Raw genomic sequence first — 144,179 nt, forward strand, 5'->3', positions numbered from 1 at the left:
TAGGCCTCTCTTGCTTCATCCATACTCAGATCTGTACAATCTGGGTCCCCAGTCTCAGAAAAGGAACAGAAGCACGCAGAACTCACTGCGCAGCACAGTAGGGACTCTCCTCATGGTTCCAGGGAAGAAAGGAGGTTGTCTTGTCATCCACAGATGAGAGTACAGGCCAGGAGAGCAGTCATAGCCTCTTACAAGGCCTTGAAGGAATTGAGAACTTGTGGGTACCTGTGAGTGGGGGGTGTCCCTGAAAACAGCCTCAAAAATCTTCAAAAGCTTTGGACACCCTAGAAACAGAGTCCCACCTTATCAAAGAGTTAAAGTCAAGTCACAGGCTGGGGAAAAGAGCAAACAACAGAAGAAAAAAAAATCAACCATAGACAATTACTTTGGTCCTTTGGAGGATTAAAACACACACTTGGAAGGTAACAAAGTCAAAACTTCTGTATCCATAGCCTCCAAGAAAAACATAAAATAGTGTGCCTTGCTATGGTCGATCAGACTCCAAGGGGAGTTACCTGGTCAAATTTGTGCTTAAGGAAAATCACTGGTTCATGTGTGAAGCATGAACTGGAGGGAGATCAATTAAGCAGTTATTATAGTAGTCCAGGTAAGAGGTGATAAGGACCTAAACTAGAATTGCAGTCATGTGAGTAGAGAAAAGGGAATATATGCAAATGAGGTTGTAAAGGTAGGAATGGCAGTATTTGGCAATTGACTGAATATATGAATGAGTGATAGTGAGGACTCAAAGCTAGATGGTGCAGTGGATAGAACTGCGCCTGGAGTTAGGAAGATCTGAGTTCAAATCTTATCTCAGACACTTACTAGCTATGTTAACCTGGAGAATCCACTTAAACCCATTTGCTTTTTCTGTAAAATGGGGACACACTGGAGAAGGAAATGACAAACCATTCCAGTATTTTTGCCAGGAAAACCCACAGACTTTGAATCAGGCATGACCAAAAATCTGAACAAGTGAACCTTGTTTAGTAGAATAATAGTGGTACCCTTGACAGAAAAAGAGAAGTTCAGAAGAGGGGCATATTTTGGGGAAAAGAGAATGAGTTCTTTTGTAGACAGGTTAAGTTTGGAATCCAGTACGACATATCCTATAGGCAATTGGTGACGTGAAACTGAAGGTCAAGAAAGAGACTAGGGGGAGTATGTACATTATCTGGGAATCATCTGTTATGTAGGATAACTATACCCATGGAGGTCACAAAGTGGAAAAGTGAAGAAAAAGAAGAAAACATCCAAGACAAAGTCTTGGTATAAACTAAGGATGTCAAATATTAATCTGTAGACATCCAAATGGGGCCTGAATCAGATTAAAAGTTAACCAGAAAATATTTAACAAAATATATGAAAATACAATAAAACATAGATGATGTTAATTTGTGTTTTTTTTTATAAGTCTATATACAGACAGCAGGATCCTTATGGCCTTATGGTTGAGTGGCCCCTGTTGCTATTTGGGTTTTACATGATGAGAGCAAGAGAGCGAGAGAAAAGAGAGAGGGAGGGGGAGGGGGAGGGGGGGGAGGGGAGGGGAGGGGAGAGAGGAGAGAGAGAGAGAGAGAGAGAGAGAGAGAGAGAGAGAGAGAGAGAGAGAGAGATCATCAGGGCAAGTGGTTGGGATTAAAGAACATACAGAAGGGTTGACCTTGGTGAGAAGAGCTACCACTTCATCAGAGACTAAAGTAAAAAAAGGAGAAGAGAATGGGGGACAATATGGAATTGAGATGTAGAGAAAGGGAGGACCTCATGAGAGATGGTAGAAATGCAACAGGGTCTAAATGACTTAAGAAAAATGATTCAAAGATGCAAGGCAGTACCTTATTGAAATTATTGCCTATCAGGAAAGAAGGAAAACCTCAATCAGGGCTGATAATCTAAGGAAAAAATAAAAGATAAAAGAACAGAAAAAGAGAAAGATAAGTGAACACTGGGGATACTTCTCAATACCAAAACATTTTGCTACAATTACACACACACACACACACACACACACACACACACACACACAACACACACACAAAGTAACACTTCTCTGATCTACTGGCTTAGAAAAAGGTAAGTATAAGATAAACTATACTTGAAGAAGTCACACTGGTTCTTTTTGATAATAGTTTTTCCTTTATAGATGTCCACACATCATTCTTTTAACAATGTCTTAAAATTTTGCTAGGAATTCGAGCAAACACAATCTATAGTTTCCACTTTCTTTTTTAAAAAAAGCCAGGACATTTGCCATTCCCCAATCCTGTTCTCCATTATTTTATAAGAGAATTGGCAGTGGCTCAGTTCACATTCATCAGTTCTTTCAGAAGTGTGGAATGGAATCAAGTTCATTTAGGCTTTGTGAATTGTATTTTTAAAATGCATCTAGTTGTATCTTTTATTTTGATGAATTTTACCTTTTCATTAACTATTTTGTTTATTTTTAATATAAACATTATTTTTTGGTAGAAACGGAAGTAAAATAAGAGTGGAATTGTGTCTTCTGTCTTCTATTATTTTTCTCTCTTGACAGATGATCATGTTCCTTCTTTGAGCTTCTTTTCCCTTATTTTTGACATCCTTAGTGTTTGTCAGCCTTAGCTCATTGTGAACTTTAGCATTCTTGACACTCCTCTTACAGAATAGTATTTTGCTCTGTATTTATCCAGTATTGACTGATTTTGCTTTACTTCTCTCTCTTCAGTTTTAGAAAACTCTTTCATCTCAATTTTTTTTTCCCTTTAAAATCTTTATACCTTCCTATTCATTCTAGGATAATTTACCCTTAGAAGTTTAATTCATGAAATTCTATTTGTACCTTCCCTATATCTTTTGAAATTTATCATAAAAAGTTTATATCCTTCCAAGGCCTATGTTATTTTTGTTGGAAGAACCACTTCTTCTTTGGTGATGAAAAATCAGGTGTAGAATAGCAGCTCCCCTTTGCTGTTTTTTACCCTTTAAAAGATGAAATTGTTATGAAGATAAATCAAGAAGTTATTATTTACACTGATTTTGGAAAAAAGTTTGAGAAGATACTTGGATAACTGCAGTCCTGCATTACTACTATACTTACCATTTCTTCATTCCAGGTTTGTGATCTTTCTCAAAATTTAAGTGTTTTGGGGCAGCTAGGTGGCTTAGTGGATAAAGCACTGGCCCTGGAGTCAGGAGTACCTGGGTTCAAATCCGGTCTCAAACACTTAATAATTACCTAGCTGTGTGGCCTTGGGCAAGCCACTTAACCCAGTTTGCCTTGCAAAAAACTAAAAAAAAAATTAAATAAATTTAAGTGTTTTGTATAAACCAAGGTCAATATGACTTTTGCTTCTTCCTTTACTGATCTTTATCAAAATGGTATCTATCATGCTTCCTGGATTTCTTCATATGAATCTATTTTCTAAATTTACATTGCTACCTCTCCCAATTACTCCAGTTTGAGGTTAAATCTGTATTCCTGAATTAGGATTTTTAGTTGATTTTGCTTGTTACCCAAACTTTGTTCATTTGTATATGGACATTTGAAGCCTCTCTAAATTACTGGGTTTCTTAACTTCTGTTACTCTTATTAAATTGTAAAAATTACCTTTTTCATCATCTTCCTCCTTTTTTTCCTTTTAAAATTTTTTTATTAGATTTGTAAGATTCTAGGCAAATTCATTTTTTACCAGCTCTCATAAGCTCTATTCCACATTAAGAGTCCATCATTTCTTTTAAAAATTTTTTTTAAAAAAGCATTTATTTTGTCTTCTAAGTCGTAGGAATTGTGCCAATTTTAAAATATTTAATTTGATCCTTACAAAACCCTATGTGTTATTATCCCCATTTTACAATTTAGAAGATAAAAATAGAGGTTAAATGACTTGTTCAAGGTCATATAACTAATGTGAGACTGGATTTGAATTCTGGTTTTCCTGACTCCTGCTCCAGTGCTCTCTCCAACTTTTGTTTTGGTAAAGGTATCTAAGATAGCATCTTTTTCTTTCTTTTTTAATTTAATTTTTGTTTTGAATTCTTTTCCTCTCCTCTCACTGAAAAACACAATCCCTTAAAAATATCAAGCAAAACAAATTTCCATAACTGTTTAAATATAGATATGTTTATACACACACTCACACACACACACACACACACACAAAACGCTTCATTCTGTATTCTAAGTTCATTATCTTTCTACCTGAAGTTGGTAGAATGTTGTATCATGAGCCTTCTGAAATTATAGTTGGTCACATCATTGATCATATTGTTCTTTCCTATTTCTGCTTTTCTCTCTAGCTCTTTCCATTTTTTAGCCGTGATGAAAATCACTTCAGTGTCCTTAAGGGTTTCATTTTCTTATTTAAGACCTCATCATCCCTAGAATTGCTTTCTGTGTTCTTTCTGCCCATATTATTTGTTCCCATGTGAATCCATAGAATAGCAATTAAGTCAAGTTTTGGTAGTCTGTTATTTCTTGGATATATGCTTAAGGAACATAGCAAGTCTTTCTATTAATGTTAGACAGAGAAATAGTTGCTTCAGTACTCCTTACCATGTTAATATAATTACACAACTTCAGAATTTAAAGAAACCTCACATACAAAAAAAACTCCACTATAACATCCAGTGGTTTGTCAAAGCACTGAAGACCCCTCAAAAGCAAACACTACTCATTTAAACACTAGTCTTTTTTCCCTCTGATCCAGCACTGCTCTGATATGGGTCATAATTCCTTTCTGACTTTTAAGATTTCTTTACCTTGTGTCTTTAGTATTTTCCAAGGATTCAGGGATAATTTAGAAAAACATTCTTGGACTTCTTTTATAGAAAGAAGATCAGCCTACACTTTGAATTTAGGTAGCAGTTAACTTGCCAATGACAGAAAGACAAACATGGCATACTCTAGCTCATCATAAAATTCTTCTGGCCCCTCCATAATTATATGAAATAAGATCCTTGGACCTCAGTAATTCTTGTGACCAATTAAAGTGGAAGACTCCCTGTAAATCCTATCTTTTTGATTCATTTAGGCCTCCAGAGAGGATTTTTCAAGAGAGTGGGAAGGCATGAGATATCTTCTTTGACTAACCTAGATTTGAGTATCAGGAGATGGAAAGAATATCAGAGAAAGCAATTTAAGATGAAGGGAGTTTGTGAACAGAAGACCATTGGCTCCAGAGGACTTTACACAAGACATAAATGCTGTCTACATCAAATGATACATTAATTACTTATTTATATATTGCTTTTATGCATCCTTAAAGGCATCTCTAAAAAATTTTTTTGAAATTCTGTTGAAATACTGAAAATCTGCAACAAGAATGTACAGATTTGATGGGAGAAAGGGCAATTCAGCTATAGCTATTGTCTGATTAATAGAATTGATTCATATTACACTCCAATAAAAAGAGAGTTTGAATAACTGAAATAAGTAAAGTAAGAGATTCTTAGGAGACCCTTAGTTCAACTCAATAAGCATGTGGAGAATATAGTCTCACATTTACTCTTTGTATGACCCAAATAACAAGAGGCACGGTCTACTTCACAAATGCCTCACTGTATATTAAACATAATACAAGCTTATATTTTTAGAACATGTTTAACTTCTTCAAAGCACTTGAAATCTACTATTTTATCTCCCTGAAACCAAAAAAAAAATTAGCAAAATTATGCTTATTTTATAGCAGAAGGGAACCTTCCCAGAACAGCTCTGTTATTTGCCTAAAGTCACTCTGCTGTCTAATAGGCCTGGAGAGTTCAGGTCTCCTCGTTTTAGATTTGTGCTTTTTCCCTTAATTTGCTATATAATGTTCCTGGATAACTGCTCCACTAAACTTCCCAAACAGGTTCTAGGAAAGGGAATTTTTTCCAGTTAAGAAGTGTCCCACATCCCCAAGTTGCCTGATCTTTACTAGGCGAGGATTAACAGTCATCCCCTTGTCCTGGAAGAGGGAAAGGAGACAGTTGTGGTTACTTAGCTATGATGTTTTTCCCATGGCATATAAGACTAAGTTTCTAACTCCTGAAGAATAGCAGTGGGCATAAAAATATATGCATGCTGCTACATGTTTTGCATATATGTACCTATAAAACTGTAAGCTCTTTGAGTGCCACAAGAACTGCTGAACCTAAAACTTAATAAGTATCATTAAACTGAACCGATTTATCTTTGTATCTTCAGGGCCTATCCCCACAGTAGGTGCTTAGTAAAAATTTGTTTGATCAGTTATACTTACTATGTCGACTTTAGACTTGGGAAGACATGATTCCTTCAAGACAGGAAGCTTCAATAAAATTTAGACCAAAGAATTATTTTAAAGTTTTTATTTTTATTTGTTTACATTGTTAACGCAGTATTTAAATGTTGAACATATTTGACCCTTAACATTTAAACTTTGTTTTTTCAAATTACAATTTAATTACTGGTAATTTCTACTGTATCATCAAATTTGTGGTATCAGAAAAGAGTAGTGGTATGATGGAATGTTAGCGCTGGAAGGGGACAATGGACCCAGGGCCCCTTTCAGGATGCCCAGAGGGAGGACGAGACTCTTTGAAATCACATCTTGAGCATTACAACTTTTGGAAGCGACAATGTTTTTAAATTACGGACATTTAGGTTGTTTTTTAATTTAGCAACATTTAAATTTACTAAGTAATTTGCGAACACCCTACTGCCCCTCCGCCTTGGCTCTCCACAGGAGACGCCCCGGTTCCCCTTCACCTGCTAGTCCGCGGCCCCTGCGCTCAGACACAGTCTAGCTTTCCGGGCCCCGGCCCCGGCCCCGCGGGGCAGCTCGGGCTCGGGAGGCCAGCTCCCCGTTCCCCCGCCTCAGGCTCCCCACGTCGCCCGGCCCCTGCTCGGGGAAAGTCTCACCATTTCCGTCCGGCTCTTCGGCAATGGCAGCTCCCGCTACACCGGGTGCAGCCGGCACAGCTGTGGGCGGGCTGGAGGCCGCCCCGAGGGCCCGGCCCGCGCCGCCGCGCCGCCCCGCTTCCAGCCGAGCCTCCTGGAGCGGAAGAGAGACCGGCCGGGCCCCGCCCCCGACAGCCAGAGGTGCGCGGTCCGCCGGGGAAGTCCCGAGCCCGTTTCCACGACAACGAACTCGTGCTCGCCTAGCCGCGCCAAGGCCCGGATGTTGTGATCGCACAGCTGACACCTCGGCCGAGCCGCGGCTTCCTCATGGCTCCCAACGGTGGGGCCGCATGGCTCTGTGGGAACAGTAGTTCCTCGACCCCTCCTTCCCTCCAGGACGAGGCGGAGGGCGACTACACGTCCCGGCGTGCCCTGGGGCGCCGCCGCCGGTCGCCTCGTCACCTCAGCCGCGGCAGCCCGAGAAGCAGGTTGTTGTTTTTATGAGAGGCGTCACCGGGGACTCGAGCCTCGGATCGGCTTCGGGAGCCGGCTCCGGCCGCCTTCAGGTACTAGTCGCGTCGCGCCTGGTTCTCCCGGAGCCCGGCGGGGCCAGGTCCGGCTGCGGCTCGCCCGGCGGCTTCGGGTCCTCCCGGGGCTGTGCGCCTCGGCGTGTGCCAGCCCCCTCGGGGGCCCGCGGCTCGGGCTCAGGGAGGGAGGAAGGGCTTCGGCTCGGCTCCCTCCCCCCGGCCGGGGCCGCCATAGGGCCCCGCGGTCCCGCAGATGGAAGCGGCTCGGTGGGGCTCGGCCCCCTGGCAGCGACCGGCCTGGCCCCGGGGGGGCGGCAGCTTGTCCTGCCCCGAGGCTCCTCGCCTCCCGGGGGGAGCGGGGACCCCCGAGTGCCGGCGGGGGGCCGCGGCCGCCAAGTGTCAGCGCCCCGACGGGCCCCGGCACCGGGCAGAGCCCAGAGGAGCGCGGAGCCAGCCCCCGCGCCCCAGACCTCTCGGGGGTCCCGGAGGCGGCACCTGCCGCGGGGGAGGGGCCGGGCAGTGAGGTGACCGTCCCGTCAGAAATCCGGAAGTTGGAGCGGGAGGGGGCAGAAGACCCCGCAGCTTCTGGTGGGGGATGCCAAGTCTGCCAAGTCTGGGACGCCAGGCGTCGGCACAGCGCCAGCCGCGACCACACAGTCCGCAGAGTGCCGCCAACGGAGAACCCTGCCCCATCTTCCTAGTGGCGAAGTCGACTAGCTTCTAGTCAGAGGAAGGGGGAAAAAGGGCAAACTCGGTGGAAACGGCTTTATCCTTGCGGTTTGGCTGTGAAAGGAAGAAAGAGGATGTTGCTTACTGGTCAGGTGACCTTGGGCAAGCCCGGTTTGGGGCCTCCTGATCTAGATCTGCTATAATGTTTTGTTTATGGCTCACCTAGCATCCTCTAGCCAGTACTAATTGCTCCTCTGCCTCCCAGCTTCCAGCCTCTGTAATTCCAGTGCCTTCTCTCTGTCGATTATTTTTCTTTTTATCCTCCATAGAAGCCTGTTTGTAACTATTTGTTTGCTTGTTCTGCCCTTCGCTGAATTGTGAGCTCCTTGAGGTCAGGGATAGCCTGCTTGTTTTTGTATTTAAGGTTTTAGCAGTCGCCTAGTATATACTAGGTGCTTAATAAATATTTTTCAAATGATTGATTTTCTTTTCTATCCTTTAGATGTAGAACTGGGACAAATTTTCAAAGGCCTTCTAGAACATTCCTTTTACTTTACATTTGAGAAAACTGATCAGGGGCAAGTGGTTAAGTGAGTTGCCATAATCAGAATTGGAAGTACTACTTGGGTTTAGATGGGGGTTCATCAATGGCACCTATTCGCATAACTTGCCTATTGCACTTAGACAAAAATACTTTTTTTATCAGAAATATGTACTCATCATATATCTTCCACTAAACTTAGTTCCCTTTGAGGTTGAGTACTACATATATGTATATGTATATATATATGTGTGTGTGTGTGTACATGTAGGTTGAGTACTATATGTATATGTATATATATATATATATATATATATTTATATATTAGGTTTTTGCAAGGCAAACCGGGTTAAGTGACTCACCTAAGGTCACACAGCTAGGCAATTATGAAGTGTCTGAGGCAGGATTTGAACTCAGGTACTCCTGACTCTAGGGCCGGTGCTCTATCCACTGCACCACCTAGCCGCCCCTATATTCTTCATCTTTTATATATTCACCTTTTCCTCTAGCACACAGGAAGCACTGAATATTTGTTGAATGAGTAAATATACTTTGTCAAATAGAAGAAAGTCATAAAGGATAGACTAATAAGAACCAAACAAAATAGTCTTTGACCCACTCCACACAAACGCATATGTGTGTGTATGTGTATATGTATGTATATACTACAGATTGAGGAGATTTGGAGAGAAAGCTACATCTGGCCCCCAAAAGTCTTTTAAGTGTTAGTTTGTGAGGAAAACTTTTTATGTAAGTGTTAGCTATTATGTAAGTTTAACTCAAGCTTCTTACCAAAGATCCTAGGAGTGGTATTACTTTAAGCTTTTAGGTCTTTTATATTTACCCTCTTATTCCAGTCACTCAGGTTTACACTGTTAACTTTTCTCCTCTCTTTTCTCTCTCCCCCCCGCCCAATCCAATCTGAATCCTATCCTCTTTTTCTACCTTCACAAGATCTCTCATAAATGTCCTTTCTTGCTTTAGACAATAGTACTACTCAGGTGCAATCTTTCATAAACTTATAAACTTTCATAAACTCATAAAGCTAGGTGGGCAACCTTTCTCAATTCTCTCCTCTATTCCATTCTACATTCATCTGTGAAATTGGTTTTCTTCAATATCAGGTCTACCATGTCATTAACCATCCAATAAATTCCAAAGGTTTCCTCTTGTTTTGGGGATCAAAGGTAAAATCCACTGTTTAACCTTTAAACTCAATCTTCCTTATTTTGGTTTTAGCATTTTCTCCTTATTCTATGTAAAGTAGTGACACTCCATCTCCCATTTTCAGTCTAAAATCTTTTCTGGTTCACTTTGAGTCAACCCCAATTTTTCCTGAATGTCTTACTTGTATATAATTGTTTGCATATTGTCTTCCCATTTGGAAGCAAGTTACTTGAGGACAGCACTGTTTATTATCCTTTTAGCCTGGCACACAATGAAGTCTTCTTATGAAGCTAGGAAAAAATGGCTGGGAGAGGGGGGCATAAAGGATTGATGTGGGTTCATTTTGGGTGAAGAAATCACAAAAGACTGACTCAGGAGGGTAAGAAATGGCTTAAATTTTAATTCACAGATTGCTGCAACAGTTCACAAGTTACTGCAGAAAGTTCACAAATTAAGTTCTTTAGCAAGATAAAGTGAATTTTTAAGAAGATAGTAAGTTTAAGCAGAGAAGAAACAGCTACAAGCTGGGCTGGCGAGAACATCAAAGAAGTTAAGAAAGGAATAAAGAGGAGGGGAAGGAAACAGTCAGGAGATAGGTAGCTGGGCTTAGGATCATCTGGATCCAGTAGCATGGAGAAGAGAGATGTAATAGAGAGCCAAGCCTACCTTCTGTGCAGGGAGGAGTCGGGGAAGATGGTAAAAGGGTAACCTACCTGGATGTGACTGGAATTATATACCTTAGAAGGGTAAGAGCCAGACAGGTGGAGAAGGGATGGGGGGAAGGGGCTGAGTTGCTTTCTATTATCTTAGTGAATTTATATTTGAGAAGAGGGTTAGATTGAACAGTGGGGAGGAATGACTTAGTGGATTGAAGTCTGGGGCATAGTTCTTTCCTCCAAAATTTGCTTAGAGTTGGTCCTACTCTGAATCTCTTTGGCTACCTCTTCAACAATTTTAAGTACCTCAATTTTCCTTCCTCTTGGCATTTTACTTGTATCCCTGGGGTATAATAGCAAAAGGAAACAATCCATTCACCCTAGGAGTTTATTTTCTTTTGAGGTAAACCACTTATGGATTCAAAATAAATTTAAGGTATTTTTGGTTGGGGGAGAGGGGATGGTATTAGCAGCTGAGGTTGGGGAGAAGGGGATCAGAGCCCTGCAGAATTCAAAAGTATGTTATATTTATCTGAGCTTTGAAGCTGGTTTAGGGATTCTAAGAGGCTGAAGTATGGTGGAAATGTATTGGAGGGGATGTGGTGGGAGACACTATGTTCAAAGGCATGAGGATAGAAGATGGAATGGCATATATGATTGACAGCAAGTGGTTCATTCTGGGTGGAATGTAGTTTGTAGAAAGGAAAATAACATAAAATAAATCTGAAACTCTATACGTCAGAGTAGTGTATATTTTGACTTAGAGGTACTTGGGAGCCAATGGAGCTTTTTTTGAATAGGTGAGTGAGTGACCTGATTAAGGCTTCACTTTGGGATTATCACTTTGACAGCTGATGAGTTACCCCATCTTGGCCAAGGCAAGTCTTCATTTGTCTCTTGGTCCCTTTCTCATTGATCACATATCATTGAGCATTTGTTCCTCTATCCCTCATATCTTCCTTGGTCTCAGCCTTATCTTCTGTCCTTGCCCCCCCCAAAAAGTTTTCATATCTCAATAATTCAAAGCTAGAAGGATCTTACAGTTTGTCTAGTCCAATATTATTTCACACACTAAGACCCTGGGAAGTTGAATGACTTGCCCAGGGTCACAGACAGTAATTAAGAAAGCTGGAGATTGGAACCCAGTTCCTTTAGTGTTCTTTTCACTAGTGATAGTCTAGGAAAGAAGTAATGAGAATACTGCATGCTGTATTAGTTGAGAGAAAGGACTGCCTGGGGCAGGGGAAGCTAGGTGGCATGGTGGATAGAGCACCAGCCCTGAAGTCAGGAGGACCTGAGTTCAAATCCGACCTCAGACACTTAAAAAATTACCTAGCTGTGTGACTTTTTTCAAGTCACTTAACCCCACTGCCTTGCAAAAAAAAAAAAAGACTGCCTAGGAAAGATGGGTGAAGGAAAGAAGCAGGCATTCTGGAATGATAGAGCAGTGACTAGAGTCAGGATGAAATCATGCTCCTAACATTATCTATGTGAACTAATTTTCATCTTCTCATTCTCCAGATATGTGTATACAGATATTCTGTCTTGGGTTCTTTTTTTTTTTTCCTGTTTCTTTGCAAGACAATGGGGTTAAGTGATTTGCCCAAGGTCACACATCTAGGTAATTATTAAGTTTGTGTGAGGCTGGATTTGAACTCAGGTCCTCCTGACTCCAGGACCAATATTTTATTCACTGCACCACCTAGTGGCACCTTGAGTTCTCTTTTTCTTTCCATTCTTTACAATCTCAGCATTCTCATCTATTTCTTTCACTTGTACATATATACACATAACCACAGTTTTCTCATTAAACTCTATTTCCCACTACTTGCTAGCCATCTCAACTTAGATCTCTCACCAGTACCTCAAACTCTATGTTTAAATTAAACTAATTAATTTTCTACACTTTCCCCCCTCCTTTTAACTTCCTTAGTACTGTGGATGGCACCTATCTGCTGTCAGGAAATTAAGGACAAATTCTCTTCCTTTTCTTTCTCACCTTAGTACAGTTATTTGCCAAGACATGTTGAGTTTACCTGAATAATATCTTTTCCAATGTCAAATTGGAACTGACTTCAGGGATCATTTAATTTAATCCTCCCACTTTATTTTGAGGAAATATCTCTTGGAGATGTTTCTAAATCTAGTGCTTTCCTTTGGTACTCCTATCCTAATTTTGGACCTCATTTATTTCTTTCTTCACCATTAGAATAGTCTCCTATCCTCTCTTCCACTTTCTAGTGTATCTCACATGAGATATTCACTTAATAGCTGCCAGAATGATCTTCTTAATATATCAGGTCATTAACATTGTTCTTAACTCAGTGGCTCCTCATTTATGGGATAAAACACCTTATCCTGGCATTTAGACACAATTTGTCTCTAATCTATTTTTCCAGGTTTATTTCACCATATCCCACATACACACAATGGGAGAAGTTCTTAACCTTTTTTTCATTTTAAGGCTTCAGACCTCTATCAAGTAAAGGCTGTGGGCAAAGTAAAATATATTGGATTACATAGGAAACTAATTGTAATGAAATGCAGCTATTCTAACATTATCTGAAATAGTAAAGGGAGTGGTTCTCTTATTTGTTAATAATCTTAAAAGAAGAATAGAAAGGGAGGGGAAAAATGAGGTGGGAGCAGGAAAAGGAAGTTTGGGGAAATTATCTCCCAAGACATGGTTTCAAACAAAAAGGCAGCTGACACTTCAACTTCATTCTTATATGAAGTGGTCAAAGTTCACACAGTTGAGTAGAGCCATACATTTTATTCAACTGGGAAATAGGAGAGAAATGGGAGAGAGAAGCTAAGGAATTAGAAGATAGATTAAGGAAAGATTTATACCTAAGCAAAACAAAACTCTTAAGGATGTATAAAAATATTTATAGCCCTTTTCTTTTGCCTTGCAAAAGAATTGAATTTTGAGGGGGTGCTCATCCATTGAGCAATGAATGACCAAACAAGTTACATATATAAATGTGATTGAAATGTTGTTGTACTCTTAACAAATGATGGTGTTAGAGAAACCTGGGAAGACTTGAGTGAACTATTATATAATTTCTGGTGTGGAGATTTGTTTTGCTTGACTATACTTTACTATACATCTTTGTAACAGAGATTTTGTTTTTCTTTCATTCTCTTGGCGGGGTGTGATAGTTGAGAGGAAGATAGCAGATTTTTCTGAATAAAAAAATTAAACTTAAAATTCAGCAATAAAAATATTCCTGAAAGAAGTCATGGATCTTAGGTTAAAAATTCTTATTTTATTTATTTATTAGCTAAAGTTTAGTATTTTAAGCTTTTTAATTTTTTCATTTATCACTACAATCCTATAAGGCAAAGTGATATTATTGTACCTTTTCAAGATGAGTAAACCTGAAAGGAGGCTAAAGGATTTGTGGAAGTCAGATAGCAAGAGTTAGAGCCTGTGTTGGAATCTAGATTCTTTATCTAATCCAGTGAAATTTTGCCACATACTACACTATCAAAGCTTTTAGCCAAGAAATTTCCTTGAAAACAAATTAAGATCTATTTAATTTCTTGAAACAGTTTAGCTTGCCTCTCCCAAATAGAAAGAAATATAACTTCATCTTGACAAAATGACTTGATTTTCAATACTTCTGAATAGAAAAGTCTTGAAATTGCAGTGTAATTCTTTTGGGTTTATTTTTGACTCTCAAGTCTGATGAGATCAAATAAATGCAATTAATAAGTTTAGGGTGTTACTTGGTTTTTATATTTTTGAAATGAAACTTTTACATTAATTACATTCTACTATATCTGAAATATATATAGTAGATAAGTAAGTTTTTGAGCCAAGGAACAGTTAGATTATGGATTTTCTCCCTCTTGGGAGACATATTAGCCTTTGTCCATTCCTAGTGGCTCTTATTTCAGCATTTGACACCTTACAAATTTAATTACAAGGGATGGCTAGGTGGCGCAGTGGTTAAAGCACCGGCCCTGGAGTCAGGAGTATCTGGGTTCAAATCCGGTCTCAGACACTTAATAATTACCTAGCTGTGTGGCCTTGGGCAAGCCACTTAACCCCATTTACCTTACAAAAACCTAATATGTATATATATATATATATATATATATATATATACACATATACATATACATATATATATAATTACAAAAATTATGTAAAACAAAAGTTACAAATAAAGACCATACTTTATAAAAATAGACAATCTTGAGGTGTTTTATGGTTTTACAGTGATCAGGTTTATATTATTATCTGATAATTTTAAAGAGGTTTTCCATATGAGAGATCATTTCATCTTCTGCAAAGTGAAATGAATTTTAGTAAGAATACTTGACATTCTTTATTGTGTTCTATATACATACATATGCATTTTTTTTTTCAAAAGAAAAGACATTTCACAATTCTTTTGACTCCTTTGTAGTTGGCATTGGGGGATAAATAAACACTGCACTTATCCTCCAAATTTTAAGTTGAGTATATTGGGTTCATTGTTGTCACTTAGTCTGAGTACACATTCTTATGAATTGTCTTTTAGATCAGAAAAAACAGAAAGGATCACTTTATCTTCGAATATAGCAATGGTTGCTTCTGTTTCTCAATTTTAAGGATGTTACACCATAGAAGAAAACAAACTCAGAGTGCCTTTCTTCACTACCTCAGATGTTTGTAGAGTAATTGGGTATTGACTCAATTCTCTTTAGCAAAAAGGAAAAAAATGGATTAAAAAGAGTGAATCTGTTGAATGGCATTGTTGCTAGAGATTTCTTTCTCTGCATTACTAAAATGTGAATCACAGCTTCCAGCTCCAATTTTAAAAATAAAAAAAAATGACTTAGGGTTCTAGTTTACCTCAGGGCACACTTTTAATAGTTTAAATATAACTCTAGATAATGCTTTAAGTGGGAGTCCTTTCCCATTACATTTCTGGTAGGGTTAAATTTTCTCTGCAGCTATTCTCATGATATTTGTTTGGAAGCCAAAGTTCAGGATAATGACATGATTCTTTGGTCTCTGAAAAACAAAATTCCCCCAAATAAGTCGTTATTTCTCTAAAATTATTTTATGCATTCAAATTTTACTTCTCTTGAGGGAGTTGCCATTTTAAAAATGTAAGTCTTTATTACTAGGATGAACTATTATTAATCTTTACAAGATGATCTAGTCATACCAGAGTGCTGAAATAATTTATCCACTTTTTGTACAAGATGATTTCATTGTTTCTGTTACAATTATAGCTATGCTTATCTTAAGATCTCTCTTTAGAAACTAAGAGAGGACTGACTTGTTAAAATTATACATGGCGGGGCAGCTCTGGAAGTCAGGAGGATCTGAGTTCAAATTCAGTCTTAATATTTAATCTAGCTGTGTGACCCTGGGCAAGTTACTTAACCCTATTGCCTTGTAAAAAGCCATAAATAAAAAAAGAAGAAAAATAAATACATTGGGGTTTGAGAAAACTAACAGTAAGGGAATGCTCAGATGAAACAGGGGACAGTATTTAGAACTTCAGAGCACTCTCTTAGTTTCTTACTTTTAATAGCCTTATATCCTTATCTTCTCAGAAGCCAGCCTCTCTACTTTCTTTTCTCTGTGTTCTGACTTCAGTTTTTGATAGTGATTGATGTCCTCTATAGCCCCTTAAATTTTTTTTTTAAGTTTAATTGATGCCTGGATAATACTGTTCCTCCAGCCTTATTACCAGAAATTTATAAAGAAAATCAGCAAAACCAATCAACAGATTGATCTAGTCTGAAGGAAAATATCAGGTTCCACACCCTTAGACCTCCACTTTTTAAAGTCTGGAGGTGCATTTTTTAAAATGTGCATACTCTTTGATCCAGCAATGCCATTTGTTAAGAGTACAACAACATTTTGAAGAGGTATGCAAAAGGGTAAAAGCAACACTTGTACAAAAAATATTCATAGCAACCCTGTTTGTGGTGGTAAAGAATTGGAAATTAAGTGAATATCCTTCGATTGGGAATGCCCTAAGAAACTGTGGTATATGTGTGATGGAACACTATTGTTTCATTAGAAACCAAGAGGGATTGGAATTCAGGGAAGCCTGGAGGGATCTGCATGAACTGATGCTGAGTGAGATGAGAAGAACCAGAAAAACACTGTACACCCTAACAGCAACATGGGGGGGGGGATGATCAACCTTGATGGACTTGCTCATTCCATCAGTGCAACAATCAAGGACAATTTGGGGCTGTCTGAGATGGAGAATACTATCCAAAGAAAGAATTGTGGTATTGACTCAATTCTCTTTAGCAAAAAGGGAAAAAAATGGATTAAAAATGGATTAAAAAGAGTGAATCTGTTGAATGGCATTGTTGCTAGAGATTTTTTTCTCTGCATTACTAAAATGTGAATCACAGCTTTGAACAAAGACCAAAGACTGTTACCTTCAATTTAGGAAAAAATAACCCTGTTATCTTATTATGTAATTATGCTCTCTCTTATACTTTATTTTTCTTCCTTAAGGATATGTTTTCTCTCTCATCACATTCAACTGAGGTCAATGTATACCATGGAAACAATGTAAAGACCAATAGACTGCCTTCTGTAGGGGGTGGGGGGAGGGAAGCAAGAATGGGGGGGAATTGTAAAATTCAAATAAAATCTTTCTTAAAAAAAGATTGATCATTGAATCCATATTGCTCTTAGGGTGTACAATGTTTTTCTGGTTCTTCTCATCTCGCTCAACATCAGTTCATGCAAATCCTTCCAAGCTTCCCTGAATTCCCATCCCTCCTGGTTTCTAATAGAACAATAGTATTCCATCACATACTTATACCACAGTTTGTTAAGGCATTCCCCAATTGAAGGACATTCACTTAATTTCCAATTCTTTCCCACCACAAACAGGGCTGCTATGATTATTTTTGTACAAGTGTTGTTTTTACCCTTTTTCATAATCTCTATGGTATTGCTGCATCAAAGAGTATGCACGTTTTTATTGCCCTTCGGGCATAATTCCCAATTGTTGTCTAGAAAGGTTGGATGATGGAGGTGCATTTGTTAATCTCTTAGGAGTCATAGTTATAATTAGACAGATTTCTGTTTATTTTAGTGTTGTTGTAGTCTGTTTGGTCCCTTCATTTTCATTGCCACCACTTTTTTTCAATTTCTTTAGCACTTTGTCTCAATCTCAAGATTGAGATATGGCAGGGTGAAAAGACAAGCAATAATCCACTCTTCTAGGGAAAATAAGCTTTAAAAGTTTAATATGTAATAGAAATCATAAGATTTGGTTTAGATAGACAATTGTACTTACTAGCTGTGTGAGCTTGGAACAAGTCTTTTGACCTCAAGACCTTAGTTTTCTCAACTATAAAATGAATGGGTTGGATTTTTTGATTTCTGAGGTCTTTTGCAGACTTAACATTTGATAAGTTTTAAAGTTTATATGGTTTTTAATGAGTCATCTGTGTGAATACAGAAGTACTAATTATGACAACCTGGACTCAGGTATCTTGAAACTAATTACCATTCTCTTTTCTCTATGCTTTGTTGCCTCTCGATGAGAGATAGGTACAATATTGAAAAGAATACTGAATTTGGAGTTTGGGGAACCTAGACAGGAATCCCAACTCTATTCCTTACTCCTATTAGGTACACTTTGTGTATTTTTTCTTACTCTGGACCTCAGTTCTCTTAACTGTAAAATTAGAAGAGTTGATTATGTCTAGATGGACTAGGCTCTAAAGATCCCTTTCAGATCTACATTGCCTAATTGCTTTTATGAATGGTGAACTTGATGTTAATAATTATTGAGGTTCATATACTGATTTATGATTTTCAAAACACTTTCACCTTTTTTCTGTCTCCTCCCTCCCCCCATGATAATGAGAAATCTGATATAGTTACATATGTGCAATCATGTTAACATATTTCCATATTAGTCATTGTGAACAAATAATAAGAACTAAAGGGGGAAAAAACCATGAGGAAGAAAAAACACATAAAACAAGTTTTAAAAAATGAAAATATGCTTTGGTTTGCATTCAGACTCCAACGTTTTTTCTCTAGACGTGGAAGGCATTTTCCATCATAAGTCTTAGAATTGTTCTTAATCACTGAGAGGAGCTAAAGTCCGTCATGGTTGATCATCACATAATATTGCTATTAACATGTACAATGTTCTCCTGTTTCTGCTCACTTCATTCCACATCATTTTATACAAGTCTAAGAAGTCATTTCTCTCTCTCTCTCTCTCTCTCTCTCTCTCTCTCTCTCTCTCTCTCTCTCTTTAAGGTTTTTTGCAAGGTAAACGGGGTTAAGTGGCTTGCCCAAGGCCACACAGCTAGGTAATTATTAAGTGTCTGAGGCTGGATTTGAACCCAGGTACTCCTGAGTCCAGGGCTGGTGCTTTATCCACTATGCCACCTAGCTGCCCCAGGAAGTCATTTTTCAAGGAAACATTTTTATTTCATTTTTGAGCAGTCTCTGAAAAACATTTTTTTTTTTAAACTGAGCTTTAGATAGAATACTGTGGGCAGGGAAATTTAAGGGTTGAAAATGTCAAGTGACATTGTTCATTGAATCACTTAATAGAATGTTAGCATATTTACATTTTCTTTCTGAGTATTTCTGGAGCCTCTACTGACAATCTATTGTTTACTTTAGAACAGAATTTTAGCCATGTTGGACAATAATGCTCCTATTCTTCTCCATCATCCCTGTATTCTAGAAGATGAGGTTATGGAAACCTGTTCTTTTTCATAATAAAATGTAGTTATTCAGGAATGATGACGGTACCATCATATCAGGTAACAATGAATTAATCCATCTCTAATTTATTGAGATTAGGATCATTATGTGTATGTGTTTGTTTATAGTGATAGTAATTTTTAGTCCCTTTAATTCATTAATTGCCTCCACATTGGTTTCTGAATTTATAATTTCTTTTTACATTAAAATAAAATTAGTTCATCAAGGAACATTTATAAGTAAATATTCTAGATTTTTCAGTATATTAGGAGATAACTTAGAGGTCTTGATTACTAAGGTATAGGAAAAAAGAATTTTTTAGGAGGCTCCTTTTCTATACAAGGTTAATTTCTAAGAGTGTACTTATTCTTTTTTTAACCATTTAAAATTTTTTTTTAATTTTAATTATGTTTATTTTTGTACAAATGATTTTTTATATATTACTAAAATATTCTTGTTTAAGAGTAAATGTAATACCCCATCCCCCCCAAAATTTAGCCCCTCATGAGCAAGAAAGAGGAAAAAATTAAAATTAAAAAATAATAATACTAATAATAGGGGCGGCCAGGTGATACAGTGGACAGAGCACCGGCCCCAGAGTCAGGAGCACCCGGGTCCAAATCCGGCCTCAGACACCCAACAGTCACCCAGCTGTGCAGCCCTGGGCAAGCCACCCAACCCCATCTGCCCCACAACCCCCTCTAATAATAATAATGAATGTGCTTCAGTCTGTGTCCTAACACTGCCAGCTCTGTCATGGGTGGGTCACATTCTTTAGGATAAGTCCATCATAGAAGCTTCTTTCATATTTTTCCACTATTGCCATTGCTGATCACAGCTCCCTCCATTCATACTACCCCACTACCATGCACTATATATTTTCTCTCTCCTTTCACTCTGTCCCACTTCTTAAATGTACTGTAGGGTAGCTGAATGGCGCAGCAGACTGATCACTGACCCTGGGGCCAAGAGGCCCTGAGCCCACATACCACCTCTAAGGCCCAGCAACCACCTGGCCCAGTGGTCCCGGACTGGCCATCTAATCCCAGCCCCTTGCAAGAAGTAAAAAAGAAAATGTGTCATATCTGACCACTCTCCCCCATGGTCCACCCTCTCCCCCATCACTCACATCTCCCCCTTCCCCCATCCCCTTCTCTCCTTCTTATTCTAGATGCCTGTACCCCCATTGAGTATATATGCTGTTTCCTCCCTGAACCACATCTGATGAGAGCAAAGGTTCCCTCATTCCCCCTCGCCTTCCCCCCTTCCAATAGCTCATTGTAATAAAAAACCCATCTTATATGAAATATCTTAGCCTATTCCACCTCTCCTTTCTCTTATTCCCAGTACATTTCCCTTTAAGCCATTGACTCCATTTTTGCACTATATTATATTTTCAAATTCAGTTCTCTCCTGTACTTCATCTATAAAAGCTCCTTCTACCTGCTCTATTAAATGAGAAGTTTCTTATGAGTATTATTAGTATCATTTTTCTATGTAGGAATACATGCAGTTCATCATCATTAAGTCCCTCATATTTTCCCCTTCTCCTCCACTCTCTATGCTTCGCCTGAGTCCTGTATTTGAAGATCAAACTTTCTGTTCAGCTCTGGTCTTTTTAACAGGAACATTTGAAATTCCCTTGGTTCATTGAAAGTCCATCTTTTTCCCTGGAAGAGGACCTTCAGTTTTGCTGGGTAGTTGATTCTCGGTTGCATTCTAAGCCCTACGAGCCTTTAATGCAGTTGCTGTAGTTGCTCCTAAGTCCTGTGTGATCCTGACTGCAGCTCCACAATATTTGAATTGTGTCCTTCTGGCTGCTTGTAATATTTTCTCTTTGACTTGGGAGTTCTGGAACTTGGCTGTAATATTCCTGGGGGTTTTCTTTGGATCTTTTTTTGGGGGAAATTGGTGGATTCTCTCACTTTCTGTTTTGCCTTCTGCTTCTAGGGTTATCTGGACAATTTTCCTGTAGGAATTCTTTAAAAATGATGTCCTTTTCCTGATCATGACTTTCAGGTATCCCAATAATTTTTAAATTATTTTTCCTGAAAAAAATTATCTTTCCTGAATCGGTTTTCCAGATCAGTCGTTTTTTGTTCAATGAGATGTTTCACATTTTCTTCTAATTTTTCATTCTTTTGGTTTTGAAGTATTGTGTCCTGACTTCTCGTAAAGTCAGAAGCTTCCTTCAGCTCCATTCTAGAGCTGAAGGATTTTTTTTTTCTTCAGAGAGCTTTCTTATCTCTTTTTCCATCTGGCCAGTTCTTCTTTTTAAAGCATTTTTCTCAATAACTTTTTTTTTTTAGGTTTTTGCAAGGTAAATGGGGTTAAGCAGCTTGCCCAAGGCCACACAACTAGGTAATTATTAAGTGTCTGAGACCGGATTTGAACCCAGGTACTTCTGACTACAGGGCTGGTGCTTTATCCACTGTGCCACCTAGAGCCGCCCCTCCTCAATAACTTTTTGAGCTGTTTTATCCATTTGACCTAAGCTGGTTTTTAACATGTTATTTTCTTCAGCATTTTTTTTGGGGGGGGATCTCCTTGACTAAGCTGCTGACTCCTTTTTCATGGTTTTCCTGCATCTCTCATTTCTTTTCCCAATTTTTCTTCTATCTCCCTCACTTGATTTTTTTTTTTTTAGATTTTTTCAAGGCAATGGGGTTAAGTGGCTTGCCTAAGGCCACACGGCTAGGTAATTATTAAGTGTCTGAGGTGGGATTTGAACCCAGGTATTCCTGACTCCAAGGCTGGTGCTCTATCCACTATGCCACCTAGCCGCCCCCTCACTTGATTTTCAAAATCTTTTTTGAGTTCTGTCATAGCCTGAGCCCAATTTCCATTTTTTTGGCAGTCTTTGGAAGCAGGAACTTGGACTTTCTCATCTTCAGACTGAATATTTTGATCCTTCTTGGGATCATAGGCAATGTATTTCTCAATGGTGTTCCTCTTTTTTCTCTGTTTACTCATTTCCCCATCCTGTGCCTGGTCTTGGGGTGCTTCCTGAGCTTTTGAGTATTATTGGGACCCCCCCCCCCCAAGGGTCTCATTGTATGAAGCTCTGTCTTCCCTCCTGGTTTGTGAATGACCACAAGGAGATCCTTCTGCCACGGGGCTGAGGTGGGGGGGGCTGCTTTTCTATGGGGGGCCTAGACTGTGATCAGGATCTGAATGTGGTTAGAACCCCAGAGTCCTGTTCCAGGTACAGAGGATCCAGGTACAGAGGACAGACCTTGGAAGTCTCTTTCCACTTCCCTACCTAGGCTGAGTACTCAAGGCTCCATTGCCTGGGGGTTCCTGCTTACTGGCTCCACCTGCTACTGACTGTGGCCTGCTCCTTCCTGGATCTGGGCTGCCTGGGCCTTGCTGCTAGCTGAGTGCCCTGGGGCCGGCTTTAAGGGCTTGCTCTGGCAGAGGTCCCGCCCCCCCCCCCCCCCAGATATTCCAAGTTGTGCTTGGTGCTCCCCGGGGTGTAGGTCAGGAAACTGTCCCGGCTGCTGTGAGCCAAGGCTCCAAGTGCCCTGGGGCTGCTCCTGGGAGGCTGAAGTTCCTTCATGCTGGCTGGTGGCCCCTCCAGCCTGTGGAGGTGAGCCTTTCTGCTGTTTTCCAGGTTACCTTGGTCTGGAGAATTGCCTCACTGCATCCCTCTGTGGGTTCTGTCTCTTGAAAATTTAGAGTCATTATTTTATGAGTTTTGTGAGAGAGGTTCTTCTCCTGTCGCCATCTTTGGCTCTGCCCTGAGTGTATTTATTCTCGAAAAATGCTATTAAATCTTATATTGTCAAAAGTGGAGAGAGAGTACTTTTTGTATTAAATATAACAAGTGTGAAAAATTTAACTCATCAGTTAAAAGGGACTTATGAATAACACATCAGTACATTCTTACATCTAAGGCAAGAGTAATTTTTCAGTTATATGGTAGAGGAATGGTCTGTTTTTAGTTTTTTTAATCACTTCTAATGACTTCTGGATCTTTCAATCCATAAAGGTAGCTTTTTTTCATTTTTAGAAAGCCTAAATTGTTGGTCAGTTAAGTGGAAATTTGTTTCCCCTCTAACTTTTATCCTTGGTACTAGCTGAGCCCTCAGGTAAACAAGATACTGAGATTTTTATCTTTCCATAATTCCCTGATTTCTCATTTCTTCAAACTCCTTAAGCTGCAAGACCCACTGCTTTTTTCTCTTATTACTTGGCCTCAGCCACATATATAGGAATGGACACACACACTAGCTCTCAACATCACCCACAAGCACACCACTTCCCTGAAGTAGAAACTGATATTCTCTTACATAAGTGACCACAAACTCTTCTTACTCTGCTTCTCTATACACCTCACCTTTTCCTTACTGATTTCGTTCCTCATGAAGACCTCTAATTTTCTACCCTTTTCTCAGGCTAGTCTCCTTTTTTTCTCCCATTCTCCATGTCAAGGGCAAACCCTCTAGATGTGCCTTTGATTCTACTCCTGACTTCAGGAGGGCTATATCCTCTGTCATTCTCCCTCTTTCAAATCTCCAATCTCTTCCTATGAACTGATTCCTTCCTTATGCCTTGAAACATGCCCAAGTCTACCCCATCCTTAAAAAACTGACCAAACCAAAAAAACCCACTCCACCATCCCTCTCTATCATTCTATATCTTCTCCTTCTCAACCAAGTTTCTTGAAAAATTTGTCCACTTTACTGTCTGTACTTGTTCTCTTCTGATTCCTCATGTCTCTGCAATCTGGTTATCCATGAAATCACTCAGCTGGAAACTGCTCTATCCAAACTTAACAGTGATATTTTAATTGCTGGATCTGATAATCATTCCACAGCCCTAATCTTTCTCAACCTTTCTGCTGCATTTGCCATATTAACCTCCCTCTCCTCTTTAGTGAGGAAGTCCAATCTCCTTTTTCTTTTTTGAGTTTTCCTGAAACTGTTCTCCAGTTTCACCTTTTACCTCTCTGACTGTCCCTTCTCTGTTTCTTTTGCTGATTTATTTTCCATATCATATTTCTTAACTGTCTCCCAAGATTTTGACTTGGGTCTTCTTCTCTTCTCTCTTGGAACCTCATCAGTCTTTTTTTTTTTAAATAGAAAAATGATTTATTTTGGCTTTTTTCACACATCTTATTGTTTGTTTAGGGAACACAGTCTCACATAAAAATCACAGAAAGTCACTCATTTAAAAAACTTCACTTAAAATAATGAAGGGTCAAGGCAAAGCTGATTCCCTGGATAAAATTATCAGCCTGGAGGCTCCAGCTCCCTGAAGTGACTTGTGCACATCATCAGAGGTGTCCTTTCCTGAAAAGGTGGAATTTACAAGTGGGCTTGTAGGACATAATGAAATATTTTATTTGGTATTTTCATTATACAGAAAAAAAACTTCTCTCTAAAATAGGGAGAAAAAAACAGAGGGGAAGATATGATTACTCGACATAAGTCAGTATAGAAAAACAGTGGTGTCAATTACTATAATTATTATAATTATTTCAACAGTGAGAACCAAGAGTTTTTTTTAGGGACTAAACCTTTTGCATTTTTACACCAGACCTTCCCTTTTTGTCATTCTGAGTCACAGACAATCCATGTTCCAAGTCTTGTCCTGGAGCAGATTGGCCTTTGAAAAGTCATTAAAAGGAACAAATCCAATTATTGTTACGTCTTCACGAAAAGCCTGGCAACTTCATTCTCATGAGCACTGGTGCCATGAAGAAACTCAGGAGGACACTGACGAAACCAATGAATAGAAGAAGAAATCTATTGAGTTTGGGAATATCTGGTGCATTAGATCGGTCTAGGATTATGAAACCTAAACCTCCCATTGTAAACAGGAAACTGGATGCAAGTCCTTCCATAATATATTGTCTATTCACTCTATATGCCAGGAAAGCAACTGGTCTCGAATGTCTATGTTCATCTGTCATAGATCCAACACCAGGTGGTTCCACAATGACATTATAAATTATTCCTCTGGTGATGAGGAAGTAAGACACCACCACCAGGGCATATACCTTCATTGTGGATGGCATGTTGGCCCAGGGCGGCTTCTTCAGATTCAGGTTGGGGCACTTGAGGACCACGAAGGGCACCCAGTAGAGTGTCTCCATGTCGGCGGCCACCAGCAACTGCCCAAGGCCCTCCACACTGCACTGCAGGCACCGCCACCGCCACCGCGGCCCCCGAAGCTGGAACCTCATCAGTCTTACGATTTAACCATCATGTTTATGTTGATCACTCCCAGATCTACATAGCCAGCCTTAGTTTCTTCCCCAAGTGGTTTCTGAGACATCTTAGCTCAAAATGTTTAAAATTGAATTTAGTTTTTTCACTAAACACTCCTCTCTTCTAAACTTCCCTATTTCTGTTGGAAGACAACTTTCTAACCTCCTAGGTTTGTAATCTAAAATTTATCTTGGACTCCCACATAACTAATCGGTTTTCAAATCTTGCTGTTTTTAATCCTTCACAATATCTCCCACCACTAACTTTCAGTCACATAGCACCAAATCATCTCTCTCTCCTAGATTGACATTGTGTCTCTGCCTTTCAGTCTGACCAATCCAGTCCATTTTACACCCTGCTGTCAAAGTATTTTTCTTAATCACAGATGACCATATGGTCTCTACTCTTCTTTTTGCTTCTAGAATAAAATATAAGCCTGCATAGCCTGACCTCATTAGATGTCACTGTCTCTTCGGCAGCTCTGTGATCCACTGACCTTCTCTATGTGCATCATTCATGACATTTCTTCGTCTACCTCTGTGCCTTTGTACTGGATGTTCTCCATGCCTGTATGCACTGCTTCCTTACCTTCTACCTCGTAGAATTTCTCACTTCCTTTAAGATGTAGCTCAGATATCTTTTGCATAAAGCCATTCTTGATTCTCCTCAAATGCTAGTGTTCTCCCCTCAAACTTCTTATATTTAACTATATTTTAATGGACACCATACCATTGTTTTCTTGTATGACTCCAGCCTCCAGGGGAAGAGGAGAGGTACCATTCCATTGTAATAGTCTTCTGCCACTGAAATGAGAGAAGGCCTTTTAACCTGGGCTCTTGCCTTGGAGGATGGAGAATTATCACCACTCCATATGCTCTAAGTTCTTCCTCCTTTGCTTGAACTGCCCAAGACTTTGAATGGATTCTTCCTCATGCCACCCCAACCCCCAGATCATAATACTATTGACTTTGCAAAGCTATTTTTTTTACTTGATGAACAAACTCTACCTAGTTATATCCCTTCATTCTAGTGATTCTGAAATCCCCTATGTAATTATCCAGACTTCATTCTCTATCTCCACAATCCTCTATTCCTTATTCCCATTCCCATACCCTTTCTCCCTCTCCAGATCTTAACAAAAAGTTACCCCTCTTCTGGAATACCTTTTCTATTGACAACAAACTTCTTTTCATCTTAAATCTTTGCCTTTCCCACTCCTTTCAAATTCTGGCTTTCAAAACCTGGCTCCTTTCTGATAATACAGCTTCCCCGATGACCTTTTCCAACATAGGTTGTGCTTTTCCTTTTCTCATCTCTGCCCCCCTCCCATCCCTACATTGATTGAATTAGGAGAATTGAAATCAACTCTCAAGTAACTCTTAAGTCTCTTAAATTTTTTTGTTGGTGCATTAGTAAGGATATGAGAATGATCTCAACTGATGTAACTCTTTATGGTGTTTTGAGTTTTGTTTATTTTTTTTACTTTTGTCATATTCTTTTGGGAGATTTATAAATTTTTTTCTTTTCTTTTTGAGTCAGTTGATAGTTGTTCAGGATCATAAAACTAGTAAATGTTCAAGTCCAAATTTGAACTCAGATCGTCTGGACTCCAAGATTATTAGCTATCTTGCCACATAGCTTCCCCAAGACTAATAAATCTTAAATTGTCTTTTTGTATCCTTGTTTTCTAGATTAAAATGTTTTGCCTTGTTTAGAAATCATTTTCTTTTAATGTTATTCCTTTTTGCTTTTCTTTTTCTAGAATGCCTTTCATTTCTATGTATTTTCGTTCCTAATTTCTCTTTTTTTGGGGGGTGGGATTTACTACTGTGGATTTTCTTTTTATTATTTGTTTTTAAAATTTGATTTATTTAAGGCAGTGGGGTTAAGTGAGTTGCCCAGTTTAACAGCTAGGCAATTAAGTGTCTGAGGTAAGATTTGAACTCGGATTCTCCTGACTCCAGGGCTGGTACTCTATCCACTGTGCCGTCTAGCTGCCCCTATTATTTATTTTTTAAAGTTTTATTTCTTTTTCTTTCTTTTTCATCCATATTCACATGTATATTTTTAAGTTACAAAATTTACTTCCTTCCACCCTCCCCTCCCACCCACTTCCCCTCAGCAGCGAACAGTCAGGTTAGCAGTGTGTGTGTGTGTGTGTGTGTGTGTGTGTGTGTTTTTGATAAACATGTTTACAGATTAGTCATTTTCTGTATGAGGAATTAGGATTAAGGGAAAGAGATACATAAGAAGATAATTTTTACAAAGTGTTCACCAGATTCTGAAGGGTTGTTTTGTTTTTGTTTTGTTTTGTTTTTCTTCCGTTTTTCTTCCTCTGGATGGGGATAACATTGTCCATAACCAATATAATGCGGTTGTCCTAGCTCTCTGAACTGCTGAGAGGAGCTGCTTCCTTCAAGGTTGATCATCTCACAGTGTTGTTGTTAATATATACATTGTTCTCTTGGTTCTGCTTCCTTCACTCAGTATCAGATTTTGTAACTTATTCTATGCTTCTCTGGAGACCCACCATTTATGGTTTCTTATAGAACAATAATATTCCATAGTATTCATGTACCTAACTTGTTTAGCCATTCCCCAATTGATAGGCATCTCCTTAGTTTCCACTTCTTTGCCACTACAAAAAGAGTTGCTATGAATATTTTGTAACATGGTGGGACTTTTCCTATTTTTAATGATTTCTGGATATAGCCTTAGAATTGGAATTGCTGGGTCAAAAGGAATGAACATTTTATTTTTGCTCTTTGGGCATAGTCCATATTGCTCTCCAGAATGATTGGATCCATTCACAACTCCACCATCACCTGTGGTGGCTGCTGGTGGGGAGGTTGTGCTCTTTGGGAGAGTTAGGAAATAGGGATTAGTGTCTGCTAGTAGTTATTAGTTCTTAGTGCTTTAGGCCATGGAGACAGCTGAAATTGTTTTTATCTCTTGTGCATGATTTTTATTTTAGAGAGGTTTGAAAGGTCCTGAGAATTGGAGAAAGTCTCTAATCCTTTACCTTATTGATCATAATGACCCCAAAGTTCAACATATTCACAGAGGCCCTATCATTTGACATAAGCTAAGGTAATTAAATGATTTTAAGTGATGAAAAAAGAGATAGTGTTTAAAATCCTTGCCTAGTGACTCCATTTATTAAGTCATTACTGTTAAGTTCTCCAAAGCTCTGGGCTGGGGACAAGAGAGTAAAAAATGACTGAAGGTACACTCCCAAGAAGTCACTTAATCCATCAGAGCCTCAGTTTTCCCTGAAATAGTGACTGTAAGGAATGCCTTGAATTTATATTTATAATATAAATATTAAAGGACTACATAAATATTAGATCTTATTTAATAACTTTAAATTTTTTTTCTTGTATTGTCTGTATATATTTTATATGACTTTCTTGTATCCAGAACTGCCTGTGTGGTATACTATTTCTATCACTTGGTTTTTCTCTCTGGTATTTATACCATTTTGTCCAGGGTAAAAAAGAAGTTGTCCTTAAGACAACTGTTTAAATGTCTAATTGTAAGATTTTACTTTATTAAAAGATTATAGTTGTAAGGGCCCTCAGAAGTCATCTAGTTTATTCTCCATGTTATATAATGCTGAAGGGAGTTAATCAATAATTATTTGTTAAATGTTTACTATGTGCCAGGTTCTGGGTGTACAAAGACAACAAAAACTTACTGCTCTCAAGAAGTTTACAGTCTTGCTGTGGAAATTACATGTACATTTATTACTACATACAAAATAAATGTTATCATCATCAACAAAGCATTGTTTAAACCAGGATCTTTGTTAAAGTGCTGTAGACTTAAAGTATTTAAACACAAAGCAGAAGGGTTTGTATTTTATCCTAGAAGCAATAGGAAATCACTAGTTGCTTGAACTTGGGGGTGGGATGTTTTAAGCGTATTAAAGTGGTATTTATGTGTAGGAAGCTTTAGAAAATGGAAGCAGGAAGTTATATCTTATATATTCAGGTGAGACGTGATATAGACTGGAAATAAAGAGGTTGCCATGTAAATAAAGGAAAAGAATAAGAGAGATATTGTAGTAGTACAGTGGACTATCTGAGTGGAATGGGGGATGTGAGAAAGGTTGAAAAATCTGGGGTGACTCCAAAGTTTTGAATCTGGATAACTGGAGTTTGATGATAGCCTCTACAAAAATAGGAACATTTGGAGGAAAAACAAGGATTTTGTATTGTTTTCGAGGGGGAGCAGGAAGGAATAGAAGATAAGGTATTTAATTTGGGGTGGTTGGATTTTGTTTTACCTGGTTTTATCCAGATAAAAGATGTTCACAAGCAGTTAGTAATGCTATGCTGAAGCACAGAAGAGAGATTTGGATTGGATTTCTAGATTTGAGAGTTATCTGTTTAGGGACAGTTCGACCTGTGGGAGCTGAGAAAATTAGCCAAAGATGGTATATAGAGATATCAGAAGAGAAGTCAGGATCATCTTCTATTCTCAGGGACTAGTATAATGCCTCGTATATAGCAGGTAATATTTTTTGGATTGGATTGCCTAAAATATCAAGTACAAGTTTTTTTAGAGTAACTTTACCTTAGTGCCATTTTAAACTTTAATTGCTGTTCAGTCTTTCTTTCACTATTGCCCAACAAGAATTGTTCACTTTAGCTTGATTTTTTTCATCCCACAGTCTAAGTATACCATCTGCCCAGCCTAATGATCATCATCATTAAGTTCATTTTATAAAGGACTTCACTCAGAGATGTGCAATGGAAAGAGTTGTGAGAGAATCTTTGTTCAAATTCTTACTTTATTATTTTCTATATATGAGTGATTTTGGGCAAGTTATTTAACTAAGCTCTTGGACTTCCACTCTTCATTTGTAAAATAAGGTGACTGATCTAAATTTTGAATTCTGTTTTTCTATGTTTCTGTAGTCTAATGCCCATTTTATAGATGTGGAAACTGAAAACACATGGATTGCCATGTGTTTTAACTATCTTAGAAGTGGCAGAGCATGGGAAAATGATTTTTATATGATGCCAAGTTGCTTTCCAATGTCTCTTTATGCTTTGGGGATCAGTACATATCCATTTTCTCTCAGAAAATTTGCTAGAGAATTGCAGTCTTCTGTAATTACCACATCCTTTGTATTTATTTTGTGCTTCTTGCCTACTCAAATTTACCCAAATACTTAGTTTCAAAGGTTATGTTCCTTTGAAGACAACAGTTTTGTGTTAGGATATAGGGACTTGAATGTCCAACTTTTTTTTTTTTGACTGTATCTTACAAATAAATATTTCTAGATACCTGAAAAATGTCTGAAAACTCCAGTGACAGTGATTCATCTTGTGGTTGGACTGTCATCAATCATGAGGTAGGTTTTTAAATCTTAAATGTTATAATTAAATAAATTGTTGTATTAATGATAGTTATGACTTTGTTTAGTTTTAATACAATTTCTATATCCATAATTAAGGTTATATGACGTAGTAGGTGAAGTTTTTCCCCTCCATATGATTCGACTTCCACATGTAATTGATTGAAACTTATTTGAAACTTTTCCAGTAGAATCTCAGCCCTCATCAGCCACACACCTTTTAGACTTTTGGATCTATGGACTTTGGCAAGAATGACGTTGACTAATGAAGTCCACTTTTTAACATTCTTCTTTCTTCTTGGTTCATTGTTAAGCTTTCTCTTTTTTTTTTTAACTTCACTCTACTTTGCTACTTCATGCTATGCTGATATTTCTATTATAGTTTGTTTTAAAAATATAAATTTGATATATTAAATTTTAGTAAAACTTTAGTTTTAAGGCTATCTTGCTTGTCTGTGTACTAAAGTCCTTCTATTTTGTGTCTTAAAAAGTGTTTCAGTGTTCCTTTTATTTTTTGCATTCACTTTATAATTTAATTCTCTCCTCCCTCCCTTCATCCCAGTTAAAACAAAATAAACCCATCTCCATTGAGATAAATAAGCATAGTCAAATAAAGCAAAGTCACACCTTGGCTATGTTGGAAAGTATATATTAGTATCAATAATCTTTCTGTTAGGAGTGAGTAGCATTCTTTATTATCATTCCTCTGGAGTTGTATTTGGTTATTGTATTCATCCAAAGAATTTTATTTTCCTAACAAACTTAATCTTTTTTCCAAAACTTATCTATTTCTACAGAAATCTAGGAAACAATTTTCACAGCTCTGGGTTCTGATAAAGTTCTCATTTCTAAAATATATATAGAGAATTGAATCACATTTATAAGATTATAAGTCATTCCCCAATTGATAAATGATCAAAAGATATGAACAGGCAGTTTTTCAAAAGAAGAAATTAAAGCTATTTATAATCATATGAAAAAATACTCCAAAGCATTACTGATTAGAGAAATGCAGATTATTGCAGTAAGCCTCCTATAGTCTCCTTCAATTAAATCTCTCTTCACTCCAATCCATTTTTACATACTGCTTTCTTTTGCTCCCCAACTGCTAGTGACCTCTCTCTTAAACTTTCTTGTATTGAACTACTTTTTTACTTATAGTTATTTCTAGTGTACATCTAAATATCATCTTGTTTTTTCCCATCAGAATGTAAGCTCTTTTTAGAATGGAGAGCTGAGTTGCAAAGTAGCTAAATCCAGTTTTAAAATGATAAGGAACTATTAACATTTCATTATTATCACTTTTTCTAGGGATCTGATATAGAGACAGTGAATTCTGAAAATGGTCTAGCAAATGAAAGCCCTGAGTTTGCATTAGAAGAATATCCAGCTTTAGTTCAAGAGGAACATCAGGAACAGCTTTTAGATCAAGATGGTAAGACAGAAAAAAATTTTCTAAAGAAAGCTAAAAAAATTAAATTTATACCCTCTTCTGTAATAATTGGTATATATTCTCTTTGACATTTACTCAGACACTAACCCTGTACCTCAATCATTGGGAATATCACAAGTATTTTCTAGATACAGAACCTACAAATAAGGGGTGAAAGGTGGTGGTTCTGATATCGTATTGTTGGAACTTTCTGGAACTTTTAGGTGTCTTGTCATATCATATTACATGTAAATCAAATACTATATTGTTTTAACTATTGAACATATTGATACTGATGATTTAGAAGCTAGAGATATATGACATTAATCAAAAGAGTTGTATTCAATGAACACTTTTCCAACTATTATATATTATTCTCCAGTAGACTGATAGGAAGTAGGAAAATATGACCAGTGTTATTTTGTATTGAAGTTTTATATTTTTTGAATATGTCAGCATTCATGTTCACAAAATGGAATGGCTACAGTGGTAATTTTTAAAAATAATTTTTATTAGAATCTTTTGTTTTTGTATCACCCAAATTTTCAACTATATTCCTCCTCTTAACATCTCATAGAGGGCAATCTCATAAAATAATTTTTTTTTAAGAAAGAACAAAAGAAAAAAATGAGCAAAGCATTGGTAATTTTATTATTTTTTTTCACATTACTACAAATAGTCTTGTTGTAAAGGTAAAAACATAATTCCCCCTTCCCCCACAAAGATAGAAACACTTCAAGGAAAATAAAGTGAGAGAAGGGGGAAAATAGTGTGCCAAGCATTGGTAATTAAAAAAAAATAAGCTTATTTTTCTCTACCAGTAAAAAATAGATATATTACAGCTTGTTTCTAAAAAGTGATCTTGCAGTAAAATTGTATTGTATTCTTATTTATCTTTAAATCTCATGACTTTTTCAAGTTTAAAAAACAGGGGAGTGGGGGGGCACAAATGTTCCAAAAAGAAAAAAAATAGAATTTTGAAACAAAACCAAGAAACAGCACATTTTAGTTAGCCCTTTGCCTAACTGTGCTAGAGTCAGGGGCAGAAAAGTATAGAGTAGTAAAATTTTCACAAGAGATCTTTATGATGAACACTTGATTTCCAGTTGAAGAAATAGAAGTTCAGAACAGGTAAACTTCAAATCTAATAGTCTTTGTCACTCCTACACTGTATTTGAATTGAAATAAATGTTAAAAACATTCATAGTAACATTTTTAAAAATGTGATATTTGAATTACTCTATACACATTTTTTTCTTTAAAAGATATTTCATTTTGTTTTATATGGTCTATATTTGCAATTGGTCTGTATTAGAACTATGCCTTTATTGGTATAATTGTAGCTACTCTACAAGAAATTGAACAAGACATTTTAAAATAAAGTAATAATGTAATTTATCTTTTGTTCCATTTTAGGAAATAGTGAAAGTGGTACAGTGGTAATGGGAGAAACTTCTTATCTAGCTTTGAAAGATGCTAACTCAGTTCTTGAGGTAAATTTCAGTGATTTCCATTTCCTTTGTTGAATGCTGAATAAAATTTAAAAAAAAAATTTTTCCTCAATTATACATAAAAATACTTTTTAGCATTCTTTAAAAAAAAATGAATTCCAAATTCTGTTCCTCTCTTTTTCCTGCCCTCCTTGATTTCCACATTAGTCAAGTTGTGAAAGATAACTCCTTCCAAAAAAGAGAGTAAAAAATAATTGGCTTCAGGCCATCATTTCTTTTTTCTGGAATTGGATAGCATTTTTCATCGTGGGTCCCTTGAAATTATCTTAGGTCATTGTATTGTTGTGAATAGCTAAGTCATTTACATTTGTTCATTAATATTGCTTTTTTTGTATACAATGTTCTTCTGATTTTGTATACAGTGTTCTCTGCATCAGTTCCTATAAGTCTTTCCAGATTTTTCTGAAATTACCTGCTCCTCATTTCATTGGGAATCATATACCACAGCTTGTGTTAATCTGTTTCTGCAGTTGATGGATATTTTCAAATTCTTGTCTACCTCAAAACGAGCTGCTACAAATATCCTTATCAAAAAGGTCCTTGCCCCTTTTTAAAAAATCTCTGGGATATAGTAGTAGTGGTAGTAGTAGTAGTAGCAGTAGTAGTACAAGATCAAAGAGTATATACAATATCATAGGTTTTTGTTTCTATTTGAAGTTTAAGAAATTTCATTATATATTTTAAGGATTAATTCATTTTATATATAGATTGAATATAGAAATATTCCATATTCTATTTTGACTGAATTAAAATCTTAAAAGATTTTTTAGTTCAGATGAAACAGATATATTTTAAAAAGCCCTAATTTAGTAACACTTTCCTTACTTTAAATGTAATTTTCCTGAAAATAGCCAGGCTTCTTTAATTATCCTGAAGAGGTTTAATAGTAATTTAACTTTTTAGCTGTTGTGAACTATATACATAAATCAAATGAGAGTCACATTGTATAGTGGATAAAGAGCTGGCCTTAGAGTTGGAAAGTCCTTGTTCAAGTTCCATGTCTGATATATTCTAAAATGTGATCCTAGGCATTTCCCTTAATAATGCTCAGTGATTCAGGCAAACTCTATAATAGTGAAGCCATAGTTTTGTTTTAAAAAAAATCAGAATAAAAATTTAAACTAAAATACAGGACAAAATGCAATTCAGTCTGTTGAGGGTATCCTAACTTGTTTTTTCTCTTTTCTATTTATTTTATTTTATTTTCCCCTCCAGATACATGGAAAAAACAAATTTCAACATTCACTTCCACAATCTTGAGTTCCAAATTCTCTTCCTCCAATCTACTCCCCATCATTGAAAAAAGCAAGTTACTTGATATAGATTAAAAATCTGTAGTCATGAAAAACATTATCACAATAGCCATACTGTAAAAGTAAACATACCCTTCCCTCTGAAATGTATCCTCACTTTTTAAACAAAATTGAATTTTCTATCCAAAGATTTTTATGAATAAGATATTTTATTTTGACACCTTTTATTGTAGGTATTCTAAATTATGAGTAAGGTACATCAAAACTTTCTCAAGTTTCTGTGGCAGGAATGTAAAGTAGCCTTTTCCCTCACTATTCCTACTAATTTTTTATCACTCTCCCCTGGGGAATGATAAGTTATTTAATATGTATGCAGTACTGTGTGAAGTATTTTACAATTTGTGATTTTTTTCCTCAGACAGAGAAAGAAAAATCACCTGATGACAGTGTCTGCTTTGGGGCTATCAGTGATGATTCTGACATCGTTACCCTTGAACCACCTAAGTTGGAAGAAATTGGAGCACAAGAAGAAGTTATAATTGTTAAGGATATTCAGGGTCCTGAAGATTTTAACTTGGGCTCTTCTTCTAGTAGCCAGTATACATTTTGTCAGCCAGACACTGGTAAGAACTTCACAAAGATCTGTGAGCCTTTAGATATTTTCCCAAACCCGATGTGACTTTCTATTCCAAATTTTCAGGTCCTTGACTGTTGAAAAATGAACCTTTTAAGTCCTGCTTCTGATTGTATGATTCCAATCAATCACTTAATGTCTCAGTGTCCTGGGCAAGTGATAATCTGTAAAGGAAAGAGAGTTTCTCTTTGGGAGTTCTATATACTTATGTGGCATATGACCTATTCTTAAAAAAAAAATAGTAGAACCATAGAGTTTTATTTTACTAACATGTATTTCAAATGACATCAGGTACGACTTGTAGTAGATATATATACCAGATACTTCAAAAAAGTGTAACATTTTTCAAATTTAAGCCTAAAGATGAAAGGGAGAATTTAAGATAACAGTTTGAAATCCAGAAAATCTAGTAATTCACTAATATTACCTGTGGATAAAAGATAGTAGCTTGTTATGATTATTTTTCTCATTAGGGAACCATGACTATACAGTTGTACCCGATTGATTTGTGGTATCCTGTGTGTAGTGGAACAATGTTATTTGAGGGTTTATTATGCATTTAACACAAAACAGGAAAACACGACTTTGGACACAAGAAAAAGTGATTATCTATGGAACTTGTTTTGAAAATGTATGTCATTTTTAATAGGGTAGTAACACAATTATCCTCTTTTTCATTTCCTTTTCTAAATTTTTCATGCTTTTATTCCTTTGTTTATTTTTACATAGTTATCATTGTATATATATATATATTGTTCTTTTTTAAATCTTCCATTTCTTCCTCAAAGTCTTATTCTTTTAATTATTTATATTATAAGTATATTTATCATTTCCTATGACATAACATATATTAATATATAATGGAGTTTTAAAATTTGCAAATCATTTATAGTATGTCATTTGATCCTTATATCAAAGAAGGATAGTATCTTCCCTCATTTTATTTAGAGTTAAGAAATTGAAGTTCAGAAGTTAAGGAAATTTTGCCACTGGTTACAGAGAATAGCTAAGAAATACAAGATTGGTTTTGAACCCAAGTCTCTTTGGTTTCTAAATAGTGTTCTTTCCACTGCATCATGTAGACACAACAGTGATCAGTTCTTCCCCATTGTTGGATATATATTGGTTTTTTTTTTCAGTTTTTCTATCATGAATAATGATGCTATGATTTTGTACAGATAAGTTCTTTTTCCCTGTCAGTAATACCCTATTGACACCAGGAATATAATCTTCTTTCTTTGTTACCCTTTTACAAAATATCATAATTTTTATTTTGAAAATATCATGGTGTCAGTTAACAGCCTCTCTAGTTTTTTGGTAATTTTTTTAAAATTTATTTATTTAAGGCATTGGGGTTATGTGACTTGCCCAGGGTCACATAGTTAGGCAGTTATTAAGTGTGTGAGGCCAGATTTGAACTTAGGTCCTGCCGACTCCAGGGTTGGTGCTCTATTTACTGTGCCACCTATCTGCCTCTAAATTTTTGAAAGAGAATCAGAATTAGTAGAATAAGAAATTAAGTAGATTAAAAATTAAGAAATAAATACTCAGTGATGTTCTTGCATCTATGGTATAGTTATAGAAGTTAGTTATTTAGTATCTTTGTGGTCATACATAAAATAAAGGAGTAGGAGAATGAATAAGGACTTAGTGAAATATTATAGTACAAATAGATTAAATTTTAATGTTGTGACACTTTTCCAAAGTAAATCCAAATCTTTCCTTTTTATTTTTATAACAAAGCTTTAAAAGTATCTTTTTTCTTGTTTATTACAAAAGAATGGTGGTGGGAGAAGCTGTGGAAGATTCCAGAGTACATAAGGGGATGGGATGATCAACTGAAACACCATGTTCCAAGACAACTCTTTGAAGGTGGTGTGACTAAATCTGCTCAGCTTTTATAATAGAGCTGATTGTAACTAGTCACATTTCTGAGTGCTTTAAAGACTTGATTGTGCTCTGATACTAAAATAAGTGTTCAAAATTATCCCTCTTTTAAAAAACTTCCATAGTGTGGCTTAAGCTTCTTGCATGTCATTGTGTTGCTTAAATTTTATGAATTGATCTAAGTTAAAGTTTAAATTCCATTTTATCAGTTGATTGTTTTAGCTGTCATATTGTTTGGGTTGTAGAGCAAAGCTATATTAGATAAAAGAGGTTTTGAATGATGAAGTGTGTGACCTGTGTTTGAAGTGGTTTAAATTGATCTTTTAGCTAGCATTATTTTGCATCTGTCCAATTATAGTTAGAAAACAATTCTTTAATATTGTTTTGACTAACAATAATTTCAGGAGTTTGACTTTACATGCTCCATTCAATTCTTTGTTCAATAAAATAGGAACTCACCTGAGGAATATAAGCTTGGAGATAATATGTTAAGTTCCCATTAGAAAACTGACTTGACCTTTGTATCCTCATTTCACTCACTTTTACATGGTCATGAAAAATTAGGAATTTTTATCTCTGTGTTACTTTCAATAATTTTGAGAATTAATTGACTCTATATGATCTACTTTGGAAGAGCATTGCCTAGAAAACTTAACAGATTGGCTGTGGCATGACTTTTACTCTTATTTGCATATACACCTTAAATATGTAATGCATGAATATTTTGCTTTGGAGCTCATTTTTGGAGCTCAAATTTAATTTCATAATTTGTTCTTCCCCAATTGATCTTCCTCTTTATTGGACTATGGACACCATTTTTCGTATAGTTTTATCTTAAGTTTATACCAGTCTACTACTACTGATCACACTGAAGTATTGATTCATCGAACTGAAACTCAGCTGGAAAGAAGGTGTGATAATATGCTGGTGAAGTGTCTAGAAAAGAAATGTCAAACTCAATTAAATAGCGAGAACTTAGAGTTCATGAAGCTTTCCTTTGAAAATCTAGATTACTTTATTCCCATTTTTGATTTATAATTGTCATATGCTGCTACATATCAGAAGAGCCATTTTGTTATGGAAATTCTGCTTTTCCTTTCTTTTGCTGATATCTCCCAATGGATAAAATCATACATTTCTGTAATAAAAGAAGGAAATTAAAGAAAGGGTTTTTATTGTTAAACATAAATGTCCTGGCCTTAACAATGGAGTGATGAAAAGTAAAGTGTGCACCGTCTACACCTTTGTAAATTTGTTGGGTAGGAGTCTAGTTGTATATTTTCCCTCCATTTTAAGTTGTCTCTTAAGTTTGTTTCTCCTTGAGATCAAATTGAAAAAGTGTTTTCAGTTTTAATCTGAATTAACACATTTTATAAACTTTATTCCAATTGGGGACTAAGAGTAGACTAAAATAGAATGATTTCCACAGGTAGGAAATGGAATGAAGAACATGCCTGGGATTAATGAATTGGTGTATTTAGAGATACCTCTTCCCCTAAATTGTGAGAAAACATATCAAAAATCAAGCATCATATAGTACTTTTCAGTGCTATATGTTGTTGGAAAATTTTTAAAGTATTTTTCATATCTTATAAAATTATTTTTTAAATTTTACTAGTATATCCATCTCGGCCTACTGATGATGAATCAAGTAGTGATGAAACAAGTCATCAGCCCAGTCTCACAATGAGAAGACGACGTGCTAGAAAGAAGACAGTTTCTTGTTCAGAATCTGAAGATAGACCACCTAATGAACATGAATCTGATTCTCCCAAGGAACAGGTGCACCAGCGCCACTTCGGTAGTGGCCTCAACAAATGTATTATACTAGCTTTGGTGATTGCAATCAGCATGGGTTTTGGACATTTCTATGGTAAGAATTAAGAATTAGTCTGATATTATGGGCAGGCTGATGATGCAGTAAAGATATCAATGTACTAAGATCAAGTCTGTATCCTACTTATTAGTGATTCTGTGATTAATTAGACAAGTTAATGTGGTTATGATACTTAAGTTCCTTGAGTTTTTTACCCTAAAAATAGGATAATACCTGTTATAATATCTGTATATGTATTGTGATAGAATGGCCTAAATGATAGATGTGCCTTGAAAAGTAGTATTTTCAATGTATTTTATTATAAGATATTTTTCCTTTTTAAGGTAGGTTTAAAAATAACCAATTGTTACTGTAATACTAATTATATTTTATTAGCAAATCAGTTATTATAGTAAATTAAATGAATTAATTTAAGGCATTAAATTAGGCATCCTAGCATTATGTTCTTGGGAATAGTGTGAAAATCACGAACTGTTTGTATTTAACTGAAATTTTTTTCATATCTCATATTATTACTGATTACTTACTGTTCAGATATAGATGTGTCATTTTGACTGTCGCTGTTGCCATGATTTAGTAAAATTTAGAATTTTTCCTCATGACTTCCTGATATTTTAACATGTCATGGGTGTATCTGTGAATCAAATTGTTCATAAAATGCATAGCATCTGTAATTTTCTTGTGGCAGCTTAAAATTTACAAATACCTCCTTCACTCATCATATGAAGTGTAGGTAGAATGAGTATTAAACTTCATTTACAGCAAAAAAAAAGTACAGTATAGAGATATAGAGATTTAGAAAAGGTAAGTGACCTTCCTCAAGGTTACATAGCCAATAATAGAGATAAAATTCAAACAAAATTTAATTTTATTGCATCATGTTGCCTTTCCCAGACAAAGAACATAAAGGTTCAAGGTGCACACTGTCTCCTCTTACATTTGGAGACTTTGGCAAAGAATTCTGTTGTTATTAGAATCTTAAAGATTCTTAAAGAAAAGTGGGGAAATTTCGAGAAGATAGTATTGGCAGAAGGCGACTGAACTTCTAAGAAGAGTTCTTTTGGAAAGTAAATTATTATTAATTTTACTATTGATTATATGCAATCTGTACGTAATTCTGGATCATTTACCAGATAATCTAAAATTTTGCTTTAATAATCAGAACTTAAGCACTTTTTATAGGAGGTTGGGGAAGATCGGTCTGCTTCCTTTGTAGTTGGTTTAGCATTTTTTTCATTTTTATTCTGCCATCTTGACAAAAGTGTCTGTGAACAAGCTATAGAACGACATTTTTGGCAGATCCAGGTTTTGGTTTTTTTTTTTTTTTAGGTTTTTGCAAGGCAAATGGGGTTAAGTGGCTTGCCCAAGGCCACACAGCTAGGTAATTATTAAGTGTCTGAGACCGGATTTGAACCCAGGTACTCCTGACTCCAGGGCCGGTGCTCTATCCACTATGCCACCTAGCTGCCCCTAGATCCAGTTTTAATTACTTTACAGGTGTTAAGTCTTTATATTGTGTCATCTGATTTTTAGAACTTGTGGCTTCAAGATTATAATAGATTTCATAATATAGATGAACAGATAGAATAGCAGATTAGCTCTATTTCTATCCAAGGAGTGAACCAAAGTGAGTTTGCCTTTCATTTAAACATACCTATTAGGTAACTTTTCAATGCACTTAGCAAGAAACATTTCCTAAGATAAAAATCAAGAAAATGCTGCCTGCTCACTTCTGTGGTAGCCAAAGTAATTTGCAGTTGCATTAAAGTTAGAAAATAAACAGATTCTATTTGGATTATCATCAGAAAAATTTTGTGTAGTGCTAATAAGAAAAATGATTATATTCTTAATTCCTCAGTGTATTTACAGATCTCTACATATCTCCAAGGTTTCCTTTCTTATAGATAACTCTCAGTAAATTGAAGCCATCATGTCTACCTATTGTGAATTTTCAGTGACATAGAGAAATAGACTTCATATAGCACTTTTCAGTAGGGAGGGTAAAGGTTAATTTTTTTCCTGGATATCATATATATATATATATATATTCAACACTATATAGTGTTGCACTATACTATATAACACTATATTAAAAACCAAAATTTTTATATATTTTTCTGTAAAGCTGGAGTCAAATATTCTCATCCTTCCAATATTTAGCTTTAAAATAATACCCTAGGGGCGGCTAGGTGGCGCAGTGGATAGAGCACCGGTCCTGGAGTCAGGTGTACCTGGGTTCAAATTCGGCCTCAGACACTTAATAATTACCTAGCTGTGTGGCCTTGGGCAAGCCACTTAACCCCATTTGCCTTGCAAAAACTTAAAAATCATACCCTACTATTAAAATTATTGTGTAATAAATATTTCCAATATAAAGAATGATTTATCTTGAGCATTTCAACCTATCAAAACTTTAGTGCAATGATAATTATAGTTTGAATACATAATTGACATTTTTATAATGAGATATCACTAATATAGGTCAAATTAATAATAGCTATCATTTTCATAGTTCTTTAATGTTTGCAGAGCAATACACACACACACACACACACACACACACACACACACACACACACACACACACATATATATGTAGAGAGTATAGACTGGTGAAATGTATACCAGAATACTTGGGTTCACATCCCATCTTTCACACAAGTTTTATGCCTCCTACCTCCATTCCACAATTTCCTATTATTTAACTTTTATGTGCCTCAGAGACATAGCTTGATTGGGATTTGTGTTGGAGGAAATTCCACTAGAATTCTTTTTTTTTTTTTTGACCTTATGCATAGTACCTCTTTCCTTTCTTTATTTCCTGTTCTTCCTTTAAAATCCAGCTCACTTGGGGCAGCTACGTGGTGCAGTGGATAGGGCAACGGCCTTAGAATCAGGAGTACCTGAATTCAAATCTGGCCTCAGACACTTAATAATTACCTCGCTGTGTGATTTTTGGGCAAGTCACTTAACCCATTGCCTTAAATAAATAAAATCCAGCTCACTTAATTATTCCTACAGAAAGCCTTCTGTAGTTCTTCTCCCTCTTTCTCTCTTCCTCCCCAATTCATTGCTGGCAGTTCCCATCTCTTCAATCCTCTGAAGGTATCCTCCCTCATACATTGCATTTTTTTTATGTGTACTTATATATCTAAATTTGTTTTAATAGTTAACAGTTGGACTTTTTGATGTTTATTTGAATAAAAATGTTGTCTTTTCACAGGTAAACCTGCAGGTAATAAGAAATACCTTTTATTCTCTTGCTTAAAGAAAAAATTAATGCAGAAAATATCAAAATTAATGATTAACCCAAGTGACTTTAAATACCCACAACATTGCATGATCTTTGAGCATTTGGTAAAAAATTAAAAATACTTAGAAAGAAAAGGTATCTGTTCATTGAGAACTATTTTACCTATTGTTTAAAAATATTTGGAAAATGGTATTTCAGTGCTTAGAATCAAAGCATTCACATTTGTCTTTGTATTTTCTACATTAAACTATTCAGAATAACTATAAGATGTAGCAATATATATTTTTCTATAATTATGTCCTATGCCCCTAAATTTCTTTCTGGTGATGAATATTTGAGGATGACTATAATGTGGTATGAATATAGTGTAAAGTAAAAAGGTGTCTTAAAAATATACAGAACTTTTATAGCCAATTAAGTATTTCTCTTCAAAATAATTACCTATGGGAGACTATATATGTATTCCAGTGCTGTTGCCATTGTTCATTGAGGTTATCTTTAGAGACAATTTGAGCATTTAGAAAAACAAACAGAAAACTCAAAAAAGAATTCAGAAAACAAATGTATTACTTGTAGTTTAATCATTAAGACCAATTAGCAAGATAGATTATCTCTGACATTTGGCTCTATTCACAAATCAAATTCACACTCGAAAGGGCAAATATTTGAATATCTCTTAGAAAAGTTCTGTTTATGTTCCAAAAAAGGAGCTCCAATGTCAATGTCATTGGAATAGATAATGTACTCTCAAGGATTACTTTGAAGAAAACACATATTTGAATGTACAAAGTTCTGATGTATTTAGGCATACAGTAATAATGTTTGTCCTTCACTTTTGAAGAAGATCACAACATCAGGCAGGTGATCATTTCTCCTCCAGAGCCATCTGGCCAGATATGGCCCTGGATGTGGGGCAATCAGGGTTAAGTGACTTGCTCAAGGTCACACAGCTAGTAAGTTTCAAGTGTCTGAGGCTTGATTCGAACTCCTGTCCTTCTGACTCCAAGGCCAGTGCTCTATCTACTGCGTCAACTAGATGTCCTATTTAGGCATACAAATGCATAATCCAACACACTCAAATTCTCTGATACAATTTTATTAGTCTGAATAAAGGATACATCCCTAAAATGAAGTCTTTGAAATGAAAATTTTAAAAAAGTACAGGTGTAATCTGAAAACATTTGAAAAGAATAAAAACCACATTGGTGGCTTGTGTTCCTAACCTATATTTCATTCACATCTTGTAAATTTAGTACAATCATAGATGGAATTATTCGATATTTAAATTTCTAGTTTCTTTTTCTCTCAGTCCTCACAGACTTCCAGTGAGGAGATCTTATCTTCCTTGACTGTAGTTAGAAGAAACATTTGTAATTACAAGTTGTCATCTTTTTTGTCTTGACTTGTGTTCTTCAATGTCCTCTGCTTGGTCCTCTTTTTCTTATACTTTAACCTTTGTTGATGCTGATACTCTGACCTTAGCCATTACTTTAAACATCTATATTTCTGTCTCCAACTATTTCCAGAACTAATTCCATATTTTTAATGCTACTAGTTGGCTTCAAATAGATACTTTATCAGCATCTCAATTCAAAATATCCTACCAGAGCAAAATTTCACAATTCCATAAAATGGCATTGCATTTGAGTACAGTACTAGTTTCATGCAAAGATAAAAATATAGATAAGAAAAGGTCTCCAGTATCTCAAAGCTTATAGTCTAATACAGTTATAAAAGATTTATACTTAAATACAAGGTTCTATGTTTGTAGCAATTTGGATACTCTCTCCTAAGATACAATTTATAACCCATTCTTGCCTGCCCATCATGTGTTACTTTTGTTCATGTTGTCCTTTAAATTTTCCATAGCGTAGTCTACCCAGGGCATTAAGAAGTTTTCTTTACTTTTTCTTCACAGATACTAGTGAGTACTTTGGCTAACCATTTGTCATCCTCTCTACATGAATAGCTAATCTTTTTCTATCATTTATTTTCCTGATAACTCATTGAGCTCTTGTTTTCAAAGTTCTTCTATTCAGGCCCATTAGATTTAGGCCCATTACCCTCTGAGTGATAGTAATTTTTGATTCTTTGGATATTGTTGTCCTGTCTTAGTGATAAAATAAAACATACATAGATTATTCTAATGAAGATATGTATTAGAGGGGCCTGATAAAGACTGGCATTGTCATTACTCATTAGAGTATGGGAAGAAAGTCACCAGGAAAGACATTATAGGGAAATATTATGTGGTTTGAACTTTATACATTAGAAATTTAAAAGGGGAAGAAAGGACTTTCTAGGGTTAGGGCACTTTTTGATTAAATGCACAAAAATCTAAAAATGTTTATGGCACATTTAAGGAACAAAATTAATAGTTTCATGGGAAAATGGGGTGGGAATCACAGGATCATAACTTTAGGGCTGGAAGGGACGTTAATGGATTATGGATGAAGAGGCAGAGACAAGTGATATTAGAGAGATATAATTGATAGAACTTGGTAAAAAATTGTATATTTGGGACTAGAGAAAAGACCTGGGCCACACTCTTTTGCCCTTAAAAGTAACTATGACATGTCAGAGATTTAGAGCCACCATGGCTTAATGGACCAGGAAAATCAGGGGGAGGAAAAGTCTCTGATCCAAATTCCTATGAGACCTTAGACAAGTCACTTAACTTCCTAATCATCTGGGCACTGATAACTTATAAGTTGCAGAGAAACTTCTGACCAGCATTGGTAGAGAGTGTTTCCTTAACTAGGAATTCCTTGCAAAATTAAATCACAGGTTCAGTTCCCAATCTCTTTCTTATGTCAAATATAACATTGTGTTTCTAATATGGGTTACTAAATTATTGGCATTGATAAAACTAGGTAATAATGAGGGAATGCATTTAGGGCAAAAAATCATAAACTTGACTTTGGAAATGTTCTGTTTAAATTACTAGTGGCAGTTCCTTCTAGGAAGAGATGCTCTATAGAATAGAGCTGTGAATCTTTAGCTCAGAAATGAAAATGCAGATTTGAGAGTAAATAAAAGATCATTGACATAATACATAACACTTCTTCTCTCCCTAACAAATACTGAAACCATTACTGCCTCCTTTTGCCCCTAATTGTATTATTTTTGTTGATGATGCCACTGTTTTTCACTTTTGGCTTTTCCCCTGTCCTTATCTTTCATGTCTAGAGATTCTATTCTAAAACCTATCTTGAATCCCTTTTTCCTTCCATTTCCAATGAAACCACTATAGTTCTTTCTCTCATTTCATCTCACACTATCATACTTGCTTACTGAGCTCCCAGTCTCCTATTTATCTCCTTTCTAATTCATCTTTCTCATTACTGACCAAATCATCTTCCTAATTCCCTGCTTTGATCAAGTTGTCTCTCCTAAAACTTTTTACTGCTTATGATTCTGTATACCCTTCTGATCTTGGCATTTAGAGCACTTCAGAAGTTTGCTCTATTCCATTTTCATAGCTCACATATTAATTCCCTTGATGTTTGATAGTCCAGCTATCTGAACTTTTGTCATGTTCATCATTCCCATTCTGCCTTCTCTTTGTTTTTCATACATTTTTCTGCTTTTCTTGAAATTCTTGAAATGGATTCTCTTCAATCTCCATTTGTTGGAATATTTCCCTTTTTTTAAGACCCAGTTCAGGTGCAACTTCATGTTCAAGCCTTCCTTCCCCATTCTCTTTCTGCTCGAAAGCAATTTCTTCCTTCTCAAAATTTCTTCTAACATTTTGTCCTTAACTTGCAATTCTTTGACCTTTACAGTTATCATGTTCTTTGTATCACAGTTACTTGTGACTATGTGTTTTGTCATGATTAGTTTGTAAGCTTCTTTGAGGTCTATTTCAGATCTCTTCTCAGTTTTAATGCCTCCTAAGATATTCTATACATTGTGTTTAATGAATATTTGTGTAATTAAATTATGTGTGGCTATTAGTATATTTAAGATAAGCTAAAATGAATTTAAGACTAATATTTGACAGTTGGATCTTTAGTGTTTCAGAAGGCATTTCAAAGCCTTATAATACTTCAGGGTCATAATAACAAATATCTTTATACAAACAGCACAGCATTGCTTTGTTAATGTTAAGACTGAAAGAGTGCTAGTTAAGCAAATTTTTCATTTTATTGGAGGCTAAAGTTTAAAATAAAACCAGGGGAATTCTCATTAGAGATTTAGAAAAAGTTTATGAAATAGTCTCCCTTTCTTATTTTGTCTTCACTTTTTGAATGAACTTATATATTCTAAAAAATCAGTAGTAAAGGTCAAGTTTGTTTATGGTATTTTTATTAATCAGCTTGTCTTACCACAGACCTTTATTTTCCAAATAGCAATTTTTATTGTCAGTTGTGTGCTCAGTACTATTCTTGGTAACACTGAGGTAAAGACATACTCTTTCTCCACTGTATATTTGGAGAAATACAACTTATTTATGAAACAGTAAATAATACAAGATGCTTATGTTTTGAATTGTCTTGCAGTCAGTATGTATTTATTATTGAAGTTCTGAAAAAAAGTCTAGAATATTTGGGGAAAAATTCTTGAAAGAGGGTAGGAGTGAACATGACTCTTGAAGGATAAATACATTTTGGATAGAGGAATCAGTTGACATCATTCTAGGGAATGTGAGCAGAAGTATGGAGGTGACCATTTCATGTTTGTATGGATTGTGAGGAGACAATCCAAGCTGGGACAGAAAGGACATGTAGTGAGAGGTAAGGCTAATTAGTGAGATTGGGCCAGATAGAGTTTAAGAGAGAAAATTTAAACCTGAATTAATAGGAAATGGGGAGAATTTAAATTTTTTTGCGCAGGGAAATAATAGCATTATTGTTGTTTTAAACTATTAATCTGTCTCATAGATTTGGAAATGAATGAGGAAGAACCTAGTATTAGGAAGATTTCCATATAGGTTACTATTATAGTAACAAAATAAATAATAAAATGAGGAAAGCTTCATCTGTGGTAGTAACAGTAGAAATGGAGAAGAATGGGTTATATATTAAATATACTTTAAAAATAAAAATATCAGTTTTAACAACTGACTGATAATTAGAAGGGGTGGGGAATGACAGGAAAGATTAAAGCTGATTTTCAAATTTTGACACAGGATGAGTGGATATTTTATAGATAGAGATGGAGATATTGGTGGTAGTGGTGGGGAAGGGAACTAAAACTTTTTTTATAGGATGACTGAGATCAAGTTGGGATATTTTGAGTTGGAGGTGGTTGTGAGATAGCCCAATAAAAATGCATAGTACATACAAATTTGAAACTTGATGATAGATTAAATTGAAGATACACAGAAGTAATAATGAAAGTCATGGGAATAGATTATATCTATATACATGGAAGACATTTTGTTAAGTATCAGTAGAACAGTAGTAAATGCTTTACAAACATCTCAGTTAAGAGACCAAAAAAAAAAAAAGATAGTCCCTGATTTCAATGAAATTATGGGATTTGTAATTGGAGGTGTCCTGGGAAGTCATCCCCCTCCCCAGCATTTTAGATAAGAAAGCTGAGACCCACAGAGACTGGTCCAAGATTAAACAGGCATTAAATAGCAAAGCCAAATATTGTTCCTCAGATTCCAGAGGCAGGTTGTTTACTTTGTTTTTTGGTGTAACATGCTGCCTCTCCCTACTCAAGTCCTTTAAAAATTGAAATAAAAAGTAATGAAAAATAACCTATTATTATTGACTGGGAGTTGGCATGATGAAATTGAAAGGATACTTGACTACAGAACAATATATGTAGGTTTTATGACTCTGAAGTATAAAATGTGTTCTCTATATAGAGCATATATAATTTTATTTCTCTGGGTGCTCGGTGTTCTCACATCTCAAATGAAGGGGCTGTTTAGACTGGATAATCTCTAAAAGTAAATATGTATTGTTACAATATAAAAGATGAGAATTCCCTTTTAATATGGGACAAAATGTTAAAAGAGTGGTTTCTTTTCTAATCAAATTTGATAGATTTAAGGGGTTTAAAAAAGATGTCAGAAGGGTCTCAGAAGTAAAAGAATGGTAATAGATAAATGAACATATTAGATGTTCCTGTGCTGGAAAAGGTAAATGAAAAAGGTACACTTAAGTTACACTTGAATAAAATTAAAGTCTTTTTTTTTTTGCAAGGCAAACAGGGTTAAGTGGCTTGCCCAAGGCCACACAGCTAGGTAATTATTAAGTGTCTGAGACCGGATTTGAACCCAGGTACTCTTGGCTCCAGGGCCGGTGCTTTATCCACTACACCACCTAGCCGCCCCATAAAATTACATTCTTTACATGACACATTAATGTCTGTCTTCTGACATCTTTGTTTAGGTTCCTTACTAAGATATATCAGAATTTTTTTGCTTTTCTCCATTTTATTATTCTCTATCACTTAAAGGAAAAATATGAATGAAAATAGGAGTCAGTTACTGATGCAACATTTTGTTTCTTCCTACAGAAGCACCTGTTTGGTGATAATTGCATCATGTAAATTTTAGATTAAAAATGAGTTATTTACCAAATGCATTTTTTACTCTATTGAATTATGATTTTTTTGGTATGCATGAAGCATGTAGCAGCATGTGTGCAGCATGTATGTTTAAAGTAGATAAATATTCCAAGTTTTAATTAGTTTAAGCTCTTTTTTTACTTCTGAGAACCAGTAGATCTTGTGGTTTTCCTGAGAGTCTCCTAGAGCTCTGCTTGCATGGGGTCCTGCCAAAATTAACTTTAAAAGCAGAATTGTAATAAGGTTTGGTAGTGTTTTTCCTCCCCCTTCTCTATTTTGGGCTGTATCCATTATATATATATATATATATATATATATATATATATAGATATATAGATATATAGATATATAGATATATATATATAGATATATAGATATATAGATATATATATATAGATATATATGTGAAAAAATAGAATGGAAAATTAAGTTATATTTCTATTCATGGCTCATATTGAAAACAGATAATAGGCATATCTCAAGAGATATTGCAGATTTTGGTTCTAGGCCACCGCAATAAAGCAAATCACATGAATTTTTTGTTTTCCAGTGCATATAAAAGTAATGTTTACACTAAGCTACACAATAGCATTATATCTAAAAAAAATTATGCACACCTCAATCGAAAAATATTTATTACTAAAAAATGCTAACCATCATCTGAGCCTTCTGTAAATCATAATCTTTTTGTTAGTGGATGCACTTGCCTCAATACTGATAGTTGCTGACTGATCACTGTGATAATTAAATAAAGTTGGGATATCTGGCAGTTTCTTAAAATAAGACATCAATGAGGTTTGCCACATCTACTTACTCTTCCTTTTACTTGAACACTTTGAGGCCATTGTAGGATTATTATCTGGCCTAATTTCTATATTTCTCTGTCTCAGGAAGTAGGGAGACTGGAGGAGAGAAATAGAGACAGGGGAATGGTTGATCAGTGGAGCAGTCAGAACAATACACACACACATACACACACACACACACACACACGCACAACATTTATTGATTAAGTTTGCCTGTAGGTGCTTCAAAATAATTACAATAATCCTTTAAAATGTATTGATCACAGATCACCAAATATATTAAGGAAAACATTTGAAATATTGAAAAAAATTAACAAATTATGACTCAGAGACATAATGTGAGCATAAATTGGTGGAATATGTTGGATAGACTTAATTGACACAGAATTGTCACAAACCTTCAATTTATTTAAGCAAAGTACAATAAAACAAGGTATGTCTATTCAAGACTGAACTTTGTAGGCCTCATTTTCTGCCTCTGTAAAAGAAAAGCAACACTAGTTTCTTTCTCATGGAGGTTTTCAAACACTCCAAAATGAAATCCTGTGAGTTTTGTAGTTTTGTTTTCATAAAAAATTAAACCGTACTCTCTTATGATAGAGAACATGAAAAGTTAATCACATTTAACTTAGCTTATTCTATTTTGTCATTAGCTTGAATCATTTAATCATTCAGTAACCTCATTTATCCCAATGTGAAACCACCAAAACCTCAGGTTAACTAGAAGTTTTCAAGTACATTCTATTGACATAAACATTTTAAAAAGTTCTTTATGAGGAACTTAAACAGGTAAACATTTCAACAAATTCAAAACTTATGAAAAATATTGTGTAAGAAGGCAACTATAAATAGCTCTCTTGAAGCAATTAAAAGTCTAGCAAAATCAGAAAAAATACATTGTTCATGTCCACATGTTACTATGCTCTATAAGATCCTCTAATATATTATTAATAAAATATTACTTTTAATAATTATTGTATTATAAATTTTTTGAAAATTGTGAATTACAGGAGACAATAACATTTAGTTTACTGGGATACCAAATTTTCCTCCAACAGTCTAGATAAATGAGATTTTACCATCCTTTGGGTAAAATTTTTAAAATGAAAAATTCAGGTACAAATTGTAAAGTTTTTGACTTATTTATAAAGAAGAATTTAATAAATATTGTTTTAGGTACCATTCAGATTCAAAAACGTCAGGAATTAGTCAGAAAGATACATGCAGAAGAATTGAATGGTATGAAGGATTATCTTTATCAGTGTCAGCAAGAACAAGGATCTTCTGGTGATGAGGTAGGTATTAATGTTCCTCTAAATTTTTTTAAATGAATATGCTACATATACAAAAACTTTTGAAGATAGAACATTTACAGATAGTATAAAGCTGACATAAAGTAGTTTATAAAATAATTTTTTGATATCATTACCCAGTTAGATAAGAACTTTGTTGACTAACATAGCAAACATTGCCATCAAATGTCACAGTTTTTTACATAGTGGAAATGCTACATGCCACAATTTTCTACATAAAACTAGTATAACTCTTGTTACATTATTAAAACTATTGACTCAGTTGGGTCTAGGACTAATTATCTTTTCAGTTTCTTAATACTACTGAATACCTGATAATTTGTAGTATTTCCTTCCCCTTGGCATTATTCATTGACTTAAAGTATAGGTATTCAGTTAAACCATGGTTTAACTAATAAACTCTCCTTTAAAGTCTTACTTTTTAATGCCTCTTCATTATAAAGGGGACCTAAGATTCCTGAAGGCTATGCCAGCAGAGGACCTTAAAGACACAAAAGATTTCAGATTGGCATAGATGAAAAGAGAGAGCATTTTAAGCCCGAATTATTCCATATTCATATAAAATGAAAAAATAGGGAGATAACTTTAAAGATATTTCTGAAGTGATGTGGATATGATAGCTGGATAAATTAGATATATACTGCCACACCTCATGAAGTTTATGAATTCATGTCTTCATCAAAATGCACTTTATCTAAGGGAAATTTGCTAGTATTTTTATACATAGTATCTTGTACCTATTTTGTCTATAGTTAGTTGTCATTAGATAGAACCTTTGAAAGTACAACTTGTTTTAGGTACTCCCCCAAATTCTCCTTCAGTTAGGCCTTCTTGAGGGCCAAGATAAATGGTTGGTTCTTCTAAGTTGTCACATCAAAGATCCATAGCTCATTCTAGCCTTGGAAAGCTTCTCTTGGTTATGTGGCAAATTTCTTGTGGTCTTCTTAAGCAGAAACATTTTCTTTTTCCTCCCAAAGGGGAGTTAATTGACTATAAGCACTTTGCTTGACTGAAAGCATTGTGCTTCAAGAGATAGCAGTAGTTGCATATTAGACAGATACAGTAACCTACTGTGCTTATGCTGTCCAGTAAGCACTTGGGAATTTCTTCCTTTGTCATTTAATGTTAAAGGAGCAGAACCAGGCAAGTGACAGCAAACATCTGGATGAGTGTGTGAAATTGACTTTGTTTACATAAAGTTTATTTGTTGTTGTAACAACCACAAAAAGGCAGGGCTCATTATTGGCATGTGACCTACCTTTCCCCCTTCATTTTCTGCACACACACACATACACCCTCAAAATTAAAGACAATTAAAATTAAGTGAGAAAGTTAATAGTGAAAGGGTTTCTCTATTAATATAGTACTTTAAATTATTAGGAGTTAGAATATGTCCAACCAGGAGATTTTGTTTAGGGAGGTAACTATGACAGTTTTGAAGAACTTTCCTTAATAAACCAATAAATGTCTTTTGAATAATAACCATTAGAAGAATATTTTATTAAGTGTTTCTAGGTGTATATTATAGAATTCTTATACCTTACATAATGTATGACAAATGTAAATATTGCTTGGAGATACTTTTCTGTATAATAAATACTTGCTGTGCCTACGTAGATAATAAAGATAACAGTGTTTTTATATTATCATTAGATTAAAAAATATTCAAGCCTTTCTTAAAAACCTTTTTTTTTCTTTTTAACATTATTAGTCACTGAGAGAAAATCTTGCATCATGTTTGAGGCTTACAGAGGTAGAGAAGATAGCCTTCGAAACACAGAAAAAAAGCCTTGCTACAGAAAATCAGCATTTAAGAAAGTCTCTGGAGAAAGAAGAAAAAGCTCTTTCCTCTTTACAGGATGAGTTAAGGAAACTAAGGGAACAGATTCGGAATTTGGAAGATAAAGAAACAAGCACTGAATTGATAGTTTCTGAAAATCAAAAACTTAAACAGCATTTAGAAGAGGAAAAGCAAAAGACTAATAATTTTTTCAGTCAGAAGGAGACTCTCTTGGCAGAAGCACAGATGCTAAGGAAGGAACTAGAAAAAGAACGACAAACTGCCATTGCCTTAAGAGAAGAACTGGATCTTCTAAGCAGTAAGCAGTCATCTGGTGATGCAGACTCTCCCAATACATTGACTGAAAATAAAGAAATAGAAAGTTTACGAGGAAGACTAACGGAGTTGGAATGGAAGCTAAACTTTGAACAACAACGATCTGATTTGTGGGAAAGATTATATGTTGAAGCAAAAGATCAGAGTAGAAAACAAGAAAACAGTGAAAAAAATAAAGGTAGCAAGGGTACTAACAAGGCTAAGAAGTCTAAAGATACTTTGTTTGGTTCGGTTAAGGAAACATTTGATGCTATGAAGAATTCAACAAAGGAGTTTGTAAGACACCATAAAGAAAAGATTAAACAGGCTAAAGAAGCTGTTAAGGAAAACTTGAAAAAATTTTCAGATTCTGTCAAGTCTACCTTCAGCCATTTTAAAGATACTACCAAAAATATCTTTGATGAAAAAGGAAATAAAAAATTTGGAGATAAAAGAGATGAAGCAACTAAAAAAGCAAAAACCGTGTATCGTGAATATTTGCATCCTCAACCTAGACCATCTTCTAAAAACACACATCATAAAAACCCCAGCATGGCAAGATCAGGAAGAAAACAAAAGTCAGTTCAATTTGAAACATTTGAGAACACAAATTCACAGAAATGTAGTATGAGCCAAGACTTTTTAAAAAACCCTTCTCATGTGTTTGAATGTGGTCGTCAAGAAAAGCCACCAGTTCAGTTTGAAACATGTGGTAAAAGCACAAACTTCCAGAAAAGCACTACTGATAAAGATTGTGTGAAAAATAATCACCGTCTAACAAAAGGCTGTTCTGGTGTTTTTGAATGTGCTCATCAGGAATCTATTAGTCTTTTCAACAGAGTATTAGACCCTGTAAGAATAGATGAATTTAATCAGTTAATGCAAAGATATGTTCAGGAAGAAGTAAATGACTTCCATCATTGGGGAGAACTTCAGCAATTCATCAATAAGTTTTTCCATAACAGTGTCTTTATTCATGATCAGATGTTGTTCACTGACTTTGTTAATGATGTAAAAGATTATCTTGAAGACATGAAGGAATATCAAGTAGATAATCATGGAGTGTTTGAGGATTTGGATGACTATATATATAGACATTTCTTTGGTGACACATTTTCCCCTCAGTATGGACCCAGGTTGGTTTTTACAGTACCATATGATTGGAATAGATTTTAAATATAGATAGCTACAGATTATAGAAGAAATTTTTTTGATGCCATTGAAAAATTGAAATGAATTGAGTGTTTTTTTTAATACTAGAGGGGAATTTTCCCAGGTAGTTCTAGGTTGAATTATGGACACCAAAAAAAAACTGTAGAAAAAAATTTCCCAAAAATATAGAATCTTAAATTTTATTTCTCTCCTATTCTCTAATATGTGAAATTTTATTAGCATATTTTTTTAGTCTTTTAAAACCACACAGAAACTTAAATTTTTTACATAAAAATGGTATTTTGAACAAAATGATTCCCAAGTATAAAAATATGGCTTATGGAAATATGCCCCTTGGCTTTTAGTCATACTGTATATACTAAAATCCCTCCCTTGTCTTTTGTCAAAGTAGCAACATTTTTCTGCTTTTCATTTCCACTAGTAAAAACATTCTTCATGGAAAACCCTTGATTTTGGATACATTTAATAGAATGACAACTAAATGAGAGGATACAGATGGTTCAAGTTTCTCATCCCCAAAGGAGAAGCTGCTAGACAGGTTTTTGACAGTATCTTCTCTGTTGCACATTTATAAGTATTTGGGAAATGAAAAACGGAAAGATTTGAGACCTAGACCTCTAGATGAGGTCCTTAATAATAGAGATCTTTTCTTTTCTGTGTGTATTTCCTGCAGTGTGGCTTCTTTTTGGAACTAGTTTCTTCTAAGTAGTCCAGTATTTTTTATTTGACTTTGTAATTAAGAATATTGAAGTTTTAGCATCATATGATGATTATTTTCCATTTCTTAACCATAATTCCTGTATGATATATTTTTAAAATAGGAATTTCAAGGCATATCTCCTATTCCAACAAAATGACTAATCTCAATTTCAGTTCATATGCTTCAAGTCATTTTCAGTGATTTAACTATTGTTCAAGGCTACACACACATACAGTAAAACATTGAGCATAATTACAGTAGTCCTGGTCATATAACTTACCAATGAATATAGGATTTTCTAGATATAATAATTATGTAAAGGAAATTTCAATGAATATTTAATGGAGACCTTCAACTTTTAGAGCTGCCTTGAGTACTTTAAAAGCAAATGATTAGATTTAAACAGCTGATATACTAATTATGTCATTCTAATCTATTAAAAAAATTTCCCTAAGGAACTCTTAAAGACAACACTTTGCCTTCTTCCAATCTTTATAAATACCTTTTGTATGCCTAGCACCGTAGATTATACCATACATATGGTTCCATACACATGGAGCTTTTGGGGGAAGAAATATGTATTTATTAACTGCCTTAATGTGCCAGGCACTGTGCTAAATTCTTTACAAATATTATCTCATATGAGCCTCACAACAGCCTTGGGAAGAAGGTAGGTGCTATTTATTATCTCCATTTTATAACAGAGGAAAGTGTTTTGCCAAAGGGTCTTAGAGCTTATAGATGTGAAGCTGGATTTGAACTTAGGTATTTCTGACTCTAAACCCAGCAGTCTGTCTGCTGTACCATCTAGCTCTCAATCTAATTGGATTTAGAAAGTAGGCTTGATTATTTTGCACATTTTACAATTGAAAAAACTAAGGCAGAAAAAAGTTAAGTGCCTTGCTCAGGGGAACACACCTAGTAAGTGACAAGATTTAAACTTGAATCTTGTTGCCTTCAGGCCCAGTGCTTTATCCTCTGTGCCATCCAACTGTTAATCTAATTGGGAGAATAAATGACATATATAAATATGATTTATTTTGGTTTCTTATTAGATCCTCTAGTATGTGTACTACAGAAATACTCAGATGAAGGAGAAATTAGTGTGGACCAGAATTTAAGAAAGGCTTTGTAGAGAAAGGAGAACAGAGTAGGAGAGAAAAGACGAAGTTGGGGATAAAACAAAAAACCCAAAAGTTCAGTAGTAGAAGTGTGAGCATGATACATAAAAGTGGGTTCTTTATTTTATGTGAAGGTTTGTAATGGAGAAGTGGTGGGAGAGAAGTTGATTAGGTAAGTATCAGTCAAGTGAAGAGCCTAGGCAAATGATAGAAACTTTGGACTTGGTCCACTAAGGAGCAGATTCTTGGGGAAGAGAGTTGTTTAAGGAAAGTTTAGTCTTAACTGTCGGGAAGAAAGACTGTCAGTAGGTGAGGCAGGTAGAAGAGTTTTTAGGTTATCATTGAAATCCAGGCCCCAAATATTCTTCCAACTGATAAAATTATAATTCTTTAAAGAATTAGTAAGATCTTACTAAATTTTAATGTATCCTTTTTATATTTTAGCTTTTTTATATTACTGTAACCCTTCAATATATCATTTCCCAGTATAGCTCCTTTTAACAAAGATTATAAAGCAGGGAAATAGGAAGCATTTGAGCAAAACTTACATATCAACCTAACTTGTGTAAGATATTCTGCTCCTATGGTTTCTCACCTCATTTAGTAAGAGAGGGAGCTGTATTTTCCCCATCTTTTTCTGGGACCAAGTATGGTCATTTGTTGAAGTTTTTCTCCTTTTATTTTTTCCATGAAATCCTCATTTAAACTGAAAAGATTCAATTAAAAAATCACTTAGGTGGCTTTTCTATTTTTTAATCATTCATAATATATATATATATATAATATATATATATATATGTATGTATGTATATACAGAATTCATGCTGTGGAGATTCTGATGAGTTTATGTAGGAAGGGGACACAGGAGAGTTAATAGTACTGGAAAAAATATTCTTACTAGACTGTAAAACTGGGTATCTTAGGGAAATTTTTTTTTTAGAGAGAGTTAAATCACTGATGGACTTTAGTATTTTTTTTCAGAGGGTTGTTTAAAATTTAATGGAGAAAAATCTTTATTTTCTTTCCCTAATTTTAAAGAAATTTTTTTCTAACATAGAAAAAAAATGTGTTTACTGCTTTCAGTCGCCCTGATAAAAAGCATCGTATGATTAATATTGAAAACTCCAGGCATCGAAAACAAGAGCAGAAGTACCCTCAGCCACAGCATTATAAGAGGGAAGGTAAATGGCATAAACATGGTCGAAGTAATGGAAGACACACGGCAAATCTTGAAATAGAATTGGGTCAGTTACCTTTTGACCCAAAATATTGAACATGATTAAGTAAATTAGATAACTTTAAGAGAATTGTGGATGTTCTCTACTCTGTTCAGTATTGAAAACTAAATCAGAAGTTACCAAGAAGTCAATGTCTCTCATCTCTAATTATCAGTTTGGTGAATTTTACACTGTTACTAAAAAGCATCCATCAAAGCTTACTAACTTGCATTTTCTTTGTAGTTTAGCTCTCTGCTGAATACTTTTTGGCAATGGAAATAAGTTTGGTTGTAGTTTTACCATTAGGGAAGCCAGGCATGCAATTGGTTTTATGCATGAAATGTTTCCTTTCGTTTTAAGGGTAAGACAAGCTCAAGTTATATTTGGCAAGTGTAATTAACACTGATATGTTAAATTTGGTGTTGAGCTGCCTTGGGAAAAAATACATTGTGATGGAATTTCATCTTTATTAATGTTTTATAAACTTGCTTCTTGTCTTTTCTTTGGGTTCAAAAGCCCAGTGACTTGTGAGGAATTTGCTGCCTTAATGAGCTTGCTGACTTGTTCATTTGTGAAATTTCTTGCACATCTGAATGTTTTGGAAGGAAAATTAAACTACACCATGGGGAAAAAAGGTCTTTATTGACAATGTAGGACTGTTACAGTATGTGGTTTGCTGTTCTAAGAAAATGTTTTTGATTATTCCCTCATCTAAAGGAAGATTATATAATGCCATTAGGTAAGAGTGGCTCATAGTAGGCATTGTTCACTATTTCCATTTTTTAAAAAACCCAAAAGTTTTAATATTTTCGGAAGTAATTACAATTTCTCCAAGAAATTGTTTGAAATTTCATCTTCGGCTGGCTTTTAATTTTTACTTCCTTTCATAAATATATATATGGCTTCCAGTTCGGCCCTCAGGCAGGTGAGTGTGGAAGATAACAGCAGTTCTCTCGTACCCATTTGAAATTAGAAAGGTCTTTATTTCCTAAAATGTGAAACATAAAAAAAAAGTTACTTGAAGTATGGGATCACATTTGAAGTGAGGATTTTTAAAGAAACTTATATTAGCTGCTTAAGTATATTAATCTTTTTTCAACAACTTCTAAATTATAATACCAACTTAGATAATCAGTTTATTTGATAAAAAAAATGAACTTAAGAGAATTTGAATTGACTTTTGTTTGGAGTAAAACAAGCCAAATTAAAACAACTTGATTGAGGTATGAATGTACACTTAAACACAATGTATGTGAGTGGGAGTTTGAAATTTAACATACCATAGCAGTTTCCCAAAGTTCCCTCATCTTTACTCACCTCTTCTAAAACGCTGAAGATGATTAAGTGAGTAGGCAATAATATATTACTGGAAAATTCTTGATTTAGCCAACTTAATGGATTTAAGTAAAATTTATCTGCTTCATCAAGATAATTCTCCTTTCCAATCAAGTCTGGGGGACACTGAAGAAATCTCATTGGAAGTGGACAGTGTATATGGCTAAAGGGGGGGGAAAAACAATTTTCAAAAGTATAAAAAAGAAATGTGGAGACTATTGAAATTGCACAAAAGTTAAGCTTATTTCATAGTATATATGGCCTAATCAAACTAGGGCTTTGTTTAAGCTTGGGAAAAGAAAACTCAGAATAAGTCTTATATTGTTTTGTTTATTATAAATAAAACAATATAATCCTAAATTAGTAGTAATAAATGACAAGGTTCTTCTCCCCCCACTCCCCCTTTTACTCCCCTTTGTTTCATTTCAACAAACATTAGATTGAATTTAATGAAAACTAAAATGAAATTTGAGCTGATAGCAGTTTTGTATCAACAAAAAATTCTTCAGCATATAAAAATTCTGCCATGCAATCTAAGATAGATTTAACCAATCTGTATTTCTTAAATTTGAAAGTAAAAAGTTAAATTTTAGTTTTTCATTGAGCTAAGATGCCTCACTACTAGTGATTATAATGCAGAAATTTCATAACACAGGTATACTTCATATTATATAAAACTACAACTTTTTTTAATTGCTTGAAAATTTCTGTAATACTAAATAACTTTTCCTAGTACTACCATAATTCCTATCTCCTGGAAAGAAAGGGGAAACAATTTAAAAAACATTTGAAAAACCATGTGAGAAAATGAGAATAAAGTCATATCAACATAAAGTATACTTGAGGATGTAGGAATGAATCAAATTGCTAAAGGGAGAGTAAATAGGATAGGAGAGGGCTAAGGACAAAGCCTAGAAGAATAAACCCATATCTAGAGGATAAGAAGAAGAGGTTGAACAAGAGAAGGTTGAAAGATTAGGAAAGGACAAAGATTAAGAAGAATGAAGACTGGATAAAAGTCAGAATAGGCAATTAAAGTCATCCTGTAGCAAAGCAAAGTTTCTATAGAGTGGTGGGAACAGAGGCCATATTCCTTAAACTTTAGATTAACAAACAAATAGAAAAGTAAGAGGTTTTGTTCTGTTATTTGGGTTTTTCTTTTTCTTCCACAGAAGGAGACCTGAGCAAGTGTCCAGTTGGGAAGGATCCTGTAGAGGGAGAGATTTAAGATGAGATGTGAAGGGATGGGATCAATGATACCAATGAAGAGGTCTTAGCAAAAAGAAATCATTTCCTTTTCAATCCAAGGGAAGAGTGTGAAATGAGAAATGTTGAGGTGTTGTGGGGAGGAGTGTATAGTCTTGTCTGTTGAAAACTGGTGAGTGGTAGATTGAAGAGATAGTTCGGCATTACACTGTGAGGAGTGTAGTATGGAGTCATTAAAAGATGCTTGGAGTGCTATCCAGAAGTAATGGCCTAGGTGAGCTTAGACTGCATTAATTTTAATGGAGCCAGTCACCAAATCATTTAACCTATGGAACTAAAAATAGCACTCACTTCACAAAGGCATTGTGAGGATCAATTGAGGTATAATATATGTAAAGTCCTCCATAGATATGTAAATCTTAGCTATTATTCATAATAATGATGATGATGTTATTTGTGCTTAATTGGTGGCATGATGTTAGGGATTCCATGGTCGGAAAATGGAAGGACAAGAGGGCAAATATTTTGAACATTGTCATAGTGAAATGGCTCAATTATGGTAAGGAATAAAAAGGGAAAATAACAAAGCTGGAACAGGGCTAATGAACTGGGAGATGAGGGAGAGACCAAAGAAATGGAAGTCAAGATGAGGACAAAGGTCAGGATCTAGATGGAAGATAGTTGGAAGGAATAGGAGATTAGAACCTGAGAGAATAAATTCATTATTCTAAATTTTAAAGGGAGGGTATTTTTCAAAAGATGATGAAGTCTAAGATATCCTCCAAGGGGGTCCCCTAAGATAGCAAGGCAAGGGAGTTACAACAAAGCAGCATAGATACAGACCTATATGGTACTCTAAAATTGGGCTTTTGAAGGAAAGTTTCTGTTAAGTTGGGTTTGGACTTCAGCAGGTGGTTAACTTTTCAAACTAGAAAAAATTCAGGCTTCAGTACTTCTAATTAGAGAGCTAACCACAAAGAAAGATGACTTCTCAACAATAATTTATGGCTGTCTTGCTCTCTTAGGCAGATAGGTACTGGACTATGTGGATCTATTTTAAACTTCTTGAATGGATGAGTTACTTTATTTTTGGCATTTTACATCACTTCCTAGAGGTGTTTATTAATCCATGGTTAAATTACATTGAGTTTTGAGAAAAATTATTTTAAAACAAGTTAAAAATATAAGATCTTAAATGCTATTAAATTTCATTAGAATGCTTTATTCTTTGACAGAGTTTGAATTATTTTTATGGTATGGTTCAATACTAATATAGTTGAATAAATTTAAATAGATTTTTAAAATCATTTGGTCATCAATCAATTTATATCCAGGGACTTTTCAAAAAACGCTACATTTTAAAGCAGTGCCATTAACTGGACTAATTTAGTTACCTGTAATAAGGAGTAGAGTGGCAAGGCATCATTACAAAGACGGAGACTAAAGACCGATTAGGGGAATTGTTGTCACAGAGTTCTTGAATATGAGTCATGACATCAAGAGAACCACGTTGATGAATCAAACCAGTGTAGAGGGCTAGGACCACATTTGATAAAAACATAAAACACAGTGCTGGTTTCTTCCAGGTTTTCAAGTGATTTAAAGAATGTCCTAGAAGATATACAAAATGAGCCCAAATTATTGACAATATTTAAGGGTTTTTTTGTGTATAGTGTGACAGTAATGAATAATGTTAATTTACTGAGGATTTCATGGTTTAATATTTTCTAAAGATTTGCTCAGATGCCCTGATCATGTCTTTTATCATTTCCTAATACCCTGCCTGTGACCATTTAAATCTCTAACCCACCTACCTCTTCATTTACTCATTTTATCATCTCTGCATCAAGCTGAGCTTATGCTTCTTATGCTTACCCACTTTTGTGTATATTTGTGTGTGTGAACCTCATTGTATCTCTTAGGCTCAGAAGAAGTGGAAAAGGGACCTTAGAATTCTAGTCCAGTCTCCTGTGAGTATTGTAACTACTGAATGTCCCTTGTGGGCACTGAAAATTTTATCAATGTTCAATAAAGATGAGTGATCTCTCTGATTTGTGTCTGGGATGCATACTATATTCATATTGTCTGTGTAAGAGATAAAAGTCTACCATACATTCTGGCACGAAGTCCCAAATGCTATCCCAGGAAGGGGATTTTGTAAAGTAGCCATCTATCAATATTGAAATTACAGACTCCCTCTACCTTTGACACATGGCCATTCAGCTTTTAATAGTGAATATCCAATGCCTCAAAAAAAAAAAGCTGTCCACTACAATTTTGATAGTTTGAATTGCTAGAAAGCTCTTTCTTATTATATTGAATTGAATCTTATCTCAATGTTTATCTTACAAGTCTCCTCTCAAATGAAAAATAAAAGACTTTCCTGAGTAGGAGTGGAAACCATTTTATCCTGTCAGGAAATTAAATCCAAATTTTTATATGCCTAGGTAAAGATCTCTAAATTATATACAATGGTACCTCAATTCAGCCAAATTTTGGGGGGAAGGGGTTCCATTTGGACTTATAGTCAGAAAGTTTTGACAAACATTTCACCTCAATGTATCTCAGATGAAGGGACAGCTTTGTGGTGCAGTAGATAGAGACTGAAGTCAAGAAAACCTGAGTTCAGTTCTGGCCTCAAACACTTTCTAGCTGTATGACCCCGGGCAAGTCACTTCACCCTGTTTTCCTTGGTTTCCTCATCTATAAAATGAGCTGGAGAAGGAAATGGCAAAATATTAGCTTTCCCAAGAAAACTCCAAATGGGGTACAGAAGAGTTGGACAGGGCTACAATGAATGAAGAACAACTCCCAATGAAATGAAATGCTTACTTAATAATGAACAATATCTAATAAATGTTTATTATGTACATAGCACTATTCTAGGTGCTAGGAATATGAAGATGAAGATAGAGGCTCAGTCTTAAAGTAATTGGCATTTGAATTGTATCTCATTTTTTTAGGCAAGAATATGTTGTCTTTTAGGGATATTTAAACATTTCCCTGATTTTAGTCACCAATTTAGGCTAATCTTGTTTACTTAGCTTAGTTACAGAAAGGCTCTTCCTGCATGATAGAAATTGAATATTTATAAGGAGAAATAAACTATCTCAGGTAACTAACAAATCTTAACCTATAGCATCAAAATTAATTAGCAAACATAATTTTAAACTATAGTACACTTTGAACAAGCTACCTTCAAAAAATGGAATATCAGCAATTGGATATCTGCATGACAATATCCCATCCAACCAGGTAGGAGAACTTCCCTAAATCTGGATGACTTTGCAGAAACACTTCTGGAGGGGGGAGGGGAGGGAAGGGGCAGTTAGAAGCATCTAAATAATTCTGACTTTCGGGCTGATCAGTTGGGGGGGAATGCATGTGGTTGGGAAGACAGGTGGGCCTTTCTGGACCAGAGGCAATGAGATAGTTTATATCTACTCTGATGCAAAAAACAGACAATTACAGATGGATTTGGGACACAGATAGGAGCTGAATCAATAAGTCACACAGTGCTTAGCAGGTACTTAATAAATGCTTAGTCCAGGAACTCTCAACGTGTTTGTTTGTATGTATGTGTGTGTGTGTGTGTGTGTGTGTGTATGATGGACCCCTTGGGCAATCAACATTTTAAATCGCAATATACTGAATATACAGAATTACAAAAAAATTTATGTATGAGGCTGGATTTGAACTCAGGTACTCCTGACTCCAGGGCTGGTGCTCTATCCACTGCACCACCTAGCCACCCCAAGAATCTCTTTTGATATCTGTATTCACTGGAACTAGACTGCTGGATTAGCCTGATAATCTGCTTCTCCTTTCCATTCCATTGTTTACTGAGCTGACAATAGTAGTCTAGTTCCAGTGACTACAGATAACTGAGATCTTGAAGAGGCAAAATGGCAGGTCTTTGGAAATTACCAGATGTGGGAGAAATGGGGAAAATCAAGGAGGAATAAATGAAGACTCAAGTTTTGAACCAAGATGATTAAAAATATCAGGAGCAGGAACAGAGAATTTGGGGAGGAATATAAGGATTTCAGTTTGGGACACGATGAATTTGAGATGTCAGCACTATACTCCAGCCAGAGCCATTTGTCAAGAAATTAGAGATTTGGAATGAGCTCTGAAGAGGAGTCATCTTACATGTAGGGGGTAACTGAAACAGTGGAAGTAGATGTGCTTGCCAAGGAAAGATAACAAATTGGACTTGACAATATTTTGGTGAACCCACATTTAGAGAAGTTGGATGATAGTGAATTAGTAAAGGAACTTAAGATCATGAAAGATAAATTTGATACTATCAAAATGGAGGACAGGAGTGTTAAATGCAGTAGATCATAAGATTGAAACAGCAAGAATGATACAGAAGGGGGGGATAGAAATTTTCAATCTTAAGGATCTAGGAGCTAAAAAAATGACACAGATTTCAAGCTTAAGTGACAAAGAAGATAGGATATTGATACCATTCCAACACATGGAAATCTTGAAGAGAAATGGGTCTTAGAATTAAGATTTCAGATTTTATGCAGGTAGATATTTAGAAGTCATTGGGAAATAATGCTTCTAATTCAGGAAGGAAGAGCTAGAAACAACTGATGTGTGAGAGACACTAGCAGAGAGCAGGTAGTTGAATTCCTGGGGGTGAATGAGATTAAAAAAGAATGGGGTCACAAAAAAGCTGAAGAAAAAGAATCTTAGAAAAGATAAAGGAGCTCCCCCAAAAAAAGGCAGAGCCAAGAGATAACAGGAATGGCCAGAGAGATAGAACCAGGAGAATATAGTGTTAAGAAAGTCAAAGGATAAAAAAATTTCTAGAAAGGAAGGAAGGGGTAATCACTGATCTCAAATGCTGCTGGGAGGTCCAGGATGTTTTAGGGATTTGGTAACTGGGTCAATGGTGCACTTTAGGAACAGTTTTACTACTGTGTTGAGGGCAGATGCCACATTGCAAGGTATTAAAAAGAATGAATGGATATTGAGGTAGAAGTGGAAACTGTAGAACATTTTGTAAGAAGTTTGGGCAGTGGATAGAGGACTGGCCTTGGAGTCAGGAGGACCTGAGTTCAAATATGACTTCAGACACTCAACAATTGCCTTGCTATGTGACCGTGGACAAATCCCAACCAACCCCATTGCCTTAAATAAAATTAAAAAAAAATTTGGGCAGTGGAGAGTGGAAAGCAGTTTTGAGGCAAAGAGTCTAGGAAAGGTTTAGAGGAGAGATGAGCCTATTGGAGGGTGGGACAGGCAGTGAAGGAGCAATTAAGGGTGATGCAAGAGATGATCATTTCATGAAGTAGGATCCTGGGAACGTACAAAATGATGTGATTGAGAGAAGCAATTTAGGAATTAGCTTTGGTAAGGAGGAAATTCACTACCTCTGGAGAAGAGGATAACTGAAAACATTTTGAAAATCTAATAGCTCAAACTTAATACAATGTGTTATACTTTATAGAGTACTTTGCTCGCAACTGCTCTGTTGAGGTAAAAAAGTACAAAATTATCCCTGTTTTACAGATGAACAAACTCATCCTCAAAAAAGATTGTATAACTTGCTAGTAATGTTCAGAATTGTAATTCAAATTTCATTAAGTTCCTTTCTAGCTCTAAAATTTTGTTACTTTAATTTTTTAAAGCCTTTGGTATAGGCTATATCTTCTAGAGAGATTCAATATCTTGCTAGAGGTTAATATGCTTCCCAAGAACACCTCTGAACTGGCTAACAGAGTTTCTTACAGTGGTGAAGGTCCTGTCTCACAGGTGGAAAGTTTAACCTCTTCATCATTCTTCATCCCAAGTAACCTCAGGATCTGGCAATAACAAATATTATGGTTGGAGGATAATAACTGATGCCTGTTCAGCTCAAATTCTTTTGGGTACAGTGATCTAAGCCTTAAACACCATTTAGAATGAAAAAAGAAGCCATAAAAATACATTTCGTTAAAAAAAAAACCTTGTTTCCCTTTTATTTTTCTGCCATCTATATTGGCAGAATTTGTTAATTCCAACAGTTCAATAAATAGCTCAGCATTGGGATGCTAGGTTGTTGGTTACATAAAGGCAGATAAAATGCAGTTGTTTCTCAAGTTAGTGGGGGCAAAGTTGTACACAGTACACAAAGCTGTATATATGCTTTGTGTGTGATAAAGGGACCGTGTGATAAAATCAAGCAAAGAATATGAGAGAGCAATCATAAGATGTTCAGTTAGTGATTTGAGAACTCTCTTATCAAAATGCCAACTCTAGAATTAAATAAGAGCTGGGTTTATATCTGTTTCAAACTTAATCCATTACTGAGGACTTGGAGATAATTTCAAAATCAAGCACTCATGATTAGATCTTAAAACAGTATGTGCAATAGGCTGGACAGATTAGACACAAAATTCTGTGGGTGCTACTAGATAATTAGAACTTATTACAGATAACGAGTTGATCTTAAGTTTAAAAAGCCTTTATAACTGTTTCTAGATCATGCCTGACACCGTATCAAAAACAAGGTCTACTCTAGCCTTCCCAAATCTATATTTTGCAAAAGTTCCTGAGACAAAGAATTTTCCATATTATTTATTCCATACACACACACACACACACACACACACACACACACACACACACACACACACACACACACAAAGAGGTTTCTTAGTATTTACAAAAAAATGATGGGGGGAAAGGTATGCTATGTATCTGTAATGTTCAGAACCTCTATTTTTGCTCTGGTTGCTTCAAAATCTAAGCTATTTTTAGTAAAGTTAAATCAGCATGATGCTTTATTGGTTTAATGTATTTTTATAAATGAAATTTCTTCTGAATTGGTACTTACATATTTAGAAACTCATTCTAATGCAATAACTTTAGTCTGAAGATCATGTATGCTACAAGTCTGAAAGAGTGAATTTAGCCAAAAAACAATAAAATTTTCGCTTGACATAGATATGTTGTGATATCTTTGTGTGTTTGTATTATATAAGCTAAAATAATGTTGACCAAATTTGAAGAATCCAAGAAGTTTGCAGGGTTGGTTCAATAGTTGCAGGTTCAATATTAGGAAAACTATACTATCAGAATCATAAGATCATATCAATAGATGCTGAAAAAGCTTTTGACAAAATACAGCACCCATTCCTACTAAAACCACTAGAGAATGTAGGAATAGATTGTTCCTTAGAATAATAAGCAGTATCTATCTGAAACCATCAACAAGAATTATATGCAATGGGGATAGGCTACAGGCATTCCCAGTAAGATCAGGGGTGAAACAAGGATGCCCACTATCACCACTACTATTCAATATTGTATTAGAAATGTTAGCTTCAGCAATAAGAAAAGAAAAAGAAATTGAAGGAATTAGAATTGGGAAGGAAGAGACAAAACTCTCATTCCTTGCAGATGACATGATGGTATACCTAGAGAATCCCCCCCCAAAAAACCATCTAAAAAACTACTAGAAATAATTAGCAACTTTAGCAAAGTCATGATATAAAATAAACCATAAATTTCAACATTTCTATATATGTCTAGCAAGATACAGCAGAAAGAGCTAGAAAGAGAAATCCCTATTCAATGTAACCTCGGGCAATATAAAATACCTGGGTGTCGTATTTGCTAAGGCAGACCCCAAAACTTTTTGAAAACAATTTTAAAACACTTCTCACACAAAATCAGGTTTAAGTAAGTGGGCAAACATCAACTCTTCATGGATAGGTCGAGATAATATAATAAAAATGACAATTCTACCAAAACTAAACTACCTGTTAGTGCCCTACCAATCAAAATTCCAAAAAAATGAGTTAGAAAAAGTTATAAAGTAAATTTATATGGGGAAATAAAAAGTCAAGAATTTCTAGGAATTCAATGAAAAAAAGTGCACAAGAAGGTGGCTTAGCCTTACCAGATCTAAAATTATATAAAGCATCAGTCATCCAAACTGTCTTGGTATTGGTTAAGAAATAGAGTGGTGGATCAGTGGAACGGACTAGGTACAATAGCAGGAAATAATTATAATAATCTGCTGTTTGATAAAACCAAAGAGTCCAGCTATTGGGATAAAAACTCTCTTCAATAATAACTGTTTGGAAAATTGGAAGTTAGTATGGCAGAAACTTAGATCAACACTTCACACTCTTATACACCAAGATAAGGTCAAAAAGGATACAGAATTTAGACATAAATAATATAAGCAAACTAGAAAATCAAGGAGTAGTTTACCTGTCAGCTCTATGGAAAGGGAAGCAGTTTATGACCATGGAAGAGATGGAGATAAAAAAAACACTAGATACTTTTGATTACATTAAATTAAAAAGGTTTTGCACGGAGAAAACCACTGTAACCAAGATCAAAAGAAATGTAAATTGGGAAACAATTTTTACAACTAGAATTTCTGACTAAAGACTCATTACTAAAACATACAGAGAATTGAGTCAAATTTTCAAAAAAACAAGTCATTCCCCAATTGACAAATGGTCAAAGGATATGCAAAGGTAATTTACAGATGAGGAAATCAAAGCAATCCATAGTTATATGAAAAATCACTCCAAATCATTACTTATTAGAGAAATGCAAATTAAAGCATCTCTGAGATACCACCTCCCACCTCTCAGACTGGCCAATATGACCAGAAAGGACAATGGTCAATGTTGGAAGGGATGTGGGAAATCTGGGACACTTAATACATTGTTGGTGAGCTGTGAACTCACCTTTCTGGAGAGCTATTTGGAATTATGCCCAAAGGGCAACAAAAATGTGCATACCCTGAGGAGATTATGAAAAAGGGTAAAAACAACACTTGTACAAAGATATTCATAGCAGTCCTGTTTGTGGTGGCAAAGAATTGGAAATTAAGTGAATGTCCTTCAATTGGGGAATGGCTTAACAAACTGGTATATGTATGTCATGGAACACTATTATTCCATTAGAAACCAGGAGGGATGGGAATTCAGGGAAGCATGGAAGGATTTCCATGAACTGATGCTGAGTGAGATGAGCAGAATCAGAACAGATATGATTTCTCTCTCATCACATTCAACTGAGATCAATGTATACCATGGAAACAATGTAAAAACTAAGAGACTACGTGGGGGTGGGGGGAGGGAAGCAAGAATAAGGGAAATATTGTAAAACTCAAATAAAATCTTTCTTAAAAATAAAAGAATCCAAGAAGTTGAAATATGAACACACTCTGAACTAGTTCTTATGTGAACTATGTTCTGCTTATTCAGATCTGAGCTAAGCCACATGATCACATGTGAATGGTTTTAAATAATCCCTAAATCATTATCTACATTTTGATAGTGCCATCTTGGTAATTTGCAAATAGACCACCTATCTCAAATACGCACAATTTCCAAAGGAGGGCCTACCATATTGGGATAACCCTTTCTGCCCAGCAGCCATTCCTCTTCCTGTATGTACCTTTCTGCCTACCAGTCTCCTTATGGCTTAGACTCCAGTTAGCACCTAGGGAAATTACAAACCAATGTAAACTGAACTACTTCTCAGAGTGAATATTCCAAAGTCTGTTACAAATCCTTATGAATAGACTATAATTTTTCTTGAGTAAAACAGGTGTGAAGGAATAACCGAACAAAATGCTAATGGATATAGGTGACTTAAGGGAAGAATGTAAGCAAGAAAAAAAGGGTTAAAACACTATGATTCCATAGAAAAGGGCTAGATCTATCTTTCCATCTATTTTCTCATTCCTGACTAGCCAAAGTTCAGATACTATGCTGGTAACCTTTGCAGCTTGGGTAGTTTCAATAAAATAGCTCTATGCATTTAACACACTATCATGTCTGACCTTCATTTATCAACACAAATCATAATAAAACATTCAAATTTCACAAGTCAGTTATCCACATTTAACTGAAGTCTTGTTACTTGTATTCACAATGTACATACAAGACTAACAGTTGTATATCTGTGAGAAGAATTTGTCAGAATGAGTTCTGAAGATCTCTTAACTAAACTGTCACACAAATAATGAGGCAGTTTAAATCTGGTCTAGGATTTTTTAAAAATAGTTTTGAGTATAATAGCTGCTTAATCTGAAGTCTCCCCAGCTTCCAATCTAAGAGTTTTTCTTCTTTCACAATATGTGAAAAGAATCAAAAATTATTTTGAAGAAAACCCTGCATTAGTTAAAAATAACCCAACAAAACCAGCTCAGAATTATTCCTAGTTTATAAAAAAAGTTTGTATAGGCTTCAATTAATCTGATCTTTTCAAAACAAGAATTATTATAAATCATAGACAAAGCTAGTAGAAAACGAGTGAAAAGCAACTTTATAAAGTGATAAAATTTATATAAATTTTCAATACAGTTCAGACACTTATTTAAAAATTATCAAAGGAATAATCACTTTAAAAACCACAAACGTACATCAGATTTAATCTTCAAAGAATAAATATTTTATGTTTTGGAAAGGCATAAGTAGGTTTCTACAACATTTAATACAAAGGATTTTTTTCTTTGTGAAAATGTATCTTAAGTTTAAACTTGTTAAAAAGCCCAAATTTAAAGTAAATATTCCTATTACTATTTGGGGAGAGAGAGCCCTATCATTTCATAAACTTTTTATAAGTTGCAAGTTAAGAGATACTGGCTAGTCTATGTATACTACGTGTATATCTTGTTTGCTATAAAATTAATTTGAACACTTGTGTTATTTCATCATTATTAAATCAGAATAGTTTGTACAAGATGATAATGCCTTGATAAAAATGAAATGAAGACATGGTGTTTATTTTATATGTATCTTTTCTGTATATGTACATATGTGAGTGTGTTTAGGTGTGTGTGTTGGAAGGTAAAGGCACAACATGCCAATGCAAGCTATTCTGATTTGATAATACTGAAATAACAGGAAAGTATTCCAGTTTGTAGTAAATGGGGTGGGGGGGGGGATTGGGGCAGTGTATACAGTGCAGTGTCTGATTTCAAATCTGATCTTTGAAACATACTAGCTATGTGACCCTGGGCAAGTTACTTAACCTTGTTTGCCTCAGTTTCCTCATCTATAAAATGAGCTGAAGGTATTGGCAGACCACTCCAGTATCTTTGTCAAGAAAACCCCAAATGGAGTCACAAAAAGTCAGATGTGACTGAAATGAATAAACAACAAAAATGAGGTAATTTCAATTCACTGCTAAAAATAAAAGAATGATATTTTAAAGTTTGATAGGATTTGTCAAATATGACTTTTTAACAGTTTTGTAGATAAATGATACTTTCTATAATAAGTTATTAAAGTACTTACCACAGAATACCATACAAAATGGTAAAATTGGATAGATAAACCTGAATTCTTTATGGCTCAACAGGCTGTAACAAAACAAATATAAGAGAAGGCTTTAAACATTCCTTCTTCATACAGTAAGTAATAAAATGAGGAGTAAGTATTCTTAAATGCTGCAGTAAGTAATAAAATAAGGAATAACTAAGTAATAAGTAATAAAGTAATAAAATTAGGAATAAATATTCTTAAATGCTGCAGAAAAATAATTCTTTTAAACCAATTACAAATTGTCTTTATACAATTCTAAAGGACTTTGTGTTTGTTGAATTTCAAATTCATTGCATTTTAGTTGGGGAAAAAAAAGGTCATAAGAGCACAAACTTTTGTAAATGACCCTAAAGTTATTGAATCTTCATTTCCTGAGAAGTTACATGATTTAGCAGAGGTCACACATCTAGTGAAGTGCCTGAAACTAATTTGAAACAAGTTTTTACCAACTCCACATCTGGCATTCTATCAACTAACATGTTGCTTCTACAAATACTATCATCATATACATTAATATGAACTAGATATTTTGTTTCATTTTTCCTCATTAAAGTAGCAATTATTCTTCTGTAGGAAGGCTAGTAAATTTATTACTAGCAGAGATCACAGCTCTATCCAGTTTATTTCAGTGTAAGACCCAGGTTGGAATTTGCATTGACCACAATTAGTATCATAAAAATAAAAGAAATCAAAAGGCCTATTCTACCAGAAATATATTAGGGTTAGTGAGTACAGGTGAGACAGAAGCAGAGTGTGTTCAAGACAGATTTAGCTAGTTAAGTGATCCAGGCTTTATGTTATTTGGAACAACTGAAATAGCCCCTGGGGTCAGGGGTGGGGTGTCAGACCTAAAAGAGCTTACAGCATCTTCTGCCTTTCAGCAGAGGGCAGTAAAAAATAATAGCAGCAAAGAAGCCCATTGAAGAGCATCTTTGCCAGTCTGTTATTAAAGGACAACAGCAACAGACATCATGCAAAAAAAACCAACAGCTTTTGAAATGTGAGCTGCCTATGTCATATGTTCCCTGGCCACACATGCTATGAGAGGCAGCAATAGCATGGAGGAAAAAGTGTTGTATACATTGTCAAAGGATTTGGGTTCAAAACCAGATCTGTTATTTACCAACTATGTAACTTTGGAAAAGTAATTTAATTCATCTGGGCCTCAGGTCTTTCTCTATAAAATGTGAGAGTTAGACTAGAAGAAATCTGTGCTCTCTTCCAGTGTAAAAACCATTATCTTATAATCTGGTTGGTCCCATGTACTCAATGTATGCTCCCTCTGACTGGTGGTGGTGTAATATGGAGGAAGGGAAGGAAACAAACTGAGCCAGGCAACAAGAGATTTATAAACAGTAGCTCTGGACAGTTGAAGAAAGGGAGGCAGGCAGATGTCTAGATCTTCCTTATTCCAGGCCCAGCACACTGTTCTATGTAGCTACTTAAAAAGGGTGCCTGTGTGTATGGAGGTGGGGAAAACATTTGTTTTCTTGTTTAAGAAAATAGCTTTACTAGTTATTGGTAAAGAAACATAGTGGTGGGGACTTGTGAGCTGTGGTTTTGTGCAGGACCTGAGGTAGCTTTTAGGGGATCCATGTGTAAGGGAGGGATAATGGATGCTATGTTTGAATACAGTAAAGCTCCATGGTGTGTGTACTTCCAACAATGATAACAATCACAGCCTCTGTATGCCTTTGTAGATGAATCTCAAGAATTGCTTTGAACAAAAAAAGCTGGTGATGAGCTGCTATAATTTGTGACTGTTTTCCATACTGCAAAATGCTATTGTGATTTTTAAGCAGAAGAAATTTCAATTAAATTAATGAATTATCTTTGGTTAGAAACTTCTCATTTCTGGGGTCCTTAATTTTTTTTTTTTTTGCAAGGCAATGGGGTTAAGTGGCTTCCCCAAGGCCACACAGCTAGGTAATTATTAAGTGTCTGAGTCTGGATTTGAACTAGGTACTCCTGACCCCAGGGCCAGTGCTCTATCCACTGCACCACCTAGCTGCCCCTGGTCCTTATTTGTTCATAGTATTAGGGAATGATTTAATAATTCAACTCTTCTGTTCATTAAAAAATTCCTAATAAACATGAGCATTAATTATTGAAAGGTGATCCATTAATTTACTGCATAACTGAACATTTTACCTTTGCTTGTATTTTTAAATAGTACAAGAAAAAATAAAATCTTACCTATAAACTAGCACTGTCCATACTATAGTCACTAAAAGTATCCGATATCTTCTGGGTGTCAAGAAGCATCCATGAATAAAGAAGGGTAGATGAGGGCCTAATATAACCGGGAATCCTTGACAGACATACCAGTGCCATGGATGAGATCCATAAAATTTACCCAAGTTCTTTAGCACATTAAACTTCAAAAAATTAAGTTGAACAAATGTCCACTGAAATATGTGAAGGGGAAAAAATAGGAGTTAGAAATATATCAGAGCTGTGTTAATTCTGAGCATTTCACACAATCTTGACCAATCTGAAGTATCAAGTTCACTTATTATACCCTAAAATTATGAATTCAACTGCTGTAGAAATAAACTGATTACTAAAATTTAGATGGAACTTTTCCATTTTTCATCTGTTGTTCTCCTCTCAATTTCATTCTTAAGTACTCTCTTGACAATTTGGCTTAAGTCTCTTCCCATAGCTCCAAAAGACTTTTCCCTCTCCTCCTCAATGTTTTATGAAATGATATGCCTGTAATCTAACAAGCTTTCAGTAATTATAAGATTTTACAAATGAATTTATAGTCAGACTTATCTTTGCCATTAGTTACCAGATCTTTCTGCTTGCAAGTAGATCACATTTTTTTTCCCAGTTGAGATGGTTTCTAAAACTGGTCACCTTATTCTGGTGACTGGTTAAATTGGGCTAACTTATGTCCTTAGGAAATTGCAAAAGAGTCATTATTGAGTCCTTTTTCCATTTCCCATTTTCACTATTAACAAGCTTGTTTTAGTAGGTCAGCTGGGAGGTGCCTTTGCTATGTGCTCTACTAATTTTTGTCTTCTAATTTATTATTGATTTTGACCTTTCCTTTCCTAAGTTGATAGCCTGAAGGGTCAGTCAGACTGCAATTGATTCTGCAATGATTCCCACCCAAAATTAAGTAGCTGTTTCCTGTAAGTTAAACTATAATCATTTTTATTTTTAAAAACACTACCACTTCCAGATTCTTTTCTTAAATGAAGTATCCATCAAGTGTGGGTATAAAGATTCAGAGGTTTAAAAGCCTCTGATCTCTTTATTTTTTAATCTTCAGTCATATTTTCCAACATATTTTTTGCCATCTTCTCCTAGGCTAACTTTTCATTGAAGTAAATGAATAATTAAGATATATTTTGGTTTAATTTTTTTTTTTTAGGTTTTTGCAAGGCAATGGGGTTAAGTGGGATGCCCAAGGCCACACAGCTAGGTAATTATTAAGTGTCGCAGGCCAGATTTGAACTCAGGTACTCCTGACTCCAGGGCTGGTGCTCTATCCACATCACCACCTAGCCACCCCTTGGTTTAATTTTTTAAAATAATTTCTCTACTGTTTAACATCTACAACTTATGTTGGTACATAAGTTACAGTGATTTTCATGGCAGTCTTTTTGTAAGTTCTCATTATAAACATGGTAGTAGTATAAGATTATTAACAATTTCGTGAAGTTTCTTATGTTTGTTTAGCTCCATGAAAATATGAAGTTTGAAATGATTAAGATTGCTCAATGTTATATTGATTCAGGTATCAGAAGAAAGTCTGTTTAGGACATCAATAGTCAAATGAATATTTATGGACAGTCTAAAAACTGATTTCAGTATCTTTCATTCCCTTTTCTGTTGTGTTGCTGCAGTCAATGTGGAACTGGATTGTAAAGCACTAAAGATTATTTTGTATGGAGATATATCTCATGCATTTTAACTAAAGAGCATATATACTTAAAGTAATCAGATATTATTTAAATCCAATAACTTTGATTAATCAGAATGGGAATGAGGTGATTTGATTACTTTTCTGGATAAGTAAGTTATTAAATATCTTTTAATTTCTACCTTTTTTGCTAAAAATAGAAAAGTTAAGTACTTCTCCAACTGATTCATCTACCAAAGACTGCTAAATTTATTGAATAGAAATTGTTACATTATAAACTATTAGGCTGAACAGCACTGACCCCCCTAGAGCATACTACAGAAATTATTTTTTTTGACTAAGTCCATTTCAGCTGTTTTTCTTATATTCTGTGCTTTTGTATTCAAAATTGAAGGCAGGAAAAAAAGATTATATATTCTGGTTAGCCCACGTTTCATTGTACTAAATTTCAAATAGCTACTAATAAATTTATACTCACCTGACCAAAAAATATACGATCAATTATCAAAGAAAAACCCAAAGTGACTAACCTGGAAAAAAAGTAAAATGATAATTTGCTTTAGTTTAAATCTGGTAAAAGTTGAATATTTGCAATGGTGTGTTTTCTAAGACATTTGCATTAAATTCTTTAATACAATTTTGCTATAATATCAAATGTTTTCAAATTCTTGGTTAACTTTCCCTGACAAAAAAAAAATGCCTTTAATCTGACATTCTAGGGTTCATTTTCTTCTATTTTTCTTTTTTTTCTTTCTTTTTTTTTTTATGGTTTTTGCAAGGCAAATGGGGTTAAGTGGCTTACCCAAGGCCACACAGCTAAGTACTTATTAAGTGTCTGAGACCATATTTGAACTCAGTTACTCCTGACTCCAGGGCCGGTGCTCTATCCATTGTGCCACCTAGCCGCCCCTCTATTTTTCTTTTAAGCTGAATTTTAAATTGGTTATAACTGAGTGTAGAATCAGTCTATCTCATGCCCTAAAATTTTATAACATCTCAGAACATTACCAATATCTCAATGTGAATTGAGGATGGTATAGAATACTATATGATATGGTATATTAGGGGCATGGAAATAATTAATATTTTTATAAATGATATGCTCAAAATATTCAAGAGTATATTCATTATATTAGGCAATCCTTAAATAGTTAGCAATATGTTGGATGACAGAAAGAGAATGCAAAACAACTCTGATCAATATAAGAAATGCCCACCATAACCCAAATCACCCACAGGCTATTTGCTTAAAAGCCTTTTCAGCTTGCTACCAATAATAATACTTATTCATAATGTTTAAGGAGATATCTTAAATGATGATTTAAGAGTTAATACAAAATAGGGCAAATTCTAAGTTTAGATAGGATGACATAAAAGAAAAACTTTTTGTGTAAACAATATTTACAGAATCGTAAGGTAGCAAGATTAAGCTGTTGACATTTTTTACTTCCTCACTGCCCTCAAAAAAAATGAACAAGTCTGATAGATATAACCAAAATCCGACTCATACGGTATACTGAAAGTTAGAAAAACTGATAGACAATTTTAAAGGATACTTACCCAACAGGTATAAACTGCTGTAGAACAAGATCAATTTTTTTCTGTTCTTGCCAGAAATGTGTAAAGAGCAAAGGTATCCATGGAATGACTGCAGTTGGTCGAATAATGAAGGCAAGTGCTACCAGGGATGAGTACATAAAACTATAAACGAGTAAAATGTGTCAAAGATCTAATGTATTTCTCTATTTTTGAAAGTTTCTCAGTTTTTAAATTGTAATATGCAAAAGGTACTGCAAATTAATACATTTTCTTCTTGCTAAGAAAGTTAATTCTCATGTTTACATGCTAATATCTAGATTATAAAATATATACATATGGCTTAAAGGCATACTATCATATACCTCTGTCACTAGCCTTTTTTTAGTGCTTGTAAACAATTATTAAATTTATTTTTTCCCTAAGGAAACGTTCATTCTGAACTTTCATTTAAACATTTATTTATCTCTTTCACCTTCCATCTCAAAAAAAGAAAAGTCAAAGACTTATAACAGATATGCATAGTTAAAAAAAATTGTTGCATTGACCATGTCCAAAAATATATGTCTCATTCTTTCACTGGGCTTCTAAAAAAATTCCTGATCAAAGGATAAAGGTCTTATAAAGCAGACTGTATAAGGACATTTAGAATCCTTTTCTCAGTATTGAAAAATAATTGGAAATTAGTATTGTTAAATGTTATGGTTACCATACTTAAATTATTAAAATTTCTAATTCAACAGAATTTTTAGACAGTATAATGAATGGCTGAAGAACAAACCATTTTGGGAATACCAATTATTCAATTCAATGTAATTCAACTAATATTTAATAAGCACTACTAGGCATGGAAACAGAAAGGTGATAAAGTCATTGCTTTCAATTTTTTTCTACTCAAAGAATACAACATATATGAATAGTAAATATAAAACATTTTCAAGAGAGAGAGAAGCAAAGAGATCAGTTTTGCTATTTTCAGGACTGCAGCAGGAAAGAGGAATTTAATAACAAATTACTATATTTGGTATTTTCAATTTCCCACAGCAAGGATCAATAATTATACCCAAAGGTCTAATAAAAAAGTATGCCTCACCTGTTCACAGATTTTGAACCTTCCAGTGGGTAGTAGAAAAGGGCAAAGATGGTGAGAACAGTTTCCATGGTGTTTGTAAGAGTTCTGGTACAGCAATACCATGTAAACCAAGAACACAACTGGCAAAAGAACTAAGAACAATTATATGCAATGGTGTGTGGAGAAAGCAATGAAAAGGTATTGCTAAAACCTTTCCTATTGAAATAAGCACACAATTCTATAGTAATATAGAAAATGTCATTCTTTAATCAAACAATTATCCATGTCAAATATTCATAGATCATAGGATTTAAAACTAGAAGAGTTCTCTTGTCCTACTCTTGCAGTTATAAGAAATAAAGAAAATGAGGCCCTAAGCTTACCCAGGATCAGACAGGTAAACAGTAGAGCTGAGATTTGGTAACACACTGCCCCCCCCCCCCGCATAAAAAAGAAACCCATATAACAAGCTCCTGTGTAGTCATTTTTGTAACTTTTCCTAATACAGAAGTCCAGCTGTATCATGTAGATAACTTCAATAAAAATAATTCCTTTAATGAGACTGAAACTGTAAATTTCTCCTCAGAGATACTTGAAGGCAAGTTCTATTAGTGCCTGGCACATATTTAATATATACTAATTGACTGATTTCTGATCAATGATCAATAATATACTTGACTTTGTTTTTAATACAAGATTTACTGGAATAACAAATAACCTTAAAGCCTAATGGTGCTGTTTTATGATCCTGAAATGTGCTTATTTAAATGGAAAATTCTGTTTGGATTCTGGAGATAGATAACTGTTAAATTGGCAAATTTTAATGGATTTATTATATAAAATTGTAAATGATAAAGCTTTATGAAAATTAAAGTTATTTATCATTTTCAAAAGTATCATTAGGGAATAAACTAGTTGTATACTTCCAAATGCTTATAAATGATTCTGTAGAAATCGGAGAATTTTATAGTTCTTCCTCACCAAGGGAAGAACCAACAGAAAAATTCTTAGTGTGAAATGTTTAAAAATTATTCAGATATATCATTTCCTAGCCAAAGTGTTATGATGCTTTCATTTATTTAAAAAATATTTTTGACAATGCAAATATTCAACTTTTATAAGAATTATTCAGTGCTTCTTTAAAAAAAAAAACCCCAATAAATTACTGCACAATTTGCCTGAGGAGTGAACTGTTTGTGCTAAAATCCTAATGCTTAAGGTTACATGATTAAACTGAACTTTAAACCAATTCTAGTAATTAGTAGTTTTCACAATTATGCTATATTAATGTTTCGGTTCATTCATAATAAATAAGCTTTAATTTTTTTGAATACTTTGGAGGAAAAAGAAAAAAGTTTTAGTGGGTAGGGATATATGGGGAGAACAAAGAAAGGATTTTTTTAATTGTGAAAAAATATGCTAAATAGTTGTATGCTTAACAGATGATTTTTGAAGGTATAAGCATGTTTACCTCTTGTATCTTTATGGTTATTCATTTGACCTTTTATTCCCCACAAATGAAATTTACAAAGTATAGTGGGTAGTTTTCTGACTTAAGCAATTAGTAAATTGTAATAAAAAGTAAAATTGCTCTCTAGGCATCCTCAAGTCATGTTCTTTAAATCAGATTGTAAGCATTAATAGCTCTAATATTTTGGTCCTTTATGTTATTCTACTTCTGAGTAGATTCCTATATTCAGGATTTGAGACATGGGACTCATTTTTAATAGACACTAAGAAGAAATAGGGGGAAAGGGGGGAAAAATCAAGAAACAATCTTGAGATTTTAATCCTGACACTTTAAAAAATAGTCTAAAATGGACTATAGGCTTTAGAGGTACAGGAAAATGAAATACAATATATAGTAGGCCCTGATTATTTCCTAAACCTGTATAGATCTTTGGGAGAAAATCTTGGTATTGTATTTTGTGGTAGAGAGGACTAATATCTAAAAAGAAAATTGAGAGCCAAATCCTTTACTCAGTGGTTTTAAAAAACAGGAGTGAAGTATGAAGTATGAGTATGAAGAAAAGAACAGTGGTTTTAGGACCAGAGTTCCTTGTTCAAATCTTGACTTTGCTACTTAGTAAAGTGATATTAGGCCAATCCTCTCAACTTCTTTGGGTTTCAGTTTACTCATCTAGAATAATAGGGTTGGACTATATGATGCTTAAGGTCTCTTTTAGCTCTAAATCTTAAGAGCCTATCAATGTATAAAGTATCTGTAGTTTTATTAAAATATTATAGTTAGCAGTAGCAATAGGTTGAGTCTCCCTGAAAAAGGTTGAGAGGAGACAGAAGATGCAGCAACTATTTGTACTGACAAGTTTCAAGAAGATGATCTACATAATTACATGAATTATTTTCTGGAAATAAAAACATGGATTTATGAATATGTATACATAATGTATTATATATAAATGTATACAGAGAACATTCCCCCATGTGGTATTGTGGATAGGATGATGCATTTGGAGCCAGGAAGACCTGAATTTGAATTCTGTCTCAGAAACTTAATAGTTGTGTGACTCTGGGTAAGTCACTGAATTTCTATTTACTTATATTCTTATCTGTAAAACGTGGATAGCAATAGACCTATATTCCAGAGTTGTTGTAGGGATTATATTGGCAATTTAAAACATTTTTCAAATTTTGGGGTGTTAAATAAATGCTAGCTATTATTTTAAAATTTTTTATGGCTACTGGTAACAATAGAAATCTGGGTTAGAAATCAATCAACTAAGTTTTTTTTTTCTTTTTGCAAGTCAATGGGCTTATGCCCAAGTTCACATAGCTAGTAAGTATCAACTATCTGAACTCAACTCCTCTTGAGCCTAGGGTTGGTGATCTATCCACTGCACCACCTAGCTGCCTCCAATCAAAAAAGTTTTAAAGATTTTAGGGAAAAGACATACCACCCATTTTGCCATTTCTTGGTTTTCTAACTGCCTCACCAATGAGTAAAGCTTCACGTCTGCCACAGCAGACAGAAGTGCTTGGGCAAGTCTTGGAATCCAAATCTAAAAAAAGCAAAGAGAAAAGTAAAAGTTTCTTGTACATACTGAAAAAAGCATCTGTTTGAAAGACTGGTTCAATTGGCCTTCTAAATGCCACTAAACCCATTAAAAGAGTATATGTAATTTACCAGAAGAACAGTATAAAAAATGGAGAAGTATATAAAAAACTATTATTTAAATAGAAAGTTTGGAAAGTTATTTAATGGAGCTGTGATCTCATTAATATGGGCACTTTCCAACAATGCAGATGTAGGCATTCATCCTTAGTTAACATTTTATTACTGGTGACTAATAAAATGGTAACTTAAAATTACAAGCAATATAAGCCACTTGATTATTGTATATTCCATTCTGGAAGTATTTTTAGTTTTTAAAATAATGCCATTATTTGAAATAAGGGTCAAAATAAAGACTTCTGGTAAACTTAAAAAAATCATATTTTTGGTCAAAATAACAATTCTCCCCCTCTCCCCCAAAATTCACCAATCAATTAGAAATTTATGATTTGGCTCTTTAATAAACTTGAACCAGTCAGTTATAATATGACTATATACAAAGCAACCATTCAGAAGGAAAAACTTGCCAGTGTTTTTTGTTCTTTTTATGACTAAGATATTTCTCAAAAGTCATCTATATCTATCTATCTATCTATCTATCTATTTAACTTTTGAAAATCAAATTGTTTTCCACTAAAATTCCAGAGATTGTTTTTTACCTTTAATTGTCAACTGCTAGCTTAAATATTTTCTCATAAGTTAAAATTGGCAAAATTACTGTCTGACAACTTTTGTAAATACTATATTTGTATAGTCCTTTCAAATGCACTTCTGTATACTTTATGAGAAACAATGGAAAGAGCAATGGACTTCAGACTCACAAGAGCTCTATTTCTTAATGATAATGTGATGAGACAAGTTACAACCTCTCTGAGCTTCAGTTAATTTATTTATAAAATATTGGTAATATTTACAGTTCTTGTCCATCAGGATTTGTTGTGAGGAAAGTACTAAGGTAAATTGTGAAGCTCTATTGTTTGGGGTTGTTAGATTGGGTTTTCTTTAAGCAGGGTTAACCTATACTGAATCTTATAATAGATTATATCCCTTAGACTGAATAATATGACACAGGTATTTGGGACCAAGGACTTCACAGCTATGATCTGATCTATGATACCCAGATCCTCAATCTCTCTCTGAAACAAACCTACCTTGTGAAAATATTAATATTTTGGCTGCTATATGAGCTATTACAGAAAAATGAAATAGACCTAGGAGTAATAAATAAATAAATAGCCCGATTATTTTTATTTAAACTTACCAGCAACTGGACACTATCCTTTGCGAAGAGATACAGAATCTTATAAATGCTTGCAAAGATTAAGGGGTAAGAGTAACCTCTCAAACCTTCAATCCATTCCCAGGTCAAATAGCCATAATTAATAATATTAAGGAAATAATGACAAATTCCTATTCCATTTTCATCTCCAAAGTTCAAAAACACATTCCTTGATTTTTAATGATTCAAAAGCACTTGGGTCAATCCAAATACTTCCCATTTTATTAATGGGAATACCAGGAAAAGTCCTCTCCACTATCCAGGCTCTAAGCCATCAAAGTCCCTAGCTTATTTCCTACTTGGGTGTCCTCCCACAATATGCAGCATAGTGACCAGCATATTAAGCATCAATATGATACTTAATAGATTACTACTGAATGCTTATTGAAGCATTGAAGCAAGAAATGTACAAGAGGTGGATTAGGAAAAAATAGAAGAGAATTTAAAGTTAGTTTAAAATACATACTAGGGGATGAGCATAATCCCTAAAACATTTTTAGTTTGGGGAAAAAAAAACTCTAAAGGATATTTGAAAACCATGTGATGTGCAACTTCAAGAGACTGCCAGTATTCATCAGGAACAAAACTTGATTGGACTAAAAAGCAGTTAAGTATTCTTAAGGATATGGTAAACAAGACCAGGTACATGTTTTCACCAAGAAGATCTGAGGAAGCAAAACCAACAGTTGAAAGTATCAAACAGGCTAATTTCATTAAATAGAAACTTTAACAGGCTAATTTCCCCAACTTTGACTTATTTTGCTAGACACAAATGAAACATTTTTAGTAAGTAACCCATGTCCAGGACTTAGAGATCTTGGCTCCTAGATCTCTCCTAGAAGTCAAGACCTTTCCTCTCTATGAGAGAACAGCCCCTCCCCCACATCCCTGCCAACTCTAATGACCAGGACCCAGTAGATGATTTTAGCCTATTATGTGCCATCTGTCTTTGAAGGAGGATGTTCTCTAAAACATCTGTTCACATAAAATTTTATGAGAGGCAACATGGCATGGGACAGGAAGAACTGGGTTTAGATTGAAGTCTTGTTATTGCTATTTGGTGCCTCTCTGATTCTGGTACAATAGCCTTAGGTCAGTGATCTCCAACGTGAAGGTCATGGCCCTAGGGAGAGCAGGGTCATGGAATAACCTTAAGGGGATTGCACTGAGTTGATGCAAAAAGGACAGGTAATCAACCAATGGGAAGATATTACCATTATGTCAGCTCCATAAACACTACTCCCTTTATCCCCTTCAAACCTCCCAAAATAATGAATCATAACCTACCCAGACCCAAACACCCAGCTGTAAGCCTTTTTTTTTTTCCACAGAAAGAGGAATGAATAGACATGAATGGTTTGTGATTGATCTATCACACACTTCAGTCACTCTTCTTCCAAATTTTGGGTAGATGGTACTACCATCCAGTCACACAGAGATAGTTTTATCCTTATCTCTTTTATCTCTCACATCAGTCAAGTTTTATCATTACCTCTACATCTTTCCCATTGGATTCCTCTCCACTTATATAGCCAATACCCACAATTAGTATACACATACACACACACACACACACACACACATATATGTATATATATATATATGAGGTTTTGTGCTCAAAACTTTTTTTACTGATGAAACGTGGTCCTAAAAATTTGTTGACCGAAGCCCTAAGGCAATTCTGTAAATTGAACTTGTCCACTATATAATTGGTGGGGGAGCATCCTCCCTGGGATTACCTTATGCTGATTAAAACAGTGCAGAATATGCAATTTCAAATGAGTTATTTGCATAAAAAAATTCTGGTTTGCCATGTGAATGGGCTAACCAGATAACTTCTATATGTAGTTATCCATGGAAAAATCCTTTGAATTCTTGGGGCTACAGTTCTGGTCACGTACAGCATAATGGGACAACAGTTGGGGAGTGGTTGGCCTACCCATGAAGACTATCTTTTTCTAATCTGCCTGTCACCTGGTTTGGAGGTCTCCCTTCTTCCCCTGCCCCCCTTCTGACCCAGGGCTGTTGCTCGCCCAGCACCTGTGCCCTACCTGTCTCTCTTCGGCTGGTACAACAAAATAAATTTTGCCAGTCTAACTTCTCGATGAAGATATTCTTTGATTCTACGAGTTCAGGCAATGCTTCTTGGTGATATTATAAAAGCTCAATATTTGCTTTTATTACCCTTAAAATTCTGGTGTATGGCTGGGGAGGCCACATAGACTACAATTACTACCTTCCTCTCTTGTATGGGCTCAACTTTTCCCCCTGCCTTTGTGTGCATTGAGGGGGAAAGAGCAAATGCTGTGGTCCTGCTGGGCCCTCTCCGGCAAGCCTGCTGCCCGGTGCGGGCACAACTGCTGCCCGGTGCGGGCACAAAACCGTAATTCTGGGCACGTCAGACTGGTTGGCTGGAAGTTGGCGAGTTAGTCAGCTGTTTCGGGTCCTTTACCCGCCTGGGGATACTTAGGGGCTACTCCAAAACCAATTCTGGGTAAGTTAAGGTCGATTCTTCCCATTCCTCTCGGAGGAGGACTTTATATTCATTCCTATTCAAGTTTATCTTTTTTTTGCATACGGGGTTTAAGGGCTTGCCTAGGGTCAGGGGCGCCCGGCCGCCCCTACATCTGGCCCGGGCCCGGACCCCGGGCGCGGCCCCGCCAGCCTTCACCAGGGAGATCCGCCCGGGAGCTGGGCCCGGGGCTGGGGGGCGCCCCTGGGTCCTAGCGCCGGGCCCGCTGCCCTGCCCCTTCCCTCACCGGAGCGGTTCCCGCCGCGCCCTTCCGCGGCGCCGCTGTACAACACGGACTTTCTCTTCCGCAGCTTCACGCCCTCGGGGGAGCCGCTGCGGCGCCGCCTGAAGAAGAGGCTGCCCCCGGCCCGCTCCATGTCCCGGCCGGCCGGGGCCCTCGCTCCGCCCCGCGCGGCTCAGGTGCGGCTTCGCCGAACGCCCGGCTTGGCCCCTGTGAGCCGCCGTCGCGGCCGGGCGCGAGGGCTCCTGGGAGCTGGAGGCCGCGGCGCGGCTTCCGGCTCCCTCCCCGGAGGCCTTGTGCGCGCTCGCGGCGGAGCGGGTCACCCCGGGGCCGGATCCCAGGTGAGGGCAGGTGAGGGCCCTGCGCCGTCGCTCTAGCGTTCTCGCCTTGGCCGCGCAGGAGCGCCGGAGGGGAAGTGCCCGGATGGAGGCCGGAGCCCGGGCGGCAGCCGCCGGCGGGGGGGGCCTGCCCTGGTCCCGTGACCCAGACAGTCCGCGAGTCATCTTCCACTTCCTGTGCCCCTGGGTCACGTGGCACCGCAGTCCGGGCCGGGCTGGTGGAGACGGGAGCCCGGCTTCCGGGCCTTCGGAGCCCCTCGGGCCCCGGCGGATCCACCGCCCCGCCGCCTCGGTGTTTTTAAGCCCCGTAAGCCATCCAGCCTGCAGTTGGGAACACCATTCTCCTGCCTTCCGGAACTTTTTGGGGACAGGCCGTGGCTTTCCTTAGGGAGAGGCATGTTTGGGCATCCATTCTTTCACGCATGTGGTTAGGGCCAGTTTGCGGGGACCGCTGTCTCTGGCAACGGCGGGACTTGCTGTAGCACGCGGGCAGGGAATAAAGATAAAATCAAACCGAGAAACCCTGCCCTTGTGCAGCTAACACTCCAGCAGTTCGTTACCAAAGAAGGACAAAGCTAATGGAAGCCAGCTAGGTGGGGCAGTGCATAGAGCCCCGGCCTGGAGTCAGGGGTCTCTGAGTGCAAACCCGGCCTCGGACACTTAATAACGACCTAGCCGTGTGGCCTTGGGCAAGCCGCTTAACCCTTGCAAAAACTAAAAAAAACCCAACTGGGTTGGATCAGGGAGGGCTCCCTGGAACCACTCTAGTTGATCTTTGAAGATTGACAAGGTTTCTGAGACAAGCCCAGGAACTGAATGGGGACGGAGATGGGCAATAAAATCTCAAATATGGCAAATGTCTAGCATTCAGGTTTGGCAGAAAAAAGTTTCCTATTGACATGTGTATAATACTTTGATGATGTATTTTATCCCATTTGAACCTCACCACTTGTGAAGCAGGCATTACAGGAATTATTCTTTTTTTTACAAATGAGAAATAACCAGTCCCTAGTTAGGGAAGAAGTGCCGGAGTTCAGGGAGGTTACTTTAGCCTCTATGATATCTTGCCTTCATTGGAGAGAGGACCTAAAGGTCACGGGATTTCTATTTTATACTGTAGACAGGGGGCACCACTAAAGAGTTTTATGAGGGAGTGAACATGAGCAGAACTTTGGAAATTATTTTGGCAAGTATGTGAAGATTGTAAAGAAACTAGTCCTTATTTTGGGTCGAGGGGAAGGAGTGTGTGGAAAACAAACTGGATAATCACAATACCCAGTATTGTTTGATAAATCCATGAGAAGGCTGCAAATCAAAATGTTATATGAAGTTTAAGAGGAGACTTAACATTTTTCTGAGAAGGGGTCTGAGACAGAAAAGGTTAGATATCTAATCTGAGAAGAGGTGAGCTGCCAGCTACTTGAATCTAAATGCCATATGAAGTTCAGAAAGAAACATTAACAGTGGAGATTAAGAAGCAAAGAAATTTTCATGGAACAGTTGATAAATTGTCTTGGACTTTGAAGGATGATGATGATGATGATGTTTGTCCTTAGTTTTCAAAGAAGCCCATGCCATCAGGGAAGTGATGCCATAACAAGCACATGATTGGAATTTGAGGGAATGCTGTGCTAAGTCATCAGGTTCACTTTCTCTTTCTCAGGGTCCGGTGGCCACATATGGATCAAGAGACAGAGATGGCCCCAAAAGCAAGGCAATCACAATTAAGTGATTTTTCCCAAGGTCACAGCTAGTGAATGTTTGAGTCAGGTCCTCCTGACTCCAGGGTCAATGCTCTATCCACCAGGCTGCTGAAGAATGAATAGAAATTCAGCAGTGGCAGGGAGGTGGTAAAGTGAAGAGCCATAACATATTTGGGGAACTACAAATTAGTACAGTTCAACCAAAATATATGTAATACACATAAGGTAGCAGTAAGAAAAGTAGTGCCACATAGTGCATAGAGTGCTGGGAAGAAAATCTTAAATTCAAATCTGGCCTAGGCCAGATTTGTTGTGTGACTCTGGGAGAGTCATTTAATACTGTTTATCTCAGTTTCTTATCTGTAAAATGAGCTGGAGAAGAAAATGGAAAACCACTCTTATTATCTTTGTGAAGAAAACTCCATATGTGTTCATGAAGAGTCTGACACAACTGAAAAGCAAGAGAATGATGTGACAGTTATAAAGATTGAGTAGTACCATATTTTGAAGGATTTTGAATGCTAGGGAAAGGAATTTTACATTTGCTGGCATATAATAAGATTCCAGAAGATTTTAAAGAATGAAAATCCTTGATTGGTAATATTGAAAATGTTAATACAGGGAAATTCATGGATATTTTCACTTCAAAATTTGATGGTAAAGTGAAATGACCATAAAATTTTTTTAAGAGAGAAATCATTTATCAATAAAAACTTGTCATTTTGAATAGTACACCATGCCAAGCACCAATAAAGGATTATGATTCCATTCTCCCCCAAAAATAACAAAGGGAGATTGCATAAAATGTTAAAGGATGCTATGCCAAATTAACATTTTCCATTTTCTTTCTTTGTATATAGAACTGAAGATACTTGAAAACGTCTATTGTGTGCTGCTGCTTTTGTTGATAAGATGTTTGGTAGACTGACTTTTCCTCAGATGATTCTTGCAAGTGTTCTTGGAGTTGCTGGAGGCATATATATTTATCAACCAATATTTGAACAGTATGCTCGAGATCAGAAAATATTGAAGGAAAAGTCACAAACTGTTCAAGAATCAAAAGAGAAGAAAAGTTAATAATGGACTTGAACTATATTTAAAACCCAAGTCATTGACATGAAACATTTATTATTTTGAACATGATTAAATCAAAGATACTGATTTAAGTGGTTCTTAGTACTGTATTTGAACTTTTCATGTTTTTTTCCTATTTGTCATATTGTCATGACCTTCCTTAAGCCTACTCATTTCCTTTTACTAAAATCAGTATCTTAATGTTGCAGTTCTGTGTTTGACACCAATTCCCCTGGATTTGTAGTATGACATTTATCAATGGTGGAAGTTTTGGGGAAGTCTGCACAAGTTAGAAAAGATTCAAATGCATACTAACTGACCAGAACCTCCTCTTGCTCTGGTCTCCTCTTCAACCTTCACCTTTTTTGTCTTCAGTCTCTGGTAAGGTACCAAGAATTGGACTAGCAGATATAGCTAAATATTTGATAGGTACAAAACAAAGTTTTGTATAGAGGAAAGGTGATACAGCATGCATTATACAGTGTAGTAAAAAAACTTTCTTTCCTCGTAATGCAACACTGATCCTCAAATCATAAACCAATTTGTGGAGCAGGGAAGGAAAAGAAGAAAGCTATAATTAAAAAAAAAACAACTTAAAAAATTACTTAAGTCACTATTATTATCTACCCCATACCAGAGTTAAAGGCTTGTTTTGATAGTTTTTGTGTAGTTTTTAGCTTATATTAATAAGTATACATACAATACTTTTAAAAATGTAACTATTATTTTCCTTGCTAAATGAATTTAGAAATATAGTAGGGTCTAATTTCAGTTATCTATGATAAGCATATATAATTAAATTTTAAAATAATTACCAAAATGAGATACTAGGATCTAGGTGGCCAACAGATGTTCTGATTTCAGATTCTGCCTCAACCGAGTACAGTGTAGCAAAATGACATATTTGAATAGTTGTTGGTATTACTTACAATGTAAATAATGACACTATGTAGTTATGAAGCAAAAATTATTGTTTAATAGAACTCCAGATTTCAGGAATAAATTTCTATATACAGAAATTTCACTGAAAATATTGTTTCATCTATATATTGTAGCACTGTTTTTATAAGTAATTGTTCCAGATTGACAGAATATTTGTATATTCTTTCAGTCTAGGTTATTGAGAATTGTAGAAATAGATTTTGGGTTGTTGCCTAGAGTGATTATCAAGAAATCCTAGTTTCTTTCTAAAAATCAAAATGGACATGTTAAATTCAAATTTCATAAAAATCCATCACAATTTTTGTGGTAGTAAAATAGTCATCAGTGCTTTCATGCCAAAGCTTTAGATATCAGAAAAGCCTGGGATCAAATGAGATGAAAGGTGGGAGGGTGTTAGAAGTAGTGGTAAACTAGGCAAATTGTTCTCAAGCTATAATTTTGGGTTGTATTCTTGTTGGATGACCCTAAGAAAACTTTTTTCTCTTTTAGACTGTTAATAAAATTTTAATAGATTCCTAAGCTAGCCCACAAGAACCTCTTTAATAGGAGAAAAAGTGACTAATCAAGCCAGGATAGGGATCCCTGAGCTCTACCTTTTCTATTTGCATGATAAGTTAAATATTACTTGCCTTTCCAGTTGAGGGGACAGGAAGACCATCATGGCTATAATACATTCTATTTGCTAAGCTCCAGGGAACCTCTCCTTTTCTGTAACTACAATATGACCAGGACAAACTAGCAGCTGATGGTGGAGTTGTCCTCAGAGACTGTGCCACCACCCAGCCACTTGCTACTCTCTTAGACAGCAGTAGCAAGTCTGTCCCTGAAAACATGTTTCTCCCTGGTGTCCAGAGTTGATATTCTGTTCTATGGAGCAGTGTCATGGCTGTTCACAAATAACGGATATTGTCAACCAGGGGTTTGTAACTCAGTCATTATTTATACTTAAACACCAAATATTCATTCAACAGGGGATGTGGAATAATTAATTAGAGATGGGTAGGATGGAAATTGGGAAAGCTAGATTTAGCAGTAGCAATAGACAGGGATATATCTAAATCACATGTACTAGATGTAGCTAAACATTTTTTGTTTTATCCTAGAAGGTATAGGATTCCAGATATTCCTCAGAGGGAGGAACATATGCAACATGATTGCTTAAATAAAGTAGAAACTTGTTTCACATACAGGAATATACCCAAATTTAAGACAACTGCTAAATGTCCAAAAAAAATAGACTTCCCTGTGAGAAAGTGAGTTCATAGCTATTTATGGATTCAAATTAAGATCATATGTTTCCTTTGTCTTTATTTAGCTATGTGGTTAAGCAGAGGTGTCAAACAGGTGCTTATTCAATGCATAGTGTCTGCAACTCTTAAGTGCCAGATTAAAATGTAACTGGGAGATAGCAAAATAAATACAAATAATATTTTTGTGTAATTGTCAGTCATCCACAGGGATCCTTTTTGTACAGTGCAGTAACCCTGTTTCTATTTGACACCCCCTGTTATAGAGGGTTTCCAAAGCTGAACTAAGTGACCATTAAGATACCTTCCAATTTTAGGAGTGATGGGAAGATACACAGAGACCCAGATTCATAGCTCCAGCATTTGGTAGGAATTGGAAACACAAGTCTCATTCCTTACAATACCTTCTAGCTGGTATTATCTAGTTTGGGTACTACTGAGTTGTTCCCTGAGGGAGCATACAGTTTAATTGAGGAATCCAGATATACAAACATGAACTCAAAACATAGCTAACAATACAGGGTAGTATATCAATATTGAGTGATAAATTTTAGTGATTACTTTTTTCTATTTCACTTCTAATAGACTAATAGACTAATAGTATTCACTGTCTCACTTCAAGCAATAATGAATATCCATATCCTTAAAACCTTAATTTGATTTTTTTCCCTAATGATTCAGTTCAACTAAACAAATTGCTTTATATGTGCAAATTACTGGGGTGTGGGTGGGGAGGGGAGACTTCTTGTCTGCTAAGTGCTTAAGTTCTAATGGAAGAAGACAACACATTAAGGAATGATGTCTTGAGATGGTTGGTGTTTGGGGTTTGGTTAGGAAAATCCCACAGATGGAGTCACTGAGCAATTGCTTGATTTAACCTTTCTATGATTGGTAGTTTTGGACTGATTCCCAATACTAGATGTGGAAAATGGAAGTAGGCAAATGGGACAAGGGAGGAGACACGAAGGTGACTGGGGAGCAGCATTGTAGTGGACCCAGGTTGAACTGTTCTCAGGCACAAGTCCAGGATCCCATGATGGGAACTGAAGCGACTGGTCAGATGTGGGGAAGGAAGATGAGAATTCTGAAAGGCCATGAGTGGGAAGTGTCTCTAGTCAGAACCCACACAATCCTGGGAGGCTGAGAGCTTTCTGAGATCTGTTTGCATCTGCAGACATGGTCCATTAGATACTAGTCCTAGGCTTGCTTGGTGTACTGTCCAACTTCTCAGCTTCTTAATCCTTCTGCAAAAGTAGTATGGTTTGGACTGAAATGAACCTTGGATCCACTTCCAAAGCATTATACAGAACTTTTCCCTCCTAGTTACACCATTTCCCTTGGAGGATCCTTCGGGGAAAAAACTGGTTTGGACAGAGAAAAAATTCTCAAGAATGGCTTTATTCATAATGCAGAGCCTCCGAGCTAGTCTTTAGTTTTCCCGGTAAAGATGAAGGGCTTTCTCAGAAACAAGTTACTCGGAGTGACTTGTTTTATGAGTTGCAATTCAGAACCTAGCGTTTGACCCCGGTATCAGGAATGAACCACAGGGTGTCTGGATAGGAGCTCATCAATTCAGTTCAGTTCAATAATCCCAGACCTTACCTGTAGAGAAAAGAAACAGACGGTAAGAGTGGGTCACTGGGTGGCAGCAAAGGCTTTCAGATCGCTCCAGTCTGGCTCTCTTATTTTGTTACACAATTAGGCCATGCATCCTGTTTCTCTCGCAGTTTAAGCTGCTTTTAAACCGAAAATTAATCGGCCGTACCAGGAAGACTAGCGCTATAACCTCCGTGGTTTGTGACCACCTTTCTGTCCCCGACTCTTCTGCTTCCTTTGCCACCTTTAATGCCTCTTCACAGCGGTGCCTTTTCCCTTTGCGGGAAGAGAAGGTCTTGAGTCATTTTGACCCAAGCCAGAAGTTAGAGGGCAACAGAGGCTGAGGAGGGATGTGACTGTGTACCGTGCTTAGTGGGTGTGTATGTTCTGAGCGGAAATCCTGGGCTTGGACCCCCGTGGGTGGTGAAATGCCAAAGCGCCGCTCTTCAGTGAGAGCCGGGCCCGCACTTCGGGCGCAGAGCGGGCAGCAAGGCACATGAGGTGGGTCGTTCCTCACACCTACCCCTGCCGCCTCCCCTCGGGGCCCCTCCGCTGATCCTTCACCCCCGCCGTCCCAGCCAGGGGGATGCCAGCAGGCGAGGCCGGGCGCCCCTCTTCTCGGGGGGCGGGTGCCCGTGGGGCATCAGGCGGCAGGTGCGGGGCCGTCCCCGCCCGGGCTCCATCCACGGGAGGAGCCTCCCGACTTCCCACGTGGAGCCCGGAGCCGAAGACCTGGGTGCGGGTGAGGAGGAGGAGGAGGAGGAGGAGGAGGAGGGGAGGTGGAGGGAACAGGGCGGACCCGCCCTCACCTCGGCTCCGTTACGGGAAGTGATGTGGGGCCGGACGGAACAGAGCCGCGGGGCCCCAAAAAAGGATCGCGGGCAGAGAGGGCGCCGAGCGCACTGAGCGGGCCGGGGCTGCCTCGGGCCGGCGGGCGCGGGAGGCAGGTAGGGGCGAGGCAGGACCCCCGAGGCGCGCCCGGGAGTTGTTGCGGGCGGGCGGGTACCCCTTCTCTTGGGGGGTCGCGGATGAGGATGGTCAGGGGGACGGGGCCCCCCGGGACCGAGGAGGCCAGACCAGGGCAGGGGTGGTCCCGTCACCCGGGGCTGGAGGGCTCCGCATCCCCCGGAGCGGCTCCCGAAGGTGACTTCAGTTCAGGGGAGCTGGTCTGGGGCTGTTGAGGAAAAATGGTGGCTCTGAGTGGGAGACGCGACTGACGAGGGAAGAACAGAATTAAGGTCCGTCCGCCTTGGACTTTGCATCCAGCTGTTGGACAGGGACCGTGCCCTTGAGAGGGGACTTCGAGCGAGAAGGAGGGAAGCCCTGACACTTTTCGCCTTCTCTGCACCTTATTCTGCTGCTCACTTTACTCCTTTACAACCTGTGGAACCCACTTGACAGAGTTGGGCCCCTGGTAGCTCAGAGGTGTTGTTTTTTCCTAGCCAGCTTCTCTACGGCTGAAGCGATCCAGTCTTTGGCTCTGAGATGGTGCTGGTATCTGGAGTCTACTTGTAGGGCCAGAACCATTCTTCCAGTATGTCACCTTCTGGGATGCGAGTGTGAGTGTATGTGTGGGTGAGTTCCAGAGTGTCACATCTCTCTTTTCTCTGATTGACACTGAGGAGTAGAATGGTACAGAAGCAGTCCAAGCCCTTTGGTGGTTCACAGCCTCCTCGGAGCTCTCTGCTGTTTTCCTCACATGCTATGCCGTCCTGAACATCTAGACTATCAGATGCTTTCATGATGAAAAAAAAAAGTAGTCTTTGTAAAGAAGAATTAGGTAAGAAATATTGAGTAAACTATTATTGTTGTTGGCTGGTAGCAAAGATACATAGGGGAAAAAGTGTATTTAGAATCAGGAGACTTGGGCTCCAATCACAACCCTCCAAACCACTTTATGATTTTTGGCCCTCAGTTTCCTCCTGGGATAGAGGATTTTTACTGATTAATTCACAAAGTTCTTTTGAGAAAAGCACATTAATAGTAAAGAAAAATTATTTTTCTCTTATTCTCTCCCTTTTTATATGACACAACCATTTGTAAAACTTTTGTTCCATGAGGGCAATGTCTATTCTATTTAAATTTTATTTTAACTTTTCTGGAAATATAATCATGTTCTGGCCAATAGGAACTTAATAAAAGTTATTGAGTTGAATAACCTTTCTCCTTAGTCTCTCCCTGTAAAGGAGAGAGAAGGTAAAGAAGAAAAAGGGAAGGTGATTCATCTTCTGGAGGGGTGGAGTGTGTCCCTCAGAGTGAATTATAAAGGTGTGCACCTCTTCCAGAGTTAACTAGATTGGGCAGGCCAGCCAGAGCAGAAGAGGATCAAACAGCTCCGTGTGTTCCTTCTGTGTGTTCCTTGAATACTGGGAAAGGACAGACTAAAGCTGCTCTTTACTGACCATTTTCTCCATTTCCTACTCAAAGGCAGTTAATCTTCTGGAAACTTCAATCTTTACTTTTTGCTTAGGATTCTAAAGTCAAGTTTCTTTTATGGTGAATAAGATGCATTCATCTCCTCTGTATTCCTATAGCCTTAATCTCTGTATCTACACCTTTTTGGAATTTGTGTTTTGTATTTAAAGCCTCTTTGTGATTTTGCCTTATTAAATAAGACAGATCATGTCTTCTGTCTCACTGCAGGAATGGGAGGGAACCCCCACCCCCACATCAATATAATGAGTTTTTAAAAATTTATTGTTAGACTTTATCATAGGTTTGGTAGTAATACTGAAAGACTAAAATTTAAGACAGTGTTTTTAAGACTTGAGGCAGTGAATAGGATCCTAGTCTGGAAGTAGAAAGACCTGAGTTCAAATGTACCAGCCTTAGACACTTACTTTGTGACCCTGGGCAAGTCACTTGAACCCTGTTTGTCTCAGTTTCCTTGTCTGTAAAGTGAGTTGAAGAAGGAAATGGCAAACCATCCATTAACTTTGCCAAGAAAGCCCTAAATGGAGTCAGGAAGTGTCAGACATGATTGGAAAATGACTGAACAAATTTAAGGCTGAGGCTCTCAGCAAAAATCCATTTATGATTTTTTTAGAGCCAATTTATTTATAGAGAAGGACCCTTTCTTTTCATGTCTCTTGCTCCATTGCTTCAGAACTACATGGACAGAATTGATGTCTTTACCTTCAGATCAAGGATGTTTGCAATTTATCTGTGATCTGAAATCCTATAAGTTTTACAAGGCCTTGATTCAGTATCTACATCAGTCCAGGCCTTCTCATCCTATATGACTCATTACTCTCATCCTACATGATCTTCCCAATGTACTGAAGGCCTTCTTTTGTGTTTGCCCACATTGTATGGATATCAGTGTAGCTTAGACTGTCCATCACTCTTGCTGCAAGTGACACCAATCTCCTGTTTTGATTATACTTTCTACATAATGGAGTATACTTAATGCTGGATGAATTACAATGATTTTAGAAATAGATAAGCAGGAAAAAAACCTGACGAAATGTAAAAAGATCTTTAAAAGTAGTTTTATGATAGCAGAGCCAAGTTTTGACAGCATTAAATGCTCTGGTTTTTTGTTCTTGTTTTTTGCTTCTTAGTCCCTTTTTGGTGACTAATATTATTGTACACAAGGCTCAAGGACCATTAGCCTTTTTTTTCCCTGATGAAAGTTTCAGAAATTATGTATTGTAGAAGAATTAAAATGGAATATTTTATTTTCTCTGCCACCCTATCCATTGGTATAATGGTCTTGTATTTTGTTTCTCCTGTTATGATAAAATATTAATTAATAATCCACAAAATGCTTTTTTTCCTCATCACCCTGAGAGTTGGATAATATAAATAGTATTATACCTATTTTACAAGTAAGGAAACTGAGACTTAGAGAGGTTAAATAACTTGGTCAGGGTCAGACAATAGGTGTTATGTTGATTTCTTCTGACTGAGTCTGACATTTTAAAACAACAGGCCCTTGAAGTTGGCTCCAACTCCATTTGTGCACACAAGAAAAACCTTGATCACAGAGATGATCAAATACTGGCTGAGTCAGTTCAGTTTGTTAGCTATGACTATCCCCTGTTTAAGGAAGAAAATGATAGTTCTTTTCTCTACTTTCCAACTAAGCCATTCCAGATGCTCCTCTCTTTTTCTAACATTGAACTCAGGTATGACTGCACTATTTCTCTCTCCTCTTTTCTCATTCTTGGAAGGCCTCACCATCTTCAAGACTTAGCTCAGTTACTGCCTGCTACTTGAACTATTTCCTGATATCCTCTCTTTCCTCCTCAGGTTATTGGTGCTTTCTTTGACATTCTAAATTAATTATATTTAGATATCTTGGACCTCTCATGCTCTAGGCAACTTTCTAAGACTATAATTGCAGAGGAGATTTGGCCTACATTGGTAGAATTTCTTAATCCTTATATCAAAGAAATTACAGGTTCAATTCTGATCCTTGTTTTTGAATTGATTTATCTGTGTATATTTTGTTCTCTCTTATCTTTACTGCCAATAAATGTAACCTCCATGGGTTCTATCTATTTATTTATCTATCTATCTATCTATCTATCTATCTATCTATCTATTTATTTATTTATTTATTGCAAGACAGTGAGGTTAATTGACTTGCCTTTGGTCACACAGCTAGGTAATTATTGTCTGTGGTCGGATTTGAACTCAGGAACTCAAGTCCTGATTCCAGGGCTGGTACTCTATCCACTGTGCCACCTTTGTTCTTGTGTCCCTAGCACTAAACACACTACTCATCACAGGCCTAATAAATGCCTGTTGAAATGAATAATTAGACCAGCCTGTAGGCTATATCTCAGTATTAACCTTTTTAGCACTTTTAATATTATATGATTCATTTCCAAGGGTCCCAACAGGGGTCTGGAAGTCTAGTGAATTCTATGAATCCCTTCCCAAAATAATGTTTTATTTTTATATGCATAAAATAAAATACATAGGGTTACTAGGATGTCAAAGGTTACTGATGACAGAGATGAAACTTTTTTTCACCCAAGTTCATAGACCCCAGATGAACTCTACCCTTAGCTCCCTTCCATAGATCCTTAGTTTAATAACCCCTTTTTCTATGGTGTCCTTCTATAAAATAGCATTCAAATGACCACCTAGAAGGCAAATGTGACTCTTTTGAGAATCAGTGGTTTGGTGATATACCCTTTTATTATGAATACATTTGTTAGGCGAAGTATGAAGGAAAAAATATCACTCTCTCCAGCAGTTAGATGTGGGGGTTGAGGGGAAGGTGTTGTTCTGTCCTTCAGAGGTTCATTCACATTTTTTCTAGCTGTGCTTGATGAGAAAGAGAACCTTGAAAACTAATGACATGAACTCTTACTTCTCTGCCTACCAGGCTGTGGTATTTCAGAGACTGTGATCTTGTTTTTTAAAGCTTTGTTGATGAATTCATATATAGCTTAACCAGCTACTGGGTCAAAGCGTTATAATAAAAAGTGGTTGCTTAGAGACCAAAATATCTCATTGGTCTGATTCACTGTAGTCTGTTTATTAGGCCGTGGAAACAACAGTTATGTCAGTCGTTGGATGTCTCACTAGTTTTGAGATTATATATATATATATATATATATATATATATATGTATATATATATATATGTACATATCTTTTAAGAAAAAGAATTGAAACTAGTTGGATTAAAAATGATCATAGGTTGTATTTTGGGGAGTATCATTATTATAGCTATCTTGATCTTATCTGGAAAGTGGTGAACCAGCTATATGGCAATAAATTATTAATTAAAATTTCAATATGGTCTGTCAAATCATTTCCTAGGTTGAATTTATGATGATGGTTGTTTTTTAAGAGTCTCTGTATGTGTGTGCAATTGATTTGTATTATGTGCTTTGCTGTCTCTTAGAAATGAATTGAGGAATAATTGAAATATAGTAGCCCCCAGAGAAGCAGGGAACAATTCTTTGGGGAGAAATGTCCTTCTAAGCTGGATTGAAAGGTTGGAATGAAGTAAAAGTTAACCTTTTTGTTTCATGGATCTTTTTGACAATTTAGTGCAGCATGTGAATGCCTTTCCAGAATTTTTTTAAATGCATAAAATTAAATACATAGAATTACAAAAAATGATAATATTGAAATAATGGTTATCAGAATATTTAAAAAAACAACCAAGTTCATAGGCTTTATTCCTCCCCTTCATGGACTCTGAGATCCAGTGACACTGGCCTCCTGGCTGTTCTTCTCACAAGACACTGTCTCTTGACTGTGGGTATTTTCTCTGTCTGTTTCCCATGCCTTCAATTCTTTCCCTCCTCATCTCTACCTTCATCTCCCAGCTCAAATCCAATCTCCACAAGAAGTCTTTCCTGAGTCTCCTTAATGAGAGTACCCTTTTCCAGTACTGCAATTTATCCTATATTTATCTTGTTTTACATAGTTAGTTGTCTACATGTCTTCTCGCTCATTAGAATGTAAACTCCTCAAGAGCAGGAACTGTCTTTTCTCTTTTGTATTCTGAATGTTTAGCACAGTGTCTATCATATAGTAGCTGTTTAGTAAATGTTTATTAATTTACAAAACCCTAGTAAAGAACATGGACTCTAGGTGGTGCAATGGATAGAACACTGTCCCTGGAGTCAGGAGGACCTGAGTTCAAATTCAGCCTCAGACACTTAATAATTTGCCTAACTGTGTGATCTTGGGCAAATCATTTAACCTCACTGCCTTAAATAAATAAAATTTATATATATATATGTGTGTGTGTGTGTGTGTGTGTGTGTGTGTGTGTGTGTGTGTGTGTATGATAGAACACTATATGAGAGATAGAAAAGTCTGGAAAGACTTGCATGAATTGATATGGAGTAAAATGAGCAGAACCAGAAGGATATTTTACTCACTAACAACATGGGGTGATGATCAACTATGATGGACTTGTTCATTTTAGCAGTACATTAAAGAAAAATTTAAAAGATTTGTGATAGAAAATAACCATCCATATCTAGAGAAGGAACTGTGGAGTTTAAATGAAGATCAAAGCTTATCAGCTTCAATTTTTAAAAGTTGTTCTGTGTATTATGTCATTTTTTCTCTCTAATGTTTTCTTTCTTCTGTTTGGATTTGATTCTTCATTCACGTGATCAATATAGATCTATGTTTAAGCATGGTTATAAATGTAGAGCCTATATTAGATTGCTTTATTGGGGGGTTAGGGGGAGAGAAGGGAGGAAGAAAAATATAAAACTCAAAGCTTGAAAAAAATTATTGGTAACAACTACCATTGCATATGGTTGAAAAAACAAATAAATAAAATATTTTTTAAAAAGGAAAAAGAATTATTTTTGTGAAAAAAAAAGAACATGGGCTCTAAGTGAATATTTGCTCATAGAAGATCTCTAAGTCAGTAGCAGTGTAAGAGATTTCTGGTGAGAAGGAATGTGCCCCCTCTTGAAAAGATATTACAATACTTTTATTATTTTTACTCTGGATGTTGTAGCCTTCATTTTTTTTTAGCCTTCATTTTTAAAAGGGAACCAATTCAAATACCACGACAAGTCTATATGAGATTAGTTCCTAGTCCTTACAAATGAGGAATATTAGACTGCAGAATAGCTCATATTTCCAATCAAAGAAAGTATGATAAATTAAACTGGGCTTTTTATGCCACAGACCTACCTGACACAAGATTTACTTAAGGAAATGGTAATACATTTGTTCATTGACCCTACAGCTTTCTTTTAAACTGAAATCTTTCTATGAGATGGAAATAAAAGAGAAAAAAAAGACCAGTAACTTCTGAATCATCCGGATAAGGAAACTAACTGTTGGCAAGCCAATTTGCTTAAGAGGGTATACTTCACAAAGATCTTTCCTTCAGATACTGTTTCATTAAGAAACAGCCCTTCAGAAATATCACGGAAAGTGAAACTAATGTAGTATGAGTCCCCAAGCATCAAAGCAGTCGATCTGGGGGAAAGTAAATATTTCACCTAAATTTTTTATTCTCAGAAAAGCAAAACACAAACACAATCCATTTAATAAGCCACATGTTCATTCTTAGTCAAGTTGTTCATTCTTTGGATCATAGTATTTAAAACTGTAAAGGAGTTTAAAGTCTATCTAATCTAATCTCATTTTCATAATAACAATACCTAGTATTTTTATGCATTTTAAGAGCTTGTTATTTGAACTTCATATCCTGCAGATGAGGTTTTTGTTAATGGTCCTCTCAGTTGTGTTCAACTCTTCATGACCCCATTTGGGGTTTTCTTGGCAAAGATACTGGAGTGGTTTGCCATTTCCTTCTCCAGCTAATTTTACAGATGAGGAAACTGAGGCAAGCAGGGTTAAGTGACTTTCCCAGGGTCATTCAGCTAGTAAGCGACTGAGGTCAAATTGAAACTTCAGAAGATGAGTTTTCCTGACTCTGAATAAGTTGTGTGTCTATGGCATCATTTAGCTGCCCTCTTAAAATGTACCTTGTATCATTTATTTGTTATAGGTATAATGTCAGGCAGCATGGTGTACTGAATAGAGAGACAGTCTGAGAATTAGGAAGATCTGGGTTCAGGTCCCACCTCAGACACATATTGATTGTGCGACACTTAGCCTAGCCATTTAATCTCTGTGTTCTAGGGCAGTGGTGTCAAATAGAAATAGGGTTATCAAACTGTCCCTAAGGATCCCTACGGGCTGCAGAATGACAGTTTAAAAATACAATATCATATATGTTTTATTGTATTTTTATTTATTTTGTTAAATATTTTCCAATTGCATTTTAATCTGGTTGCAGTGGCACATGAGGAATGTTGGGAGCTATATGCAGCCCTACTGGCAACTCTTATAGGACTGTAAATTGTACAGAAGGTGATGATCTATATTGGCTTGTTCCCAATTACTACTATGCTCCATTATGCTATAATCTTCAAAAGGGCAAGAGGTATGTTGTCTTTGTTTTTTGTATCTCCAGACCTTAGTACAGTGCTTTGAACATAATAGGCACTTAATAAATCTTTGCTTAACTCAATTGAATTAATGAAGATAATGGAAAAAATGTTGAACTTGAGGTTATATATCTGGGGTTTGAATACTGTGTCTGCCATTGACTGGAGAAAAATCATTCAACTTTTCAGGGCCACTGTTTTTGCTATGAAATGAGAGGACTTGGACTTGGTTATATTTTAAGTCCCGTATAGCTTTGACATTCTGTGATTCTTTCCACCTACCTCTATTTCTAGTTTTTGATCAAATAAGGCAAAAGTTGCTGCCCTTGGCCTTTGTAATTTATGTTACTCAAAATGCTAGAATAAACCTAAATTAGGTATCTACTCTCCTTGGGAGCATTTATGTGAAAGATGAACTGTTATTGACCATGATCTTCACGCAATGAGTATGGACCTTTGCAGAATTGTAGCACTAGACTTATTCATCCATTCTTTCTCTAATCTAGATGTCAGTAGGTTTTGTGGAAATATAAACTGGCTCTTGGGAGACTAAGGAGACTCATGGAGCAGCAGAGCTAAGTGTGAAATGCATAGAACAGGGTTTGTGAAGTATACTTAAAGAAGGCTGTAGTTTCTTTTGTTACAGCTATTTCAGTAATCAGGTTCTGGAGCTAGAGGCACTCATCCCTGTTGCCCTCTGCAGGGGCCCTATTGGACTTTGGCTTTCTAAGTCTGTATATGCAATCACTTTCTATTATCTTGCTCAACTTACACAATTATATCATGCAACTTCCTTCCCTTGTAGAACATGAAAACTAGCAACTTCCTTAATGCTGCAATAGTAGTCATTTTTCATCCAATTAGTAGAAAGATTGGTGGGTTTTTTTCTATTTTTGAGATGGGAAACACTACCTAATCTATTTAGAAGATATGAACCTTTAATTATTATGCAAGGAACTATCATATTTAATAAATCATTTTCTAGTCCTGTCAGAATATGGAAAGGAAATTTAATGTTTCTAGGAACTGTTGTTATCTCTCTTACATTTGGTGTTGATATTTGTCCTTTGTAATAGAAGAAAATCATGCATTCATATATAGGATGATGACTTGTACAATTATATTTATTATAGTGAGAGGAGTGTTGTGCAAAGAACATCCTTCTCATTTGCCTTTACCAGGCCCACTTCACCCCATGGCCTGATTTGATAGGAAATAGGACGTTTAGTGATGATCTGGTGCTGTAGGAGTTCTTGACCCTTGAATATGATTCATGTTGGAGGCCTTTGCCATGCTTGTGACTAGCTAATGATGATGACTTTTGTAGCAAAAGCAGTTCATTCTTAGACTAGAACCTGGCTTAAGCTTGTTATTTTCTTTTTTTTTTTTGTTTGTTTGTTTGTTTCACGGATTTTTCTTTTTTTGTTGTTTATAAAGATTTTATTTATTTTGAGTTTTACAATTTTTCCCCTGATCTTACTTCCCTCCCCCCACCCCCCACAGAAGGGGGGGGTTTGTCAGTCTTTGTCAGTCTTTACATTGTTTCCATGGTGTACATTGATCCAAATTGAATGTGATGAGAGAGAAAAATCATATCTTTAAGGAAGAAACATAAAGTATAAGAGATAGCAAGATCAGACAATAAGATATCAGTATTTTTTCCTAAATTAAAGGTAATAGTCCTTTGTCTTTGTTCAAACTCCACAGTTCTTTCTCTGGATACAGATGATATTCTCCGTTGCAGAGAGCCCCAAATTGTCCCTGATTGTTGCACTGATGGAATGAGTGAATCCATCTAGGTTGTTGTTGCTGTTAGGGTGTACAGTGTTTTTCTGGTTCTGCTCATCTCACTCACACGCTCATGATTACTTACATAATGATTACTGGCTTTGAATTCTTCTTCTGAAAACTACCTGCTCAACTTTTATAAAGTTGACTTAGTTCTATGATCAGTATATATTTGAGAAATGAGGTCTTTATTAGAGGAATTTTTAGTATTACTTCATTTTCTAAACTTTTAACAAAATGGTAGTTTCCCTGATTATCTCTTTTAATTAGGTGTAGCTTGGCTTTTACTTCGACTAAGATCATGATTGCTACCCCTCCCTTTTATTTCTGGAACATGTTAGATTCTGCTTCAACCCTTTATTTTTAACTCTGTAGGTATTTTTTTCTTTTTAAAGTATGTCTCTTGCAAATAGCATTGTTGAATTCTGTGTTCTAATCTATTTTGACATCTATTTTTATTTTATGGGTGAGCTCATTCACATTAACAGATATGAATACTGTGTATTTCCCTGCATCCTATTTTCTAATGTCTATGCTTTTCATTCTTTATCTTCTATCTCCTCAAAAAACCTGTTTTGCTCCTGACCATTGTCTCACTTAATATGCCCTATCATCACTCCCCACTTTTCTCTTATTCTCTTCTTCTAATTTATACCCATTTGAGTGTGTGTGTGTATGTATAGTCTTTTCTCTTTCAACCAATTCTAGAGTGAGATTCAAGCCTGCCACTCTCCCCATTTCCCCCTCCTTTGTATAAGTTCTTTTTTGTGTGACTCTTTAATGCAAGAAAAATTTCCCTATTCTACCTCCCCCCTTCCTTTTTCTTCCACTGCATCACTCTTTCTCTCCCCTTCATTTTTTTTTCTGTTTTGCAGATTGTCCCAACACAATTGCTTCAAGTCCTTACTCTCTGTCTATGTAGACTCCTTCTAACTGGAGTTACACATATCATCCTCTCATATAATAATGTAAACAATTTAACCTTATTGAACCCCATATGATTTCTCTTATGTTTACCTTTTTATGCTTATCTTCTGTTTGAATGTCAAATTTTCTATTAGTCTAATCTTTTCATTAGGAATGCTTGAAGTTCACTCTTTTATTAAGTCTGTTTTTCTCCTGAAGAATTTTACTCAGTTTTGCTAATTATTACTGTTGAACATTATGTTAAGCCTAGGCTCTGTTCACCCTGGGGTAGGGAGGCACTGTCCCAAGCTTCAGACTTTTTTGTACTGCTATTTTCAGAGCTAATTCTAGGGTCTAAATTCCAAGGTGGTGTGATCTAGGGTGCTCACTGCTCTTCTGATCTGAGCTCTAGTATTTACCTAGGAAGGGCCCCTGCATCCCTGCACTCCCTGGTGCTAGTACTCCTCTTGGTTGTGGGACTGTGACCAGGTTCTCCACTCCCTTGTTAACAATCTCAAACACTTCTCTTCACTCTGAACTGAATATGGGCAGTAGAGTTGTCAATCAGTGCCAGCTGTACCCAGGCCCAGCAAAGGGTCCCCTGTAATCTCTTTTTGAGTAGTTGTTCAACCTTTCCTCTCAAACCTCCTTTACCACCTCTTATCTGAGAGTTCCTGAAGATATTGCTGATTTGATCACAGCCATCTCCAAGGTCTACTGCTGGTATAGCTGCTGTGTGGCCTTTGGGCCCATGGTGTAACAGATCTCTCTTGCTGACTTTGTCTTAGACTGGAAAAATGTCCAAGTTCAGTGCTCTATCCATCACACTACCTAATTAAATAAAATTACTTTTTAATAAAAAGAAGTTCACATTTTCATATACAAGTCTTTTATTGTTCTTTTTCTATTGAAATTTGTATTTGTTGATTTTTAAGTCCACAATAAAGACATTTTTAAAAACAATTTGTAGATCAATTATGTCTAGAAGATTTTAGGCAACAATTCTGGCTATGATAATTGTCTAATACTAGCACTTGGTGAAATTCTTCAGGATATCTTGAGGTCTGTTTTTGTAGTATATGGGTTTATCATGTTAATTTATGATTGATAGAGAGTTTCTGATATATAATTATAGATAACAGGCTGTATCTTGCAAGATATCAGTTTGGTGTCAGATTTTCATAGCCTTCCATTATTATTGTATCCTTTGCTGTCATAACCCACTTTGTTTCTATAAATTAATGTATATGATTAAGTTGCTTCTTTGTTGACATTGTTGGCTAAGTTTAGAGATGCAGGGTCATAATAGAACTATCTTTTTGGGCTGATTGTTAAATTTTTGGTTTGAGAATTTGTTGCTGTCCAGTCATTTCAGTGTCTGATTTTTCATGTATACCTTTGGAATTTTCTTGGCAAAGATATGGGAGTGGTTTTTGCAAATTCATTCTCCAGTTTATTGTACAGAGAAAGAAACTGAGGCAAACAGGGTAAAATGACTTGCCCAGGTCCTCTCAACTAGCAAGTGTCTGAGGCCAGATTAGAAGTCAGGAAGATGAGTCTTCCTGACTCCAGGCCTAGCATTTTATCTACTATGCCATCTAGCTGCTCTAGTGAATTTTACCCACTGGAAATTGGCAAATGCCTCAAATCAGGACTTGATTTAGGAACATAAGTTCACCAAAGATGGTAATCACCATCATGGATGATGTCTTATGCAGAGTCCAAATAGAAAAGGTACATATATTTTTTAAGGTGGTCTGATTTCTCTAGTTTCTCCTATTTACACATGATAGATGAGGCAACCAGTATCTAGGAAAGGTAAGTGACTTGTCCCAGATGACACAATAACCACTACCACCACTATTGCCATTTACTTAGTACTGTAATGTGTGTAAAGTTTGCTATTTAAGTTAGCAGAATCAAGACTTGAATTCATATCCTCAGACTCTAGAGCTAAAGCTCTTTCCATTGTATTTTAGTTTTTCAGACAATTTATGTGGCTGGGCATAGGTTACAAGGACGCATGACAAGAATTAAAAGGAGAAATCAAAATGGGTGTATTTATTCTCACTCTCAGAATAGGCATGAACAGTGATGAGGAATAACACCCCTTGTCTGTATCTGATAAGGAAAGAAATGAGTGGAATTCACTTTTACCAACTTAACTAAGAGTAAGAACTTGGGACTTTTGTTGGGAAATAGGACTCTGAAGTCTTAGAGCTTCCTAAGCAGCACTTTTGGGTGTTATCCAAGAAAGCCAGGAGACTGATGATGTGTTGACTAGCGCTGAGGATGACACTTTCCTTAAGAAGCATCAGTGGAAGTTGGCTGCTGAGAGACCAAATGACTGTAGCAGCAGGTGAATGCCTAAATGTGTAACAGCAGCATTTCTGCAGAGGATCATTGAGCAGCAGAAGCTTGGGAGAGAGAGTAATTACAGTAGGCAGTTTAATTCAGGGATTTTATCAGAGAAGCAGTGGCAAGTGAACCATATCAAGGAGCTGTGGGAGGCAAGATCAACAAGGGAAGTGAAGCACAGTGGCTTGGCAAGAGGAAGATTCATGAAGGTCAGGTAGGAGAGGTTGCCAGGCAGATGGCACTGAAACCTCTGCTCACTTTGAGCATGTATTTTCTAACGATTTTTACCCTTTCTATACTAGCATGAGACAATGTAGAAGGTTGTTTTCATAGGGGTGTGGGGCCCAGGATAGAGCACTGGATCTGAGTTCTAACCCAGTTTGAAACACTTGCTGCATGACTCTGGACAACTCATTAACTTTTGTCTGCCTCAGTTTCCTCATTGTAAAGCAGGATTATTAATAGCACTTTCTTCCCAGGGTTGTTGGGAAGATTAAATGAGATGTTTGTAAAAAGTGTTTAACAGGGGCAGCTAGGTGGCGTAGTGGATAAGGCCTTGGAATCAGGAGTACCTGGGTTCAAATCCGGTCTCAGACACTTAATAATTACCTAGCTGTGTGGCCTTGGGCAAGCCACTTAACCCCATTTGCCTTGCAAAAACCTAAAAAAAAGTGTTTAACATAGTAGCTGACATAGTGTAGGTCTCTAAATGCTTATTTCCTTTCTTGGAGTTTGAAAAATATCCTGCAGATTGATTGTTTTCCTGTTATTTACATTTCCTTTCTGTTCTAATTAAATGTATCACTATTTGAAACTAAAAACAAAATTCAAAGGAACAAGTCCTAGCAATATCACAGAATATCTTGACTCCCCAAAAGAACATTATACTGATGTTTTAATTCCTAAGTATCCTCATTCAACTTTGGAGCAGACCAAATTACAATGAATGGAGATAAATCTGCATGTAAAGACATCGCTAAATATCACAAATTCACATTAATTTGGGGGAATTTTCATTTCCTTCAAGTTGTTACCTCAAATCCTTATAGAAAGGTGGCAATCATAGGATCATATATTTAGAACTCAAAGGGACTTAAAGAGTTTATCTAGTTCAGTCTCCTTATTTTACAGATGAGGAAATGTAAGAGGTTAAGTAATTATTTGACATCATATAGGTATTAGTGGCAGAGGCAAGATTATAAACCTTGTCCTGTGATTATATGCTTTTTTCCTGCACAAATAATATCTCAGAAGTTGAAAACTTTTTCAGATGTTAATGCAATTTTCCCAGTATTCAAGATGACTTTTTCTGATTAGAGTCACTTATTTATGTGACAGTGGGATAAAAAAGATAGCAGTCTATCTTAGATTCCATACTTTTTCTATTACTTCTATTATAGTTCTACTTTGAGATAAAGAAACTCCATAGGATTCAAATGCCATAAGAATGTATAGCACTGCATTAATAGTATAATTATGACTTCAATTTTTTTCTATTTTTTTTTTTAGGTTTTTTTTGCAAGGCAAATGGGGTTAAGTGGCTTGCCCAAGACCACACAGCTAGGTAATTATTAAGTGTCTGAGATCGGATTTGAACCCAGGTACTCCTGACTCCAAGGCTGGTGCTTTATCCACTATGCCACCTAGCTGCCCCAATTTTTTTCTTATAGATATTTAATCTAGGGTGTACTAAATGTATCAGTAAAGTTTTAAGTCTTAGCTTAAACTGTAGATTTTGATGACCTTTCAGATTTCTTTGATTTACATCTGTGTGTGTGTGTGTGTGTGTGTGTGTGTGTTTTCTCATTGGTCAAAATTGATTACTCAATTATCTGTGCCGTTGTGAAGGATAGAGTCCTTGAGAGCTTGGGAGAGAAGACATCCTAGATGATTCTAGCCCTCAGAGAAGACAAACACATTTTTAGATGCTTTTCAGGGAGAGGTGCTTGAAGGTAGATAAAATCTTTGCTTTTTTTGTTTTCTTTGAAGCTATAAACCAAGATTTTTCCAACTTCATCCCTTCTGTAGGTACAAAACATCGAGTAATTGATATTAACCAATGAGGAGAGTCTTACGCAAATGAATTTTAATCTCATACGCATACATCATCCATATCTATTTGTAATTTAGGAAGGCTGGTGTAAGTGATGACCAGTGGGGTATAAAGGAAAACTTAGAGAAAGAAAACTTGGGATCAATTCTTGCCTTTGACACTAGCTACATGGCCAAAAACCAAATCACTAAACTCCTTGAGCCTCAGTTTTCACATTTGTAAAATAAAGATAATTAATTCGATAGTACCTATCTCACAGAGTTGTTGTAAGTTTAAAATAAGATCATAATTGGAAAATATTTTTCAAAACTTAAGGTACTTGTAAATGTGAAATATTGCTTATACAAATTGTTTATTTAAAATTAATTCAGGTAGCTAGGTGGTACAGTGAATAGAGCACTGGACTTGGAGACAGGAACACCTGAGTTCAGATCCAGTCTCAGATAGTTAATAGCTGTGTGACCCTGGGTAAAGTCACTTCACCCTGTTCATCTAAGTTTTCTCATCTGTAAAATGAGTTGGAGAAAGAAATGGTAAACCTTTCTCTTGCCTTTGCCAAGAAAATCCCAGATGAGGCCAGAGAGAGTTGGATGTGACTGAAAAATAATTGAACAACACTTAATAAACTTTATTATTACACTTTATAAACTGTTTATTATTACATAAGTTAGCATTACAGTGAGATTGGTACAATGAATAGGATTGGGGTTAGGACATGTTAACTGATGTTCCTAAAAAAAAATCACCTTAGGTTTTATTCTTTAATACTTCCATCTATGACTTCGATAATGGAGTAGATAACATTCCAAAGAAAGTCAGGTCCTCTTCAGTGAACTAAATGGAACTTTCAAACATATGTTATTCTCCTTTCTAACAACCCTTTCCTCTGGCAATTAGCTTTACTATGTTATTTTTGAGGTGGTATTCTAATTTATTTAGAACTCTCTATTAGTCTAAAAAAACACTAATTCAGAAGAAATAATAATCATTGCTGAAATATTTTCTTGTCCTTCAAAATTTGTTTTTGATGTATTTTATTTTTTGCATCTTGTTCACTTTCAAATATATTCCTTGTAGCAAAAGCCATCCCTTGAAACAAAAAAGAAAAAAAGAGGAAAAAAACAAATGCATCAACTAAGTGTGATGATACATTCAATGTCCCACATCCCTGGAGTAATCTTTAGCAAACTTTATGTATCTTTTACATTACTTTCATGTTTTCTTAATAAAACAAAATGATGAACTTATGTTGATTAAGAAAAGTGTTTTAAATAGGAAGTTTTTTTAGTGCTTTATGTAAGATATTCAGTAAAGTCATCCTTGCTCAAAAAAAATAGAACAAATAATTGAATCTTGGTAAGCTTTTGAAAGCGGGGAAGGGGAATCATTTGACTCCTCAGACCTAAGACCACATGACAAACAGCTGAGAGTAATTAGATAGAGTGAGTTTTTACAAAGATGCTGTATTTTCTGTGATCCTGTAGTTAGAACAAGTCTCTTTGGACAGCCTATCAGCCTCCAGTCTTGACTTTTAACATTTTTTTCTTTCTTGGAAAGATGAAAGGTAATCTTCCCCATATGTACATGTGATTGAAAGACACTCACTTGCATCAGTGGTGGGATCTCTGATCGCTAAAGAATCTAAAGAAAAACAACCAATATTTTGCTTTCCCTTTGCAGGTATGTTTAAGATTTTCTTTGCTTAGAGGGACTTTGCTTTCTGTGACCATATTAATCATTTTTGATTTAAATAAATTTAGCCTTGCATGTATTAATTTAAATCTCATCCCCAGACTATAACCACAGGTAAATTTCCCAAGTTTAGTTTGAAAGTAGTCTTAACTGTAAGATAATGACTGAATTAATTTCTGTTTCCCTCATATACCAAAATCTAATGAATTTTTAAAAAATAGTGGATAATCTGTTTAGAGAATTTACCTAACTCATAAATTAGATTACTAAAGCACTCGGTTTAGTTTCCGATGGCTTGTGCCATTTTTATCTATAAATGTAGGTACTATCTTATTCAATGATGGAAAGCTAGATGTAATCTTTGTATTTTTACATACTCTGCATTTCTTACTTGAGCTATCTGATCTAACAAAAATTGACTTAGAAAAAAGAATTGTTTTTTCCTTTTAAGTTTTAATACATTAGAGGAAGTATGATGGGGAGACTTCTAAGGACTTTGGAGAAAGCCAGGTTTGGATGTCATCTTTGACATTTATTGCCAAGCCTCCTCATCTGTAAAATGGGGGAAAATGAATATCTGTCATACCTGCCTCACTAGGCAAATGAAATAATGTCAGTGAAGCACTTTCTTCATTTTAAAATGCTCCATAAACAACTGTTGTTACTAATGTTGTATTTTCTAAATGTTCGAATAACAGTTTTATGTTCTACTTTGGAAAGGTTCATACTTAGTTATGTATTTAGATTACTTTTGAAGAGAATTGATTGCAATGATTATAATGTAACATTCATTGTGCAAGAAAATATTTATTGTGAAAATAGAAGTTTGCTGGTCAGTCTGTGGTTTATTGTTGCTGTATAGTTTGTTTATTTTTATTTTTATTCTTTTGGTATGTTTGTTTTTTAAACCACAAGAAGGATTCTCAAAAGTGAGAGTCAGGAAGGGCATTTTTATCATGACGTCTAGTCACCACACAGATACCTGCCTCTTCCTTTTTTGCTTGTGGTCACTTCACTGACAGTAGCCACAGTAGAGGGAAGGTTCTCATGGTGACTGGGGTAGGAGGAAAAGGAGCCAAGAAAATCACACCCTCAGCAAGATGGTACCTATTGCTCATCAGTGTTTACAGTACACAGCAAGGGCAAAAAATTCTCTTATCTCCTTTAATCAGGTCTTAATAATATTGTCCTAGATTCAACAGGAAGAGGGAATAAAGGCCATGTATGTTCCATTATTTTGAATTTCCCTTGTTGCTTTTGCTTTTGTTGGTATTAAAATCAGAACTACCAGTGGTATTTTCTGGCCCTTTCTGACTTATCACTTCCATGACTTATTTTGTTCTTGGCTCAAAATCTTCATTGTGGCTATTAAAAACATTTTAAGGAGCACAGTGGATAAAGCACCGGCCCTGGAGTCTGGAGTACCTGGGTTCAAATCCGGTTTCAGACACATAGCGTGTGGCCTTGGGAAAGCCACTTAACCCCACTTGCCTTGCAAAAAAAAAAAACCTAAAAAAATTTTAAAAAGAAGAAACAAATAACTAGCTGCAAAAGAGATATACTTATTACAAATACTTTAAATCACCTTCATTCCTGAAACTATCTCTTCTTAGTAAAAAAAAGCTAACATCTATAAAGTACTCTAAACTTTGCACAACACTTTATAAATATTTTCTCATTTTATCCTCACTAGACTAGGAGGAAATTACTATCATTATCCCTATTTTACAAATGAGGAAACTGAAGCAGACAGAAGTTAAGTGTCTGGAGTCTCACAGTAAGTAAGTGTGTGAACTTACGTCTTTCTAACTCCAGATCTGACACTCTTCTCCATCCAGTTGTCCTCCCGTTTACCAAGAATAAAAAAGGAAGCAGAAAAAAAAGTTTAGTAGACCTTTCAACACATCAACTCTTGGTCCTCTACTTCTACAAATAAGGAGGAAAAGGTGGTTTCTTTTTCCCCCCTATTCTTTCCATTTCCCTTGTTGTCATTACAGACATTGTTTTCCTGATTCTGCTTATTTTACTCTGCACTAGATCATTAAGGTCTTCCTCTGCTTCTGAGTTTTCAAACTTGTTTCTTGCTATACAATAATGTTTAAGTCTAAACATTTAAGTCTAAAATTTGTTTTGCCATTCCTTTTGAGCCTGCATTTGCAAGAGGAGTTTTACATTTTCTCAGTCAACAATCACTGAAGTAGACAGTTCTATGCTTCATTTCAGAGACTTAAAGCTCTATGGTACAGTATTCTGAGAAAGAAATAATAACCTGATGACAATCTGATAGCTCAAGTATGTGGCTCAACTTCCCATCAACTCCATAGGGAGCCAAGGACTGTCTTAAGTTGAAGATCTGTTGTAGTCATTCTGGGAAGCTGATAGCATCTCTTCCATTCACCTCAAACTTGTGACAAGCCTCTCTCCTTCCTGTGTTATCTGAGTGGTGATCTTCTAGCTGAGAAGGACTGCTCTCATACCCAATATCCCTGTGAGAGACAAGACAAAGGGTCCATGGAAAATTGCCTGCCTTTTCAAAGAATGGAGAGACATGAGCCTGTGTTAAACTCATGCTTCTATGAATCCCCAAAGCCTGTGGATTATTCCAGCTTTGAAAAATCTACTGTATTTTGTTCACATACAGTTTTTTTCCTCTCTCAAGGTTATTCAGTTGGTGGGTCTCAAAGCTGTTTGGGATTTCTTCCTAGTAGACTCAATACATCCTGGCCACTTTCAAACTTACTTGGAGTATTTCTGTAATATCTTTGGTATTTATTTGACTCATTTCTGTCTAGTTTTATCTATCATTAATCAATTTGGATTTCACTTTTGAGCCAAAACAACCGATCCCTGCCTTTTTGAATGGATATTAATATCCAGTTTAGTTTGAAAGCTTTTTTTAAACTTCAGTTCTTCTCCACATCATTTAGACAGGATTTCCTGGGTTTCATGTGTGGACATGCTTTTTAAAATTGAACTTGAGAAGAAAAGACTTGTGGAATTGGTTTGGGAGGGCAGACTTTGATTTTTACTTGTCTTCAAGAGCTATTTTAGGGAAAGATAGATCAGATTTGTTCTGTTTGTCCTTAAGGGTCATTCTAGTAATAGTGGGTAGAAATCAAAGTGAAGCACATTTTGGCTAGAAGTAAGGAAAAACTCCAGAACAACTTATACCATTCAAGAGTGGAGTGAATTGCTTTGGGAAGTAGTGAGTTCCCCATCCTCCGAGCTGTGTTTGATAAAAATACAGTAAAGAAACTTTTCAGAGACTAGTCTGAGCAAAAGAAAGTTTTTATTTGCTTTTCTTGAGAGAAGGGCAGACTCATGTTCAAAGAGCTGCACCTGAAGGACAGTCAAGCAAGATTATATAGGTCCTAACACAGGTCCCTCTCCCTAATCACCTTCTCCTTTAATCCACTGGCTAGTTCTCTGGAGGTACAATCTTATTTGAGAAAAATCAACCACAGCAACAGGCACAGACAAAAGAATGAAATGTTTTTCATAATATTTTTCCCATCAGATGATGAGGTAACTTAGGACCTTCATCACTATCTTAAATGAAGTAATGTCTATGGTTAGACCATCCTCCCAGTTTGCAAAAATTATCTTATCATAAAGCAGGTGGCTCATGAGCTTCTCTTTCAGAATGCAAGGTTTATCTAGGAATAGTCCAATAATAATAGTTTGTTTTTCTTAACATTTCTTAACCCTGAGAGGACTTCACTAGGAATATTAACCCTGTGAGGGTTTCACTGGGAATATTCCACTCAGAGGTCTTCCAACAAAGATATGTTTGTGAAAGGGATCCTTTTTCTAGTATTGATCAATTATCTGGTTTTTGAGGTCCCTTCTAACTCTGAAATTTGGTAGTTCAGTTTCTCTTTGAAGCCAAATGATTATATTTGTGATCTGCTAATGTGTGATGGAGAAGGGGAATGAGTGGAGGCAAGAGGAAGAGTCAGGAGGAGTTCAGTTTCAATTTTTTCCCCTCCTTTCCTAATCTTTATTTTATGCCATATTTTGTATTTTATTTTAGGAAGTATATTTTCCCAAGAAATCTCAGTGATGGATCAGCTGCTAAGGAGTATGGGTTATCCTGTGGAGTTTCACATCTTTTTATATGCAGATCCTTTATGGATACCTATTTACCTAAGAATATCTTGTTAAAAAAATAAAATTTAGATGCCATATTTTAGAGGAAAGGAAATAACTAGTCTTTCATACATTGCTTACATTATTTTTTAATATATACTATGTCTATACCATGTTGAGAAAAGATTTAAACTATGTCTTTATTTGGTCACATAGTGGAGCATTTTTCTGTTGATGAATAGTCTTTTTTCTTCCTCTTGTCCTTAAATCATTTACTGACAAGTCAGAATAATTCCATCCTTAGTCAGAGTTCGGGGTGTGGACCAGGGACCCTTCTGGCTCTGTTAAGTTGCAAAATATTTATGAACAAGTGTGCAGAAGTATGTCTGTGGATTGCATGCTCTTTTCAGTGACAGGAAACCCATTATCTCTACTTCCAGAAGCAAGAATAGGAAGATATGGCATCAATGCTCAGAACAAGGTCAATTGTGGTGTTGAAATTAAACCCCAAACATAACTTGGAATCCTTCAGAGCAATTCTTTTAAAGAAATGTGGATTCTATTTAATATTTGTGTGACCAATAAATCTCTCAGACCCAAATAGCATGTGTATACCATGCAGCTAGATGGTGTAGTAAATACAGCCTTAGACATTTATTAGCTGCCTGACTCTGGGCAAGTCACAACCCTGTTTGCCTTAATTTTTCTAATCTGTAAAATGAGCTGGAGAAGAAATTGGCAAACCACTCTAGTATCTTTGCCAAGAAAACACTCCATTTTAATCTTAGATCAGATATACCCTAGGGAATGTAATTATTTTTGACCAATACATTTGTTTATGAATAAGTGGACCCTGATATATCACCATGAGAAGGGAGAGAAAGAAAAAGAGAAAAGAAAAATTGGAGTCATTATAGCTTGGGAATCAGAAAATATGACTAGAGTCAAATGCCTAGGTAAATGTTCTCACCTGAAAGGTGATAATGGTCTTTTCTGTAATACTTTCTTCTCCTGACTTCAGGCATTTTCATTGTATGTCTCCTGTACCTATAATTCTCTCCCTCCTTATCTCTGCCTTCTGGATTTCCCAGCTTCAAGTCAGATCTCTTTCTAGTTCCTCCTTAATCTTAGATGTTTTCTTCTGAGATGATCTCCAATTTGTCTCATATATATTTTATTTATGTATATTTAGAAATGATTAATAGCCAATTATTTGAATCCCCCCCTTTTCTAAAGTCTAATTTCAAAAATCCAGTCTCTGGAAGGACATTACTGATATTGAGATTGAACTAATTTCTTAACAATCTTGTTCAGACTCAGACCAAGTGGAGAAGGCATTGTATGCTATTCAGTTTTATGTGGAGATAAAATTCTTTGAATAGAGTGCCTAAGGCTTGGGATAACTTAGAAGTAAGTGATCTAATCAAAGTTCATTTGAATTAATTTGAAAGTTCATTGCAATATTGATTCTCTCATTAATTGTTGTTTGCCAACCTCAGGGAACACCCCTCTTCCAATGGGCATATAAGCTATGAACCCACTGTCAAGCTGATCTTTGATCTAAGAGAGAGATGATCAAATGACAGTCTTTTTTATTGATGAACATATTGTTGTTATCAATAAAATGATTAAATTACTCAGAAATTATGTCTCAAATATTTTAAACATCACAGTTGTTTGATGTTGTCTTTCCAATCAGACTGTTAGAGCAAAGACTTTTTTTTTGCTTTCTTTGTATCCCCCCTTGCTTAGTACTTATTACTAGTAGACAGTGAATATATAATAACAACAGTTAGCACTTATATAGTGCTTTGAGGTTTGCAAATCTCCAACAACCCTGGAACAGAGTGTCATTATTATCTTTATTTTGTTGTTATTTTTTAGTTGTGTCCAATTTCATTTGGGGTTTCTTGGGAAAGATACTGGAGTGACTGGTCATTTCATTTCCTTCTCCAGTTCATTTTAAAGATGAGGAAACTGAGACAGACACAACTAAGTGACTTGCTCAGGTTCACATATCTGGGAATTCTCTGAGGGTAGATTTCAACTCAAGAAGAGGAGTCTTCTTGATTCCAGGCCCAGTGCTGCACCAACTGCTGCCCCCTCCTAAATGGGTGAGTGAAAGTAATGTTTTGGTTGCTTTTATATAGGGAGGGATACTGACTGAATAGAAGTAAGGTACCAAACTACACAGAATTTTAGAGGAAGCATTACTATAGTGGATAGAGGGAGGGTGATATAGATACAGTTCCTGCTTTGACAGTGACTAATTATGTGACTGTCAGCAAGTCATACTACTTTTCTGACAATGACAACAACAGAGAATAGATAATGAAGCATTCTTCCCTCATCCTGGCAGAAAGGTGGAGGGTGAAGAGGGCAGAATACTCTCTCTCTCTCTCTCTCTCTCTCTCTCTCTCTCTCTCTCTATATATATATATATATGTATACATATATCCAATATATATATAGTTGCCATATTGCATGCCCTTGCATAAGACACATATTTGTGAGACAGAAGTGTAGGGCAGGGGCAGAAAAGTTGACCAGAGATATTATTTTTGAAATGATTATTATAAAAACCAAAAATATATCATCTTGTATGTTAAAAAAAGATGATCCAGAGACTCTGATATTGAAAAACAAAAACAACAATAAGAATAGCATGAATTTATATAACTTCAAGGTTTACAAAGTACTTTATGTATTAATTCATTTGATTGTCACAAATACTCTGGGGAAAGGTGCTATGATTATCTTTGTTTACAGAGGAGGAAAAAGGGAGACCAATTAAGAACCCTGAGATCATAGCCAATGTCAGAGGCCAAATATGAGAATTCAGTTTTTGCTGATCCAGGTTAATTTCTCTGTCTACTGTGCCACCTAGCTGAGACAGCAGATTTCAGAGCAGAGTTTCTTAACCTGATGTAGATTTAGGTAGGTGGATGGATTTTAAAGAGTCCATGAACTTAGAAGGGGAAAAAATACACCTTTATTTTCACTAAATTCTAATTGAAATTTTGTATTTCCTTCAATTATTTAAAAATATTTTTGAGGAGTTCATAGGCTTCAGCAGACTGCTAAAGGGGCCCATGATATGAAAAAGATTAAGAACCCCTTCTCTAGAAAACAGTAATTCTAACTTTGACAGCGGAATCAAAGAATAATAGACTGGCAGCTAGGTGGCACAGTAGAAAGAGTGTTGGGTCTGATATCAGGTAGATAGTTCAAAATCCAGGCTTGAATACTTAACAGCTGTATAACTCTGAACAAGACATTTAACTTCTGTCTGCCTCAGTGTTCTCACCTGTAAAATGGGCATTATAATATCATGTATTTACCAGGTTGGATGGGGATCAAATGAAATGATTTTCAAAACTTGGGTAGTTTGTTAACCTTTATCTCTTCCTTCCTCCTAATTGGAATATGATAGTGACATGTAACAACACATTAATATTAAGTTAAATGAGGGTGCAAAGAAAGGGACTGGAGAAAAATTAAATTAGAGTTGTCTGCTTTTTCTTACTCATGAGATTACAATGTTGAACTAAAGGGTGAATTTCTGATTTTAGGGGAAATAATGGCTAGGATTGAGATGACAGTATACTATGGCCAGAATTAGTTCCATTTTTATTAATTTTGCAAGGTATTAGGAACATATGTCTAATTGTTATGTATGTGGAAAACACATCAGCTTTTTTGTGTACAAGTAGTTTTGTCTGTACAGCCTTGGGATTACCAGTTTTCTTGGATTCTTTCAAGGCTCAATTTAAAGCCTACTTTCTGCGGGAGGTCTTTTCCCAGTTGCTTTTACTGCTGGTGCCTTCTTCTTTTAGATTAAATTTCTTTTCTCTAACAAGGGACTTTCAGATTTCTCTATCAGTAAAGCTACCTATCTTTCTTCAAGTTGTTTAACCTCGAATCTTGGAGTCATCACTGACTAAGCAGATGGGTCTCAGTTACCTCACCTGGAAAATGAAAAGGTTGAAATGGATGAACTCTAAGTTCTAACTTTAGAATCTATGATCTGTGAGTATATGAAATGTCTCAAACTCCTCCCTTCTTTTTTCTCATTTCTGCCACACTAGTAAGCTTCTTATCACCTGATATCTGGATTGTTATAGCAATCTCTAAACTAGTCTTCCTGCTTCAGTTCTCTGCCTAGTGGTTCCTTTGGTATTCAACACTGTATTTGACTGACATCAGTACTTCAAAGATTTGTAATTTCATTGGTATAAATACTCTCTTTGCTGAAGCTGACCACAATTCTTACATGGCTTCATCAGTAGGTTTTGGAGAATTGTGACTTAAAAGTGTTCAAAATGTCAGTGAGCTTCTTGGACTTAATGAGGATCATCCTTGTTAATGAGGATGATAGACACAGTCCATTGATGGGCCTATGCTCAGTCTTTCCAGACCCACCAGTCACTGCAATAATGAAACAGTGAAACAGGACTTTAACCAAGACAGGGAAGTGTATTTAGCCTTTCTAAAATACTGCTTTCATCACTTTCTGATTATAGAACCTTCAGTGGATTCCCATTGAAATTGAGTGTACATTTCTCATCCTCACATTCAGTGAGGTCAGATAAGATGGGGTCACTGAATGTGAGGAACCTATTTTTTCTTTTTCTTTTTTTGAGGCAATCAGGGTTAAGTGACTTGTCTAGGTTGCATAGCTGGTGTCTGAGGCCAGAATTCAGTTGACTTCTTGACTCCAGGATTCTATCCACTGCATCAACTAATTGCCCTCCAACCCTATTTTTCAATCCCTGGCTGTCCTATGCTCCATTCAGTCAAGTTGGGGTTTTTGTTACTTCTTTGTCAGGGACTGTTTTCTTGTCCTTGATTTCCCAACTCTGTTCCAGTGTGCCTTCCTACCTTGGTCTGTGGTCTGAGGTCTTGCCAGTCTCCTAGGAAGGCTGGAGTCTTCCTAGGAGTATGTAGGCAGCTCACATCACCTTCACCTTAGGACCAAAATCTATTTTTACAACTTAGACCTAGATGCTGATCTTTCATAGTTCAGATTGCAACTTAGGTTACCATCTCTGTTTTGGCTTAGGCCTTTGTTATCCTTGTTCTCTAGTATCCTAAGTTAATCAGTTGTTATTCAGTCATTTTACTCATGTCCAATTCCGTGTGGCCCCTTTTGGGGTTTTCTTGGCAGATACTAGAGAGGTTTGCCATTTCCTTCTCCAGCTCATTTTACACACGAATTGAGGCAAACAGAATCACACAGCTAGTTAAGTGTCTGAGTCTGGATTTGAACTCATGAATATGAGTCTTCCTTATTCCCAGACCCACTTAGGTTCCACTGTGTCACTTAGTTGTCCCAAGGTAACCAAGAAGCAAGCATTTTTATCAAGTTTACTATGTGTATACTATGTTAAGTGCTAGGGATACAAAAATATTAGTGAAACAATTCCTATCCTCAAGGAGTTTACATTCTTAAAGAGAGTCATTTGCACACTTAAGTAGATACATAATAAATATGATACTTTTTTGGGTAGGCACAGAGAACTATTAGGATCAAGAAAGATCTTAGATAGTAGTTGGTGGCATTTAAGTTGAGTTTTGGAAGAAAGGAGAGTTTTTAAGAAGAGAGGGGAAGGGAGGGTTCATTCCAGGCATGGGAAAAATCCTACCCAAAGACCCAGAAGCTGAAGATGTGTGAGGCACAGCAAGAAGGTCAGTTTGGCTCATCCAAAGAGTGAGTAAAATAAACTTGGAAAGGTAGGCTGGGACCAGACTCTAAAGGATTTTAAACACCAAGCAGAGTAGTTTGCATTTGAACCTGGAGGTAATAGGGAGCCATTAGAGCTCAATGAACTGGGAAGTGACATGGTCATTCCTGTGTTTAGGATTATTATTTTATCAGCTGGTTGGAGAATGGTTTGGAGAGGGGGAGAGACTCGATGCAGAGAAACCAATTAAGCTAAGCAGTTGCAATTGTGAGGTAAGCAACCTGAACTGGATGCATATCAGAGATACTATAAGGCAGAATTAACAAAATTTGGCAACTGATCATACATATATGAAATCATGCAAATGTTACATATCATCTAGAAACACATGAATGTGCACATATATAACCATAGATAATGCATGACAAAGTAACAAAGTATGATCACACATGGTTAATATGCTATTACATGTATAACAAACACTACATATATCACAATCACATGTGCATATATGTATATTTGACAATACAATAGAATAATGTGCATGCAGACATATCATTATATATGTGTATTCATCACCTATATTATATGTGTGAATGCACACACATAAGCATGCATACTCATATATATTTGGATAGATGGATACATAGATAGCAAGGGAGAGTGAGGGAGCAAGAATGAATTCTAGGTTGTGAACCTAGGAGATTAGGATTGTGATATCCCTTATAGAAGAAAGTTCAGAAGAATTGGGGGGATATTTTAGCTATGATCAGGTAGATAAGTCTGTAGAACATTCCATTTGAAATGTCCTCTAGGCAGTTGCCTGACTGGAATTTAAGAGGGGTGAGTAGGGCAAGATATATAGCTGTAGGAAGCATTTGCAAAGGAATATTAATTGAATCTACAGAAATGATAAGCTTATCAAAAGAGAAGCTAAGACCCAGGGCAGAATAATGAACCCACTGTTAGGGAGGGTAAGAATTTGGACAATGAACCAAGAAAGGAGATTGAGAGAGATCTGTCAGACTTTTTGATGAACCAAAAGAATGGTATGAAAATCAGAAGTAGAGAGAATATCTGGAAGGAGTGGGCTGGGTTACTTTATGTCTGCTTCCTGATTCTCCGAATCTCTTGCCAGTCTACAGTTATGTGCTCTTTCTTGCCTGAGCAGTTCTCTCTGGATTCTGGACTCTGCCTCAGTTGTTGTCTACAAATTTGACACTGCCTGCCTGGATGCATAGCTCCTTCCTGCTTCTCCCTGTCTCTATTGTCTTCTTGGGATATAACCACTGTCCTGCCTGATCTTCTTCTATCAGTTGTGTTGTTGCTAAAGTCTTGGTATATATAAACATATAATGATCATTCCTGCTTTTGCTCATCCCTCCCCTCCAACCCCCACACTTCATACACACCTGCAGTGGCTTTTTACCTTGTCTCTGGCTAATCAAATCTAGCCGTTCCTACAAGACCAATTCTAATTGAGACTGAAACTTTCTCAAATGATCTGGTCCATACTGCTCTCCTTGATCTCCTATAAATTCAAATATTTGGGCACTTCATTATGATTTACCTTGAATTGCCCTTCAGTTGTTTCCTTTGTTTTAATTTTGCCTCTTTAACTAGATTATTGTCAATTATTGTGCTCAAGAAGTTAAGATATTTCTTCCTTATCACCCTTATCACTTGGCACAGGGTACTTCATAAATGTGAACTGAATATGAAATTCCACCCTATCAGATAATCAAAAAGGAGCAGATGTCCCAGGGTCAAGACCCTTTCTGAATCACTCCCTAACAAAGCCAGCAGTTAAGTAGAATGAAGAGAGCCAAGGGAAAGGGAAGTGTTGGAGAAAAACTGAGGTTTTTCCTCATCTTCACTTTTGAGTCTTTCTTGTTGGGCTGATTTATTGCTGGTTAGTGAACAGGGAAGTTCTATTTGGAAGAAAAGCAAAATAAATACTTAGCTATATGGGGAACCTATAATGAAAGGAGACTGAATGAATAAATGAATGGAAAAGAGAGCTATTAAGCACTTACTGTACTCTAAACCCCACAGTAATTGCTGAGAAAACAAATACAAAACTGAAGCAATCCCTGCTCTCAAAGAGCTTATATTCTAATAGATGAAGATATTAGTTTATATATGAGCAGGGTCTTTTGGTCTGGGAAGTCATAGACATGGTGAATAGAATAATAGGATAGTCTATTGATAATGTAATTTTAGAGATGGTACTCTTGATTTTGTTACAGTTCTCAGAACAAGAAGTAGAAAGTGAGGAGTCAAGTTGGGGCGCTTGCCCCGAGTATTGCAAGAGCCCAAGGAGTTCAGAGAGCAGTAGCTGAGTGGCTTAGCTTCTCTCAGGCATGATGTCTGGAGATTTGATTTAGAAGGAAGAACAGCTGGACCAGCAGTGTGGAAAAATGTCCCTGAAGCAGATGAGACTGCAAGCTTCCTGGGAAATTAGAGCTAGAAAGCAACAGAAATTGAAAATTGAAAAGTAAAAGATGCATTCTATACCCTTGGGGAGCTGGTTTGGTTGAGAAGATAACTTAGTCACAGAGCAGAGTTCATAACAAAAAGCTTTCTGTAGGTGAGTTTTAAATATCTTATTGCAGGGCTTAACTGTAGAGTGAGTAGGGATAAAGGCATCTGACAACTTTGGCTCAGTTTATGATTAATGTGTTGACCATGGTGGTTGCCAGCTCAATTAAATGGGAGAAATTAAAATATTTAGCCCTGTCATAAAGGAACCTTGAGGAAATGAAGATTATAATAGGATGGACTAGGGGGAAATGTAGTTGATGAAAAACAAAAGATATCATTAAAAATGTTTAAAAAAGAAATGAATAAAATGTTCCAGTTGTAGCTTCTCCCTTTCCATGGGCCAATGATTCCATTAGCTCAGGAGTCCAGAAGAAAGTGCCAAACACAGGCCTTTATAATATGGGACTGAGTTTGTGAGTTATAATTGTAATCTTTTTAAGTGTCCTATTTTTTAAGAGAGATTTTATACTAGTAAGATATATAAACTCTTCTGTTACTTCTACGTTGGTTTTTGCCAATCTTCATTCTTCTTGACTTTTCTGAAGCATTTGATACCATTGTTCACTTTCTCCTCTTGGATACTTCTCTCTAGGTTTTCATGGCACTGATTCTTCTATCTATATAACCATTCCTTCTCAGTCTCTTGTTAGATCTTTATCCAAGGACTCTTATTTTTTTCTCTCTACATTATCTTCTTACCATTCTTTCTGTATAGAGCCCAATGCTTTCTTTTTTGAGAACAGTTGGCACAATGGAAAGAGTCTTGACTTGAGTCAGAGGATATGTTTTCAAATCCCACCTCTGGTGTTTACTACTGGGTGTCCTTGGTTGAAACATTTAACCTCCTTGGACCTCAGTTTCTTCATTATTAACTATGGGTCCCTCAAGGCTCTGCCTTGGGCCTTCTTCCCTTCTCTTACATCATCTCACTTGGTGATCTCATCAACTTATTTGGGTTCAGTGATAGGGATGGGATATATGATGTCATTGATGTAAGGATCTCCCAGATAAAGAAAGACTGCCAGTACAAATTTGCACTTTTTTAAAAAATTTACCTTCTTAATTCATTAGCATTAGGGTACTAGATAGTTTATTGACTTGTCCAAGTAGTATACATCAGAGACATACCTTGAACCTATGTCTTCCTTGCTCTCTAAGGTCTCTATATCATACAAAATCTCTTATAGTTATCAAATAAAGAATCATTGATTTTTCTTTTTTTAAAGATTGAATATCATTCAGGTTGTCAGAATATATATATATATATATGTATATATATATATACATATATATATGTATATATATTGAAGTATCTCATAGCTTGTATTCCTAAAGGTAAATTCTAAATATTTAGCTTTTTTTTGGTGTCTTCTGACTGATCTCCTCTTTCCTGAAATATAATTGAAATCCCTTCCTGAAACCACCCTTTTTATTGGGTGTGGTAAAAGTGCCATATCTTTGATTAGTTTTCCCTCCCTCTTTTCATGTGAGGAACATATGTCCTTGAGAAGGAACATTGGCTTTTCTCCCAATTTGTGTTCAAAATCATCTACCTTCCAACTCAGATTTAGCATGGAATCACTTGTATACACCTACTCTATGTGTTAAGCAAAGATTCCAGTTCTGGTTGACTATGATCCTCATTAGGAACCTTTTATGATCCAATATATTTATCTCTTTGTGTTCAGTCTTGTTTTCTCCTTCAGTTTTACATTACTTTTTTCTGAATAATGCAATGGGAAGAATGTTGAACCTGTCACAGGACCCAAGTTCAAATTCCAGAACTATACTTATTACCTATGTGACTTTGTGTGAATTACTTAACTTTAATTTCTCTGGCTTCAGTTTCCTCATGTGTACAATGAGAAGGCCAAATTTAGTGATCTCTAAGGTCTCTTTCAGCTCTCAATCAATGATTTTTTGATCCTTTCTTCTTTGCTTATTTCTCAAGAATTAAAAAGTTAGAGAAAGAAGATAATTTCACAAAATTAGTCAACACAGTTTCACACAACCAATGGAGTATGACAGTCCTGCAACATTTCACTGGTCATTTTTCTCTCTACATTATCTTCTTACCATTCTTTCTGTATAGAGCCCAGTGCTTTCTTTTTTGAGAACAGTTGGTACAATGGAAAGAGTCTTGACTTGAGTCAGAGGATATGTTTTCAAATCCCACCTCTGATGATTACTACTGGGTGTGTCCTTGGTTGAGACATTTAACCTCCTTGGGCCTCAGTTTCTTCATGTGTAAGATGAGTTAGTTAGATGAGATGGGTTCTAAGTCAGTTCTAGATTAATGATATTCTGATCTCAATTCAACTTCATTAATTCATCCTCATGATTCAACAAAAGCTAGCTTTTCCTTTTTTTAAACTTTTTTGTTTTAATTCTTGTTCATTCCTAGTTGCTTGTTATATTGTGCTATGTGCTATATATTTATGTTATATTATGTTTCCTTTTTCCCTCTTCTTTCTTCCTTCATGCAGCCCACTGGATTTCCATGGTCATACATTTTTTTATATTGACTAATTCATATGATCAATTATCATTAATGTTGTTTATAATATAAATTAGAATATATAGAATTAATAGTATTAACTATTATATAACTTTAAATAGTTATTAATGTTAATATTATTCATATGATCAAATGCTATCAACAAGAGATCCTTGGTTAGGTCACAATAAAAAAAAACATTTTGCCATCCTCATTTTTAATCCATACCTCATTTTTATGAGGGTTATCTTGAAATTGTAGATTTTCATATTTTTTTTGTGGAAACTGAGTGACACATTTCAGAATGCATGAGAATTTGATTGGATTCCTTTATGATGGTTAGCTGGTACCAGATGTCAGTAAATAGTCCTTGTGAAAAACCTGATACACAGGGCCCACCTCCTTCTATAAACTCTAGCTGATGGAAATGTAAACAGATGACTCATGACCTGATAGTCTATGTACTAAGCAGGTGGAACAAGGAAAGGCTTCTTAGAGCAACAAGAAAGATGTCACTTTGGCCTGTTGCAGAATATTTCTTATCCATAACTATGAAGGAAATAAATTTCTTTATACTTAAATTATTAAGAAATTGTTTAGGAAGCTGTTTAAAATGGTCCTGTGGATACACACATACACAGACACATAATTTATGTATTATATATGCTTGTGTACATTTGTCTACAATGCATATAAAACCACACTTAAATAAATGTCTATATCTATATCTATATACTTATAATAAAATTTTGCCTTTCTTTTCTCCCTCAGTTAACTGCCTTTTACCCACATGCAAAAATATAGAGCTCAGAAATCCAGGTGCAATCCACAGCTTAAGTGGCATTAAAATGACTTCAGATGGCCTAATTTGTGGCTCTATTTCATGATTTTCCTGTGAAGTGATATACTATTTATATCTAATATACAATTTCCTGTGAAATTTCATACTGTTGCAAAATTTATAACCACTTTTTTTCAAATCTGTGGCTAGATACTTTGGCTCATGGTTTTATTTTCTTATGACTGTACTGTCTTTTTCATAAATTTGCATGGTAACCAGATGTAAACTCTGCAATAGATTCTGTAATAATAAAAGTTACCTTCTGGATCCCTTGATGAGGGAAGAGACCTTTTTGATATTTAAACATATTTTTAAAAAGTTTCTACTTCTACCCCCCATATTTCATAGATTTTACCTGAACATTCAATTTGAATTTTATATTAGTATTAACAATATAGTCATTACCATCATTAGAACTCTCAGGGCCTTTTTAATTGTAATGTTCTTCAAATCCATGCCTGGGTATTTACTCAGGGTTAAGTAGTGCCTTTGTATTATACAGTTCGAGATGAAAATCTTCTGGAATGTTGAAACCTTGGGGGAAATCTCCTTCATACAAAACAGTATGCAGAAAAAAAATGATTTTTTTGGAGGGGAGGTTAAAATTTGTGCAGTACATATCTTTTAAAATGACCATTTTGACGGAAAATTTTTAGTTTAGGAACATAATTATGTATAAGTTGATTTGTGCACAAATCATTGCTATATCTAACTTAAAATTATTTTAAACAATCTTTGTTGTTATTCACTTGTTTTAATCATGTCCAACTCTTCAGTGACCCCTTTGGGGATTTTATTGACAAGTGGTTTGTCATTTCCTTCCCCAGCTCATTTTTATAGATGAGGCAAATGAGGCACATGGAGTGAAGTGACTTGTTTAGGGTCAGATAGGTAATAACTAATGTCTGAGGATGAATTTGAACTCCTAAAGATGAGACTTTCTGATTCCAAGCTCAGTACTCTATTCACTATGCTATCAAGTTGCCCTTTAAAATCTTAGCCATTTGTAAAAATTAAACATCGACTATTTTAAAAGTTTGTTATGATGTAATTATAAGGAACTTGAAGAGCTTACCAATTTTTGTCAGGCAATGAAGGAAAAAAACTTGAAAAAAAAAATAGTTGGATTCCAGTAAAACAAGAACAGTGATGCAAGTCCTTGGCTGCTTATAAACTAATCTTCAAGTTTCTAGAATAACTCTAGATTTGGAAAGGAATAAGACCTTCAAAAATCTCAGAACTTCTTTAGCTGTGAAGAAGCAGTTCTTTAATGAACATAGCCAAGATAGGCTATGACTAAAAAATCAATTCTTCTTCTGTGGTGGGATCAATCATTTAGCAGAAGGATTGTGCTATGGCATGGCTGAGAGCCTCAATCAAAGGTCCTTGTTTAGCACCAATGCTGCTAGTATAAGTGTGATAGAAGGGACAAGAGATGCCTGAGACAAGATAGTCAAAAATAGAGAGGAAGAGCAAAAGACAGTGGTGGAGATCAACTGTGGCAGCCATACTGAGAAACTGGGTGGAGGAGGGATAAGAATAGTGTAGAGGAGGACAGTGTGGATGGTGATAGTCAGTGATGAAGAGAGGGAAGAGGGAAAGACTCTGGCAGCCAACTGAACCTCAGGGCTTGTCTTTGGAAGTGTAGTGCATTGCCCTGTGTGTCTGAAAGTAAATGGGGTTGTTCAGTCATTTTTCAGTTGTGTCAGACTCTCCTTGCCCCATTTGGGCTTTCCTTTTTTTTTTTTGACAAAGATACTGGAATGATTAGCTATTTCCTTCTCCAGCTCATTTTACAGATGAGGAATCAGACAGAGTTAAATGACTTGCTAAGAGTCATTCAGTTAGTAGATGTTTAGATTTGAACTCAGTTCTTTCCGACTCCAAGCCAGGCACTCTATTCCCTAGCTTCTCTAGGTGGAGGTGAGAAGGGAACAGGTAACTATTAGTCTTGCACCTTGATGACCCATCTGGGCCACACTGAAGGCATACAACTAGTATATAATTCATCAGACTGGGCACAATATTCATTACATGGCATTTTTTATCTTTAGTATGTCATAGCATCATCATTTAAGACCTGGAAAAGACCTTAGAGGCCATCTATTCCACCTTTTTTCCTCACTTTTATTGGCTAACAATTTATAGGTGAGTACCAGAGAGTTTAAGTGACTTGTCTATAATCACACAAATTATAGGATCATAGATTTGTTGATAGTAAGGAGTACTGTTGGGATTCAAACCCAGTTCTTTGATCTCTGACCCACACTATCTCCAGAAGAAATAATGTTCATGATGATACTGAATTTTCAAGAAAACATTAACATTTTAAAATTTTGTTTAGTCAAGATTTATATTAATAAGTTCCACTGAGTTAAGTGCTAGGAATATTCATTCTACTTTGTATCTGCTGCCCTGCCTGGATGCAACAAGAGTTTCCTTCCTTCCCTTAACTCTCAGTTATCTTGTATCATCTCCTTTTCTGCTTCTTTTTGTGTGCTGTCTGAGGGCAGGGACTGGCTATCTTTTTATCAGTTGTATCTACAGCACATAGGACAGTGCCCAGATCCATGCCTGGCTTATTTTAATAAATGTTTATTTTAATTAGATATAAATATATCTTATTAGATATTAGATATAAATTTATCTACTTGGTCTGCTCTCAGGGAGCTTACATTCTAGCTGAGGAAGACTATATCAAAAGAAGTTGAGGGGCGGCTAGGTGGCGCTGGGGCGGCTAGGTGGCGCAGTGGATAAAGCACCGGCCCTGGAGTCAGGATTACCTGGGTTCAAATCCGGTCTCAGATACTTAATTACCTAGCTGTGTGGCCTTGGGCAGGCCACTTAACCCCATTTGCCTTGCAAAAACCTTATAAAAAAAGTTGAAAAGGGGGTACTTTGGGAAAGAGAAGGAGAAGGGATGAAGATATCTGGCAAATGAAAACATTATAGGGAAATTCCAGGAGTTTGAGGAATGCAGTCTGGAGTGGAAGGAAGATATGGTTGGCCAGGGTACTCTCCTTAAAATGGAAGTTTGAGAGGAACTGCCAATCATTTTGTCAATACCATGGCTACTTGAGGCTTCAGGATAAATAATTTTCTAGGGCATGGGAGAAAAATTATGTAAGAGTCAGTTGTGCAGTCTGGAAAGGAATAAAGGCAAGAACTTGGGCAATACATACTAACTTTTTCTTAGGAATTAAAAAAAAGCTATAATTTATATAGTGCTTTAGGGATTGCAAACTGCTTAATCTAAATTATTTAATTTGCTTCCTCATTTGCTCAAAAGACCTGTGCAAGTAGGTCCTGTTATTATCCCCATTTTATAGATGAAAAAGCTGAGTCACAGGTAGAAATTGTCTATGAGAGGGTTTAAACTCAGGTCTTCCTCATACTAAGCCTTGCCATCTATCTACCTTGTTAGCTAGTTCTGAAAGAAAGAAAAACAGGAAGGAAGGAAGGAAGGAAGGAAGGAAGGAAGGAAAAAGTAAGGAAGAAAGAGGACAAGAAAATAGGGCTAAATGGTTTAGATTAGGGCAGTTAATGCATGTGGAACTTAAAACAGAACAGTATGTGCTGTTTATTGTCAAAACATATGCTCATCACTAGCAGACTCTTCCTATTTAAAAAAAAATAAAAAACACAGAATATTAAACAGACTATTCATTTTAAGAAAAAAAAAGTCTAAGAGGAGGGGGAAAGTGGAAAAAACCCCATAGAACATTTGCTTAATTCATTTTCTGAGTTGTCTCTGGAAGCTCCTTATTACCCTCACAGTGGATACTATGCTAAGACATATCCTCATTTTCTCCTGATCCATCTGGGTCCAGTGACCAGATATGGAACAGGATGACTGAAGATGGCCCTGGATTCAAGGCAATTAGGGATAATGATTTGCTCCAGGTCACACAGCTAGTAAGTGTATGAGATCAAATTTGAATTCAGGTCCTCCTGAATCCAGGGCTGGCACTCTATGCACTACATCACCTAGCTGCCCAATAAGGATAAACTAAATAATATTTAGTTGGCACAGTGGATAGGGTACTGGACCTGAAGTCAGGAAGATTCATTTTCCTGAATTCAAATCTGACTTTAGACACATACTAGCTGTGTGAACTTGGGCAAATCATTTAATCTTGTATACCTTGGTTTCTTCATTTGTAAAATGAGCCAAAGAAGGAAATCTCAAACTGCTCCAGTGTTTTTGCCAAGAAAATCCCCATTGGGGTCACAAACAATCAGATGTGACTGAACAACTACTACAGCAAAATCTATAATCAATTTGTTTTTTTAAAATTACTTAGTCATAATCAATTTTTTTCCAGCCCTGTGGGTTCTCTCTGCCTCTTATCTCTTACATAAACCCCCTTCCCTCCTCTGCCATTGCTATTATTACCTTGTGGCATACCCTCTCCACCTCACACCTGAATTATTTGCCATAGCCTGCTGGTTGATTTCTTGCCACTTGTCTCTCCCCACTCTAGTCTATTCTGTACTTAGCTGTCAAATAACTCTAAAGTGCATGTCTGGCAATGTCAGCCTTTACTCAATCAACTCTAATAGCTCTGTTTGGTGTATATATAAAATCATCTGTTTGACGTTTAAGGTCCTTTATAATTTGCTTCTTCCTGTCTTTCCTGTCTTTTTATACTATATTTCCCTTCAAATATTCTACAATATAATGACACTGGCTTCCTTGCTGTTTCTTGCACAAGACCCTTGTCTCCCCATTCTGAGAATTTTCATTGATTACCCCCATGTCTTAAATTCTCTATATTCTTATTGTTACCTTCTAACTTCCCTGAATTCCTTCAAGACTGGCTAAAATTCCATCTTTATCAAGATATCTTTCTTGCTTCCCTGTCCCATCCACCCCCTACTTCCCATATGCTGAGCTAATTTATCCTTCATTTGATCCTGGAGATAAAAGGGGTCACTGGAATTTCTTGAGTCAGATGTTGACATGGTCAGACCTATGCTTTAGAAACATTTACTTGGCAGCTGAATGAAGGTTGAGTTGAGGAGAGAGACATATAGCAGAGGGACCATAAATGGTGATGAAGCTATATTTCAGATCCAGCTTAGAGTTACTGCATGAATTATACTGATTTTACTTCCTCAGAGAAGGGAGTTTTATGCTACTGACCCTCAATGGTCATAACACAGATTTGCCTGAATTGATGTAAGTTTTCTTGTCCATTCATGTCTGTTTTTAGTTTGTTGTTTTTTGATGTGAATATTTCCAAACTCAGAATAATACCTTTCACATTGAGACCTTCAAAGGGTTTGGAGACAGATCTTTTTCAGTTTAGGAAAGAATTATCACATCTCCCACAAGATGTTGAGGGTAGGGAGTTATACCTGTTGGGAGAGGGGAATGATAAAGGCAGATCTGTGCTTTTAGAAATGATAGTCTTGGGGCAGCTAGATGGCACAGTGGATAGAGCATCGGCCCTGGAGGCAGGAGTACCTGAGTTCAAATCCGGCCTCAGACACTTAATAATTACCTAGCTGTGTGGTCTTGGGCAAGCCACTTAACCCCACTGCCTTGAAAAAAAAACTACAAAAAAAAATAAAATAAATGATAGTCTTATGACAGTGGAGGAAATTTGGGAGGGGAGAGACTAGATTACAGAGAGACCAGTTAGGAGGCTGATGAGGGCCTGAACTAGGTTGATTTAAAAGGGTAGTCCGTCATGGGTCCAAAACTACCCCTAGCCTAAATTCACTGTCACTAATTTCTGACCAAATCTATCCAGCTATGGAACACCCACATGAGAAGGTTCTGGTAGCATTGGAAGGGTCTTCTGGTCTTATATTTATCCTAAAGTGGCAGGGACTAAAACAGTGGGCTTGGAATCAAGAAGACTGGAATTCAAATCTGACTCCATTTACCTAGCTGTGTAATTCTGTATGAGACACTTAATTTCTGTTTGTTTTACATTTTTCATCTGTAAAATGAGGGTAATAATATTCCTCACCTCCAAGTGTTGTGAGGATCAAATGAGATAATAATTGGAAAGCATTTGGAATAGTACCTGCTCAAAGTATATGCTCTATAAATGTTGTTGGTTATTATTATTAGTATTTTGTTTATTTTATTTATCTATGTATATGCTATACCTCACTTCCCACCCCAACAGAATGTAAGCTCCTTGAGGGTAGGAAAGGTATCATTTTTGTTCTGTTATACCCAGTACTTGGCCCACAGTAGATACTTGATAATTGCTTTTTGGATGAATTAACCATGCTTTTCTATAGGAATCCAAAAGTATAACTTTAATGGTGAGCCACAGCACTTCACCGTGGAATGAAATGCACAGTTGCTTGTCTCCAAAATTCTAAGGTAGAAATGTCAGTGATGTCAGGATTCATACTGCATTTCTCTCATTTATAAGATAAGCTGTACTCTGAGGACACGGGGAAAGCAGTGTGGCTCAGTGGATGGACCTGGATTTGAATCTGCTTCATGACCTTTAGCAAATCGCTTAATTTTTCTGGGCTTCAGTTTCTTCAACTGTAAAAGGAAGGTGTTGGGCTTGATGGCTCATGAGAACCTTTTAAACTCAAAAAATCTGTGAGCCTATTATTAGATAGGTGTTATCAAAGTGTTCCATAAAAATCTTCAGGAGTCCAGACCAGTTTTTCATCCTGGGATTATGCAAAGCATAGTCTTTCTGCACCCCAAGTTATCATTATGCTCTTCGGTTACAAAGTCTTTGATTTTTTTTTTGGTTTCTCCTTTTCCTCTGATTTTTATCATCTTCTTTGCTTTGGGATGCAGCATATCAAATGTTTTCTTTCCTCTATATTGATATAGGGCCAAGAGGCCCCAAGCTCACATACCACCCAGCAACCACCTGGTCCCATGGTCCCGGACAGGCCACCTAATCCCAACCCCTTGCAAGAAGTAAAAAAGAAGATATGTTATATATGATTATTCTGTCCTATGATCTATCCTCTCCTCTATCATCCCCCCCTTCCCCCTTTCCCCCTTCTCTCCTTTTTACTCTGTATGTCTATACCCTATTGAGTGTACGTGCTGTTTCCTGTCTGAGTCATTTCTGATGATAGTGAAGGTTCCCTCATTCCCCCTTGCCTTCCCCCCTTCCATATCATTGCAGTAGCTCATTGCAAAAAATATATTTTATATGAAATATCTTAACCCATTCCATTTCTCCTTTCTCTTACTCCCAGTACATTTCCCTTTTAGCCATTGACTCCATTTTCACAATATATTATATCTTCAAATTCAGGTCTCTCCTGTGCTTAATCTATAAAAGCTTCTTCTACCTGTTCTATTAAATGAGAAGATTCATATGAGTATTACCAGTATCATTTTTCCATGCAGGAATACATTCAGTTTATCATCATTAAGTCCCTCATATTTTACCCTTCTCCTCCACTCTCTATGCTTCACCTGAGTCCTATATTTTCAGGTCAAACTTTCTGTTCAGCTCTGGTCATTTCAACAGGAACATTTGAAATTCCCCTGTTTCATTGAAAGTCCATCTTTTCCCCAGAAGAAGATGTTCAGTTTTGCTGGGTAGTTGATTTTTTTAAGCTTTTTTTGCAAGGCAATGGGGTTAAGTGGCTTGCCCAAGGCCACACAGTTAGGTAATTATTAAGTGTCTGAGGCCAGATTTGAACTCAGGTACTCCTGACTCCAGGGCCAGTGCTTTATCTGCTGTGACACCTAGCCACCCCTGGTAGTTGATTCTTAGTTGCATTTCAAGCTCTTTTTGCCTTCTGGAATATTATATTCCAAGCCCTAGGAGCCATTAATGTAGTTGCTGCTGTCTTGTGTGATCCTGACTGCAGCTCCACAATATTTGAATTATGTCCTTCTGGCTGTTTAGAATATTTTCTCTTTGACTTGGGAGTTCTGGAACTTGGCTATAATATTCCTGGGGGTTGTTTTGAGGGATCTCTTTCTGGTGGAGATCAGTGGATTCTCTCAATTTCTATTTTGCCCTCTGCTTCTAGGATATCAGGACAATTTTCCTGTAGGAATTCTTTAAAAATGAGGTCAAGGCTCTTCTCCTGATCATGACTTTCAGGTATCCCAATAAATTTTAAATGATCTTTCCTGAGTCTGTTTTCCAGATCAGTTGTTTTTTCAATGAGATGGTTCACATTTTCTTCTAATTTTTCATTCTTTTGGTGTTGAAGCATTATGTCTTGACTTCTTGTAAAGTCATCAGCTTCCTTTAGCTCTATTCTACATCTGAAGGATTTGTTTTCTTCAGAGAGCTGTCTTATCTCCTTTTCCATCTGGCCAATTCTGCTTTTTTAAAGCATTCTTTTCCTCAATAACTTTTTGAACTGTTTTTTTCATTTGACCTATGCTGGTTTTTAAGATGTTATTTTCTTCAGCATTCTTTTGGATCTCCTTGACTAAGCTGCTGGCTTCTTTTTTCATGTCTTTCCTGCATCTCTCTCATTTCTTTTCCCAATTTTTCTTCTATCTCCCTTACTTGATTTTCAAAATCTTTTTTGAACTCTGTCATGGCCTGAGTCCAACTTCTGTTTTTCTTGGAGTCTTTAGATGTGGGAGCTTGTACTTCCTCATCTTCAGATTGAGTACTTTAATCCTTCTTGGGATTATAGACAAAGTATTTTTCAGTGATGTTCCTCTTTTTTCTCTGTTTACTCATTTCCCCAGCCTGTACCTGGTTTTGGGGTGCTTCCTGAGCTTTTGTGTATTATTGGGACACCCCCCCCCCAAGGATCGCAGTGTGCGAAGCTCTGACTTGTCTCCTGGTCTGTGAATGACCACAAGTACACCCCTCTGCCACAGGGCTGAGGTGGGGGTGGCCCTGTTCTATGGGGGGGCCTAGACTGTGATCAGGATCTGAATGTGGTCAGAGCCCCAGAGTCCTGTTCCAGGTACAAAGGACAGACCTCGGGAGTCTCCCTCCCCTACCTTCGGTGAGCTGAACACTCAGGGTTCAGTTGCCTGGAGGCTCTTGCTTGCTGGCTCCAGCCTGCTTCTGTTTCCTGGATCTGGGCTGCCATGGCCCCAGCTGCTACGCTGAGGGCCTGGGCTTTGGGCTCTAGCAGAGGTCCCCCCCCCATCCTTCAAATTGTGCTGGTGCTCTGGGGGTGCAGGTCAGGAAAGCTGCTTCTGCTGCCCTGGGGCTCTTTCCGGAAGGCTGAAGTTTCTTCACTCTGATGGGGCCACCACTCTAACCCCATGGAGCCGAGTTTTTCCACTATGTTCCAGGTTACTTTGGTCTGGAGAATTGCCTCACTGGATCTTTCTGTGGGTTCTGTCTCTCAAAAATTTAGTTAGAGTCATAATTTTAAGATTTTTGAACTATTATAGAGAGAATACCTAGGAGAGGCTCTTCTCCTGTCGCCTTCTTGCCCCCCCCCCCCATCTTCAACTTTCTATTAGATATCTTCAACTGGATGTCCCTCCACTCTGGGCCACCGGCGACCCATGTGGTAGACACAGACTGGCCCCACTCTACTTTGAACTGCCCCCATGGCGAGCATTTAACAATATTATTCTGAGAAATCTGAGAAATTCTGAGAACTTAGAGTGAAAATTGTTGTAAGAAGGTATATTAATGTGTTTGACATTGCTAAGCTTCCTTGTTGGGAATGAGAGAGACTTTCTTCACATCCTGAATGAAATAGAAGTGGCACCCTACCAGTCTGTGCCCAGTTACCATAGAGAGGTCACTCATGATTCCTTCTATACCTGAGACTGTCATTTTGAAGAAATGGGATTAGTGACAATGTTTTTGCCATTCTCCATCAGCAGACAGCTCTTATTGAGAAATTTAATTTTCACAAATTGTCTGTAGCCTGGACCATCTGTGTCCCCACTGACAAAAAAATCTAGATACAACATTTGCAAGCTAGAGAACATCTAGCAAAGAAAGCATTTATCACATGGCTTCAACAAGAATAGGTGTTAGTAAACTAATCTTATTTCCTTTTTCTTGACAGGATTACTAAACGGGTAGAAGGAACAATATCAAGCCCTTTTTTTTTTTTTTTTGCACCTTGGGTAAGTTTCATAACGCCTTCTTTTTCCATACACACCCTGGGTAAGCATTACAAAATGTGTCCTCAACCAATTTTGCATGACCTATCAAAGTTGGGGGAAGAGAGGAGAAAAGACCTGGAGACTCTGGAACAAAGAGAGCCCATTGATGGTACTGGAGAGAAGGGGGTTTATTTCATTTCTGCTATGGGTGGGGTAGACAGGAAAGGGAGATTTAATTATTTTTAACTTCTGAAAGTTGTAAGTGCTGGCAGTGCCCTCAAAATGTTAGTATCCTGAAGACAAAGTCCTAGTCACAGAACCTTAAATAGTTAGGATTCTGCTGGTTGATCAGGGGAATGCTATAGATATAAGTTTTCTAAATTTTAGTAAAGCATTTAAAAATGCTTTTTGTGGAAAATGATTGAAAATGCAATATGTGGATTTGGAACAAGTTGAATAGCTGGAACCAAAGAGTTGTCATTAATAGTTTGATGTTGGGGCAGCTAGGTGGCACAATGGATAGAGCACTAGCCCTGGAGTCAGGAGTACTTGAGTTCAAATCTGGCCTCAGACACTTAATAATTACCTAGCTGTGTGGCCTTGGGCAAGCCACTTAATCCCATTTGCCTTGCAAAATCATAAAAAAAATAGTTTGATGTCAGTTTAGGAGAAGGCCTTTCATGGAATGTTCCAGGACTCTTTGTGGTTTAGTATTTTAATCAATTATTTGGATAATGGCGGAAATGACATACTTTACCAATGTTGCAGAAGACACAAAATTGGAGGGGTTGAATAACACCATAATAGATAATTGATATTAAAAAATCTTCATAAGCTATATATGGGGCCAAGAAATATAATTTTTAATGGGGATAACTATAAAGTCATTAGCTGGATTAAAAAAAATCACCTTCACAAGTAAAACATGGCTAAACAGCATTTCATTTGGAAAAAGATCTGAATTTTAGAACACTAGTTCATTTAGAGTTCTAGAACTGGAATGAGGAAAAACTAATTTCACTTACTTATGAAGTCAGACATTTACTGCCTGTGTGTCCAAGGGCAAATTCACTTAACCTTTGTTTGAATTAGTTTCCTCAACTGTCAAATGATGATACTAATAGCACCTCTCTCCTAGGGTTGTTGTGAGGAGCAAATGAGATAATATGTGTAAAATGCTTAGCATTCAGTATTCAGTAGATACTAGATAAATACCACTACCACTATTACTACTATTATTATCTAATATATGTAAAATGCATCATAAACCGTAAAACACATGTAAATATTATTATTATTATTATTATTATTATTATTATTATTATTATTATTATTATTAGGTTAAGATAAGTTAGCATTATAATATGGCTACCATGAAAGCTTATAGGATGTTAGGATGCCTTAAGAAAAGCATTGTGATCCAGGACCAGGGAGGTCTGCTGTATTCGGATTGGATCTGGATTATTTTGTACCATTCTGGGAACTACATTTTAAGAGTGACGCTGATAAGCTATAAAATATCCAGAGAAAGGTAATTAGGATGATTAAAAGGTCTTGGATTCATGTTATGTCAGGATCAGATGAGGGAACTAGGGGGGTATTTGGCCTAGACAAGACTTAATGGAGTGGGGGGTGACCTGATAGCTATCTTCAAATATTCAAAAATTAACTCTGAAAGATGGCTTAGACCTGTTCGGTTTGGTCATTTAGAACAGAATCAGGATAACTGGGTGGAAATTGCAAAGAGGCTATTTTAGGTTTGAAGTAAGGGGAAAAAAATTCCTTATCAGTTCTATTGAAAAATAGACAGGGACAACTGGGTTGATAGAGTACCAATTTTGGAGCCAGGAGACCAGAGTTCAAATCCTGCCTCAGTTACTTAGCCATGAAGTCCTGAGCTAGCCCCTTAACTCTGCCTCCTCCCTCCCACCCCCCAATAAAGAAAGAAAGAGAAAAGAAAGGTAGACTTGACAGTCTTAGAAGGCAGAGTGTTCTTCTTTACTGGTGAGCTTTGAGCATAGGCTAGTTGACTTCTAGAAATATATTGTTGAGAGGATACTAATTAGATATAAGTTAGACTAAATGACCTATGAGATCCCTTCTAATTCTAAAATTTTGTGATTCTTTAAGTCAGTTTGATTGACATGAAAATCCATTATCTGTAAATAGTATAGATATTTCTCATTTTATAGGTGAGAAAATTAAGGCTTAGAGAAATTAGTACATAGCTAATTAATTCCCAAACTGGGTGTTTATACATACCCAGCAACATCATGGATCAGTGTTAATTTTGGTCTTTTTTCTTTGCTTCTCTTTTCCATGCCTTACTTCAAGGAAGAGGGCTGATTCCATATCGCTTTGTAACATCAAAGGGCTGACTTGTTGAAGACTCACTTGTTCCCTGCCTGGTTATTACTGTTATCAAATATAGCATTGACCCCATTCTTCCTATTTCTTTATCAAGTCTTCACTTTACTTTTTTCCTTATAATTATAGGTGGAGATACACATGGTTTTCCAAAAATTGTTGATTTTATCTGGGCCTTTTGAGTAAAGAATGTCTGACCAAAGTTCACTGATTTAGAAACAGTAATTGCTGAGAAAATAGATTTAGAATCTTCAGGGAGTTTTGTGAAAGAAGATATACTTTTCCAGTATAGGAACATCTTTATTTCTCTGGAAATTCTCAAAGGGCACTTTTCTTACCTTTATCCCATTTGGTTTCCTGGTAGAGTGTGTTATTTTATTGAACTCTTTACATTTTCTTTTCAGAAGACAGTGGTGGAAGTGATTAGTTTTTACATCTTTTAGCCCTTTTAGCTCTTATATTTTTGATATTTAAAAAGTTACATCATGTTTACTTCTTAATGTCCCCCTAAGAAAAAGGTTCATTGAAACAAACTTCAGTTATGTAAAACAGATATTTAAAGTACTTGCAAACTTTAAATTTAATTATAATTCTTTCTATACCAGTAGACTCTCTTCTCTCTTCTAAGGGGAAGATGTAGGTTTCATTATTGATGTTCTAGAATCAAGATTGATCGTTGCATTGTTCTGAAGTCTGAGACCTTTAAATATGTTTAATACCTATATTGATATACTTTTATTATATATTATTCATATATTTATAACACATTTTATAAATTTATATAAATATATATTTATAATATATTATGTAATACTCATATTAAATACTTTTAATATTTATATTATTGGGTATTTTGTTATCTTAGTTCTTATTTCATTCTACATTAGTTATTTGAAGACCTCTCAGAAAATTTTTCTGAGTTTTTATGTGTGTTTATTAATATGTATTAATTTTCCATTATATTAATGTACCACAGTTTGTTTAACCTTTTCACTTTGTTTTCAGTTTTGTTAACCATAAAAAGTTCTGCTATAAATATTTTGGCATATCTGAGACTTTTTCTCCCATCTCTGACCTCCTTAGGCTATATGCCCAGTATTTTCTAGCCTTATCTATCTTGAAGAGTCCAATAAAGTGTTTTCAAAAATTAGCTGGAGGTCATGGGATTCTCATCTCATCATAGTAATTTGGAGCTCTTTATCTGCTCTGATCTACCACTTTTATATCATGAGAATTTTCAGTCAATTAACAAGACCCAAAAGACTTTGGGGTGAGACTGGCCTCCCTAACCTTTATAGGATTTTCTCATTTTTCACTGGATATACTCCCAGGATGCCAGAGTGTTCTCTTCTGTTTCAGTGATTTGGCAAAGAACTCGTTGAATTTCTGGTATAATGTAATTCCCCCAGCACATTTGTGCTTTCATGTGTTAGGATTGTCAAGACTGTTAATTGCACTTTGGTAATTCTTCCTTGCACATATTCTCACTTCAAGAGACTTCCTAAGAAACCATCTGGGTAAATAGTGTTATAGTTTTAGTAAGGGTAAAAATCCTTTCTAGCTATTATGTACTTTCTATTATTGAGCTTTCAAAACTTGACTGTTTCCTACTTGATCTTCGGGGACTTGTCTTTTTGTCTACAAACAAAGTAATTGAGAGATCTTGTATGCAAACTCTCTTTTACAGATATCTTTTGTTTTTGCATCAGATGACATTTCTGAAACTATTTTTCTCTCTCCCTTATCCAGAGAGTCATTGCTCAGAACAAAGATTTTAAAAGGTTGGAAAAAAACTCAGCAAAACCAACCAACACATTATTCATGTCTGAAAGTAAAATATAGCAAATGTTTCATATTCATGTTCTCATAACACTACTTTTCTCTAGGGAAAATTTTGGTTATTATTATTATTATTATTATTATAGGTGGTGCAAAGGCCAGAGCATCAGACTTGTAGTCAGAAAGATCTGAATTCAAATTTGGCTTTAGTTATTTACTAACCATGAAACTCAGGAAAAGTCATTTAATTTATGTCTATCTCAGTTTCTTCATTTGTAAAATAAAAATAGTTATACCATCTATCTACCTTTCAGGGTTGTAGTGAGGATAAAATGAAAGATTACTTGTACAATGTTTTGCAAAACTTAAAACACTAATTAACAGTAATAGCCTTATTAATATTCCATTTAATTTTATTCTTTCTATTTATATTTTGATATTATATAAATTATTTTTCTGGAATAATAGCTTATCTTAGATATTTTAATCTTCCCTTTTAAAAAAATACACAACAAAAAATGGGCAAATTTTTCAGTTCCCCCCAAGAAAAAATAAACATATTTCTATGGAAAAATTCATGAAATATTACATTTCTTCTTTTTTAAGTTGTGGAACATGTAAAGCATATTGAGTAGTTGATATGACTATTTGTGCTTGTTTAAAAAAATCTGTTCTATAATTATAAGTGTTGAATTGCTCGCAAGGGTGTTGGCATCTTTAAAATATTTTGACAGACTCCTGATCTCATTGATATAAGAATTCTTTCTGAAGGGGAAGATTCAATCCATCCCCCCCCCCCCCTTTCTCATCCTTTGTGATTCTTGTCAATTGTAAACGTTCTCTTGAGTTTCATCTAATATTGGGGGGGGGCATGCTTCCCCTAGTTTTCTTGAAATTGGATGGCCATCAGTTGAGCACTGAAGCTATCTACTCTTGCCCTTAAACTGATCTACTTCGTTGTCCAGTGCTACAGCTTTCTGAACATTTGTGATATTAGATTGGCAACAGGTTGTAGCCAACTGCTCAAGCTTACCCTATGCCTCTCCACTGCTTTTTGGGTGACCTCCAACCCTTTTTAGACTGTGATGTTCTATGAATTTCAACATTCTTGCATTAGTAGAATTTTGGTTTTAATAGATGAGTTTTTGTTTAAGAGAGATAGTTGTGGTCTTTAAAAATACTTCCATTTTCCCAAAAGTGAATCAGATTCTTCCTTTTTAAATTCTGAATGTGGTTCATTCTATATGTTTAGTATCTATTCAAGCAAGATACATGCATCCCTCTTTTTTTTCCCACTTGGTTCCCTACTTAGGGATTTTTTTTGATTTCTCCAATAGGCCCAGGAGGCTCATTATCGGGAAAACCTCATCATCCCACAAGTTCCCATCAGTCTTAGTACTACATCTTATCACCATAATCTGTTCCTCTGATTGAGGGGGGTGAAGCCGTCATCCTCAACTTCCATTTAATGAGGGAATTCTCAATATATTTTATTTCTCACTTGGCTGCACTGTTTTGGTATATATCTCTCTCTGTCTCTTTGTCTCTCTATCTCTCTGTCTCTGTCTCTCTCTCTCTCTCTCCCCACCCTGTCTCTCTCTCTCTCACTCTCTCTAATTTCCCTTCCTTCCCTGATTCCTTTATCCCCTTTGCTTTTCAACTTCCTTTTCTGTATTATCTTCCCTTAGTAGATTGTAAGCTCCCTAAGAGGAGGGACTGTATTTCTTTTTTTATATTGCTTTGCATTATTACTGACAAATAGTAGGTGTAGAGTAAATGTTGATTGACTGACCTAGTTCTACGGGTTGCATTCAACTACTTGCTATTTTTAATTCAGTAGACATTCCTTATTGACTTGTGGATAACTATGTGGATAACTACACTAAGCTGTTGAAGAATTATTGATGTCACTTAGGAGACTAAGCAATATTTTGAGACTTAATGGAATCAGCATATTATCATTGGAAACAGGCATCTGGTAGACAAAATCATTTTTTGATTTGAACTCCTTACTGGATATTCTTCACGACAATGGCAAACACATTTTTTGGCAAGCATATGCTTCCCTGTTTTATGTTGTACTTGATAATGAGAAAGTCTACAAATGCAATTACCTTTGTGGTTTCATTTTCTAAGGAATCTTGTTTACTCTTGACACATGAATGGAAATTACCTTGTTGGAAGAGAGAGCCTTTAAGGGAGCATTTTGCTATATTCATTCTACTGCTTTTTTATAGTCAATATACAAAAAACACAATGGGATCCTATCTTCTTTATCTGTATAGTCAATTACATAAGAGCAAAGATGTGTTCTGATGAAGAATATCCTCTGTTCCTAGCTCATACCTTCATCAAGGATGCCTTTAATTCCCATGATTATTTTAATAGATGTTTTATAGAAATGAAAAAGTAGGAATTTGGAATGATAGTTATTAATAGTCTCAGTTTATATGTCTAACAATATTATCTGAGATTTTTCCCCCAAATCTTTGATATATTTGATATTTCTTTTGTTTAGGTATTTTTAGGATTAGTCCTAAAATATTTGCCTTTTTGTATATATAGTATTTATATGCTGTCAATCTAGATTATGGCCATGTCCACATGGCTTGAAGGTATATGGTAGCAGGGATAGATATCTTTAGAAACTTCCCCACCCTTGTCCATGGAAGACTTTTGAGTCCTGCCTAGATGGAGAGCAAGAGAATGAGACTTTCAAGCTGTCTGCTCTGTTTTCCTCAGAGCGAAGGTACAAGTCTATAATTATATTTATCTACTCCCTTTAATATTGTTAATATTGTTCTTAGGTTCAAACTGCTTTCCTTTATTGCTAACCATTAAAGAGGAAGGGGTATAGTTTATATATGAAGGCTTGTCCCCTTGTCACCAAATACTAATTATACAAAAGACTATCACAAATAAATAAGAGTGAATGAACACATTTATCCAAGCAGATACTGAAAAGAAAGCAGGGAAGTTCTACAAATTTGAATATAATAGAGGTCTCCCACTAAGAAATTATCAGAAGTGTCTAGCAAGCAAAACTGGAAATCAAGAACATGATGACTGAATATATAGGCTTTCCCCTCTATGTTTGCCTTCTGCAGTCTGCTCATATTCGCTTTGGATTTCTCCCTGAAGAAGTTCTAGAGCCATATGTGTCTTCTCTTGAAGCAGAACAAAGAAGATCGTCTCTTCTTCCAAGCTGACATGGTTCAACTCCACTTAGAGGCATGCAGCATTGATTCTTCATTGTCTTTACCAGTAAATGAATAAATGAATCAGGCTTGAACACAAGTTACATGTATATATGATCTCCTTCCACCTTTGTTTTCTTTATCACCATTTTTACTATTTTTTTTAGATTCCTTAGAATTCCTTCTCACCCTTATCCTGTCCCTCTTAAGAGCATTCAGCTCTAAGAGAAATCTGTCTAGTATTTTAATTCAATTTTTAGTCATATAACAAGTATTTAATATGTACTTAATATATGCTTAGCACTTAGGATATGAAAACAGGGCAAAACATAGTCTGCCTTCAAAGAATTCCCATTCTAATTGGAAGACAGTATGTAAATAACTATGTCTATTACAAAATATATAAAGTATAAATCTAGGATAATCCAAGAGGAGAAAAAAGTATCTATAAAAAAGTAAGTTTTTTATTGGAAAATAGGAGAGGGGGGGATTGTTTTTTTGAAAGCACAAGTTGTATCTAGAGCTTCCTTGAGACCAACTCTTATTTTGATTTGGAGAAATATACATGTATCCTACCAGAGGGAAAGAAGCTAGTGCTTGGTTTTTCTTTGGGATAAATGGAGTGGTCAAGCTAACAAGTAATTGAATTCTCTCTTAGGGACTGACTAACCAAAGGAAGTTGCAGAAAAAGGGATAATTAAATTAAAGACTTGTTACCTTTAGGGAGCAGACAAGAACCAGAAATTTTTTTTTCCTCAATAGAAGTACAGCAATTCAAGAAGTTCTGGTGCTTCAAGATCAAACTATAGAACCAAAATAGCCTCTATTTTTTTTTCTTTAAGTAAATCTTCAGGGGTTTTAAATTTTTTTTCTGCTGTTTCCTAATGATTTCAAGAGGGGTTCCTCATGCTGAAGGGAGATTATAACAATCTGGACATAGAACATAGTTCAAATTTGAGAAAGCCACTGTATAGCTAAGGTAAAAAAGTTAGGGACTCAGTTTTAGTTTAAACCAATCACTGGACACTGGGGTAAACTTCAGATAAGATAACTTCTAATTCTAGTAAGTGGGGAGATGAATATCTTGTAAAACAGAGGTCTTGGTAACCATCAGTAAGGTTGAAATATTTGTGTATAGAAAATTATGAAATTATCTATCAGAATATTAGTTTTTATAGACTATAAAATTCAGGAGGTAAAGACTGCTGTGGGAAATAAGTAGAGTTGGCCCACTGCCTTTAGAAATTTTTTTTCCCCTTTCTAAGTTTGCTCTTGCAGCATATCATTGTTGGAACTGGACTTCAAAGGCCACGTAGTCAAACTTGTACTTGACCAAAATACACCTCTAAAATATTGCCAACAAATGGTCATCTGGTCATTACCTAAAGATCTTTGGAGAAGCACTATTACAATCTGAGGCAGCCTAATCTACTTTTGGATCACTCTGGTTGTTAGGAAGTTCTATTCTTCACTTAGCTTCACTCTGTAAGACCAAATAAATCCCATCTAATCTCTTTTCTATATAATAGCCCCCTTCCTTCAGATACTTCAAAATATGGAAGGCAACCATCCATTCTCCTCTTCATCTTTTTTTCAACTGATCCTCAGATGAGATGATCTTATTTGTCTCATTCAAGATTCTTCACCTTTTTTTTTCAAGGACTGTTGGCAATCTGCTCAATTCTGTGGACTCTGTCTCAGAATAATGTTTATAA

The 144,179-nt window shown here is 36.1% G+C and overlaps 5 protein-coding genes across 20 annotated transcripts in view; 3 read left to right on the forward strand and 2 right to left on the reverse strand.

The window, feature by feature from the left end:
- Window positions 1–7,166: 7,166 nt before the first annotated feature.
- CCPG1 (cell cycle progression 1) lies at window positions 7,167–62,040 on the forward strand. Of its 4 annotated transcripts, XM_074234620.1 has the most exons (11): window positions 19,092–19,167; window positions 29,999–30,089; window positions 30,615–30,685; window positions 32,000–32,123; window positions 33,537–33,613; window positions 35,303–35,507; window positions 37,298–37,390; window positions 39,024–39,278; window positions 51,006–51,124; window positions 52,854–54,373; window positions 57,315–62,040. In XM_074234620.1, the coding sequence occupies exons 3-11, from the start codon at window positions 30,626–30,628 to the stop codon at window positions 57,502–57,504; spliced, it is 2,643 nt and encodes an 880-aa protein (XP_074090721.1). In that variant the 5' UTR covers window positions 19,092–19,167; window positions 29,999–30,089; window positions 30,615–30,625; the 3' UTR covers window positions 57,505–62,040. The 4 variants fall into 4 exon arrangements, with proteins under 4 accessions (XP_074090720.1, XP_074090723.1, XP_074090721.1 ...); XM_074234619.1 differs by lacking the exons at window positions 19,092–19,167; window positions 29,999–30,089 and adding an exon at window positions 7,167–7,401; XM_074234621.1 differs by lacking the exons at window positions 19,092–19,167; window positions 29,999–30,089 and adding an exon at window positions 30,118–30,200.
- LOC141522758 (oligosaccharyltransferase complex subunit OSTC-like) lies at window positions 24,765–25,208 on the reverse strand. The gene has a single exon (XM_074236224.1). It carries the CDS (start codon window positions 25,206–25,208, stop codon window positions 24,765–24,767), a length of 444 nt encoding a protein of 147 aa, XP_074092325.1.
- PIGB (phosphatidylinositol glycan anchor biosynthesis class B) lies at window positions 57,969–85,318 on the reverse strand. Of its 3 annotated transcripts, XM_074234624.1 has the most exons (12): window positions 84,877–85,315; window positions 82,647–82,782; window positions 82,100–82,217; window positions 80,681–80,785; window positions 77,787–77,917; window positions 76,718–76,858; window positions 75,636–75,687; window positions 73,480–73,691; window positions 71,257–71,321; window positions 61,384–61,600; window positions 58,766–58,946; window positions 57,969–58,436 (listed from the first exon to the last, which is right to left on the reverse strand). In XM_074234624.1, exons 1-12 carry the CDS (start codon window positions 85,004–85,006, stop codon window positions 58,323–58,325), a joined length of 1,602 nt encoding a protein of 533 aa, XP_074090725.1. In that variant the 5' UTR covers window positions 85,007–85,315; the 3' UTR covers window positions 57,969–58,322. The 3 variants fall into 3 exon arrangements, with proteins under 3 accessions (XP_074090725.1, XP_074090724.1, XP_074090726.1); XM_074234623.1 differs by lacking the exon at window positions 57,969–58,436 and having other exon boundaries at window positions 58,600–58,946; window positions 84,877–85,318; XM_074234625.1 differs by lacking the exons at window positions 57,969–58,436; window positions 84,877–85,315 and adding an exon at window positions 84,169–84,760 and having other exon boundaries at window positions 58,600–58,946.
- PIGBOS1 (PIGB opposite strand 1) lies at window positions 85,106–88,077 on the forward strand. 5 transcript variants are annotated; one of them, XM_074234630.1, is made up of 2 exons: window positions 85,106–85,211; window positions 87,772–88,077. In XM_074234630.1, exon 2 carries the CDS (start codon window positions 87,824–87,826, stop codon window positions 87,986–87,988), a length of 165 nt encoding a protein of 54 aa, XP_074090731.1. In that variant the 5' UTR covers window positions 85,106–85,211; window positions 87,772–87,823; the 3' UTR covers window positions 87,989–88,077. The 5 variants fall into 5 exon arrangements, with proteins under 5 accessions (XP_074090731.1, XP_074090735.1, XP_074090732.1 ...); XM_074234634.1 differs by having other exon boundaries at window positions 85,117–85,221; XM_074234631.1 differs by lacking the exon at window positions 85,106–85,211 and adding an exon at window positions 85,396–85,602.
- A 3,823-nt stretch (window positions 88,078–91,900) lies between these two features.
- RAB27A (RAB27A, member RAS oncogene family) overlaps window positions 91,901–144,179 on the forward strand; it is a 78,640-nt gene continuing 26,361 nt past the window's right edge. Inside the window, exons 1-2 of one of the 7 annotated variants that reach the window (XM_074234640.1) lie at window positions 91,901–92,146; window positions 135,082–135,142. The gene's annotated coding sequence lies outside the window, so the exon portion shown is untranslated. The other 6 variants (XM_074234638.1, XM_074234639.1, XM_074234637.1 and 3 more) reach the window with 6 other exon arrangements.

The sequence above is a fragment of the Macrotis lagotis genome, chromosome 4 (assembly GCF_037893015.1).
Source record: "Macrotis lagotis isolate mMagLag1 chromosome 4, bilby.v1.9.chrom.fasta, whole genome shotgun sequence".
Classification (NCBI taxonomy): Eukaryota; Metazoa; Chordata; class Mammalia; order Peramelemorphia; family Peramelidae; genus Macrotis; species Macrotis lagotis.

Excerpts from the sequence above, each read along its gene's own strand:
- PIGBOS1 (XM_074234630.1), top strand. The coding sequence starts at position 87,824 with ATGTTTGGTAGACTGACTTTTCCTCAGATGATTCTTGCAAGTGTTCTT.
- CCPG1 (XM_074234619.1), top strand. The coding sequence starts at position 30,626 with ATGTCTGAAAACTCCAGTGACAGTGATTCATCTTGTGGTTGGACTGTC. Across the intron at positions 32,124-33,536 it reads ACAGCTTTTAGATCAAGATG|GAAATAGTGAAAGTGGTACA; the intron begins GTAAGACAGAAA and ends GTTCCATTTTAG. Across the intron at positions 35,508-37,297 it reads ATTTTGTCAGCCAGACACTG|AATGGTGGTGGGAGAAGCTG; the intron begins GTAAGAACTTCA and ends TTATTACAAAAG.
- PIGB (XM_074234623.1), bottom strand. The coding sequence starts at position 85,006 with ATGGAGCGGGCCGGGGGCAGCCTCTTCTTCAGGCGGCGCCGCAGCGGC. Across the intron at positions 80,786-82,099 it reads AGGATAGTGTCCAGTTGCTG|ATTTGGATTCCAAGACTTGC; the intron begins GTAAGTTTAAAT and ends TGCTTTTTTTAG. Across the intron at positions 76,859-77,786 it reads GGTTCAAAATCTGTGAACAG|TTTTATGTACTCATCCCTGG; the intron begins GTGAGGCATACT and ends ACTCGTTTATAG.
- LOC141522758 (XM_074236224.1), bottom strand. The coding sequence starts at position 25,208 with ATGGAGACACTCTACTGGGTGCCCTTCGTGGTCCTCAAGTGCCCCAAC.